The 144179-nt window shown below is 34.2% G+C and overlaps 1 non-coding gene across 1 annotated transcript; it reads left to right on the top strand.

Annotated features, from left to right (window-relative positions):
• The first annotated feature begins 22475 nt into the window (after window positions 1-22475).
• On the top strand, window positions 22476-22639 carry LOC129064283 (U1 spliceosomal RNA). Its single transcript, XR_008528433.1, has one exon. It is a non-coding gene; the product is annotated as a U1 spliceosomal RNA (small nuclear RNA).
• Window positions 22640-144179: the final 121540 nt, after the last annotated feature.

The raw sequence follows: 144179 nt of genomic DNA on the forward strand, positions 1-144179 counted from the left end.
GATAGATACATAAAAAGCATTCGATATGGTACAGCACCCATTTATGATCAAAACAGCAAAATGGGAATAAATGGGGCACTCCTCAATGTAATAAAGGCCATATATGAAAAACCTACAGCCAACATCATACTAAACGGGCAAAAACTGAAAGTTTTCCCACTAAGATTGGGAACACAACAAGGATGTCCGCTTTCACCGCTTCTTTTCAACATTGTATTGGAAGTCCTAGCCACAGCGGTCAGACAAGAGAAAGACATAAAAGGCATCCACATAGGAAAGGAGGAAGTAAAGCTATCATTGTTTGCAGTTGACATGATAGTGTACATAGAAAACCCTGTAGACTCTCCCAAAAAATCCTCAACATAATAAGTGAATTTGTCAAAACAGCAGGATACAAAGTCAACATTCAGAAATCAAAGGCATTTTTGTACACCAGCAATGAAAGAAAAGAAGAAATCAGGAAAAAAAAATACCATTCGATATAGCAAAAAGAAAAATAAAGTACCTAGGAATAAATTTAACCAAAGAGGTAAAAGACCCGTACGCAGAAAACTATACAACATTGAAGAAAGAAATTAAGTAAGACACAAATAAATGGAACCATATACGGTGCTCATGGATTGGAAGAATTAATATCATCAAAATGTCCATACTACCCAAAGCAATTTATAGATTCAATGCAATCCCTATTAAGATACCAATGACGTATTTCACAGAAATAGAAAAGACATTTCAAAAATTTATATGGAACCATAAATGACCCCGAATAGCCACAGCAATTTTGAGAAAGAAACACAAAGCAGGAGGGATCACAATACCGGACATCAAACTCTACTACAAAGCCACTGTACTCAAAACAATCTGGTACTGGCACAAGAACAGACCCATAGACCAGTGGAACAGAATAGAAATCCCAGAAATAAGGCCAGGTCTCTATGGGCACCTAATATTTGACAAAGGGGGCAGAAGCATAAAATGGAGCCATAATAGCCTCTTCAACAAATGGTGTTGGGAGAGCTGGACGGCTACATGCAAAAAATTGAAATTGGATCATCAGCTGACACCATACGCAAAAATAAACTCAAGATGGATCAAAGACTTAAATATAAGTCGCAACACCATCAAAGTCCTAGAGGAGAACATTAGCAGGAAATTCTCAGATATCTCACGCAGCAAATTTTTCACTGATATATCTCCTAATGCAAGGGACATAAAGGAAATAATAAACAAGTGGGACCTCATCAAAATAAGAAGCTTCTGCACAGCTAAAGAAAACATCAGCAAAATGAAAAGGGAGCCAACTCTATGGGAAAATATATTTGCTAATGATACATCAGATAGACATTTGATCTCCAAGATATATAAAGAACTCATTTGTCTCCACTCCAAGAAGACAAACTATCCAATCAGAAAAATGGGCAAAGGACCTGGGCAGACGCTTTTGCAAGGAAGAAATACAGAGGGTCCAGAAGCATTTGAAAGGATGCTCGGCATCACTAGCCATCAGAGAAATGCAGGTCAAAATCGCAATGTGGTACCACCTCACTCCGGTCAGAATGGACATTATAAACAGATCAACAAACAACAGATGCTGTCAAGGCTGTGTAGAAAAGGGAACCCTAGTCCACTGTTGGTGGGAATGCAGACTGGTGCAGCCATTGTGGAAAGCAGTGTGGAATTTCCTCAAAAAGCTGAAAATGGAGATGCGTTTTGATCCAGTGATTTCCCTGCTGGGACTATACCCTAAGAATGCCAAAACACCAATTCAAAAGAACCTATGCACCCCAATGTTCATAGCAGCACAATTTACAATAGCCAAGTGTTGGAAGCAACCTAAATGCCCATCGGTGGATGATTGGATCAAAAAAGTATAGTACATTTACACAATGGAATACTATGCAGCAGAAAGAAAAAAAAAAAACTTCTAAACTTCGCGAGCATGAATGGAACTAGAGAGCATTATGCGAAACGAAATAAGCCAGGGGGTGAAAGACAAATACCATATGATCTCACCTATAAGTGCAACCTAACCAACAATACAAAGATGCAAGGAAAATAAGACCAGCAACACTGAAAGGAAAAGAAACCAACAGAGGCAAGAGGGAAGGGTGGGGTGGGCGGCAGAAAAGGAAGGGAACGGGCAAAGTCAAGGAACATATAGCAAGGACTCATGGACAAAACCAAAGGGGAAGAGTTGAGGGAGGGTGGAAGTGAGGGAGGGGGCAAGGAAAAGTGTTGGGGGGGAAGGCAGAGACAAATGTATTTGGAAAAATAAATAAATATATTTAAAAAATAAAGTTAGAAAACATAAAAAAATACCACAGCAAAAATAAAGAATACTTTTGATGGGCTGATCTGGAAACTAAACAAGACATGATCTTTAAGACAGGTCAATAGAAAAGCCCCAAACTGAAATGCAAAGAGAAAAACAATGATAAAAACAGAACAGAGCATCGAAGACCTGTGGGAAATTCACAAAAGGGGTAATGCATGCAATAGTTGCAATACCAGGAAGAGAAGATAGACATAACAGCTAAAAAAATAACTGAAGTAAAAATGACCAAAATTTTTCTAATCTTAATGATAGACACCAAGCCATACATCCATAAAGTTTAAAGAATACCAAGCAGATTAGCTACCAGAATACATGAATCTAGGCATCTCATATTCAAATTGCAGAAATCAAAAACCAAAAGCATCACATTGTTGTATTACATTTCATTCTGATTTAAGAAGAGGTTTCTAAAATTATTATCAGTAACAGAGTTCTGTCTTGAGATAAATATTATATGGAAAGCTAACTTGTAAAACAGATTACAAGTATAATGGAAGACAAGAGCTGCACTTGTTTCAGGAAGCTTGGGGTGGGCAAGGCAGCACTGCTCACCCTCCCTCACACACCCGTATTCTAGAGCAGCTCTGTTTAATGCACATACAATGTAAGCTGCATGTGTTATTTTAAATCACCTAGGAACCACCTTTTTTAAAAGTCATAGGTAAAATTAATTTTGTAACATTGTTTTATTTTACTTAATATATAAAATATATTATTTCACTATATAATCAATATAACTATATATTCACTATATAATCAATATCAATTTAATGAGATATTTTAAACTCTTTTTTATTTTACAGTCTTCAAATTCATTGTACATTTTTTACTTACTATGCATCATAATTCAGAAGCTTAATTTTCAATGGAAATACATGATCTGTGTAAAGATTTCACAAAAATTGGAGTTGAAAAACTATATTTTCATACCAATGTTATGTTTTCCAAAATAAATCAAATAGCCATTTTTAACTTTAATTCAAATAAATTAATATAAAAATCTAACTTAAAATTAAAAATTCTGTTGTTTAATATCACAAACTATATTTCAAGTGATCAGTATTTACGTATGGCTAGAAGCTGGCATATTGGACAGTGACGTTCCGGAGCTTCACTGAATGCAGCCTGAACCCTGGCCCAGTCATACCACGTAACACTACCATCAGCAGATAATAACTTGCTCTCCAAAAAGCATTCTGCTTAGTATTTGACACCTGGGTACACTGATAAAATCCTGTTCCTAGACCTGTCAGGTGGAGTTTCAGACCATGGACCTAGTTGAACTCGCTGACAAAATGTTATCCTGTGAAGCAACTGGGAATCCAGCTAGCTAGCTGAGATTTCCCTGGCAGTACTCCCTTTCAGCATGCATATTGCTTTCAACATGTGAACTCATCACTCTGAGATTTTGTTCATCTCACAGATGGCAAAGTCAGCTCCTTAAATTAATCAGCCTAACCTGGAAGATATAATAAATATAAAATAGAATAGGCAAGAGTTAATCCCCAAAGCATTGTCAACCCATCAGCTTAAAGCAAAACTAATCCAACTGCATTAATAATTGCAGATAATTGCGAAAGATAGACCAAAACAACAAAAAACAAAAACAAAACAAAATAAACCTTCCTAAATGGACTGTTAAAAGGAGGGAATAAGAAATTCATCTGCAAAAGAATAATCACAAAATAAATTATAATTTCAAGGGATAATAACTTAATTATGGGCAATAGAAGGTATAGAAATATGAAGTGAAACAATCAAATGAAATTAATGTTATCATAGGTTACTATAGTTCATGAAAAAAATTTTTTTTACTGTAGTTCACTAAAAAAAGTAATTCTTCAGGAAGCAGTAAATCTTGAAAATGTTGGGAATCTTTAGAAGGGAATTTTAGCTACCAAAACCTGGAATCCTCAACATGAACCTCCTAGTAAAGGAATAGACAGGAGAAATTTACTACGGAACACTCCTCTTGTTCTCTTCTGTCTTGGTCCTTCTATAACCCCAGAGAGTGAAAATGAACACAGGCATGGTAATTTACCTTGAATTTGTTGCACCTGAACCCATTGTCCCCAGCTGTCTTCACAAAAAGGAGACCTGATCTCACAGTGTTTTGCGTAAGTTTATGAGTAATGTGAAAGGAAGTGCTATGAATTTAGAAACAATACAGATTAGATATAAAAGGAACAGAATAGATTTCAAAGAATCACATTAGGTAGTATTTATGTTATTCCACTTGCTTTAGTGCATTTATAACTTTTTCTAGCTAATTTGGACATTTACATCAAATATAAATCCATGCACTACCTTACCATTATAATTATTTAAAATAATTATAGTGTTTGATCATGTCATCTACTTCTTTTAAACAAACATTAAATTCCCCCCACATCCTGAGCATCATAGTCAAAGCTCCTCACAATATGTTTTCAATCTTTCTTTTTAAATATATCTTCCATTCTAATCTATTTACCCATGGGTTAAACTCAAAATTCATAATTACCACCGTAGTAAATTTATTGACTGAAAAAAATTGATGTAAGACAGTCTGGGTCTGAATTAGGCACTTCCAAAGCCCCTGCTGTGCCAGACAGGCTATTGCTTTCTTCTTTAGATTTTGGAAAGATACAGAAAATTCCAAATAAGTGCTGGGCTGGACGGAGAAGAGGCAAATATTTGGACTAAGGCTTGACTTTCAAGCAGAGTCGCATCATTCAATATGCTAATACCCAGAATGGCTGCGTCAGTGTGTACCAGCTGGGGGTCAGTCTGAAGTGCACCCAGAATTAAAAAGGTCAGACTTCTAACCATTCCTTATGCACAGGATCAAGCAAGTGAGTATTTCTTGAATTGAGTAAAATTAAAATAGTCTTCAATATCACTTCAATAATGATCAGTATTCATATCACTCAATGTTTGCTCAAAAGATATTTCTTAGGTTACTCTAGTTTCTTCACCATCTATCTTCATCTCAGCTTTTTTGAATCAGCAGCAACACCAGCTCTGCTGTTAACGCTTGCCCAGATCCCTACAATTGGAATTAATGGCCGTTTTCTCCTCAGGGTATATCCCTAAGGACAGCTGCTATTGGGAGACTTAAAACATGGTTGCTTCCACATGGGTTTAGGATGTGGTTTTTGACTTGTTCATTTTGTAAATATATAATGGGAGCCTAACTTAGTGCCATTGCATAATAGTGCTAAGTAGAGAAAGCCACAAATGCCGGATGAGTAGTCATAGTGAAAATTTATACCTATTCAGGAGCAAAAAACAATTGTTTTATATATATATATAAAACAAGTATCATATGATTAGTCCATATATAAACTAATAAGCTCATTCTCATGGGAAAAGATAAGCAATTGTAAGTGTAATGGAGGGAAACACAAAACTAAGGGCTGCTTTTATAAGGTGAGAACTATAGGCTAGGACTAAGGCCCATATTTATACTTTTATGATTCAACCTCATATTACTTTAATAATTCAGTGGTTTAATTTAGTTTTAATAGTGGAATAAATGCTGTAATGACCTTCTAACTGGAAAGTAAAAACGTAATTTTTACCCATTGTAACACACCATTTTTTCCCAACTTTCTGCTGAATAGGTTGTCCAAGGGCAGGGTGAAGTAACTTGAAATTAAACTTCATTAGTGCAGAGATGTCAATGTGCAAAAAAACTATCAAGCAAAAAAGGAGAAAGAACTCGTGGACATGGGAAACAGTGTGGTGTTTGCAGGGGGTGGGGATGAAGGGAATATAAGGAAATTAAATGGTAATGGAAAAAAACAATAAAATTTTTTTAAAGTGTATATAAGTCTCATTATGCTTTCTTTTCAAGATGACCTTGTAACTCCCATATTGTGTGTATAAAGATTTATTGACACTAATAAAAATTATTCCAATTTTAGGGCAAAACTGCTTCTTTAGCTGCATGAAGAAAACATGGCAACCTCACATTTATTACGGACTTAACTTTCGAACTCTCAAGATATTCACTGCATCAAAAATTAAAACTTGGTTTTGAAATAAAGTTTATTACATGTGATAGACAGTTCCTGTCCTATCCTGTGTATCCTCAATTTCATATTTATTTGTTTTTGTGACAGAAGAGGATACTTTGTTAAAAAGTCCTCTATCTTTTCTTTCTCATCCAATCTTGAGTTTCCTAACTCTGCTAAAAATGACTAAAGTAACTGTGAATAATAAACCTTCTATTGCTACTTTCCATTTTCTAATTTTTGACTTTTTATTCCAATGTAATCGCTTCTAATGACTGTTATGTAGATGTGTGTGATCTCTACCAACACTTTTTCCCTTTGATTTGTGGTGATCAAATGACAGAATTTTCTTTCCCATACCTTCACTTCCCTTTTTCACCTCTGACCTCACCAAATAAGGGAACAAATTAATGTTCTCAAAAGTCTCTTAATACCTCATTTTATTTCATCAATGCTTTTCTTTCAGTATGATATGCTGTTACTAAAATAATTTTGGTGGCAAATATATTAGCTACTAAGTCTTTTCTAAAGTTGGTACACACACATCCTTTAGTTTTTTGTTCCTATGTTCACCAAACCTTAATAAAATCACAACTTGTTTGGTATATTTTTGTAGTTCATTTCATATACATGTAAGTTTCACATTTTCAGCAGTTTAAGTTATTTTTCTTTTTCTTTCTCTGGGATATTTAGAAACTAAAGTGAGAATCTTGGTAGGGAGGAACAGTTTACAATGTTCTTTCTTTGGGTAACAGAGTAGGAACTAAAAGGAATTTTATGTCTAAGTTAAAATATGCTGCAAGTTAAGACTTTTCCTTCTTGTTGGTTATAATAAAAATAATTTACATTATTTGAAATAGTATAATTCAAAAGAATATATGTAATCCTATGTTCATTGTAGCATTATTTACAATAGCCAAGACTTGGAAGCAGCCCAAGTGTCCAATATTAGATGAGTGGATAAAAAAAAAAAGCTGTGGTGTATTTACACAATGGAATATTATTTGACTGTAAAAGAGAAGGAAATCTTATCTTTGGTGACAGCATGGGTTGACCTGGAGAGCATTATGCTAAGTGAAATAAGCCAGTCAGAGAAAGAAAAGTATTATATGATTTCACCACATATAGAACCTAATGAACAAAATAAACAAACAAAATAGAAAGAGGCATAAATACAGAGAGCAGACAGACAGCTGCTACAGGAAGGGGGTCTGGGGGCTGAGTGAAAAGGTAAACGGATTAAGCAAAAAAAAAAAAAACCTCATAGGCACAGAGAACAGTAGAGTAATTACAAGACAAGAAGGGAGACAGGAGGTACAAGAGGGCAAAGGGGAATAAATTGAGATGGAGTGAGACTACAGTTAAGATGGTGAACACATAACACAATATATGAATACAGTATTATAGAACTGTATACTTGAAACCTGTGTACTTTTATTAACCAGTCACTCCAATAAATGAAGTGAAAAATAAATACATAAACCAACTGTGATACATTTTAAGCTTTCTAATAGCAAAGAAATAGATATTTCAAAAATTATCTTGCTTAATGTTTCCAAAGGTTTATAATCTAAGAAAAAATAACTTCTGGGTCTCTGTTTTGTTTTATTCTAGCAGGCCCAGTGTTCATATTTTGATGACAGTCCCCTGGATAATCTCTCATTCATCTTCTGATTTCAAACATCTTTGATTTCAAATGTTCTGACTCAGGAATAAAAACAGATTTCTCTTTCAGATGATTTATGAGTGTTTTGTTTTGTTTTTGTGTTTCTTTTTAGGTCCTGCGAACTGAAGATATCTCGTCTCACAGGAATAGGTTTACCTACAAATGTATATTTTATTGCTTCTTTCCTCTGTGGTTTTACCCAAGCCCATTACAAAAGTTTTTAAAATAAGGCATTTTAAGAATAGCTTTTCCATATTTCATAACATATCACAATTGACTTCTTTTGGATTTATGTGTTTGTTTACTTATTGTTTAAATTATTCACTGTAAAATATGTTATTGGAAGACAGAGACTGTTTTTTTCACTACTGTACCCTAATAGTGCCTGACACATATTAAGTGTTCAATGTTTAATTGACTGACACACACACACACACACACAAATATATATATATAAATGCCAACTCACAACGAAGATGCATTTTTGCTTAATTTCAAATGAAATATGTTTAATCTATACTTATATATAACACACAGTCTGGGGTTACTTGTTTAGATTTAAATATATAGTTATGATATATTTATTTTTATGTTATATGGTAGAAAACAGTAATGTAAGGTAAAATTCCAAAACAACTTTTCCATGGATTTTTAAGTTGTGCTTTCATGAAACTATAATTATATGTTAATTATTGACATTTGGAGGGAAAACTCTTGCTACTTTTGTTTCATATTCATCAGAGCTATGGGAGGGTAGAGTAATGGAACAAAAAGGAAAAAAGGACTCATGGACATGGACAACAGTGTGGTGATTGCAGGGAGGAACAGGATAAAACGGGGCTAAATGGTAATGGAAAAAATATAATAAATTGTTTCAAAAATTAAAAAAATAAAAGTACATGGTAAATGGTAGGTTTTATAAATATTTTTTAGATAAATAAATTAATGACTGGAGCACTTCCCCACTTTATCTCAATTTTGCTTTTTAGTTCAGTTTGTTCATTAGAGTCCACATAAGTGAAATCATATGGCATTTGACTTTCTCTGACTGGCTTATTTCACAATGGCCAATAGACATATGAAAAGATGCTCAACATCACTAATCATCAGAGAAATGCAAATTAAAACCACAGGAGATATCTTGTACCTGTCTGAATGGCTATCATCAATAAATCAACCAATAACAAATGCTAGCGAAGATGTGGAGAAAGGGGTTCCTTTTTGCACTGTTGGTGGGAATGCGCATTGGTGCAGCTACTGTAGAAAACAGTATGGAGATACCTCAAAAAATTAAAAATGGATCTGCCTTTTGACCCAGTGATGACACTTCTGGGAATTTATCCAAAGAAACCCAAACCACTAATTCAAAAGAACATAAGTTCCCTTTGTTTATTGCAGTGTTATTTACAATAGCCAAGATATGGAAGCAGCCTAAGTGTCAATCAGTAGATGACTAACTATGGGTCATTTACCCAATGGAATGCAACTCAGCCGTAAAAAAGAATAAAGTTTTACCCTTTGCAACAACATGGATGGACCTAGAGACATGTACTTTTCTAAGCAGTAGACAGGTGTCACTGAAAAAAAAGAGAATTAAAAAAAAAATCCTTGTCTTATAGACTTTACATTCCATTGGGTGAACACAGAAATTAAAAATAAATAAATGAGTGAAATACATAATAAGTTAGGGCACAAATGCCCTAAAGAAAAGTAAACCAGTGGTGGCGGGGGAGGCAGAGACAAATGTATTTAAGAAGTAAATAAATTAAAAAAAAAAAAAAGTAAACCAGGGAAAAGTGTGTAGTCAGTGCCAGGGTGAAAGTGGTGGTCAATTTTAAACCGCTTGATCAGGAAACTTTTCACAGAGGAAGTTATATTAGACCAAGTATTTAAAGGAGTGGAGGGAGAGAGCCACAACGGCGTTTGAAGGAAGTGCATTCTGGGCAGAAAAAAATATCATATGCAAAGTCCCAAAGGTAGAAGTACTCCTAACAAACCTCAAACAGCATCAAGGAATCTACTGGAGAGAACAGAAAGGACAAGGAGAATGCCAGAAATGTGCAAGCAAGCTAGGAATTAAGGAACTAGATCATTTGGGACAAATGGAAAAAGAAATGTAAATCTACAAGAGTGAGATCACCAAGAGACAGAGAATGTAGATAAAAGAGATGATCAAGAAGTAAGCCTGATACATTCCTCTATTAATACTTTCAGAGGTGGGAGACATCACACAACAAATTTTGAAGAACAGATGAACAAGATGGAGGGAAAACAAGGGAAGAACATTTTTCTAAAACCATTAAAGATTCATTTCAAAGTGAAGAAATGACAGTTTTGATGAAATCTACTGAAAGGTCAGTATGAGTTAATATGAAGAATGACCACTGAATTTAGCAATGTGCAGATCATTGACATCTTCAAAAAGGCTGGGTTTAGTGAAGAGGTGGGAGCAACAGAAAACCTGAAAGGAAAGACATGGGGCAGCTTTTGTGGGGAGATTTGAAAATAAGGGGGAAGGATCACTGAGAAGTAGCTAGAGGGGTAAATGTGGTCAGGTTTGATGGATGATGAAAAACACTCAGTTAAAAAAGGAAAAATCAGCGATTCCTTAGATAGCAGAAAGATTTGCTGGAGAAATGTCCTTGAATAAAATAAAAGAGATGGGATTTAGTAAACAAAAAGAAATTTAGTGTACCATGGGGAAATGAGGTGTGACCTGGAGGTCTGTGTTTCTTACGTGGCTAACATCACAGGAGTCGAGCGCACAGTGAGGATAGTGGTGATGACAGAGGGCAAAGGGTGGTAACGAGGCAGTGACGTTCGGGACTGTTAGTGTAGGGGCCAGCACCCTTCTCCGCTCCCGCAAGTCAAGATAGGAAAACCCAGTGAGAGCAAGCCGGGGTTAGTCTGTCTCTGAGCGCGTGTAGATTTTTCTTTAAAACTACTAACAAAAGTTTGGAGGTTTAGGGTGAAAAAGCCATATTTCAGCATGCAAGAACCTCTGTAGACTCCTGCTGATAGAGGGAAAAATACCAGAGATGGATTTCAAGCAGCAGAGAAATGTTTGTTGGCAAGAGAAAGCATGAAAACTAAAAGGAGCAGCAACATGGAAATAAATATAGCTTGCCCTATGTGTATTGAGGAAAGTGACATGAAATGGAAATAGAGTTAAAGGGACTATCAGTGAACAGAACCTGAAGGAATTTGGAACACATTTTAAACACTTGGGGCATTTTCCTAATGGAATTTAGAGATTCTATTAAGGAGATTTAAGCAGAAGAGTGCCATAGACAGGTGTGGTATTTGCAAAACATCCTACCTACAAAATGGACGGTCGATTAGAGATGCAAGTTGGCTTTATATGGTTATTCAAATAATCTAAAAATTTAAATATAAAAACATGTTTTAAAATCATTCCAATAAAGATCTAACAGTAAGTTAAACATGATTAGTGCCTCGAGAGCAAAGTGAGGGATGTCACACACAGGAGCCTTCCTTGGGAAACCTTGTGCATGCCCACGTCCTCCTGTTTCCTTTCCCTGTGCTTTTAAAGACCGAGCACAGGAATCCTCCCCGCCCCCCACCCCGCAGCCCCCGTCTCTCCCCAGGCTGCCAGGGCTCCGCTCAATTCTACCACAGCAGTTATCACAGGTTACTGAACAGATCGTTCAAACAGTTTCCACCTCTCCAAAACCTAATTCCTCAAAATCAGAAACTGCATTTATTTATTTTTTAATATCAATGTCTAGGACAATGTTTCATACATAGAACTTAATAAGAGATTTTCAGGATTTATTTTTAATTAGATTAACAGAGTCTGAGTTTAATGGTTATCTAGTTAGATATGCATATCTCTGGCTCCCCATTCCTAAGAACAAGGAGGGAAAATCCATGTATTCCCTTTAATGATGGTAAATACCAGTCCTGCTATAGATTTAATGTATGTATATCCCCAAGTATTCATCTGCTGATGGAACACAAAAGCAGCATGGGAATAAATTAGCGATTTCTTTGAAACAAACACATTTCTTCACTGACATTAGCAATCTGTCAGCCAAAACTTCTGATCTAAAATGTAATCCCAAATAATGCATGTAGGGATATATATACAAGAGTAAGCAAAATTAGGCTTACATTTGTTCATTTGGAAAAATATAAATTAATAAATAATAATACAAGAATACACTTTGTGTTTTGTGTACCCACAACTATAAACCTACTTTTGCCAACCCCTGTATATGTGTGTGTGTATATGTGTATGTATGTGTGTGTGTGTGTGTGTGTGTGTGTGTGTGTGTGTGTATGAAATTTCCTTTGACACTTTTAATCTATCCCCCAAATAATTTGTTTATGAAGTTTCTTTTAAGGTGAAGTTTGAATACCCAGTAAGCAATAACAAAAAAAATAGTTCTAGCTTTTAAAGTTTTAGCCCTCTGGAGTCCAAGATTGGAGTAAGTTCTACTAAAAGCATTTTAAAAACTTCAAAAGTCACTCTTTGTTGCCAGTTTTAATTGTTTGGATATTGAATTTAACTTAAACCACATTTTACTACCAAGTAACTTATTGTCAGCTAGCAAGTGACTAGACTTGATTCCTCACTTTAAAATATGTGTCAACTAAAGACATATAAATTCTTTTTTTGAGTCCATGACAAGAATATTTGCTTCTAAGCAGTAAAGAGTCACTTCCACTTCAAAGCAAGATACTACAAAAGAAATATGATTTATTTCTTTAAAACAACCAAAAAAAAACAAAGTAGATGAAGTATATGAAATAATAGTTTTTAAGACATTGGGCATAATACAACAAAGGACAGCGATCCCTGAGAGAGAGGTGGCCCTATGACTGTCACAGCTCATTGCTTTAGGAGAGTTTCCAGGACATGACATAGACATAGAAACCATGTAAAACTGATAGACTTACTGAGTAGAGTCTGAGACAACCAGGACAAAAGGACCACAGAGCAAAGAACTGAACAGGAAGAGAGCTCCAAAGATTTGCAGTAGGTCTTCTCATTTGGGTATTCAACAGAGTAATGACCAACACACTCACTGAGTAAACTACCCAAGACCAAGGGAAAGACCACCCAAAAGGAGCAGAGGAAGCAGCAGCTGATGTCCCCCCAGGGCCAAACTGGAAAACATCAGAATTAACTGGATATTGGTAAGGCTTCCTGATTCATTATTAGGACAAAAACAGCTTTAATTTAAATACTGCTCTAGTGATGTCTAACACATTTTGGAACCAAGAACTAAAAGATTAAAACTATTTCCAAGTAACCTTTCTGCATCTTAGAGCAAAGCTCAAATATATTTATAGGAATGCAAAAATATTCAATCACCAATAGATAACATTCAAAATATATGGCATTGAATCTAAATTGCCAGTAAGCAAAGAAGCAGAAAAGTATGAATCATAATGAGAAAAAATAATCAATCAAAACAATCCCTAATTCTAACAATGCAGCTGTTGGAATGAGCAGGAAGGAACATTAAAACAGATATGAAAATGTATTCCCTATGTTCAAAAACTAATGTAAATACTGAACAGTTAAGTATGGATATGTAAATTAGAAAAGAAACTAAAAGAGAACCTCTAGAAATGAAAAACTGCAATGTCTGATATGTAAAGGAAAGTTGATAAAATTAACTGCAGATTAGATATCACAGAAGATGTAATCATGTAATAAACATGAGGCATAACAATAAAATTAATTCAAAATAAAATATATAGAAAAAAATTATTAGAGGATCATGGAACTGTTGGACAACTTCAAGATATATAAAATATATACAAAAAAGAAGAAATACTGGTTGAAATCAGATGATGTTAGTATTAGATTATTCTTACTTTTAAAAATGGTGTTGGCTATTTGAGGTCTTTTGCATTTTGTTATAAATTTTAAAATTAGCTTCTCAATTTCAACAAAAAAGCCTCCTGGGACTTTGGTTTGGATACATCGAATTTATATATCGAATCTGGAGAGATTGACCCCTGTCTTCTGCTCAGCTTTCTAATCTGATACAGTGTAAATTTCTCTTTAGTTCTCCTTCAACAATGTTTTGTGGTTTTTAGTGTTCAGGTCATACACATACTTTCTCAGATTTAGTTCCATTTCAGATTTTTTAAAGCTATTATAATTAGTAGTAATTGGTTGACTTCAATTTCTAATTGTTTGTTGCTGCTATAGTTAAATATACTTTTGTATATCAATCTTACATCCTTCAACCTTGATAAACACCCTTGTTAGTATTTAGTTTTGTAGAATTCACTGAATTTTCAACATAGATGATCATGCTATTTTATAATAAAAGTTTTACTTTTCAATTTAAATGCCTACTTTGGACATGAAGACAGAAATGCACATGGGGAAGATAATCTGAAGACACAGGAAGATCATCTACAAGTCAAGAAATGCCTGAAGCTACCAAAATCTAGAAGAGAGGGATGGAACAGCTTCTTCCTCCCTCACCACCCTCAGAAGGAACTGGCACTACTGACACCTTGGTTTCAAACTTCTGGCATCCAGTAAAATAAAACAAAATATCTGTTGTTTAAGGTGCCCAACTCATGGTACTTTGTTCTGGCAGCCCCAGGAAACTAATACCTTTTACCATGTTGAAAGAGTTCTTTTATAATCTCCTTTGCCTGAAAAATCAGCAAGAATGGATGTTGGATTTTGGCAATGTCCATCCCCTATTAAGTGGACCATATGGTTTTCTTTATATTTAATTAATCTTTTTAACTGTATTAATTGATTTTTAAAATGTAACCCGACTTGGTATTCTCGGGACAAATGCCACTTAGTCATGACATATTTTCCTTCTTACGTATTATTGAATTTGTTAAAGTTGTTTTTATTAGGTGTGTAGTATGCTCTATAATTTTTAATTAACTCATCAGTTTTATAATACTGCAGGAAAGACCTTGCTGGTATGGCTCAGTTGGTTGGAGTGATGTCTGATAACTGAAAGGTCACTGGTTTGATTCCCTCTCAGAGCACAAACCCAGATTGTGGCTCAATCCCTCATTGGGGTTCCTACAGCAGTCAGCTGATTGGTGTTTCTACATTAATTTATTCTCAAGAATAAAATAAACCTTTAAAAATTAAACAAATAAAAACTGCAGGAGAAAAGTTGCTAAATCAAAAACACTTTTGTAGCCCTGGCTGGTGTGGCTCAGTGGACCAAGTGCTAGCTTGCAAACTGAAAAATTGCTTTTGATTCCCTGTTGGGACACATGCCTGGGGTGTAGGCTGGGTCCCCAGTTGGGGGCATGTGAGAGGCAGCTGATCAATGTTTCTCTTGTACATCAATGTTTCTCTCCTTCTTTTTCTCCCTCCTTTCCCTTCTCTCTAAAAATAAATGAAATCTTGAAAAATGTCATTGGATAGCTGAATTGTTATTAATTTCTATATCTGTGTCAAAAATTTCACACTATAGAAAGGACTAGAAGTTGTGTAGATCTAATAATGCTATCACTGTCCATAACATATTCTGACTCCCAAAGGAAACAGTGAAGGAATCCTGACAGAATAGTTATGTATTTTTACTCCAGCAAACAATATATTAAATTAACCATATATATTCAGTCACACATAACTTCAGCTTCCATCCAGGTTCAGAGGCTAGATGCTGTGTCTCTAACAAAGAAAGACAACAGCAAAACGTTATAGAAAAAGTGAACCAGATACTCTTAACTACTGATATGTAAAAGACTATACGAAGCTTCAAAGAGGAAAGCGGACATAACTCAGACATTTGTCATACAATATCAGGCACTATTGAAATTTCCAGGACTTGTTTCTTAAAATAATTAATTATACAGGACTGAATTAACTAATGAGTAACAAGTAATTTTTTTGGTATATTATCGATATTAACTTTTAATGTTCTGTTTTCTAATAGGCACGAGAAAGAAGGGCATTTTCTTCATCTATTTTCAACTCAATTTACTATACAATGTTTTTATCAACTGAAATTAAACATTTTAAATGGTACCTGATTCCCATTGACACTTCAAAATTCAGAAAAATAATTTACTAAGGACTTATTGTAATTTTCCACAAAATTCTTCCATAGAACATCTTTTTTTGTATTATAGGAATGTTCTATATTTTTATTTATTGTTTTTTTTTTAGAGAAAGGAAGAAACGGGGGGGAGAGAAACACCAATTTTTTGTTTCACTTATTTATACATTCATTGGTTGCTTCTTGTATATGCCCTTACTGGAGATCAAATCCACAACCTATCTTTTTAAATTTTTTCCACTGAGAGAAAATTCATGTAATATAAAATTAACCATTTTACGTGTACAATTAAATGGGATTTAGTACATTCACATTGTTTCACTATACTTACCTAGTTCTAAATATTTCTCATCATCCCACACAGAAACTCTGTAACTTTAAGTAGTCATTCTCTATTTCCTTTCCTCCCAGCACCCTGGAATCACCAAATTCTGCCTTTATAGATTCACTTATTCTGGGTATTTCATAAAAATGGAATCACATATGTAACCTTTTGTATAAGTCTTCTTCACTTAGTATAATCTTAAGATTCATCCATGTTGTAGCATGTATTAATACTTTATTAATTTTTATGACTGAGTAATATACCATTGTATGGATAGGTCACATTTTGTTTATCTAGTCACTCATTGATATACATTTGGGTCCTTTGTGTCTTTGGCTATTAATGGTGCTGTGAGACATTGAGTTTTGTGTAAATATTCTTTTTGTTCTGCATGACAAAATTTTCTATAATGTAAAGTAAGGATATATATGTACATGTCCTTTAATCAAAATGAATTACATCATTTTCCATTGTGGAAAATTCTGGATAAACTATTTGAAACTGAAAGAATCAGGGAAAACATAATTCATATTTGTTTTTTTGTTTTTAAATTTTTTTTAACATCATGGATGTACCTATAGGGTATTATGCTAAGTGAAATAAGTCAGGAAAAGATAAATAACATGTGATCCCATTTATATGTGGACTCTAATAAACAAAATGACCCAAATTTTTTAATAATTGTATAAATAAGGTTATGATGGACTGTTATTGTTGATGGTGCTAAAAGGATTCTTTTTCTGGTGTGGGGATTCGCTAGATTTATCTTGCGCTACTTAGACTGAAGACAAAAATGCTATGAGGAAATTTATAGGGTAGATAGAGGAGTATACAGTCTGTGAATGCAATCCTGAATATGACTGAATGCATGGTTGAATAAAGAAATGAATTGAAAATATATAGTGATCTCAGAGTTCAGTTTTAAATGCATATCTGCTAACTTAATATAAAACTCTGTAAATGGGATAAAAACTTTTTAACAAAATGTTTATCAAGTTCAAAAAAGAAGTAGGAGGCTCTCCTCGAATGTACTATTAGCATTTGTTTAGATTAATGGATATTGCTACGTAACTACATCTCATAAGTCATTTTAATTAAACTATTTGGTACTTGACACATAATCAGTGTTAAAAGTATTTTTGGCAGCAATAACTATTTTATTAAGTCAGGCCTATATCATCATTGTTGCAGTTAGTGTCCTGTGGTATCTTTAAAATGTTAAAATATGTTCTTATCTATTAGCAATTGTTCACTTTAGTGAAAAAGTTGAATGGCCAGTGACAGTTCATCAGTGACTTAGACTAAGATACATTGTAAAAGGAAACTGTATTTAGTTATTAACAGTCATCCTATGGTAAAATATTTGTTGCTATAAACCATGTATGACTAAGTGAAGACAGAAATTTCAAATATAACTGAAATATAATACATTTTTTGTTTTTATGTCTGCACAACGTAGATAAAGCATGATGGCTAGAAGAATATACATGAAGATAGTGTGATTATCATGAGGGAATGAATTTAAAATGTTTTCCCTTCTTATCTCTGTCTATATGATTATACAAGGTCTGGCACAAATAACACCTTTTTTTAATTACAAAATCATAAACATGAAATTCTGTAACATAACAATATCACACTAAAGCACACCATATGACATTTTAGGTGAAATGTTCAAATGAAAATTAAATTATTACACCCATATTATTACCCTACCAACCACTTTCACGAAGGCTTTACTTCTGCCAGACCCTGTATTTTCCCCTAAAAAATCACAAGAATGCCTGTATCTTATTTAAGTGAAATACATTTTCTTCTGAATTATATTTTCAAGTTGCTTTGGTGAAGGACAGACTGTATTGATCATGTGCATACATCCTCAGAGATATGATTTATTGACTGGTTTTCATGGACTGACTATATACTGTAGGAAGTTTCCAATTACTTCTAGTATTGCTCAATCTGTCTTACAACTCCGATGAAAGAGGGTTCACTTTAAATGAAATGTACTTGATTTATCTTGGAAAAAATTCAAATAGCTATTACTTTTTAACAGGTTTCTTTTTCCTCTTTGCTGAGTATTCATTTGAGGGCTTTCATTGTATCATTTCTATATTTTGTCAAACAAGGAACAGAAGGATTTATTCCTTGAAAAGTTCTTTGCCTTCAGTACTAGTCTTTTGAGAGCAGACTACTGAACTAAGATTTTTCTTCAATCAAATTCCACAGCAGGAAAAAAGTAACAAAAGATTAAGAAAAATAGAAAAGCTATTATCTTGAAAAACAGGTTTCTGGTTGACACATTATTGTTTTAATGTCCTTCAGATATAAAGAATTTAGTTGAAGACTCAGAGTCAACTTTTCTCCTTAGTTTCAGAAATTTTCAAATATTCTTCAGTGGAAGAGAATCACAAAGCCTTACTTTGCAAATATCTATGCAGTAATGTACTCTCTCAGCTCTAACAAAGGTCACTAGGTTCAAACGTCAGCTCTGTTACTAGCAGGCTGTGACATTTGGTAAGTTATATAAGCTCTCTGTGCCTCAGACTCCATATGTAAATTATCGATAGAAGATACCAGTACCTGTCTTAGAGGGCTGTGGTGAGCATTATGTCAGATAATTCATGTAAGGTTTCAGAATAATGCTTGATCCATTATACATACTCTTTAGATATTAGCTGTCATTGATTATATCATCAATATTATATAACAGTAAACTCTCAATGTTATTGTTGTTATAGGTATATAAAGGGTTTCTTTAACTACTAAAAATTTATGTAGTATAAAGTTAAGATGGCTTAAGTTGCTTTATTATTTTTAAAAAAACTGTGTCTGTTAAAAACCTCTTGAGCAGGTAAGATTTTTTTCTCTTCAATGACCTCAGGTTGCAACCCTTTCTCTATGATCATGACTAACTAATGATAATGTTTACTAGGAGAAGTTGACTAGAAAACTTGGAATTCATAAGGGAAAATGAATAATCATTATCTGAAAATGTTCCTCCAAATATCTATTATGCATTTACAAAAACAAGATACACTTAGGCATTGGTTATTAAAAGAAATTCAAGACACTGTATTTGACCATTAGTAGTTTACAAGTAAAAGTTCAAGTATCTATAAATATTATTTCTAGAGATAAGCTCAAGAAAACTTCATTCCTATTAGATATTTTGCTATCTGTATATGTGTATACATATATACATATATGAAACATATATACCTACATACACAAATAAATATATATGCATAGGTTTTATTTTTCATTTAGATTATTCCCTTAGGATAAACACTAAAACTGAAATTATGGAGTCAAAATGGAAATGTATAGGAGATTTTTCCATATTGATACAATTTTTTTAGATAAATTAACTACTCCTGTTTCTATTTCCTCTGACTGAATATAACATGCCGTTTTCTCATTTTGATTAATATTTAAGCTTTTAGGTTGTTTCATGGTTTTTTTGCTATTATATCGTTACTGTGAATATTCCTGCACATAGATACTTGCATCTGAATGTATATTTCTTTATGTATAGCTATAAAGCAGAACGAGCACTTTATTGGACATGTTTTATTTAACTTTTCAAGAAACACCAATTTATTCTACCAAAGTCTGTTTACAAGTTTTATTCCCACCAGTGTCCTAGCCAGGGCAATAAGAAACGGAAAAGAAATAAAAGACATCTAAATTGTAAAGGAAGAAGTAAAATTGCCTCTATTTAAAGATAATATGACACTATATGTAGGAAACCCTAAAACTCCATCAAAAAACTTAGAGAATAAATCAATTCAATGTAGTAACAAGATACAAAATTAATATACAGAAATCTGGTACATTTCTATATACCAATACCAATCAGAATTAGAAATAAAGAAAACAATGCCATTTACAATTGCATCAAAAAGAATAAAATACCTAGGAATAAGTTTAACCAAGAGGGTGAAAGACTGATACTCTGAAAACTCTAAGACACTGAAGAAAGTCACAAATAAATGGAAGGATATACCATGTTCATAGACTGGAAGCCTTAATACTATTAAAATGACCATACTACTCACAGCAATTTACAGACTAAAAATAATAATAATCATCATCATTTTTTATTGTTTGTTGATAGCATGATTGCTGATTTTCAGACATGTTTCTAAGTAGAAACATAGCAATATACCTGAAATTGTAATTAAGGCATAAAATTAAATAGATACAGTATATGTGATGCAGTGCCAAGAGTAATAGACTGGATGTAGCCCATATACAACCTGCTGCTAATTAGCCTTGAAAGTTCTACACCTGGTAGAACTAGTCGGTCCGTTAGATAGCAGCTAGGACGAGTGTCCAGAGGAAAATTAAAGGCAGGGCCTTTGCTACTACAACCTAACAAAAAAACAATACAGGAAGCTAAAAGCTAAAGGAAGACATGTCTCACCAATTAACTCAGCTGTCCTGAGCTCAGTTTGATAAGATTTCCAGGGGTCTCCAGTGTCACAAACAGGAAGAGCCCCAGAGGAGGGGCCATCCCTGAGACTCCATGCTGGGGAATGGAGGCTTTGTAACAATTCCACTAAGACAAAGAGCCTTTACTAATTGAGAAAGAAAGATTTTGTAGCTGTGCATTATTTCCAAGCTTTAGAATGGGGAGAAGGAAGGGTACGTATAGAAGACAGCTGGGATGTATAACCCCCAAACCCCAAAAGTCGGGGCACTTGGATTAGCTGAGTGTCTGCTTGTAGCTTTTTGCTCAAGTGTGTAAACTTGCTATCTCATATTCAATGTACGTTTGTCTCTCACTTGAACTGTGTCTTGTGAGCAAGACAAGAAACAAAGTGGGGGAGGGGGACCTCTTGACTCAGTTCTCTCTCCCCCTCCATGACAGGTCTAAATGTTAACAAAAGCATTATTGGAACCAGACAAACCTGAATGTGCACCCTTGTTAATTTACTAACAATGGAATCTTAAACCAGTTTTCTTCTAACCTTAGGTTTCCTGAATTGCAAGATGAAAACTAATATCCCAATTTCTTGAAACTGGTATGAAAATAAACTTATATTACATTAATGTACATAAACTGTGTAACAATATCTTGTACAAAAGAAGTGCTCAGAAGTAAAGGTTAATTTTATGATAATTTCTATTCTCCTTCTCTTAAAATCAATCACATCATTTCCACTGTTGTTTTTATTTATGACTTTGTAACTGGTGATTTTATGTTCATAAAACTGCTTTAAAAATGATGTAATAAAAACTGTGACTATGAATACCTGACAAGAATGAGTAATTGAATCGTGAAAAACACTTGAAGTTTAAAGCTCAGAAAAAGCCCCTTTGTGTATTTTATATATTTTTCTAAAATCTGTTTTAATTTCTAACTTTCCATAACTACATGAAAAGCAAACAGCATCTTGCAAAGCAATTTTATTTTTCTCAGAAATGTTTAATGTTTTCATTAATATCTCCTGAACAAAAATCAGTTTGAAGTGGTAAAATTACATATCTCTTTGCATATATTTGGCACCTCAGACAATTATTTCAGTATTGTCAGCTTAGAGACCTAGCAATTTAAAAGGAAGAGTGCTTCTTTCTATGGCATTTTGCCTTTTCAGTCCATTGGACCACAGTTTTGCCTTCACATAAGCCACTTTCATCATGGCTTAAATTCCTATAAAGATCCTAATTGTGTCATTTTATTTTATCAGCATTATATTTTCAGCAGGCTATTCTCTAAATAACAAAATTTTTTGAATCATTAGTTTAAAATAGCAGAAATTAATATATACTTTTTTTTGTAACAGCTTATGAACAAAATGAAAGAGCTTCACATCTTATAGAATACTTACAATACAAAGAGTAGTTATCATCTTTTTAACTACAAAAGTAGATGCCTAATTGTGATGTAATCTCAGCCTCATTTGATCAGAACATTATAAATTTCAATGGAGTATAAAATGTGTTCAAATGGCCCAATAGTACCTTCAATGTTAAATTCATTCAATGCTTAATAAAAAGATTTATTTTTACTTGCAATTAATAATATGAGCCAACAGTTGTTGGACATAGAAATACCTGATTGGAGTTCAATTTTTTTTCCTGAAAATAAAAAATTGTTTATCTATGAGCAATTATACTTACCTGGCAGAGGAGATACCATGAGCATGAAGGTGGTTTTCCCAGGGCGAGGCTTACCCATTGCTCTCTGGATGTGCTGACCCGTGTGATTTCCCCAAATGTGGGAAACTCAACTGCATAATTTGTGGTAGTGGGGGACTGCGTTCATGCTCTCCCCTGAAAAAGACAAAAATAGTATCTACCATGTAACACCATTTAGGATTTCATTTACCTCTTTAACCTGATGTCATATTTTTTAAACCTCATGTAAACAAGTATTCAGAACTGACTTTTCAATGACAAACATCTTTGTATGAAGAATGTTATAATATCCTAGTTTTTAATTGAGATATATATGGTCATACACATTTGATTCATTTTTCTTCCTAGTCTTAAATCCTCTGTGCAACTAATTTATTTTCCCTAAGGAGCAAACAGCCTCTTTCTTTACTTTGCAAAGCAATCTTGCTGCAAAGAATGTTGCTCTCCACTCTTATGCTTTTCAAGGTATAAGATCTGAGGTTTGAGGGCATGTTTCCAGTAGAAATCTTGATGAGAGCCATGTTACCCACCTCATTCCATTTTAGTTATCTGATCTCATCTTTTAGACATTCACCATTCAAAAATCTTATTTTCTTCAGTGGTAGATTAAAAGAAGTTTCAATTTAGATTATATAATAATAAATATACTTCATATACTGTCAGTTGGATTATGTGTATTTCTTTACTATTTAGGAAAAGTTTTTTGATATTTATGTAAATTTATTAAAGCTATATTATTTCAGTAGGTAAAAATGACATAAATCACTCACAGATTGGGAAAACTATTTCTCTAAGCCTGGTTTTTTCCATTATTTCTGTTTCCCAGGAGAAAATTGTCTTGAACTTATGGAAAACAGAAAGTTTTTCCTTTTTAATTCATGGAACTTTTAGATGTATGCATACACACCACTACAAAAGGCTATCTCTTAATATTTATATTTTATACACACACACACTTTCATGAACTCCAGGTAATTAAACCATTTTTTCTTGTATTTCAAAAAGTCTACTGCTGAACATTGCCTTTTAAATCCAAGGTCTCTCTTCTGCATTTTATTGACATCTTCTTTGGGCTCCAGCATGGATACCAGCAGTACTTCCCATACACCAGTAATGTCTAATTCATGTTTTCACAGCTCCCTTCTCCCTAAGCCTGGATCTCTGATCTTTTCTTACTGTAGACTCACTCTGCTCACTCTAACCTCATTTTCTACATCACATTCAACAAATCAGGAACCATTTCTGGATCAATTCTGAAAACTACCTTCTTTACTTTTATGACTGGACCATGAAGAAAGGCTGGAGAAAAGCAAAAATACAAAGTTTGAGATAATTTCTTTAACTTCTCCAAATCAACTTAGGCCTTCAAAAATGTATGAATGTAATGAAAGAGCTTCACATCTGAGATATTACCTGTGATATTTTTACCAGTTTTTTTTTACTAGTTTGTTATTAATTGACTATCTTTTGAATTCACTTTCATGGTTATTCTGAGGATGAGGTGCTGGTTGAAAATGCAGACATCATGTCCTTCCCTCCATCCACCAAATCAGAATGTCTGGGGATGACATCTGCATTATAGAGAAATCCTTAATTGATTGTTATGGACACAAGTTTGAGGACCCTGGTGGTGAAATAATGCATTTATAAATATAAAACTTAAAAATTGTAAATTAAAAAAATTAAAAGCTAATGTATATATACATTAAAAAACATGGAGGTAGATAAGATACTAATAGGATTAGTGAGTTAAATTCTTCATCTTTCATGTTAGTGAATGAATTATATAAAAAATAATTAATGTATTTAGTTATTCAAATGCATATTTACTTATAAGTGAGAAAGACAGTCAATAAATTATCAATAATAACAAAGAAAAATTTTGAAATAGGAGGAAAGTTAGAAAATACAGATAATTTTAAAATATCAAATTTTTTTGGGGGGGGAATATATTGATTAGCTAGTTTCTAAGAAAGAATCTTTAGGGCCAAACACCTCTTGCTCAATTTCAGATACCACATACTCATGCTATTCCCTCATACTCATTTCCAGCCTTAGTATTTACTCCTACTTATACATTAAAAAAATTCCTTTTGCAACTGAAGCTTTCTATTAAAAAAATTCCTTTTGCCTGCCCTTTGTGATGCTTGCCAATCTGTGGTCAGAGTGTTCTTCCTATGCATTAGTCTTTAGAATAAAGATAATTTCTGATAATAAAACTCCCACAAACTTCCATTTGGCTGCTCCTCCTTTAGTAACAGGCAATATACTTCTGATTGTTACTTTTCTAATCTGGGGTTACATGGTTGAGCGTTTTGATAGTTTTCCTGACCGTTGATTGATTTTGATGAGGAAACACTGATCGACATTGTTAAACAGAACATCCTAATGGTGTTTAGCAGGAACAAGCAACAGACATCTGTTGTATAATACCCCAAACATTGATATGTAGAAAATATCTGAGAACAGATTACAATATCTGTTTTACAAAGAACGCTTGGGGCCCTGACTGGTGTGGCTCAGTGGGTTGGGCATCGTCCCATGAAACCAAAAGGTCATCGGTTCGCTTCCCTGTGAGGGCACATACCTGGGTTGCAGACCAGGTCGCTGGTTGATGGTGTGCAAGAGGCAACCGATTGATGTTTCTCACTCTCTTTCTCCCTCTTTTCCCCCTCTCTAAAAATAAATAAATAAAATCTTGCTGTTCACAGTGTTTTGAAAATGTGTGTATTGAAAAGATACTGACTGAATAAAGTGATACCTAATATGCATTCTCATCTTGCTAAGAAGGAAAGACTTTCAAAATCACCCTTTTCCTCTTAAGTTGCTGTTCTCTATGCTTACTAATAGAACAGACTGGCTATGAAAAATGGATGAAGGCTAGCTTCAGGATGAAGGAAAAATTCTAAGAGTAAAGGAAAAGTTGGCATGTGATGAAACATGGGGACAGTCTTATCATTCTACACCCAGAAATCTGAATTATGGCCAACAGTAAGAATACTAAGATAGTCATTTGCTATAATTGATTGACTCCTAAAGCTAAAACAATTTTAGATTTTAACATGTGAGATTATATATTATAGTCAATCATACTGTTGGCCCTTCCTCAGTCTTAGGCTCCGTCAGTGTTTCACAATCTTCTACTTGGGTTCCAAAGCTCCCACAAAGCCACTTTTGTCCATAAAGTGCTGCCAAATTCATGTTGCTGACAAGATGAACAGAGATTTCCCATTCTGTCATTTGTTGTTGTCTCAAGTTACTATGAACTCTTTAAGGGGAAGGTCTGTGATAGACTGCTTCATTGAACACCGTTTTCCTACTTCTATCTGTATCCTTTACCTTTTAACTTTGAGTTTTGCCATATGACTTGCTTTAGACAATAAAATTAGGTGAAATGATAACCGAAGCTTAATCCTTAAGAGCCCTTTGAGTTTCTAGTTGCTCTCTTCTGCCTTGTCATTTTTGGGAAAAGAATATGCCCAGACAACTGTGTTAGTCCCTGGAGGGGAAGGAAAGACAAGAAGCTGAACCACCCCAGCCAAGTCCATCCAGATCAGTTAATCCAACCACCTGGAGAAGTTTGAGTTAACCTAGACTAGATCAACAACTCTACAAAGAATCCAGAAATCAATATGAATAAATTACTATAAATCACTACATATTGGGGTTGTTGGTTTCACAGCATTTCGGAGGTAATGGCTAACTGATTGATACACGTTTCACAGTGTAAACTTCCCTGAGTTTCTAAAGCCAATGCCTGTTTCAATTTGGTATTCATCTTTGTCATTATAAGCATGTACTCAGGAGTTGGCTTGCATAGATTTGAATTCTAGCTCTACTATTTAATATGGGTCTTCAATGAATTATGTAGTTTATGTCTTAATTAGCTCATCTGTAAAAATGTACTAATGGAATGAGAGCCATTAAACTGTTTGAATGATTAAGTTAAAAACAGACAAAATATTTTATATCTTTTACCTGGTAGCTACTATTATTATCATTCATTCAATCAATCTTTATTACACATCACTATATTTGTATTATTTATATTCTATTTTAAATAGCATATAAAACAAATACATAAAATAAATTCAGTGAGGGAAAGTGAGAGAGCACAAATATAAGGAAACAAGATGATATCAAGAATGAGTTTAGTACACAAAATTCATATTATGAAGATCTATGTGTGTACTATAGATTAATTACAAATTTGTTTTTAAGCTTTCAGAAGCACTGTGAATAGGGAAAATATTATTTACAAAATATACAGTATCCATCAGATAAAAGAACCTACAATGTGTCCTCTAATAATGTTATTTCATTCCATGTCATTTCATTATAACATTAATGAGATAGATGCTAAATGATCCTAACTTTTGTTTACATCAATCGGCCTATGATAAAATTGATTTCATTACGAGTTTTTTCCCTTAAAGTCTCAGAGCCTATTGACAACAGTAAGTGGGGATTTACTATAGCTACTTAGAAAGAAATTTAAGATTTCCTTAAATTCAAATATTTCCAGAGATAAGTATGATTCCTAAGTGCATTACATATTGTCTCCACCTCAAGGATTTTGCAGGACAGAAGTGGAGATAACCATAAATTCAAAACATTTTAGGAGCATGACACCTACACAGCTCAAATGCATCGTGCCAAACAGACACACCATTTCCAATACTATTTGCAATATTCTTAAACCCATTAGCAATTAAAAACCAAACAAAAATCCTTACAAAGTTAAAGTACTTACTCTGCATAAAGTTTTTTTACAGATTGTATTGAAGAGTATTTAGCATTTAATCATATGGAACTACATTAAATTAACTAGCATAAACTCTTGTCAAAAATAATTCAGTAACAATAAGAGAATGTAGAAGTCATAATCTAGATATAACTCTAAATTAAATCTATATGTCCATACCAAAAAAAAAAAAAAACCCCTATTTTGAGGGCTTTTAAATAGTAATGAAATCTAAAAAAATAATTTTTCATTTTATGAACAAGTTTCATAGATCCAAATGCTTCGTGTGAAAATGTGAGTGTGTTTATTGGAAGTAAGTTTTAAAATGATTTAAATATTTTTCCTTTTTTTTATTGTTGTTCAAGTACAGTTATCTCCATTTTCCTGCCACCACTCTCCTCCACCACATTGACCTCCACCTTCCACCCTCAGTCCTCCCCGCCTTTGGCTTTGTCCGTGGGTCCTTTATACATGTTCCTTGATGACTCTTCCCCTTCTTACCTCCATTATTTCCCTCCCTCCTCCCCTCTGGTTACTGGCAGTTTGTTCTTTATTTCAATGTCTTTGGTTATATTTTGTTTCTTTGTTTGTTTTGTTGGTTAGGTTCCACCTATAGGTGAGATCATATGGCTTTTGTCTTTTACCACCTGGCTTATTTTGCTTAGCATAATGCTCTCCAGGTCCAACCATGCTGTTGTGAAGGATAGTAGCTCTTTCTTTCTTTTTGCTGCATAGTATTCCATTGTGTAATAGTTTTTTGATCCACTCATTTACTGATGGGCATTTAGGTTGCTTCCAGCACTTGGCTATTGTAAATTGTGCTGCTATGAACATTAGGATGCATAGGTTCTTTTGAATTGGTGTCTTGGGATTCATAGGGTATAATCCCAGCAGTGGAATCACTGGGTCAAATGGCAGTTCCATTTTTAGTTTTTTGAGGAAAATACATACTGTTTTCCACCATGGCTGTACAAGTCCGCATTCCCACCAACATTGTACTAGGATTCCTTTTTCTCTACAACCTCGCCAGCACTTGTTTGTTGATGTCTTTATAATAGCCATTCTGACGGGTGTGAAGTGGCATCTATTGTGGTTTCAATTTGCATCTCTCTGACGGCTAGTGATGCTGAGCATCCTTTTATGTCTCTGGGCCCTCTGTAACTCCTCCTTGGAGTACTGTCTGTTCAGGTCCTTTGCTCATTTTTAATTGGATTGTTTTTGTTCCTGGAGTGGGCTCTTGTGAGTTCTTTATATATTTTGGAGATCAAACCTTTGCCTGAGGTATCATTGGCAAATATATTTTTCCATGTGGTTGGTGCCCTTTTCATTTTACTGATGTTTTCCTTAGCCATGCAGAAGCTTCTTATTTTGACCAAGTCCCAAATTTTTATTCTTTCTTTATGTCCCTTGCTCTAGGGGACATACTGATGAAAATATTGATTCATGGAATATCTGAGATTTTCCTGTCTATGTTCTCCCCTAGGACTTTTATGGTGTCATGACTTATACTTAAGTTTTATCCATCTTGAGTTTATTTTTGTGTATGGTGTAAGGTGGTGGTCAAGATTCATACATTTTTTGCATGCAGCTGTCCAAGTCTCCCAATACCACTTGACGAAGAGGTTAATTTTGCTCTATTTTATGCTTCTGCCCCCTTTGTCTAATACTAATTAACCATAGAGACATGGGTTTATTCCTGGCTCTCTATTCTGTTCCATTGATCTATGTGTCCATTCTTATGCCGGTACTAGACTGTTTTGATTACAGTGGCCTTGTAATATAGTTTGATGTCAGGTATTGTGATCCCTCCTACTTTGTTCTTCTCTCTCAAAATTGCTATAGCTATTCAGGGTCATTTATGGTTCCATATAAATTTTTGAAATGTTTGTTCTATATCTGTGAAATATGGCATTGGTATTTTAATAGGGACAGTGTTGAATCTATAAATTGCTTTGGGTGGTATGGCCATTTTGATGATGTTAATTCTTCCAATCCACAAACATGACATATTCTTCCATTTATTTGTACCTTCCTTAATTTCTTTCTTCAGTATTAATTTTCTGAGTGCAGATCTTTTACCTTCTTGGTTTGGCTTATTCCTAGGTACTTTATTTTTCTTGTTATAGCAAATAGGATTTGTTCCCTGATTTCTGTTGCTGATATTTCATTGTTGGTATACAAAAAATGCCTTCGATTGCTGAATATTGACTTTGTATCCCACCATTTTCCCAAATTCATTTATTAGGTCAAGTAGTTTTTTGGGTAAGTCTATAGGGTTTTCTATGTACACTATCATGTTATCGGCATACAATGACAGTTTTACTACCTCCTTTCCAATTTGGATGTCTTTTATTTCTTTATCTTGTCTGATTTCTGTGGCTAGGGCTTCCAAAACTATATTGAATAGGAGTGGTAAAAGCAGACATCTTTGTCTTGTTCCCGATCTTAATGGGATAGCTTTTAGATTTTGCCAGTTGAGTATGATGTTGGCTGTAGGTTTTTCCTACATGGCCTTTATTATGTTGAGATATGCTCCAATGAACAATTTAAAAGATCAATAAATTCTTTGAAAAGATATACAAAATTGACAAGCCTTTAACCAGATTCATCAACAAAAAAAGGGAGCAGACCCAAATAAATAAAATCAGAAATGAAAGAGGAGAAATTACAAGTGATAGCACAGAAATATAAAGGATGGCAAATTACTACCAACAACTATGTGCCGGGAAATTTGAAATCCTGGGTGAAGTGGACAAATTTCTAGAAAAACAATCTTCCAAATCTGAAGCAAAAAGAAGCAGAAAGCCTGAACAGACCTATAACAGCTGGTGACATTGAAGCAGTAATCAAAAAACCTGGCACACAAAAGCCCTGGACTGGATGGTTTCACAGGAGAATTTTACAAAATATTTAAAGAAGAGCTAACCCCTATCCTTCTCAGACTAGTCCAAAAAATTTAAGAAAAGAGAAGACTCGCAAACTCCTTTTACGAGGCCAGCATCATCCTAACTCCAAAACCAGATAAAGACACAAGAAGGAAAACCACAGGTCAATATCACTGATGAACATAGATGCTAAATATTGGCAAACCACATCCAGCAATACATTAGAAATTCATACCATGGTCAAGTAGTATTCATCACAGTGATGTAAGGATGGTACCATATACACAAATCAATAAATGTAATACATCACATAAACCAAAGGAAAGACAGAAATCACATGACCTTATCAATAGATGTGGAAAAAGCATTTGATAAGGTACAGCACCCACTTATGACAGAAGCACTCAGCAAAGTTGGTGTAGAGGGAGCATACTCAGCATGATTTAAATATTTTTAACAAATATAATTTACTTAAATATGCACAAAAAATTTAGAATACAGTAAATTACCAATTTTCTGATAACTATTTAATTTGGAAGTCAGGGTTCAGCTCTAAAATTATTTAAATTATTTTTATTAAGAAATAACTGAGATAAGAAACACACATTTAAATTCCTTTGTACATAAAGTGATATTTCCCCTACATATTTTTTTTTAAAAAGCTTTCCTAGAAGCTATTAAATAATGTGGGGAAAAAATCATTCTTCGTTATGTTTGAGGAAGGCATCATGTTTGAAGAAGATATTATTGTGGCCGGAAAGGGACCATTTATCATGTTTAAAAAGGATTTTAAATCTTGTATATATTTTAATTAGTTATGAAAAAAGATCTTAAATGCCCTGCTAATAAATTATATAGAAGTAACAGTCACATAAAGTAATGTGGTTTCTTTATATTTTATTCTTCACAATATTTATTTTTGATAATTAATATACATTTCTTATTTCTCTGCTAAGCCCTGGCTATAAAACCAGTTTTTGACAATTAACCATTTAATTTATATTCAACTTTGCATATGTGCTATAAACTGACATATGTGTGATTTTTTTTACTCAAGTACATGAGTATTATCTTAAAAATTATCATTCACTCTATTGAATTATTCTTAGTAATTAGTAGTTGTAAAGTTTCTTTTAAAATACAAATCACTATACAAAGAATTATATTAGGTATTTCTGCAAGTAATTAACAATAAAGTATACTTATGATCCATCTTCAAATTAGAAATATCTTAATTATACTTGCAATAAGTACTCCTTTTTTCATTAAGTGAATTACATAATACATGATTTGAATATAACTAAACCTTAGCATTTATGTGGTTAAGTTTTTTACTATTTTATTTATTTCATAGGAACTTTGTTTTTCTTAATGATTTGAGAGTACAAGTTAAACATAATTAAATATACTATCAATAATAAAAACAATAGCGATTCATCTGGATATAATCTATTTGTGTTTTTTATCTGCCATTTTTCATCTCTATCCTGTTCTCCGATGTCTGGAAATTTGAATTGTTTCTAGCTTTTTGCCATCACATATGATGCTACTATGTTTATTCTTGAATATTTAGACTTTATCAAAATATCCCCTTCCTCTTCTCTGATTGGGTGTAGGATTGATGGGTGAAAGGATCAGATTTAGGAAGAGAATCAGGTTAAGTAGTGAACCGAGGGGTGGTAAAGCTTCCTATTTTTTGCTCACACATAGCTAACTCTGCCTCTTGGTGGTTTACCTACCTTTTGCTCACATCTTGTTAAACAGTCAACTTTTAAAACTATCCCCAAATAATCAGTTTGAGAGTGTATCTTGCCACTATTAGGACCTTGACAGAAGATAGACATTATCAAAGAAAACAGATACTAGTCTCATAGATGAGTTAATTACTATGCATTACAAATATAAATTTATGTAAATTATCTTTACTTCACCTTCTTTTAGCTGCAGACTTTCCCTATTTGGAATGTGAAGATCTGCTGGAACTAATTATGCCCTTGAAACATTTCATGTAATTCATCTTAATCAGCAATTTGAAGTGAAAGCTCTTTATTTCCCATTCATTATTTGCATAAACATTTTATGATGAATTATGACGTCAGTCTCAGTATAAGGCAAAAAAAATAAACATAAATGAGTAAGACAGTTGTGAATTCCTCAAAGTGCTCACAGACTAGTGAGGAAGTTAGAATGGAGAACTACAAATGTGAATTCAATAGATACCTGTAGGAATACTGTGGAATCTTGGTGGAGTGATAGACCATTTTCACTGGGTTGGTGAAGAGAGGTTGAGTAATGTTTTGACTTTTGGCTGAATTCTTGAAGGATGAGAAAACCTTCAGAGGTACAGGGTGATAGAAGAGAATTGAAGATAAACAGCATGCAGGTGTGGTGGTATGAAAGACACAGTCATTTGGTAGACCTACCAATGTTCAGGTCAGTGTGGCTGGAGCACAAAGTGCTATTAATGAGTGGATTTATTACCCCCTCTCTGCTCAATGATTTGGCTGCAGTAAGTAGCAGCTCTCATGCTACCTTAGTCTTTCTCCTCACTCCCATTAATTTACAAACAAAGCAAAATAAGCCACTTAAAATTGCTTACAAAATATAGAAGCCACAATATAAACAAAACCCTCTGCTTATCTATACTGTCCCTCCTCATCTGCCACCTATATCTTTTTTTGCTTTTACAACACAATTATTGGAAAAAGCTAAATATATTTATTTCCACTACATAATTGCCTTTCATCATTATTCATTACAATCACATTTAATATAATTGCTTAGAAACCAAAATACATATAATCTGTGTATGATATACACATAATAAAAATAAAAGAAAACTTGCATGCATTCATGATACAGGTAAAAATATAGACTATTAACAATATCCTTTCCCTAATTCTATTTCCTTCTCCCTAGGGGTAAATTATTCCTAGAATTTTGAGTTTATTACTTGATTGTTTTTATTTGTAGCTTTATTATAATTGTATTTATAATCAATATATTGCTTAATTTTTCAAAGAGTAACATCTTATGTAAATTGAATTGCATCAAATTATGCCCATTCTGTGACATTTTTCACAGTTTTCTTTCCTGAGTGATGCCTATAGCCGTGGTTCATGAACTATAATTTCTGGATAGTGCTTTACTATATGAATGATTCACAAATTTCTTAACTGCTTATCTATCAATAGAAATTCAAATTGTTTCTAGCTTTTTGCTACCACTGTGATGCTACTGTGTTTATTTGGAACATCTCTTCCTGAGGCTGTGTGGTAATTTCTCTAGGGTGCTCTTGTTCACCTCTACCAAAAATGGTAAATGTTTTCAAAAGCAGCTGTACCAATCTATACTCTTCTACTAGTGTGTAAACTGAACTGGTGTATTACATTAATTAGAATTACCATATTTTTTAAAATAATCTTATAGGTTAAAAAATCAATGTAGATTTAATTTTTATTTCTGTTTAATATTGAATTTGAGTATATTCTTTATACATTTATTGGTCTTGTATGTTTTCCCCTTTTTACTCAAATATTTGCCAATTTAGTTATTTTCTAATATATGTGTGTTTGTGATAGTTTAATCTAGGTTTTCAAATTTCCCTGCCTTTGGAAGTTTCTTTTGGGAACACCAGCCTGCAAATAACTACATGGGTCTCTCCTGTTCCTAAAGAAGCTACTGTTCTGTAAAGTAACAGCGCCGCACACACCCTCCCTCCTCCCCCAGACGTTATTTTCTATCTCATTATCATTTTTTATTTTTCCTAAAGGCATCTCATATAATTTTACAGAATATAATTTATTTTTTATTTATACATTTCTTTGATAGAATGTATGCTTCACTAGGGCAAAGATTTTGTTTTAACATTAGCACTGTGTCATGATTGCCTGAAAACATAACAAGACTATAGTATGTGATAAAGTATTATTCTCCACTGAATGAACATATTGAACCTAGTCATGTGCCCCTCTAACACTTCCCTTTCTAGGAAATAAAAATTAAAAAAAAAACTTCAGAAAAATAGTAGTACTCAAAAGAGTAGTTTAATGGGGAAAACAGCATGTTTGTGACTTATAGAACCTGAATTTGCTTCTTCATTATGTAAGTTACTTGTCCACTTTGAAACTTACTGTCATATAAAAAATCAAGCTAATTATTAAAACTTTGCTGTGACTCTTAAATAAGATACTCTTTTATAACAGAAGATCTATAATCTTGCAAATTCTTTCCTAGTGTTGGTTTTAATTAAACACAATTTTATCATAAATCTGTTAGAAGATGTTGGTTGGAATTACATTAGAAGAGAAATTATAACCAGTGTCTTTTAACCTGCTTAAAATACTATGTAAAATACAATACACAGATGAATAAAGGATAAGACTTTGCTATTTTGGATTATTTTTTCTTTCAATTTCCTGGGAATTACATTAGAAAAAAGAGAAATGTGAATCATGATTAGAAACCCAACACCATACAAAATAAAATAAAATAGATAAAATTGTGTTTGATGCCAAATCAATTTGGATACTTGTCTTACTAGAACACAAGATCGTTAGTTCGACAACCTTTTCTTTCAATTTTATTCTTATCGCTGTTTAATTACAGTTGTCCCCATTTTCCCCCATTACTCTCCTCCGCCATACACTGGCTCCCCCACCCTCACCCCCGTCTCCCACATTCAACCCTTCCCCCACCCTGGTTGTCTTTGTCCATGGGTCCTGTAATTATCAAGGTTTTTATTTTACAAATCAATTAGAATTACTTGTCAAATCACACCAAAGTCAACTGCTATAAACTCCCTAAAGAAGTATTTACAAGGCTTCCTTAAAAATGCAAATGGAAGTACCTCAACATTGAAAACCTTTTATGTTGGTCAGTTGTTTCAGTGAACAGGCTTATGCTGTTAGTTGTTTTTCTGTAAGAAAGTGATCTAAAGAAGGAATATTTCAAATAAATTTATGGATTTCTCTATAGGTTTATAAAGATTATAAAAATAAATGTTCTTTTAAGTGCTGACAATTTGTATAAATATATAAAAGTTTCCTGCTATTATAATTAGGTACCAATTGTCATTAATCAATTGTTTATTTTGAAAATATACTAAAAACATATTTCTTTAAAAGTTACCTCTAAAAACTCAATTACATCAAATTAGCTAAACTTCAAGTTTTTATTAAAATTAAAATTTCTAAATATATTGCTTTTTATTAGAACGTTAGTTATTTCTATGAGTTTTTATTTTTCGGTGCTTTTTTTCATCTTAATAATAAAGAATAAACTTTCCAAAAAGATTTAGAGTTGTTTAATAACCATCATAAATCACAAGCTCTTAAGTTTTTGTTTTTTCCTATTCACTGATCACCAAGTGGTTTTAAAACTTTAGAAATCCATTTTCTAGGTTATACATTGCAATGGTAAACAACCCATTGCTGGTTTATGATCATTAACTCATATGCTCAGTGCCACTCACTGTCTCATCTCATGTTTCTTTGAGAGCTTGAAATCACCTATGCGAATAAATCAAAGCAACAAACTGAAATCATGAAGGATTGCACACTGTAGTTCTCACTGACAATGTCCCAAACTTGCTGTTTCTCCAGACCATCAAACTGAAAATAGTCAAAACTGTTTATCATTTATCCCCTCTGCTACAATAAATTTCTCTTCCTGACTACCCTATTTCTGCCAGTGGCACCATCATTTTCTAGTTATCCATGCTAAAAAAAAAAAGCTGTACAGAAATTTTAACTCTTCCTTCTCTTTAGATAGGACTTGTCATTAAACAGCATCTTTTGTGCCCTGAATCTTGGCAAGGTCACTGCAATTATTTTGCTATGACCTCCATAAACTTATTTAATTCCCTCTTTCCCTTTCACTTTGCCTTATACAAAAATATCCAAAACAGAGTCACAGCTTCCACTGGCTGGCCTTCTAATCAATCTTTTCTGGCAGACAATGTCCCCAAGACACACCAGGACTATATCTCAAACCTGCACATAGACTCCAACCATGACTACATCACCCCCCAGCCCATAGACTCCAATAGCTTCTCTCTTCCTCCTAAGAAGCCTACATCACCTACATTCACTCCCAGAAGGATATAAGGGGACCCAAGATGGGAATAGACCATTTGTCAGCTATCTGACAGTAATGCAAGGCAAATTAAGGAAGATATACCCTTAATTTTTATATGGGCAATTGTCTTTTTGCTTCTTTTTTATAAAAACCCCTTCCTATTTTAGAGGAAATTCCTCACAATGTGTCTCTGGAGGAGGCAAAGCATCTACCCACCATGAGATCCTAAGAGAGATATTTTCGTTTCCCTATATCCTGTGAGCCAAGGTGAGGGCAAATGACCCAGTTTGAATCACCTAATCAAACAATTAGGTGAGCTACTAAAAATGTGAGTCATGAAGAAATGTCACAGGAAAGAATAGAAAAGGAGTTTGAATCTGGTGGCAGCAACAGCAATACATGGCCGTGTACAGTGGCAAGCTTGTTTTACAGATGGTCATGGCAGGAGTGGCCTCTCGCCATGGCGGTGTAGGAGCTGGCTTGTTTTATGCCTAACTTCCACTGGTTCTTGTCTATTTTCAAAATACAGTTCTCAATCTTTCTTGCCCACATAGGGAGCTAAGCAAAACTGCTTCCAATAAACTATTTTCTGCATGAATTAAGTATGTCAGTATCCATGGATCACCCTAACTGAACTGAAGGCAGAAGTTCTTTAGGGAAATATGGGAATTGCTTTTTTTTTCTTTTTTCTTTTTTTGTATATCAACCTTTGTATGCCAGAAGGCAGAAAATTATATTGCTATTCAAATATTGGAATCTAACAGTAGAGGGGAAATTTTTAATTAAAAAATCACCTATAGTCATCTGAAAATGAATTAAACAAAATGCTTTAGAAGTCTGTGAGGCCCCACTATAGAGAAATATGAATAGTAAAAAAATATAAATTTCATGGTCAGAGAAGGGAAGGACCCCTTCTAACAATTTGAGTCAGAGTAATTTTCTATGATTATGCTAACATAATTTATTCTTTTGTCCAGAGCAGTAGCCAAATCAAAGTCAGAGTTTGATTCTGCAAATTGTTAAATTACCACATCCATTGAATGATGACTTTCTATAACTCATGAAATTTTGGGCATTCATCAGGAAGTAATGAGACCACAAACACTGCAGTGTAGATACACATGAAAATTCCAGGAGCCGATGAGCGATTCCCAATGTTTACTGCACTCCCTTAGCCAGACTAATACATTTCCATATCTATGAGACACAGCAGTCCCAATTCTATTTTATTTCAGGAAGTTTCCTCATGACCTATTTTAGTCTACAGACAAATATATATGGAATCATATTCCAACATGTCCCTATGCGGCCAATTGCAAAGTCGATATTTGGAAGCCCTGGCTGGTGTGACTCAACTGGTTCATCATCATTTCATATACCAAAATGTTGTGAGTTCGATCCAGGGTCAGGACACAAACCTAGGTTGTGGGTTCAATCTCCAGTCGGGGTGTGTTTGAGATGCAACCAACTGATGTTTCTCTTACATCGATGTTCCTCTCTCCTTTCCTCTCTCTTTGAAAGCAATGAAAAAAAACTGCCCTCAGGTGAGGATAAAAAAATAATAATAAAACTTGGAAGAGAAGGCACATGAAAAAAACCTGAATAAACCTGCTAATTTCCATTAGCAAAACTCAGGGGATTATATATGAAAATTGATTCCAAAGGTGTATAGAACACAACTCTAGAATGCAATGGATTTTTATGGATGTATTTACCAGTAATTTTGCAAGTATTTACAGACATAAGAATAATTAAATTGTTTGCTTGCTACTTTATGGAAATCTGGACACAGGAGTGTTACATACCAAACATAGTTGATGATATATGGCATAATATGAAGTAAAGAATCCAAAAATTTCTGGAGCATTTTAATTATACTAATGTTAGGGATGGAAAAAAATGTATGTGGATATTCAGTAGTCAAAAGGTAGGTTTAATGGAGATGTGTCATAATTTTAATTTTGTCCTACATACACACCTTTCCACTTTGGAGAAATGTTCCATTTTCTAATTCTTGGTGACAGGTAGGATCCAATTTCTCACTACAATGTCGAGGATGAGGGCCTTAACCTATGGCTAACCATATGCTGCCTTGTAAAACTCTGAGTGTAGAACGAAGTGACACACTCACACTCACAGATGGACAGAAAGCTGAACAGCAGCTGCACCCAGAGGCAGTGGCAAGATCTATTGTACCCAGTACAGACGACTGTGTGTGGCTCCTGGGACAGGGAGTAGTGGCGGCATTCTGGTACGCTCTATCTTCATTGGTAGCTTGCTTCTCACAAAATGGATTGTCTGTAACATTTATAACATTCTGTTGTTGTTAACCTGTGCTAGTTTTAAAATCTTTCCAATAGATTATGTTTTCTGTTTAAGTTAGCCACATTCACTTTTGTAACATGTCACCAAAAACTATGATTAGTCCAACGTTCAAGTACAGATTTTGCAAATGCATTGCAGTCTATTTCAGGTGTTGGAAGTGCCATGAGATAACTCATTCTTGGAAATGGAGCTTGGCAATTATTTCTTTAAGTGTAGAAGGGTAGAACAGGGTCATTCAAGACATTTTATCTGAAAAAAAAGCAGTGGATGCTGGAAACAAAGTCAGTGTCCTCAAATTGGGGACATTAACAAGAAAGTTCTCAAGAATATTTTTTTCCTTTTTCCTCACAGTTTAATGATAAGTTTCCTAGACAGAAATAAAGCAACCCTGCCTTTGAGAGTTCCAAACAAAGCAAGTGTTACAGGTGACCTAGCTGGTCCAGGAGAATAGTCGGAAGGTGGAGCACAATCAGAGATGTGAGATGTAGGGGCTGAAAATTTCAGAGTGAGACTCAGAGATGGTGTTCCTAAAACTTACTGGTCTCAGGAAGGAGGCTCTTTACAAGCCAAGCAGTGTCACTCCCTGTTTTTAGGAGAGATCACAAAGACAGCAAATGGCTGGGTCTTCTTTATGGAAAGCTGAAATGTGGCCTGATACGGGACAGTGTGTAATCTGGCATTCATTCTTCAGTATTAGTAGGTCAGTTTCCTACCTATACCCTACTCTCCTGGCAAACAATACTTTTATAATTCTTTCAATATTCCATATACTTTCCAGATGCTGGCTTATATATATTTATTTATTAATACTGTTGTTTGTTTAAAAAGAACTTCTGTCGCCTTGAGCTCCAAAATCCTATCTAACTATCAAAGCCAAATTCAATGGTAAATTCTTCCAGGAAGTCTTACCTGATCTTTTTTAGCTGGAATCTCTTTCACTGTTAAATGCTCTCAGCATTTTGTACTAGGATAAATGCTTTGGCCCTGGTTAAGTGAGAGGCTAAAGTCTGTTGATGAGTAGCAGAAATCAATCAAAGCAGGAAAGAGGCCTGGGATGTAAACTTGCCAAAAATATTCAGAATTAAGAACCTCAGCACTGAGCCTATCAACTGGATCTCTGCACGCAGGCTGGGGGAAGAGGGCTAGAGCCAGGAGCACAAACACCAGCAATGTCTCAAACCATGAGGACAGCTTATTTCTTTCTTACTCTCACTAGTAAATGGAAAACTCTTGCCACTCTCCTAGGCCTGATTTTCTACTTGAAGAGTGTAGACAGGGCTGCACACACACATGACTATTGCTTGCTCATGGGTGGAATGGGGGTAGACAGGGGTTGTGAAATATAATTCTCTTGTGGTGTATTTATTAATACTACTCTTGCATGAACTATTACTCTTTCCTTTTGAGTTTTTCACAAAGCACATGCTATATATGTAGGAGAAGTTCAGTAAAATCTTTTTAAAGAGATAAATGAGCAATTCTCATTGTAAAATTTATTAAGTATCTAGGTGGGAGTATTAATGCCTCTTTAATTCCCCATACCTGTTTAGCATCTAATACTGTGATTTAAAGAAATTATTTCTCATGCTCTGCTTAGATTTAACACTCAGAAAACTAACACACTAGTTCACCTTAACCATGGTTATTTCTATCTTTGGGCATTGTTTTAATGCATTTTTGTGAATAAATTTTAGTAATACAGTTAAAAACTTTTCTTAATTATACATTCTTCATCATATCAGTCTCAAATTTGAGTGATTTCCACTGTATTTCTGTAAATTACTAGGGATTGGTAATTATAACACATCTTATACCTTAATGTAATAAAATCCCATAAAATCCCAAACAATGAAATCAAATACTACGAAAAATGTAGTTAACTCCTCATGAAAAAAAAGATCTTAATGTCTTAAATCAAAACTGCAACTTCATTTTCTTTATCTTTATGTTTGGGGAAATAAATAGACCAAAGAATTGCTATACTCCCAAACTGCATGCCTTTAAAGAGTAACACATTATCATCTGATTGATTTTGTTCCAGGCAATTATGTTGAAATGGTCATCCTTAGAAAGAAAGAGAGATAGAGTTGTTTTAATCAGGACTTATAACAAAGAAATAAAAAAATTCAGAGAAAAGATGACAAAACTATATTATTAATGTATGAAAAACTTTTAAAAATTTAAAAAGTGAGAATTTTTATTTGATGGATGTGTATTTACAGCCTAAATAGTAATTAACCATTAGGCTAATTTTACAGGACATGTTCTGCAATTTCAAAAAAGGTTTAATAATCTATCTAGATGGTGGCATATACCAGAATTGTTGCACTTCTATGTTGACAATTATACATTTAGAGGCTTAGTGTAGATTATATTTCAAACAATCTACTTTAAACTGTTGATTATGAAAATCATATCTAGGCAAATGCAATTTTCTAATTTACATACTCACTTATCTGAATGTGGGCATAGCAGGGGCTTCCTCCAAAAATGGAATTATCTTCTGGAGGGTGAGCCTCTTGTAGTAAAGCGTTAAGTGTTCTGGGAACCCAAATAGTATACCAGCTGGCATTGTTGTGAGAGGCTGTATTCTGCCTCAGTGAATTTTTTTGTAGACTCTTCCAACATGTTTGCCCATTTCACAATAGGTGATTTACGAGCACACCTGTCCACACCTCACTGAGTGTTCAGCAGTTTTTGGCCAAAAAAGGCAAGTCCTCCATGCCCCACCCTCCCTATTCACCCAATCTCACCCCAAATGACTTTTTTTTTTGGTTTGTTCCCCCAGAACAAAAAAGTCCTCAAAGCGAAAAACTTTGCTGATGTGGAAGAGGTGAAACAAAAAACTACAGAAGCATTAAAAGGCATCAAAATCAACAGTTCAAAACCTGTTTTGAACAGTGGAAAACACGTCTTGTTAGGTATATTGCATGAAACGGAGCGTACTCTGCAGGTAGCTAAAGTTTAAACATACAAGAATAAATACATAACATTTTATAAATAAATTCCTATTTTGGGGGGTTCCCCCTCATATTTAGTTGAATTTCAAAAGACTTAAAATGACATTCCCTATGTGCTAGGTAGTGTGTTAGGTTATTTTAAAAGATCAACGTTATTTCATTTATTACTTGCAGTAAGCCTTTAAAAAAAAAACCCTCAATTTCAAAGCAGTTTAATAACTTGCCCATGATCAAACAAGTTATGACATATTTTGAAATTATATCTTCTAAAATTGTCTAAGTTTTAAAGAGAGTTTATCATATTTTATATATATATTATACTCACATATAACACAAGCAGTGAACAATTCAATTTATCTAGCATCAAGGAAATTATTTTTTTAAGTGTTGATTATTAATAAGATTTACGTATTGAAATATTTTCTTCTAAAACTTTTGAGCAGGAGATAAACTCAAATTACTTTTATTTTTATTTTTCCCCCTTATATTCCCCTCTCCCCAGCAATCACCACACTGTTCTCCATGTCCATGAGCCCTTTCTCCTTTTTGTTCAATCCCTCCACCTCATAACTGCTCCCAACTCAGAGCTGTCAGGCTGCTCTCTATCAGTCTGTCTCTATGTTGCTTGTTAGTTCAACCTGTTCACTAGATTCCACATATGAGTGAAATCATACAGCATTTATCTTTCTCTGACTGGCTTATTTTGCTTAGCATAATACTCTCCATGTCCATACAGTTACAAAAGGTAAAATTTTCTTCTTTTTTTATGGCCAAGTAGCATTCCATTGTGTAAATGGCCCATAGTTGTTCTGTCCAGTCACTTATGGATGGATACATGGGCTGCTTCCATATCTTGGCGATTGTAAATAATCCTGCAATGAACATAGGGGAGTTTAAGTTCTTTTGAATTAGTGCTTTGGGTTCCTCCTGATATATTCCCAGAAGTGGGATCGCTGGGTCAAAAGGCAGATAAATTTTAAATTTTTTGAGGTATCTCCATACTGCTTTCCACAGTGTCTGCACCAATCTGCATTTCTGCCAACAGTGCAAAAGGGTTTCCCTTGCTCCACATCCTTGCCAGCACTTGTTGTTTATTGATTTTTTGATGAGAGCCATTCTGAGAGGTGTGAGATGATATCTCATTGTGGTTTTAATTTGCATTTTTCTGATGATTAGCGATGTTGATCATCTTTTTATATGTCTATTATCTGTATGCCCTCTTTGGAGACATTATGGAGACATTCAGGTCCTTTGCCCATTATGAATTTTCATATTAACCTCTTATCAGATGTATCAGCAAATATGTAATTACATTCTGTGGGTTTTATTTTGTTAATGATTTCCTTTGTTGTGCAAAATGTTTTTATAGTTTGATGTAGTCCCCTTTGTTTATTTTTTTCTTTTGTTTCTCTTGCCTAGGGAAATATATCCAATAAAATATTGCTAAGAGAAATGTCCAAGATTTTGCTATGTATTCTGCTAGGATTTTTATGGTTTCAGGTCTGACATTTAAGTCTCTGATCCATTCTGAATTTATTCTTGCATGTGGTATAAGAACGCAGTCTAGTTTCTTTTCACTGCACATATCTGTCCAATATTCCAACACCATTTTTGAATAAACTATTTTTACCAATTTTATTTGTGCTTACTTTCTCTGTCAAATATTAATTGACTATACAGGTGTGTGTTTATTTCTGGGCTCTCTATTCTATTCCACTGATCTATGTATCTAGGTTTTTTCTGCCAGTACCAGGCTGTTTAGATTACTAAGGTCTTATAGTATAGTTTGGTATTAGGTAGCATCATTCCTCCAACTTTGATTTTCTTTCTCAGGATCACTGTTGCTATGTGGGGTCTTTTGTGGTTCCCACAAATTTTTGGAATAGTCTAGTTCAGTAAAACATGTGATTGGAAGCTTGACAGGAATAACATTTAATCTGTAGATTGCTTTAGGTAGTATGGACATTTTAATTTTGTCAGTTATTCCCATCCATGAATATAGTATGTGCTTCCACTTATTTGTATCTTCTTCAATTTCTTTCTTCAGTGTCTTATAATTTTCTGAGTACAGGTCTTTTACATCATTGGTTAGGTTTATTCCTAGGTATTTAATTCTAGTTGTAGCAATTGTGAGTGGGGTTGTTTTCTTAATTTCCCTTTCTGTAAGTTCATTATTGGCATATAAAAATGCAACTGATTTCTTGATAATAATTTTGTATCTTTTTACTTTTCTGAATTTATTTATCACTTCTAGCAGTTTCTTAGTGGAATATTTGGGGATCTATGTACAATATCATTCCTTCTGCAAATAAAGACAATCCTCCTCCTCCTCCTCCTTCTCCCCCTCCCCCTCCTCCCCCCTTCTCCCACTCCCACTCCCCCTCCCCCTTCTTCTTCTCCTTCTCCTTCTCCTTCTTCTTCCTTTTTCTTTTTCTTTTTTCTTCCAAGCAAGCCCTTTAACATTTGTTGCAGTACTAGTTTGGTGTTAACATACTCCTTTAGCTTTTTCTAATCTGGAAAGCCATTTTCATAGTCAATATATCTACACATTCAATTATTGATTCTTAAATATTTAATGAGCAATTACTATGTAACAGAAACAATCCCAGGTGCTCATGAATCATCAGTAAATAAAACAAGCAATGATCCAGACCTTTAGAATCATACATTGTGTTGGGAGAAACAGGCAAATATTAGGAGGCAAAACATATAATGTTTAATGATGGTAGATATTGCATGAGAAGAATCACATAAGAAAGAATAGAGAACACTGGGGACAGGGCTGCAATTTTTGTTGGAGTGTTCAGAGAAGGCCAGACTGAAGGAGATAACTGAGAAAAGAGCTGAATTAAGGCATCCCCAAGGAAGCATGTTAGCCCTGAAATCCAATGCTCAGCCTTCCCCCTGATCTGCTTTGTATTCCAGGAATTCTGACTTAGGCCAGTGGTGTCTAGCTGAATTTGGTTAATAGGGCAAAATAAAGAGTAGGATGAAGGAAGAAGACGAGATGTTCTCTCACTTTCTATTTTTGTAAGTGCCTTTGTAGCTGCCTTGTGTCTGTGACCCTCACTCCTATGGTGGGACTAACTGTGGTTCAGGATTCTTCTGACTAACTTCACACTTAAGTTCTGATAATATTACCCCTTTCCTGTGTGTCTCTTGGTCAAGAAGAGATGGTGTCCTCCTGTTGCTAACCCAGGTTCTTAGCACTACCATCACTTGTATAAACAATCCCATGTGATAAATCACCTCCAAAATATTTTCCCTCAAAATATTTCAGATGCTGTTGTAATAAATTAAGAAAGTTTATAAATCAATATTTGGACACTGACACTATAAAAAGTGAGAGGGCAAGGCTCCTGGCCATCTAAGTAAACCTGATCCTGGACCACAGGAACAGCAAGTTCAGGAGTGCTCACAGCATGCCAAAGAAGGCAGCATGGCTTCTACTGAGAGAAAGGAGGTGAGTCCAGAGATGGTTAAGAAATGAGCAAGAGATAAAAGCAACTGAGGATGAAGCATATCTCCCAGACCCTAGCAGATCCTCTTTCTGACTTTGACATTTACCCTAAAAGAGATGGGAAGTTATCAAAGCTTTTTAACTGGGAAGTGAGAATATCTAATTTTTGTTTTAACATAACAAGAAGTAGGAAGACACATTTAGAAGGTATTAAAGTATTTTGGGGAAAAACAACTGTGGCGGGAAATCTGCAGTGGCAGTGGTGAGCAGTGGTTAGATCAGGCAGATTTTGATGCTCAAGCTAACAGGACTTGAAGATATACTGCATGTGGTAAAGAGGGAAAGGACCCATAGAGTTTCAAAGATGAGATATACATTTAAGTAGAAATGTAAGGTGCATGCAAATAAATTATATGGGTATAAACTCAAGGGGAAAGGCCTAATCTGTACACATACATTTGGAAATCACCGCATATGATATTTTTAAAGCCATAAGACTGAAAAATATCACCAATGATATTCCCAGCTTATCTGTAGTATGTTTGGGATGTTTGTGCTTCTTCATAAATAGTTATATAACCTATAGATTAGTGATATAGAAAATGTATAGATTCTTTTTAAAGAAAATACAGAACCTTATATTTTAAATGTTCTTGCTAACATATTCAAAATGAGGCATCATACATCTATCCCAAATATTTTTTATCTTGTTTTTTAAAGTTGTTTGTATAATTTAAGTCTCTGGTTACAATTCCACCTACTATGAAGCAGGGACTTTTTAAAATACTGTGGCATCTAACAAAACCAAACCCTGGGACGTATATGATCAGGACTTGAACACTGCCAGGGCTCTCCTGTATCTCTTGCTTCAGAGTCTTCACGGATGTCTGCAGCATTTTCCCCTTTCACTGAAGGCCAGCTTTCTCCACATGCAGAAAGTACATTTACCAATAATTACATCTTCACACCTCATGGCTTCTATGATTCAGACACACATACATACACACACACACACAGACACGCAAACACACAAACACACAAAAACTGTTCTCAGAGAAACAAAGAAAAGAGAAAGTGCCAGAAAAACTTATGTTCAATAGTTTTCAAAGCCAATTTTCAGTGTCTCTTAAGAAAATGTATTTTTCATTCATTCCATTAATTGCCTACGTATATATTGAACATGAAGTTATTAGTTCTTCTTCAAAATTATGTAAGGATAAAAATAATGACAGCATTAAAAACCATCTTCATTTTATATATATGTTTTTTGCAATTCTTTGCACTTCATCCCTGATCTCATAAAGAGAGTTACTTAAAATTGATGTAACAATTTATCTGCAATGTATTTGATCAGTATACTACAATAAAGGTTAGCATTGGTAACATTTGGAAGATTTGATATTCACTAAAGAACTACACAAGAAAAGATTATTTAGTTTTAAACTCAACACTACAAGCCACATTTTTGGATTATTCAGATACCTACAGTTAAAAAGAATGACCTCGAAAATGTGCAGCATGCCGAATTTACCAGATTACAAACTGATGATAAATTATTCAATATCGCATGTGAAAATAGATCTAAAAAATAGAAAAGAGATATATTTCTGTCATTTACTTATTTAACTGGCACTTACTGAATTTTCCCGTCTTTTCAAAGGATAGCAGTATTTTGGTCCGAAAGAAAGAATAAATAAACTAAAAATATAGATTTGTATAACTGCAAGTATTACAAAGGAGAGAAGCACTTGGAGTTTGTTCATTAGGAATCCAGTCTATATCCAGAATTACTTCCACCGCTGCTACCACATAGTCTCACTCCTGTCATCTCTGCTGGAGAGCAGCGCAATGCACAAACAGCCTCGATCCTACTCCTTCAATACTGACTTCTCCACACAGGACTCAGGGCCAACTTTATAAAATAGAAATCAGACAGAGCCACTCTCTTTGTGTCAACTCTGATTGTTTCTCGACATGCTTAGAATAAAATACCAAGTTCCTCCTTTGGCATATATCATCTGGTCCCTAACTCATTTTGAGAATTATCCTCAATTCTCCTACTGTTCTTCCTCTTACTTTCTGTGACTCCTCTCTTGATCACTTCCCTATCCCTTTACTGTGCCAAGTACATGCCGACCTAAAACATGAAGTCTGGCTCTTCTCTCTGTCTGGAATTCTGTTCATTCACACATCTGGTCTGGTCATTCCACACAAAATTCCAAGTCTCTGTTTAAATGCCACCACCTCATAGAGCTCAACCTAGACCATCACTCTCTTCCATTTGCGTTGCTTTAATTTTCTTCATAATATTTATCCTTCTAACTGGCAATGCACTGTACATTTATTTGTTTAATGTTTTCCTCCCAAATAACATATAAGTCCCTGGAGACCAGAAATAGTGCCCATTTGCTTTAATTAGATAGAAGTGTATGGCGTACAGGAGATATGCAATATATTCTTGTTAAATTTATTAGTGTATCAATTGTACCTGTACACGTTGTCATGTAAATGATATAAATCCCAGCTGACCGCTTTCTAGCTTTGAAAACTTAGGCAAGTAAGCAAATTCTCTTTAGAAAAATGGTCACAATGACATTTATTTCATATGTAAAGTACTTATAATGTCACCGGGACCATTTAAATGCTTATGGAAAGTTATTTATATTTTAACTTTGTATTATTATGTCATTGTTCACATTTTAAAACTGTGTTGTGATATTCATGTATGGGGAATGTATATAATATGTAAAATATGCATAAATATAGGGTCTTCATTACCCTGTCAATATTGGATTCCTGGATGTAACGAGGTTTCCTTAGGAGGCAAAAGTCCTTACTATCCAAAATTATTTACTTATGAAATGTTCACAATGTCCCCCCAAAATACTTTATTTATACTTTAGGTATAGTTCATAGTCTCATCTAAATTTTATTACAATTCAAAAATATTGTTCATAATATATAGTTTCGATTTTTATTTTTCACTGCAACATGACTTTTTCTAGTGACAATTATTTTCAAATTATTCAAATTTTATTTGATCTTTTGCTTGTCTTCAAGGAACAGGAAAATAAACACATATGGATAATGTTTAAGAGGAAGTCAAGTTAAATGTGTCAATAAGCTTTCATTTTTTTTATTATCAGCGGCAGAATAAACCTAGATAAATAGAATTTACTTTTTTGTGCACTTTGCTTTTGAGGGAAAAAGATAAAAGACATGAGAGTATGAATGATATTAGAATGTGTGTCTTAAGATCAGTAAATATTCAACCTAATCTCCCATACCTTTTCATATAGAATCTTCTGCAATTACAAGTTATTTCCAGTAATGTATATCTGCACTTACTAGGTTTGAAGTTTCTTTGATAAGTCACCATATTATTTTATATGGATTCAACCACAACAAAAGCTTATCACTTGAAATTAAGAAACATTTCTTTTTTGTTCTGCAGCACATATAATTATGAATTTGAATATTTAATCACATGTGCTTGCATTGACTCAGCAAAGATACTGAGAGTATTGACTTTCCTGGGAGCAATTTTACTGGCTCTTAGCCAAATGTTAAAATAAAGCCCTGTAAATAGTGGTAGTGTAGTCCAGAAAGGCAGTAAAAACACCATCCATATTAGCCTAACGTCAGTCAAATCTTTGCTGCTATTATCTTATCTTCAAATACTTATCTTCAAATACTTAAAGTTTTCCAAGTTTGTTAATAAACAGAGCTCAAGTTCCAATTTCTCTAGTATACAGATTACAAGACAGTTTTACTGGCATTGGATATGGATTTATTTCAGGTAAGTGTAGGCAAGGTGTGGACAAGAATCTTACAAAAGTCCACACTATCAGGGGACTGATTAATCTTACAAGACGGAGAAAGATGTTTGCTATTCCCTGAAATACTGCAGGAGGTCTGCCCAGAAGATTGAGGATGTCTCATCACTCACTATGTCACTGCAGTAGTCCCCCTTCATCTGCAGTTTGGCTTTCCACAATTTCAGTGACCCATAGTCAAGCATGGTTCAAAAACACATGAAATGGAAAATTCTAGACACTAACAACTCATAAGTTTTAAATTATGCACAATTAAAAGGAGCATGATGAAATCTTGTGCCTTTCCACTCCGTTTTGTCTGGAAGTGATTCATCTCTTTATCCAGCACGTCCACACTGTACATGCTATCCACCCAGTAGTCACTTAGTAGCTGGCTCAGCCATCACAGCCACTGTTCTTGTATTGTACCACATGTGTTCAAGTAACTCCTATTTTACTTAGTAGTAACCCCAAAGTTCAATAGTAGTGATTTCCACAATTCAGATATACCAAAGAAAAGCCATAAAGCATAAATATATAGGACAAAACAGAGTATATATAGGGTTCAGGACTATTCTTTGTTTCAAACATCCACTGAGGGTCTTAGAACTTATTTCTCATGAACAGTTATAAGGGGTATAGAAATGTCAAAGAAAAGAAAATAACAGGTACCACCAATGTAGGCAGTCCCAATACAATTATAATATTTAAAAAATCACATCCAGAAAGCAGACCCACATCAATATAGTCAATTAATCTTTGACAAGGAAATAAGGATAATACAATGAAAAAAAGGCACGGACCTTATAACCCTTAATAAAAATAAACTCAAAATGAATTATAGACTAAAATGTAAAGTTAAAAACTAAAAGATTCCTGGAAGATAACATAGAAAAAACCTAGATGACCTTAAGTATTATAATGACTTTTTACATAGATTACCAAAGTCACAATTTATGAAAGAAATAATTGATAACGTGGACTTCATTATTCTGCTTTGGGAAAGACACTGTCAAGATAATGAGAAAATAAACACAGACTGGGAATAAATATTTGCAAAAGACATACCGGATAAAGGACTGCTCTTCAAAATGTGCAAAGAATTCTTAAAATTCATTAAGGAAACAAACAACTTGATTATCAAATGGGCCAAAGACCTGAATAGACACCCCACTAAAGAAGACACAGGATGGTAAATAAGCCTATGAAAAGATTTGCCACATCTTATGCCATCAAGGAAAAGTAAATTAGAACAAGATATGAAAACAACCCAAAATACAGAACACCGTAACAACCAGATACTGATTGTGGGCAACAGGAATTCTCACACATTGCTGGTGGGATTGCAAGCTGATGTAGGCACCTTGGAAGAGAGTTTAGTAGTTTCTTGCAAAAACTAAACATATTCTTGCCATATGATCCAGCAATTGTACTCTCTAATTTTTACATAAATTATTTGAAAACCATGTCCACACAAAAACCTGCACATGGATGTTTTACAACAGCTTTATTCATACATAATTCTAAAACTTGAAAACCAACAGGAACATTTGGAATCTTGCTCCCCAGCATATGTCATCAGTTTTGGCTCAAATAAACTCATAAAAATTACAAAATAAAAACAAAAAACCCCTACCAAGATGTCCTTGGTAGTTTCATCAATGTCATTGTAGATTCATCAATTGTAATACATGTGCCACTTTGGTCAGAGATGCTGACAATGAAAGAAACTCTGTTTTGGAGGTGGGGTACAAGGTATATGGAAACTCTCTCTGCTTTTGTTTAATTTACTGTGAAACTAAAACTGCTCTTTTAAAAAAGTTTATTTATAAGGGCAAAAGAAATTAAAATACTTAAGGTAATAAAATAAAAACAAACAAAAAGACCCTGCAAATAAATGAAATCTCTAAACTTAAAAATAATTCAATAGATGACCTAAAAATAATGGTTACCAATGAGAGTTATATATTTGTTTTGGGAGATAAAGTAAAGGTAGCATGTAATAATACAAAAAATATATATAAAGAAATAATATTATACATGAAAACAATACCTGAAAAAGAAGAAACATTTTTTATGGTAAGAATAGTATGTCCTTGATATAGCAAGAACTCATAGAATACTTCTCTTTTTTTATCTGTGATAGGAAAGAATTTCTTAAACAATATAGAATATGCAATGGTCCTATGGAATATATTAATTCAACAACATAAAGGACATTGTTTTATTAGTAACAAAAGACCAACATAAAAGATGAAAGTCAAATTGAGAAAATATTCACAACGTATATGATAACAGCTAAACTTGAACAGTTACAAGAATTCTAAAAATTACAAAAGAATTTAAAAAAGACCTAATAGAAAGATGAGAAAGCTATTTTAATAGTTTATTTCACTATTACTCAAGAAAATGTACATTAAAACAAGATTGAGATACTGTCCATTTGTTCCTATCACACTGGGAAATCTGAAATGAATTATTAACATCCAATAGAGATGAGGATTAAGGAAATAAATATTGTCATATATTGCTTATTGGAATATAAATAGCTTCTCCTCTGGGAAAAATAATCTCAAAGGAGCAACCCCGCCCGTTTATTTTCTGTATTCCTCTTTACTGTATATTTGACTGTTATCTGAAACTCCTAATTTTATTTAGTTTTTCTGGATCTGTTCTTCCAGCATTGCAGACAACAGGGGAACAATCTTACTAAAGAAATTGATGGTATCACCAGTGCATTCAGCTGGGTGGTTTTCTACAGAAGGATTTAGATGCTTAGGTGTAAGCATAGAGATGTCAGAGAGTTTGCATCAACACTGCCTTTGGTTTGGTTTGATATTCCCAAGCATAAATGAAAGAAACAAAAGTAGACAAATGTTAGTAATAATGACAAAAGTGTAATTAAAAGACAAGATATTGGATGTAAATTAGAAACAGAGAGGACTAAGAAAAACTTTTTTCATTAACAGGGAGAGAGTAACTGGGTCTGTGGGATAGGAGTTATCTTGAGGTCAAAGTGAAGTAGTACTGGGAAATGTTGGCCAGGTAAAATGTAGTAATGAGATCATCAGCAGCGGAAGAAATTTCTGTATTAATTATCTCATAACTCAAAGTTTTCAATAATGAAAATGTCTGGGATTGTCGAGGACAAGCTCTAAACTAGTAATGTGCCATGCTGGTGCATCCACCTCACCAGAATGAGATAGAAGAAAATATTTTCTCTTTCCCATGTGCAGTTTTACAATGCAATTTATATGAAGAAGAAAAATAAACAAAAGACAGTCCTGGAATGTGACCCTGGGAGAGGGTGGTTGAGGTGGTGGAGGCAAAATGGTCATTAGAGGAGAGGAAGTCAAGGAGCTCAAATACCAGATTATTGTAAGGATACTGGTAAAAGACTTCAAAGTCCCTCATAATCACTGTAGAAATTAGAGTGGCCTAGAATATTGTGAAACAAAAGCCAAAATCATCAAGGAATGCAGGAGACTGTCCAAAAGGTAATTACTTATCTGCAATTAGTAGTAGATGTAAAGCCAAATAGTGTGGGTCCTAAAAATCTGAATTTTTTTTTTACACAGATGAAGGAATCTACTATACCTTCAAAAACACTTCAGTGTATCACAGAAAATGAGGTCATAGATTTTTAAATAGTCTTAGAAAGGAAAATGAATGAACTCGAAGATTAAAATGCAATTAGCACAGAGAAAATTAAATGGTGGCCTGCTCAATGCTTGTTGAGTCTCAATTGACTTTTACTCTGGCCAGACAGTCTCATTAAAATAATAAAAGTTTCTGTGTAGAAAGGTAAAAACCAAGGGAATCTGTAGGCCCTTTTTTCTCTTTACAAAATGTGCAGTATTTCCAGAGAATTGGTTCAATTAAAATCTCCAGATTTTAATTTGGATATGACCATGGAGAGTTTCCAGGGAAGTTTCTGGAGAGTGCTACATTATGGTTGCTGAAGGCACAAAGTAGTCACATCAAGGCTCCTTTAGACAAAATTATTATGTCCTTCATTATAAATATCATCATGGTAATAGACAACAAAACAGAGCTGATAATGTCATTTCCTTGTACAATAATTAACTCCATTATGACTTAATAAAACAAAAATTTTTTCCATTTTTTTCTTCCCCTTTATTCCCCTCCACCCTGCACTACCCCTCCCCTGGAATGGCCCCCTCGCCCCCCTTAGTTCATGTCCATGTGTCATATATATAAATTCTTTGGCTTCTCCATTTCCTATGCTGTTCTTAACCTCCCCCTGCCTATTTTGTACCTACTATTTATGCTGCTTATTCCCTGTACCTTTTCCCCCATTCTTCCCCCTCCCCCTCCACTCTGATCTCCATTAAAACAAACAAAATTTTAAAAGAATATTTAGACTTTATGTAATTTAACTCTCTCATAATAAAGATATTTTCTCTGAACATGCCTGTAATTTTCATGAGACTATTAGTTTTTTCCTTGTTCACCACTATATTCTGACACCTATCAAAGCCCATGGCACATTGTAGGCATTTAGTAAAGAATTATTTGTTGTATGACTAGATTTTCAATGATGCTGCCTACTGCACTTAAGTTGGATGCACAATTGGATACTACTATAATCTGCTTCCTAGAGAGCATATTCACACATACTCCTCTCACTTTAACACCTGGCCCTCTTCATGGGCACACTTAAGAGTTCATTTGTTGATCTTTACCAAGAATCCTCAGGTAAGCAGATCTTGCTTTTCTACTTGCCTGCTCACGTCTGCTGTTGTAGAAGAAGGGTAGGTAACCATCCAAATGGAGAGCTCACTCGTGGTTGAGCCAGCCAGTTCCATTATTACCTGCATAAAGACTAAATCTACTGTCCTTCCCCATCTTCAAAATAGTGCCAATATTTTATGTTATACTATATAAAATTACACTAACATTTTAATCATTGAGTGAATGATAACTATAATGTTAGTTTCTAAACTTACCTCACATTCTTTTCATACACGAGATGTTAATATGCTATTATCACTTATTTCCTTTTTTTACATAAAATAAGCAGATTTATATTTTGTGAGCATTTACCTCGAACTCATACCCATTTGTATTTTAACACTGATGTTGAAAGTCAAAGGTAGAATGTTCCCAGATTCACAATCCCCTAGGGATCTTTTCTTCTCGACTACACTCTGATAAAGTAACGCTATGCTATTCAATCTAATTTCTTTTCTCTAAAAGTTTTTCTAACTGTGTATAATAATATAAAGCTCCTTCAATGGAGTTCATCCTAAATAAGTTACTAAAAACTACATGTTTTACTACCATTTGACCCTCTCCTAAGGAAAAAAAAATGTACCAGGTCACCAGGACCCTACTCTCTATTTCTATAGCAAAATGCTGAGAAGTATTCATATTTAAAATGAAAAAATACCAGTGATTTCACACATATGTGGAATCTAATGAACAATCCGAACTAACAAGCAAAATAGAGACAAACTCATCGATAGAGAGCAGGATAACAGCTAAGGAAGCGGGCACATTAGGGGATGGAAGGACTGAGCAAAAAGGAAAAAGGATTCATTGACATGGACAACAGCGTGGTGACTGTGGAGGGAGGAGGGTATAAGAGAACTAAATGGTAATGGGATAAAATACAATAAAAATACAATTAAAAATCAAAGATTGTGAGTGAATTACAAATATATATGTTTTTAAAAATCCCAGCGGTTGGTGTGGAAAAGAACTTATTGAAAATTAATCTCCAAAAATGATTGATGGTCAAGAGTATACTTCATTTACTAAAATATAGGAAGCGCTAACAAATATTAAGAAATTGCTGTGCAAAATTAGATGAACTAAAAATTTTTTGCATACATCTATAATTTTAATAGCATGTTGGAGAAAAGATAGGATCAGGAAATAAAATAGTTAGAATCTGGTGATTTAAATGCAAGATTGATGACCATTAATGTCAATAAATAAAGAAATGCATAATGAATTAAATGAATGAATGAATGAGCATAAGGCCCTTAAACCTATCACCTTACTTTGCCAGTCATTTCTTTATATCTTTATTTCATTATCTTATGAATGAAATATAGTGGAAAGAAAATATGAATAAATACATATTTGTACTTGAGTCAGTTTCATTATGTTATAATGTTTATGCCATTGAAAGCAAAAACACATTTTCTGATAATAGCAATAGCCCCCTTTAACTGATCAATCTATATATACTTTCTTCCTCTATTTTCTCCTATAATTCTTCATATTCAAAGCTGGGGGAAAATACTTAAAATGCCAAAAACCAGTGTGGAAAGGCAGGATTGCCCATTTTAAAAGCAAAAATTAAAATGCAGCAAGTCAAATTTTAACCTCCTGCTTTTATCTCTTTTAGGACTAATATTGAGTCACTAGAATAAAGGCATAAAAGAGCTCTCTTGGTGTCTTAATTAATTGAGTATTGTCTAGCAGTTCTTTTCACAAAGCTTATGAAAAATGTTTCCCTTGGTAACTTTAAATCCACTTTTATAATTAGTATTTAGTTGTATTCTTACAATGAAACCAGCTCCTTTTTGTCTGCCAACACCAATTTTCATCTCAGCAGCTGAAAAATAGGCCCAGTGTATTAAAATCAGCAGGTTTGATGTCAAGTTGTAATAACTTATGAAAATTCTATAATAATTTTACCCAAGAAAATTAATTTCTCCTAAGCCTGATACTTGTACATATATTCAAAATGCTTTTGTATGCACTTTTGACAAAAATATAGATCCTGTGCTTATAAGCTAAAGGTTATTAATTAGAAAATTATTTGAAATATGAAGCCAATCCTTTTTGAATCACCTTTCTTGTATACTGAATACCTATGTACAAATTTCCTTCAAAAATTATAAAAGAGGATAATATTAATAAAAATTAATATTCTGTTCCTTGACTAAATCTTCATCTTAAGTTTCTAATGCACTTATTTCATCTTGTTTATTGTATAATTCTACACTAATTAGAAAGAAATTTTTTAAAAAACCTTTTAAAAAAGAAAAATATAAGACAAAAAATACTACATTAATTGTGATGATCACAGTAAGAAAAAATACTTGATTTATGTATTCATCTATTGTGAATTCAATCAAACTCAAAAAACCTGCTAAGGTAAGAAGTTATTTTTTAAATTTCTGATATGTTTATCAAGAGACCTACCTTAACATTTTACACTCAGTAGTAAAAAAAAAACAAAACATTCTGGATAAATTTTTTCACTTTTAGAGCATTCAAAATGCCTAAGCAATCAAAGCACAGGTGTTCTGTTTGTGTACTTATCCCTCTGTTAGGTGATAGTGATCTATAAACTGGCATGAAATGAAAACTTCCCTCAGAATCTAAAAGTTAGTTGAAGAGAAGATAAAAATAAAAGAAAATATGAATTAAAAACTTATATAAATTGAGCCAAAATGGAGTTTCAAAGAGAATATGAAATAGTCACAGAATTGGTATGCTTCATAGATTATTGGATTAGTATTTGTCTTAGCCTGCTTGGGCTGCTATAATTAAATACCCTAGGCTGGATGTTTTAGCCAATAGAAATTTATTTTCTCACAGTACTAAGAACTAGAAAGTGTAAGACCAAGGTGCTAGCAAAGGTTTCATTCTAAGGCCTCTTCTCTTAGCTTGTAGGAAGCTACCACCTCATTGTGTACTCACATGATCTCTTCTTAGTGTGCACAGGGAGGAATAGAGAGAGGGAAAGGGGGAAGAGGAGGAGAGGAAGAAGAAAGGAGGAGGGGGATGAGGGGGGAAAAGTGAGGAAGAAAAGAGAGAACTCCCTGTTGTTTGTTCTTTTTCTTGGAAGAAAACCGGCTCTATAAGATTAGGGCCATGCCCTATGGCCTCATTTGACATTGATTGTTTCATTAAAGACCCTAAGTCCAATATATGAATTTTGAGAGAACATAGTTCAGTCCATAACAATATCTGAATCCTGATTAATGGGTAAAATCTAAATAAGTAGAAGAAAGAAAAGAGACATCAACATTAACTATTAGAAATCATGAAAAAAGGCTATATAAGGTGAAGAATAACCATATGTATTTTCTGGAATTAGATAATTAGCCAGATCTAAAGTAGATGGTTACTAATAAATAGTGGGAAAATCCTGTTTAATAAGAAGAGAAAACCAAATACTAAATGTTTTAAAAATCCAAAGCACATTTCCTAATCTCTCTCTCTCTTTCTCTCTCTCCCCCTCCCTCCTCCGCCCCTTACCCTCTCTCTCACATACACATAAACCATCCTCCTTAGGCTGTATGTATGTTACTAGTCAAAAAGGTTGGGTTTCATATAATTATCTTTGAGGGTACTTAAGTCACAAACTGTAATCAGCTACATAAAGTAGTTGAAAATTATAGAAAGGTAGAACTTTTGCTTCCTCACTGGCTACTTTAATATGTCTCTTACATGCTGCTATATTACAACAGTTCTCATGGAATATACTATATTTTGCCATGTATAATGCACACCCACATTTTTGGCTTAAACTTTCAGGAAAAAATATTTCATTTTTATTTTTTAATTCAATTTTTTATTTATTTGTATTTAGATACCTTTTTGCATTATAAAGGAATTTTAGCATTTATTTTTTAACATATGGTACAAGGAATTTTATGTAACAAATAATTACTAAACACAAAAACAGATACAAGATACAAAAAATGTTATGTATGAGTAACAAATTAGTACTACATATATATAATACACACCCTTATTTTTCCCTCAAAACTTTGGGCAAAGAAATGTGTGTTATACACAGTAAAATATAGTAGTCGTATATGAGAAGCCTAATCTTACATTAAAAAGCCTTGAGAAATGGAAACATTTAGACATTATCGGACATTAAAATCAGCACCTAACCATTATATCTAAATCCACCCTATCCTCTCTTAAAGAACAAACACCAAATTTTTTAGTATTATTTTACTTCTACGAAAAAGAAAGAAAATATTACAACCATGACTTAGAAAAGTGTTGGGAATTTAACAAGCCTTGTTAATTAATTAATTACGGCTCTTTTTAAAAAAGATTTTATTTATTTATTTTCCGTGAGAGGAGAAGGGAAGGAGAAAGAGAGGGAGAGAAACATCAATGTGTGGTTGCCTCTTGTGCACCCCCAACTGGGAACCTAGCCCACAACCCAGGGCAAACCATATGTCCTGACTGTGAATCAAACTGGCAATCCCTTGGTTCATAGACCCGAGTTCAATCCACTGAGCTACATCAGCCAGAACCATTTATGGTTCTTTTTTACATGATTTATTTTTTAGTCTACTGGGGCTGCCATAAAAATATGCCATAGACTAGATGTCTTAAACAACAGAAATTTATTTTTCTCACAGTTCTAGAGACTGGGAAGTGCTAGACCAAAGTGCTCTCAGAGTCAGTTTTTGATGAGGCCTTTCTTCCTGACTTCAAGACAGCCACATTCTCACTACATCCTCAGATGACCTTTCCAGAAGTGGGAGGAAAAGGTCTGGTTTATGTTTCTCTTTTTGTAAGGGCACTAGTTCTATCAGATTAGGGCCCTACCCTAATGATCTCATTTAACTTCAATTACTTCCCTAAAGATCCTATCTCCAAATACAATTACATTGGGATTTAGGACCTCAACATATGAATTTTGGGGACACATGCAATTCAGTCCTTAACAATCTATATTTAATACAAAGCAAAGGCACCTGATTTCTTCACACTTAGAACTATTCCCTGAAACAAGGCAGAGAAATCAATGTAAAAACATAAAACCCATCTCCAATGAAACTAGGTTATATCTCTAAACTCCTAACTGAAAAATAAGAGCTACCAAGTATAAGGAAGATTACGAACCCAGTGGGATTCCATCAAGAATGGACAACTTCAGCTGCAAGTCTCAGTTAAAACTGGCAGAGTGTATAGCTATGTCCAAGATAGAATAAACACAGAGAGGTGAACAGGATGCTTTTAGCAGGTAAGCTAACTACCTTATCTTAAAAAAAAAAAAAAAAAAGCAAGGAGAAATTCATCAAAGATAATCTACCTCTACTTCCAAAAATAAATTCTAAACACAAAAACATTCACTGGGGAATTATAAAAAGCTCCTCTAAAAAGCTGACACGTTTGACGCTATGTAAGGTATTTCAAAGAACTGGGAAGAAAGGAAAATTTTCATTAGTAATGCTAATATATACTACCCAAAAATAGCCAAAGGGAGGGAAAATACAGAGAAGTATAATCTATAAATATGAATACACTAACACTACAATTATGAGCCAATAGACTTCAGCAACCAAATAATAAATACAATCAATATTATAGGTTTTATCAGAAATTTCAGGATGGTCAATATTTGAAATATTTTAATATATTTCACTATATTTCTAAGATATAAGATATATAAAATAAAAATCTTGTTATAAAATTGTAACAGTTAAAAGAATGGGAAAGCATGAAATGTCTACCAGAATGCAGAATTTTTATCAGAAATGCATTGTATGTCCACCAATGGAATTGTTATAACTAAATTATGGCACACTTATACAATGCAATGCTGACTATCTAATACAATAAAAGTATGTTTTCTTTTATGTACTGAAACAAAGCATATTACTGAGTGAAAGAGCAGAACAGTGTGTATATGCACATACACACATGTATAATATATTCATTTACATTAAAAGAACAAAATTAAATAAGTACATATACTTAAATGCATATAATATTCATAGATTAATATTACAACAACCATGGGTAAACAGGAACTGGAAAAATATATTTCATTATGTATTCTTTCCTAGCTTTTAATTTTTTAGCCATTATATGTATTACCTATTCAAAAATAAATTAACTTTTTAAATATAAAAGCTAACTTGCACTGGCAAGAAAAAAATGTATGAGTCAACTTGATTCACAGGCAAAAGGAGTGGTAAAAATAAAAGATGAATAGAGGAACCAGTAAGGGTGAGTATATTGAGACCACCCACTCTTTGAAACACAGCCCGATATGATTGTTTCCAAGGACTGTGACTTGGGGTCTACCCAATAATTTATACTTCCTTTACAAGCCATAGACCTTTCTTTACTTGCCCTAAACTTTGTACCTTGTAAACTTTGTACTTTGTAATTTTGTACCTTGAATTATAGTAATTAATTTACATACTTTAATCTCTCATACCTTACTGCCGAACCCATGCTATTAACATTTTGTTAACTTTTCTTGAGCATTTAAGACAATATCGGTCCTTCAGGGAGTCTTCATTCAGTCATTTTTTCCTTTAGAAAGCCTTGTTAGTCTAAATTTTTAGTTTTCCAAGAACTCTTTTTTGATTCTTCTATGAATCCCTTTATCCTACCACACGTAATACCCCAAGGCCACTTTTTGCATGTTTTTTCCCTTCCGTGCCATTAACTTTCAAGGAATGAGCATGTCACATGTTTTATGTCATTTAACCTTGACTGAAACTCTCTGAGGCAGAGACTTTACACATATTCCGCTAATGAGAAACTTGAATCCCCACGTGATTAAGCAACTCATCTAAGTTAAAAGTAATCAAGACTGGCTTTGACTCAAAGCCATGATTGTATGGTTGTACACTTAGGATCTATGCTATGATATTGCTCATAATTTAAGATTGATATTAACTTCTACAATTGTGATGCTAAGAAAACACACACTACTTCTGCTATCAAGTAAGAAATCCATGGACTTGTCCTTAGAAGGAACAGTAATGTCATCCCTTATCTAAATGAACTTACATTTGAGAAGATGACTAGTATTTTTAATCTTAGTCTAAATTTTGAGGACAAAAGTTGCTTTGAAATAGTATATTTAGCTTCAAATTATATTAGAGAGTAACCACAAATTCAGTGATTCAGGGAAATAGTATTTCCTAAATTTTCTTCTAAAATTCCCTAAAATGATGAGATTATGATGATATAATAAAAGTATGACGACTCAGGGTTCCCTTGATAATATCAACTAGAATGGTCTAACGTTTTAATAAGAATATTAAGTGTATATTGAAGTTAGCTCAAAAGAGCTTACATAATCTTCACTTTTAAACATCACTAATTACTATAAATTCAATTCCTGTTATTTTAAAATATTTCAAAATTATTTTTGCTGCTTTGTTGATATCTTAATAATTCATTTTTAAGTGGCTTGATAAATTATTCCCTCTTTGAAGACAAGAACCAAATTTAGAAATTATATATAATCCAAAAACCTGTTTTAGATACTTGTCATCATTTCATAAAAGAAAAATAATAATGTCAACCAAAATTTAGATAAGTCACTTCTCCTAAAGGGATAGTTTATATTCCTCTCATTTATCAATCATGATACATGTAATTTATTTTTAAAAGTCCCAGAGGTTTTTATCTCTAGATTTGATCTCAAAATGTGGTGGTAATAAAAAGCTTCCAACTAAAAATGTAAGTATTTTGCCTACCTTGGCTTTATTAAATTAAGCGTACAAAATATGTGGTGACAAAAGATTATTTGACTTTGCATGGTGGGCACACAATGTAATACACAGACCATATAGAATAGAATTGTACACTTGAAACCATATAATCTTATTAACCAATGTAACCCAAATAAATTTCATTAAAAAAGGTAAGTGTTTTATCAAGATTTATTAATTTTGTGCCATTCTTACTAATAAAATATATGAGCCATCAAATTTTATTATGTTTTATTTAAATCTGCAACATATTGTAAGACTATATTGTGCCTATAAGATAATTTTTAAGATGATGATCATTATCAGTTTACCATTTATTGGTATGCCACTAAAAATTAGGATTTTCAGTCTGCTGGCTTAGCACTTAACATGTGCAAGTATGTTGTATCTAGGCAAGAATGTTGTATCAAGACATATTTCTAAGAGAGCATCTGGTGTGGAGTCTTAAAATTCAGCTCAGAATCAAAGAAATAAGATTAAACTGAGCCTCTGTGAGACTGCTAGCTTCTGTTGATTGCCAGCTGTCAAGAGACCAACTGCAGGATTGTATACTGCTTCCTGTCTTTTACTTGTTTGAAGGAGAACATATGTTTTTGTTTGTTTTTATTTTTTATTTTGGTACAGGAAAAGTACTCCAACTGTATTCTCCATGCACTACTAATATTTTGAGTCCATAGGGAAATAACATTTTGAAATAGCGTTAAAAGATTTAGCCCTGGCTTTTGTGGCTCAGTGGATTGAGCACTGCCCTGCAAACCGAAGAGTCGCCAGTTCAATTCCCAGTCCAAGGCACATGCCTGGGTTACAGGCTAGGTCCCCAGTAGGGGGCATGTAAGATGCAACCACACATTGATGTTTCTCTCCCTCCCTTCCCTTCTTTCTAAAAATAAATAAATAACATCTTTAAAAAAAAAGATTTAAAATTATGACCACTTCAGTGGACTCTGTCCTGGGGCTGCTTATTTTGGTGACCTATTGTTATCTTCCCTCAAGTTCAACTTAAACCTGCATAATCTCTTAAATTTTTTGTATTAGGAGTGTAAGACCACACCATGAAAATTAAAAAGGTACATCCTCCAAATAAATTATTTACTTCCAAGTAGAATACCAACAGATTTACTTTAAGAATCAACTTTTCTTAGAGTATCACATTTTACATGGTTGGTGCAGAGTGTGAATATTTTAAGTAATAAACACAACTGTCACATTCTAGTTTGATATTTTATGTAGAAATATACTTCACTCTCCTGATGCTCCTAATAGCTTAATCCTTAATATCATTACAGATCAGTAGTGTCCAATATGTAAAACAAAATGGACTTATGATTTTGCACTGTAATTGCTAAATATTAAAAGTGCTCATCAATGATATCTTAGAGGGCATCATTTCAAAATAAAATATCCCATACCTTATATCTTGTCTCAGATTTTTTTTTAATTCTTAGTTATAATCTACATATTATTGTAGTGAAAATATTTTTTTCTTTTATAGGAAACACTGAAATTAATTTTATATTTCTGAGACTGTAGTTCATGACAGAGTGACTAATTCTGTAATATCTAATATGGGAATCTTGGTTACATTAGCCCCACAGTATGTCTGAAGCTATTTACTTCCCCTCCTCTTTTTTTGTCTAGATGCTGGGTTCTCTTTTATTTGGTTAATACATATGCTCTGTAAAGATGCTGTGTTACAGCTACTGAATGACGGTTTTCCAAGTCAGTAAATTCTACTTGGCTTGATTTGTTATGCACAGAGAACAGAGTTCAAGGTTGTATCATTTTTTATCAATATTTTTGTTTTATGTTTGCTGTTTCACACTTTTCTGTAAAAGCTCCTGCAAAAACATCTGGGATTCCACGTCCTGCTTTACCAAGCAAGGAATCATGCTTTGCTTCATGGTGTGTTTCTTCTTTTAATGCATAAAGGAAAACACAGTAAAACTAGAGAAAAACACAAGCAATTGATTAAAAGATTAGAGTATAAAACATATATTACTTATTATATTATATATGTATTATATATAAACATATAATATTTTATGGAGTATGTGATTAATGAAATACACATGTATTATTTCTCTTTTTAAATTTTTTTATCCTCACCTGAGAACTTTTTTTTTTTTATTGCTTTTAGAGAGAAGGGAAGGGAGAAAAGAAGGGATAGAGAGAAACAACTATGTGAGAGAAACTTTGGTTGCCTCCTGTAAGAACCTGTCTGGGGATTGAATCCACAACTGTTCAGTTACTGCAGGAGTCCCCAACCTTTTTGGCACTAGGGACTGCTTTCGTGGAAGATAGGCAGGGGGCAGGGGGCAGGGCACTTAGGAAGGGGCAAGGAGGAGCTAGGAGGCCAGCTTTGCTTATGGCTCCTGGCCGGTACTGGTCATCAGCTGCAGGTTGGGACCCCTAGGGTATGGGGTAACTCTCCACTCCAACCAACTGAGCCACATTGTCCAGGACACATATGTTATTTCTATTGGAAATATTAAATCCACCTAAATATTCTCATCTTTATTAATTAAGAAAAATCCTAATGTCTCCTTCCATCATCATATATTTGACTCCTATACCCTCTTCTATCTTCCCCTACTCCTTTTCACCTTTGGTAACCACCATACTGTTGCTGTGTTTATGGATTTTTGTCTTGTTTGCTCATTTATTGATTTCAGTTTTAATGTCCCAAATATGAGTGAAATCATATAGTTCTTGACTTTTTCCATCTGATTTATTTTGCCTAGCTTGATATGCCCAAGATTTATCCATGTTGTCACAAATGGTGGTAATTCATCTTCTCTTATGCGTGATAGTTGACTTTGGGTGGTAAACATACAATGCAACATATTGATGATGTATTATAGAAATCTACACTTGAAACATATAATTTTATTAACCAATGTTACCCCAATAAATCATTAGTTTTTTGTAAATCCTAATGTTTAAAAGCAGATTTTCATTAGTATTCATATTTTTAAAAACTGGTGTGAAAATAGATCAATAATGTTTCTGCAACCTCTGTGTTTTCACTAGCTTTAAGAATAATTATTACAATAAAAATAACATAAAGCTATGCTGCAAATGATCAAGTTACAGAAGATATCTTGATCCTTGGTCTTACAACTCATTATTAATAACTTAGGGTATAATTCTTAAATAATGTTTACAACTATTATAAAATTCAATAAACTGTGTGACATAAATAAGCCAACTCTAAATTTAGGCTACCTAAGGAATAGATGAAAAAGTATATGACCTTGAAAATGAATGAAAAATTATGGGCTAATGGTGAACTAAAATATTTATCCTTATAATTTGAAAGGAACAATATACAGGAACTTTAATATGTTATACATTTATGAGGCAGTTAAAATTTTAGATTGTTACTGAATACACTGCAGTCATCTTTATTTATGAATCTTGAAGAAGTTCTGATTTTTCCTTCAAATCATTTATGTAAAAATACCATATCTCACACTGATATAGAACACTATAATTAAACTATAACTAGTTCTGTACTCATTTTGCAAATAAATTATGCTTACCAAGCCAGGGCTATTAATTTATATACACCAGAGTATAAAATGTTTTTCTCATATCACTATAGCCAGTTTAAATTCTAGGACCCCATAAAGGAAATTTTTAGGCCTTATTTAATTGACTGGCTCTCAACTTTCCCTTGCCGTGTACTCCAAATAACCCATTCATGTTAATTATTAACCATTTTTTTAAACACCTTAAAATGTATTTCTGTCATATTCAAAGGATAAGTAAATAAAGTTTCTTTAAAAAATTTCCTAGTTTAAAGAGCTGAGGGAGGGAAGGTGGGAGGGAGCAAGGGAAAGAGGTGGGGGGAAGGCAGAGACAAATGTATTTAAAAAGTAAATAAATTAATTTTAAAAAATAAATAAAAAGAAAAAAAAATTTCCTAGTTTAAATGGCACTGATAAATAAAATTGTATTTTAAAAATATTTTGTTTGAATCTAACAGTTGCTTCAATTCAAATCCTATGTATTTCCATTAAGTCCACATGAGCACGCTTAGAAATCAGCCTAAAAACTCAATTATATATATCTTACTTAAAAAAATCCCAATATATAAGTTAACACATGGACTCCATTGACTACTATAAAGTGATAAATCAACAATTCGAGCAACAATTAAAAATCATCAAGATAGATGGTCCCCTTGCAACTTATTTTGTCATAGATGTTGAGTTTTGTCATTAATTTCCACATAAGGTACAATAATCAGTATTGTAGTAGTAATATCAGGAAGATAATATTTATTAATTTCTTATTTTTGTTTAATATTATACCAAACACTGGTGATAAGATTGAAAATAATTAATTTCAAACTCATACAGCTTAATTTTTTAAACTTCTGTAGTCATCATATAAAAATTAAATCATTAAACATACGATATATCATCAAATCTAACATGGTGGGTGAGTATAGTAAAAAATGATTAGATGTTTATTTTAATTATGAAAGAGAAATAATAGTTATGTTGAAATAAGACAACAAAAAATAAACATGCACAATGCAAATTAATAGAAGGTACATTTAAAACTCTACTTAATTTATGTGCAGAGATAGTTAGAAAGTAGACTTATACTTTCCACATAAAAGATAAACTGACAGAAGCTCTAATGTATCTTCTAAATGTTAGTTATCCCCATAAGAGAGCTAATGCTTCTGATTAGCTAAGGTAAATAGGAAGTGGTATGCAATTGCAAGAGGTTCTCAGTGACAGCACTTTCCCTTTTCAAGCATAATAAAGATTTAAAACATAAACACATTGCTCTATACACTCAGGAAAGAATGAAATAGGATTCCAGAACTCGGGCTGTGTTTTAACTTTGTCATTGATTAGCCTGTTACTATATTTAACTCTTATTCCACATTAGCAAAATGTATTATAATAACTGCCTTAGGGACTTTAAAGGGTATCAGAATTACCAACAAGAAGAATTTTGAAATAAACTTTTTGTATCCAATTCTACTAATATAAGGACCATTTATCTTAGAAATTCATTGTATACAATAACCCCTATATTTTCCCATATTTATGATACATTTTAACATTTACAGAGCAAGAGAGAAAGTGACTACATAGTTGGGGTCTAGTGGGAGAAAGATGACATGAGCCACTTTCCGTTTTCTGCTTATGCCTTGTAGCCCAAAGTCATTTCACACACACACACATATACACAAAGTAGACACTAACTGTATAAAAAATTTTGAAAGCTATTATTATCTAATTTCATGGACATAACTATCCTGTAAGCAACAGTGGCATGTTCAATACTATTTATTCTCATCTTATAGATCAAGAAATTGGACTTAATTTCTTGTGCAAATGTCACACACAAAATAATGTTACACAATACACTATAAAGGGAATTTCCTGATTCCCAGCTTATTGCTAATTTCCCAGCATGGCTATGACTTGTACACAGCGTCAGTGGGAAAGGAAACCTCCTACAAACATTTACTGTAGCAAAACAAAACAAGAATGGGAGGGTCAGTGATGAGTTCAAGTCACCTTACTTTACACAGGTCAGCTGTCTTAGTTTGAATTCCCTTTCCACTCTTGGCTTTGTCAAGTTCCACTTCCTCTTATACTACCTATCATTAACTTGCATATATGAAAAGTTCTGCTTCTGAACTTCTGAAGAATCTATCAAGCATGGTAATAAACTTGCACCTATTATATGGAGCCCTTACTGCTTTGTAACTTTACATGTACTTCTCATTGTACCAACTAAGCTTTAAAAATGGAACAGTTCAATGTTTATGAAATCTCTCACATTGCCAATAATTTGCTTTTCTTCTCTGCTGAATAGCTCTCACAGAATTTCCCATAAAGGCTATTTCCGTACACGTCTACCTTCTACATACTGTGAGAGTCTGTAGAATTGTGATGACTATCATCTAGATATCCCAACTCCTAGACAGTGAGAAGAGCTGGCTAACCCTCAACAAATAGTTCATGAAGACACAGATATTCAACAAACGTTTAGTCTATATTTTATAATCAAATTAGCCAAGCATCTCTTTAATTTATTTTTTAAATGAATAATTTTCCATATAATAGTCTAAAAGGTGATTAAAGGTAAGAATATAAGAGTTGAAAAATGTTTGTTTTTATTAATTTTGAAGCATTACCTCAAACTTTTATTGAAAGAGAAGAAATCTGTGAGCATAGTTTATTTAGAAAAAAAATAAGTTGAACTACACTGCTAGATAAAAATATTACATACATGATATTTGTGGAAAACTGATACATCCAACAAAAAAATTTGTTCAAGATGTGTTTTGGAATTGGAGATGAATAGTTTTGTGATCATCTAAGACCACTCTTTAAGATTACTCAACATTTTTTACCCATCTCATATGTAAAGAAGAGAAAAGAAAAATCAAATTCAAGATGAAATGGCTATGTGGTTTCCCCAACAGATAGCATAGTACCAACAAAATTAGGAAGAAGAGAAGACCAAAGTGAGAGAGTGGGAGGACTGGAAGGAAGCCTACCAAAGAGTTTATTTGGTCAGAGCAAGCCAAAGGATTAGTTTGGGTTTCCTACCCTTCATCTTCAGACAGGGTAGAACAAAGGGGAGAAGGGAGAATAAAGAGAGCTTATTATCCAGATTTAGCAGTATGTCTCTGTTAAACAGACTTAACAGTCATATTGGGAATAAAAATGTTTTAATTACTCAAAAAAATAGAGAAAAAATAAATTACTATAATTTGTGTCTATAATTCCATTTTAAAAGCTCTAAAATATTTGCAAATTGCTAACTATTTAGTTGTTATGGCCCTTGAAATTCACTCTGTCTCTTTAGTAGCCTATATTCCAAACATGGATAAAAGTGTTGATGGTAGTATTTTCTTTTTAGTTAACTGATGGAAGTCTATTTGAATTTTTTAAGTGTGGTCCACAGAAGTGAGATTTTTTTTTCTGCCTGAAATAAGTCAGAACATGTTTTGCTGAATGGTTATTTTAAAAATAGATACATATGTTTATGAGGACATTAAAGAGAAGAAACCTTGTCTTCTATTTATGATAAAGCCCCTTAAAAAAGGTAATACTAACACTATAAAACACTGGAAGTACATTCAATTCTACTTTTGACATTAGAATGATAAGAATGAGGTAATTTATCAAAATTAGTTAAGATTCTAATGAGAAAAAGTGTTCTAACATAGGCATGATTAACTATATAATAAATTAAGATTAGTTAAAACTTCTGCTTGATTTATGGCAACATATCTGTATGACAGATAATAATAATAGCAGTTCACCGTTAATAAGCATTTATCAAGTTCTTTAAATTTCTTAAAGTCCATGCCTTAGCTCCTTTTTAAAAAATGTGATGTAGTTTGATGCTGTCATTTGAAATAGTAACCCTATGCTTCTTTTTGCTCTTTTTTGGTAATGTCTTTTCCCTTATCTTTTTATAGCTTAATATTCTTTCCAGTGGTCATTTCATACTATTTTATGGGAAAACCTACACATTTTCATGTCTTCAAATTATGCATTTGCACTTTCTTCAGTGCTGCTCTTTGTCCATCTCCATTTTTCCATCTATGTCTCAGATGAAAAGCTCTTAGTTTAGAGAAATAGAGCATGGGAGAGAAAAAGGAGGGAAAAACAACTAAATTAAACAAACCAAAAGAATTGTCAAACTCACATTTCTATTATTGTTACTGATTTTACCAATTAATCTTTTGGTTGGATTCAAGATATTCATTCTGTAGTGAACCTTCCAGTCCAGGCACTCACGGTTCTGTGAAGCCAGCATGGCAGCAGTGAACAAAATGATCGGGTGTTCTGTGTTGATTTATTTATGTCCATCTATAAAACAAATATTAAACTCTATAACTGTTTTACCTAGTTTTCCTTGCCACTCTCTTGAGTCACAACTACTGACACCAAAGCCACATCCTAACCCAGAGCTTCTTTACGTATCCTATCATTCCCACACACTCACGTATCTACTGTAGATGTCCCATATATAAGAGCACAATCAAGTAGCACATGCTCCATTCTGTTGTAATTTCCTGTTAAATCACTTCTCTCAAGATAATTACAGACATCAATGATTATTCTATGTTCAGTATGATTCATAGACTTATTGTCTTTGAGGATCACTGGTTCACTTTTGAAATTTTTACTAAAATCTAACCATATACATAGAAGACATGAGCAATATTCTTTCTTCAAAGTCTCAATGATAAAGCATATTTATCTGTAGAATAAAATATAGGCTATTTGCACACTACTATTAATACTATTTATATTCAAGATTCAAGTAATGGTTTAAATATATAGATTTTTATAAAGTTACCAAGATTTGACATTTTAAGTTTATTAACTTCTTTTCTATGTCTGTTCTTTTTCTATGCTCATATTGTACTATTTTATTTTAGTATACAATATATAAATCCCATTTATCTCTCTTATTATGGAATATAGAAACTAGTTACCTATATTATTCAGTTATGACAATGAACATGATAAATACTATATAGTGGGAGATATTTGGAAATACTAAGTTATTTCACAAAATATTGCATTTACTTCATATTTCTGGTAGATAAGCAACTGATAAGGAAAAGCTTTAAAAAGATAACATTCACTGGTTAGTTTCTCAAAATATTATATTCTAATAAAAAGAAAGAAGGCCAGGGCTGATAAGCATGTCAACATTTGCTTTGAGACCAGACATAGCACAATTATAGGAAAAATTATTGCACATCCACATACCATTATTTGTGTTGTAGCCTAGATAATTGCCACACAAAAATACAGCAAATACAAAAGCACTCTGTTTAGAGATCATATATCTAAAACAAATAATCTACCTTGTAAAAATATAAGTTTAGAGCACAGATGTCCTTGTGCTAAAATTAAAGCAGCATAGCCTTCCTCTGCACCTCTAGGAAAAGGTGTTAGCTCTCAGCCAGAGACGATAGGTATATGCATGCTATTTCTGTTGCTAATGGAGTGGAGACAGAGATACAACTGGAAATAATTTTTATATTCCCTCACCACTCTACTTTGCTTCCTTCTCTTCATTTCTCTTTTTCTTCCTGTGCTTTAATCAAATTTATTGGGGTTTCATTGGTTAATAGGATTATATAGGTTTCAAATACACATTGTTATGATACATGATGAATATATTGCATTGTGTGTCCACCAAAGTCAAATCTTCTTCCAGCACCATATATTGATCCCCTTTACCTTTTACTATTCCCACCCCTTTCTCTCTGGTACCATCATACTGTGTCTATGAGTTTTTGTTTGTTTGTTTTTCTTGTTCATTTGTTACTTTCAGTTTTATATGCCACATATGAGAGAAATCGTATGGTTCTTAACTTTTTTTTCTATTTAACTTGTATCACTTAGCATCTCTTTTTATTTATGCTTTCTCATTTCTCTCTCTGCCAATACCTTTCCTCAAAAAATGTCTCACATATTACAGTTTTATATAATTCACTTTTTCTAGAAAAGTACTACAGTTTCCAGCACTTGGGTAAGAAGAATTCAAGAGTAAGAGTTGAGCGGACTCTTACATAATACAGGGTGGGGCAAAAGTAGATTTATAGTTCTGAGTGTGCAAAACACAGAGTTTACTGTTGTATTATTATTTATTAACAATTGTATTATTTTCCACACAAAAACTATACACCTCCATTTGCCCCACTCTGTAATGTTAGTATCTATTCCTTTTGAACATGGGATATGAAAGAGCAAAACAACAAAACCTCTGAAAGAGATCTAAACAAATTCCTCAAGGATGCAGTAAAGTTGAAAAATAACTTCTCTCAACAAATGTTATATATAAATATTTCCATTCTGCTTTTCAGGACAGTGTGGCCTTAATTCAGCAGAAAAAATATGCAACTCGTGGGGCAAAACAGCCATGCTAAAACTAACAAGTTGCTTGCCCAGGAACAAAGTAAACTAACACCGAGAAATCAAGAAATCCAAGGCTTGTAAAATCATTCAGAAGAGTCTACCATGTGCCTGTCCTTAACTACACTGAAATCCAGCATCAACAATTGTCATAATTCCTACATCTCACTTTCAAGCTTATTTTATACACAGTCAGCTGTTTTCCAGATTTATTGATTACATTTTAAAATCACCTATTTATCAAAATAATACATGCTGATTGACAAATAAATTTTAAAAGTATTGAAAAAAACTTTACTCCTAAAAAAATACCTAAAACAAGAAATTATTACTGTTAATACTTTGGCATATTTCACTTTTTTAAATTTTACTGTTTTTTTTAAATCTTTATTGCCAGACCACTCAGTAAATTTGAGTTTTATATTTTATTGATGCATAATTTACTTTATATTCACCTCTTTTGGGAAATTTAAATGGTATCCTTTCACTGTACTCTTGTTTTGTTCAAAACATTAAATAAGTACTACTTTTAAACATTTGTTGGTTTGACCTTTTTATAAATACTCATTCCCTCAGCAGAGTGTTACCTGCTGCCAGTTCACAGGTGAATTCCTCTGTTAGAAATGTCTTTGACCCAAGGGAGCTGCTTTGCCCTTGCTTGAAACCCGTCCCAAGTTCCTGATCTGTGCATGGGTACAAAGCCCTGGCCTCCTTGTTTCAACTCACAACTCTGAGTGCCAAATAGTTGCAGAACCTCGCCTGTCATTGCAATTCCTGTACAAGATCCTGCTTCCATCATTCCTTCCTCACAGGTTGTTTTAGTCCATTCTTGATGCTGTAATAAAATATTATTATATTTTATTATATAGATTGTGTGGTTTATGAACAACAGAAATTTATTTCTCACAGCTCTGGAGGCTGGGAAATCTAAATGAAGGTGCCAGAAGGTCTGGCGTCAGGCAAGCGCCTGATTCCTGGTTCATAGATAGCCCTCTTCTTTCCGTAACCTCACATGGGAGAAGGGGCGAAAAGCTCTCTGAGGTCTCTGCTATCCAGTTACTAATACCAATCGTGAGGTCTCCACCCTCCTATTACCATCACTTTGGGGGCTACCATTTCAAATATATGATGTTGAGGGACAAAAACTATTTATAACACAGGTCTTAATACTGAAAAGACCCCTCAATAAACATTCTTCAAGCAAATTGGTATTTCATAGTCTATGCCTAAACAACTTTGAATAATCTGTAGGAAATACTATATAAAATGTTATTCAATTGGAATTTGTAAATAACATTACTTTATAGTCAGTCAATTAATTATTGTCTATATTGTATGCACATTACTTGAGATATTAATTTCTTATTAGTGTTCAATTTTAAACAATATATATCTTCATCTTTTACATGCATTCATGATGGTGTTACTTCACATGAATCTTAGTGTTTACCTACTTAATATTCTTTGCTTTTTGACAATGACACACATTATTGCTTCCTGTATGTGTTATACAGTCCTTTTACAGGCGATAAAAAACACTATGTATCTGTTGTTTTTGTAAATTTTCTTAATTGTATATTAAATTATGTTTACAAGATTCAGAAGCAGACAAAAGACAAATCCTCTTTTTTAACAGTTTAAGATAAAATAGAAATTCTTTCTGTTTGAGAGACTGTGTCTGAAGAAATTAGTCCAGAACAAGCAGGATGTGCACAGCCACGTCAGTAACCTAGTCACAGATAATCAAAACCTGATATAAGCCGGAGGATGATGCAGGAAATACAATACCATGTTATCTTCATTATAATTTTGACACATGAAATAAAATGGGAGAATTATAAAGAAACCCAGTTGTCTGAGAAACATAGCTATTGTCCTAATCATGAAAGAAATGTAACATTATTAATAAATAAAATCTAACATACTAATAGGACAAAGGGTAGGAAATGGTCATTAGAAAAGTTTTAAAACCCAGTATTTTATATTCTCTGATACATCTGATCCAAAGAAATAATGAATATGTAAAATGTATTTGATAAAACTCATAATTATAGCTAGAGAGTATAGTTAGGAGTTCCTAGAGTTTAAATCTTATTCTTTCAGTGATAATCAGATTTCTGAGTGATTTTCTGAAAGAGGATATCGAGTACATTCAGGGTAGTATGACCATAGATTGATTTCTTGAAGAAGGTCAGAAATGTCTGAGAGGCCACCTTTTAGGCTTGAAGCCAATAAAAAATGTTTCTAACAGTATTTATAAATCTTGCCTATCACCTAAAAACTGTATTATATTGCTCACAAGTAGGCTAGTCAAGTGAGTAAAATGAGCTTCAACACGTCTTACCAGTCTTAAATGTGCTAATCAAAATCCATGTATTACAGAATTCATGACATGAATGAAATTCATACACAAAGCTCATTAGAGTATATTCACACCATGTTTAACAAAATTTTGTTATTCCAAATCAATGCCACTTTGAAAAAAACAGAAAAAGAATTAGGAGAGAAAAAGAGAAAGAAAAATGTTGTATTGGTCTCTAAAGCATAGGGATTTGATTGTTATTCAAAAGACATATTGAACTGATAAAATTTGTCCCTTATAGTTTGATAATAAAATCATTTTTTCTGTATTGAGTTTTCTCATGGCATAATGGTTTTCAAAATATTTAGTAATGCAGAAAACATTTTCCCTCTCTTTAATATAAATCTTGCTTTTTCTGTATAGTGTTGTGGAAACATTCAAAAAACACTTGTAAAAATTTTTGAGGTATAGGTGAATATTCTTAGAGAATTTTTTATTTAGATCTTGTTATCAGACAAATAAAAGGCTGACCATCTAATGATTTGAGCTTAGCTATAAGACTAGAAATTGATTCAGTAAACAACTCTTTATGGTAACTTTGAAAAATAGAATACTTAGGAATAAACTTAACAAAGCACAATGAGGACCTATATACAGGAAACTACAAAGCATTATTAAAAGAAATTGAAAGAGACATAGTAAAATAAAAAGATCCTCCTTGTTCATGGACTGGAAGAATCAACATAGTTAAAATGTCCATATTACCCAAAGCAATATACAAATTTAATGCAATCCTCATCAAAATCCCAATGATATCTTTTAAAGAAATAGAGCCAAAAAATCATCAGATTTTTACGGTCGCAAAAGACTCCAATTAACCAAAGAATCCTGAGGAAAAAAAGAACAAAGTTGAAAGTATCACATTATCTGACTTCAAATTATGCTACAGAGCAATTATAGTCAAAGCATCCTGGCATTGGAAGTAAAACAGACACACAGAGCAATGGAACAGAATTGAGAACCCAGAATTAAAGCCACATGTATATGGGCAAATAACTTTTTGATAAAAGAGCTAAAACTGTACAATGGAGAAACAAAAGCCTCTTCAAAAATTAGTGCTGGGGGAATTGGAAAGTCACATGAAAAAGAATAAAACTAGACTACTTCCTGTCCCCATATACACAAACATTAAATCAAAATGTATCACAGACCTAAATACAAGATCTGAAACAATAACTTACATAGAAGAAATCATAGGTGCTAACTTATAGGCTTTGGTCTTAGAGAAGGTTTTATAAATTTGACCCCAACAGCAAGGGAAGTAAAGGCAAAAATAAAGGAATGAGACTATATCAAACAAACAAAAAAGCAACTTTAGTACATCAAAAGAAACCACCCACAAAACAAAAAAAAAGGCAACCAACCAAATGGGAAAAGATACCTGCAAGCAACAGCTCCAACAAGGGATTAATATTCAGAATGTATAAAGAACTCTTACAACTCAATGCCAAACAAACACCCAGTTAAAAAGTGAGCAGAGGACGTGAACAGACACTAATCACAAGAAGACATACAAATGGCTAACAGATACATGAAAAAATGCTCAACTTCATTAGCTATTAGGGAAATGCAAGTCAAAACTACATTGAGATACCACTTCACACCTGTTAGAATGGCTATCATCAACAAGACAATCACAAGTGTTGGAGAGATTGTGGACAGTTTGTTATATATTTTTTGAAGACTGTTATATAGAAGGATAGGGCATATACACTTAGTATATAGCAAACTAAGCCATGTTTGCATAAATTAGACTAATTTACCTATTATTAGTTTATGAGTAGTTAAATCAGTTTACTTTGTGAATAAATTAAGAAGTAGCCTCTTTTGGTTTTCAAAAATATAGATAATATTGTATCAGATATCCGCTTAATAAGCAAATGTGAAGAGATTCAAGTTACATTACTAAATGTATTATTATCGTAAGCATCTTAAAATTAAGATATTGCCCATTATTCTGATATACCAAAAGGTAAGAAAGCAAAATAATTTATTATTCAAATTTTTAGAACATAAAATACATCAATGCTTCAGTTTGCTCATAAATAAAGGATATATTTGATGGATTTATCTCTATCAACTTTTCCTAATGGATACAGGGATACAAAAGCTTTACTTTGCAGGAATCTTTGTGTAATAAGAAATTCCAACTTGTATTATTTGGTTGGCAAACGACAGGTGTTTGGTCTGCTAAAAAATAAATAAAAAGATGATGCCAAAAGAGAAGCCTTGCTTAGAGCACTTGCATAACTTTGAACTGTTTAGCATGAGTAAATAATTCCTGTTTCTAAATATTATATATCTATTCCACAAACTGGGAAGTAACCAGAAAACCTCAGTAACTTCACACAATATACTTGAACTTCATATGCCTCCAACTCAATCCATCATAAAACCTTTTGATTGTACAATAAATCCCTCTTAAATCAATACTCTTCTCAAATTCCATCAAAAATCTAATTCAAGTGACCTAATTTAAGTTTCAACTAGACTACTGAATGAATGACTTCATAAATAAGCTCCATGAATTTATCTTTCTCTTTATAACTAGCACATCAATAAATTAATATCCATAAAGTATAAACATTATTTTTACACTAAAACTGCTATTTATATCATCTATAAGATCTACATCCTATACCATAGTCCTATCACAAGGACTTTGTACATGCCATTTTGTTGTGGGATTTTGTCTATTTTGATTCATTACTAATGTATAAGTGCCTGAAAGAGTATCAAGCATATACTTTTAAACTTAATAAATACTTTTGATTGAAAGAGTAAAGATTAAGTGAATTTAGAGCAGAAATTAATAAAATATAAAAAGAAAGTCAATAGACAAAATCAATGAAACCAAAACCAAAACCTGGTTCTTTGAAAAGAGCAGTAAAATTTACAGCTCTCTAACCTGGAAACTTAAAAAAAAGAACACAAATAACTAGTAAATAACTAATATCAGTAATGACATAGGGAGCATTGTTACATATCATGGACATTAAAATGATAATAAAGCAATACTGTGATTGATTCTATGCTGACAAATTTGATAACCCAGATTAGATAGACCAATTTCTTAAAAGACACAATGGACCCAAACCTAAACAGAGAGAGGTAAACAAACTAAATAGGCTTATTTCTATTAAACAAAATGAACCAACAATTAGTAAACCTCATAAAACAGAAAGCATGTGTTCCAGATGAGTTCCCTAGTGAATTTAACCTATTATTTAAGAAACAAATTATACTAATACTCTACAATAACCTGCAGAAGTTGGAAGCAAGAATGATTACTTCCTAAGTCATTGTATGAGGCCAGCATTACTCTAATATGAAAACCAGACAAATATCTTTTAAAAATATATATCTCTTATGAATGTAGATGTAAATTTCTGAAAAAATTAACAAGTCATATCTAATAATGTACAAAAAGAATGACAGACCATGACCAACAGGGATTTAAATGCATCTAGATACAGCTCTTACACTCTTTACAAAAACTAACTCACACTGGATCATAGACCTAAATGTAAAAAAACAAAACTATCAAACTGCTAGAAGATAACATAAGAAAATCTAGATGACCTTGGTTATTCCTTGCCTTTTAGATACAATACCTAAAATATAATCCATGAAATGAAGAAATTATAAACTGGAATTTATTAAAATAAATAATTTCTATTCTGCAAAAGACAAAATACAATTATCAGGAGAATGAAAAGACAAAACCAGACTGGGAGAAATATATGCAGAAAAAGTGTTGATAAAAAAAAACATGTAAAATATACAAAGAACTCTTAAAACTTAACATCAAGGAAACAAACAACTTGATTGTGTTCATTATAACATTATTTACAATAGCCAAGGTATGAAACAACCTAAGTGTCTACGGATAAAGAAACTGATATCTGTCTCACACACACACACATACACACTGAACATAGACAAATATTATTCAGCCTTTAGAAAGGAGATCTTAATATTTGTGACAACATCGATGGACCTGGAGGACATTGTGTTAAGTGAAATAAGCCAGACACATGAAGAAAAATACTGCATGAGTTCATCTATATGTGACATCTAAAAAAAAAAATCTAATTCATATAAGCACAGAGTAGAATGGTGGTTACTATGAGTGAAGAAGTAGGGGATATGGGGAGGTTATTCAAAGAGTACACAGGTGCTATCAATAGGATGAATAAGTTCTAGAGATCCAGTATACAGCATGATGACTATAGTTAATAATACTGATTGTATACTAGAAATTTGCTAAAGAGACTTTGGTGCTCTCACCAAACACACACACACACACACACACACACACACACACACACAATTTTATAAACTTAAATTTTATTTTAAAAAAGAAAACAACCAAATTTAAATAAATGGACCACAAGCTTTAACAGACTTCTAACCAAGATAGATAGATGGCAATAAGTACATGAAAAGATCCTCTATATCATATCATGTGAGTAATACAAATTAAAACAGCAATAAAATACCACTGAAGATCCATTTGAATGGCCAAAATTCAGAACACTGACAATACCAAATGCTGACAAGTCTGTGGGGCAACAAGAACCCTTCTTCAGTGCCAGTGGGAATGCAAAAACAATTTGCCTTTTTCTTAGAAGACTGAACATATTCTTACTGTAGGATCCAGCAATAATGTTCTTTGGTGTTCATGCAAAAAAGTTGAAAATTTATGTACATTAAAAAAACATGCACACTGATTTTTATAGCAGCATTATTCATAATTGTCTAGGCAACTCAGATGACCTTCAGTAGGTAAATGGATAAAATTTGGTATATTGGAACAATGGAATATTTTGCAGCACTAAGAAAAAAATTAGTTACAAGCCATTGAAAGACATAGAGAAAGCTTAAACACATATTACTAATTGAAAGAAGCCACTCAGAAAATACTAGATACTATATGATACCAACTATATGATATTCTGGAAAAGACTATGGAGACAATAAAAAATTCAATGCTTGTCAGTGGTTGGGAGGAGGGAAGGATGAATAAATCCAGCTCAGAGGATGTTGAGGGCAGTAAAACTACTCTGTATAATATAAAGGTGGATACATGTTGTTATAAATTTATTCAAACTGCTGAATATCAAACACCAAAAGGAACCTATTAAACTGTAGTCTCTGAATAATAATGATGTGTCTGTCATGGGGGAGCCTATACATGAGTGAGGGCAGGGGTTTTGTGGGAAATCTCTTTACCTTCTCCTCATTTTTGCTTTGTATTGAAAAACACTCTAAAAATAAACACAATACTAACATCCTTTCTTATTCTAATATTAAATAACTATGGGAAAAGTGCAATCATTCTTTAGTTTTTAGATTGAGGAAAAATATATGCACAATGCTTCATGGCTAGCAACACCATGTGGCTATCAGTGTGTTAGCAGTGATAGAGAACAATAGGTAGTGGTAGGCCAGCAGGTTCAGAAATAGAGTAATAAGTTAAAGAAACTTAATAAACCTGAAATGATGGTCTGACAAATTCAGAAATGGATGTTATATTTTAATTCCTTCCCAAGAAAAGAAATGCTGTTGTTCAATTTCATTTTGAAAACTTCTAGTAATGATCAACTTAACTACAGTATGAGATAGAATTTTTTTTTTAATGGAACTCATCCTTACAATGAGCTTCTCTATAATTTCTATTCACCAGGCTTAATTCCACACTTTGAAGCTAAACAAAAATCAAATTATACTCTAACATTCCAGTACTTTCTCGAAATGATAATTTTACATTTCTACAATGTTTTCTCTCTGTGTTTATAATTTATCCCAGTGTTTCCAATATTGTATAGTTACTATTAATGCTTCTTCATTTCATGTTTAGATTCTTCTGCAGTTTGTCAATTAGCTCAATTTCCAGAATTTAATCATTTCCTTTCTTCATAAAAGATATATTTTAGATACAACCTCATTACAGTAGTTTGCTTGGCAGCTTTGATATGCAACTAAATAGTACTGAGCTTATGACCCACCAAAGTTTATACAGTTTTTCTATGTAAAATTCTGGTAAATATGAACCTTTCTTATCCTATATGTAGAGTGCTGGGAAACGCCCTGTCTGGTTTCAGGAACTGTAACCCTGGCGACAGGTGGGAAGGCCCCAAGGCTGGAAATAATCAAGGAGGCCTTGAGAAAACAGGCCACTGAGAAGACGAAACCTGTCCCCTGGCAGGGGCGCAGCCCCTGCCCCCTCGCATCACCCTGCTTGGCCCTCTGATGGTCAGTTGTTGATGACAGATAAGTTGTCTCATGAGGAGAAACAGCCTAAGACAGACATCAGCTGGTATGGGCAGCAGACATGGACTTGAGGGACACAGAGAAAGGGCAAAAAGGCCTGCTCGCCTTGACTCAGCTCAGCTTGGACATGGCGGGGGTCCTCATTCTATCTCAAAGCAGTCTCCTTGTCTCTTGGCGGCTCCCCCTGTGCCTGGCTCAGGCTCAAAACAATACTGGAGGCAGCTCTAAACTAGATCTGGTGGTTCACTGGGGAAATCAGGCCTAAAAGTAAATTCTTTAAAGTGTGCTTTGTGCTTCCCTCAAAAGCTATAGACAGCTCATGCTGCAAAGAAAATTTACATTATTCACAGACCCTAACCCTATACCCTTTGGCGCTCTTATGTTTACTATGTTCTCATGTTTAGTTGTCTCTCTTGTTTACTAGTCTCCTCTCAGATGCATGTAAATCAGTGTGTTCCTGCCATTTTTTTTCTTCAAAACATCATCTATTCTCTCTAAACATTAACATGCTGATGTAATGAGATAACCTGTGCGTTCTTGTTACCTAGCCCCACTGATAACCCTTTCGGTAAAAGCCTTTAAACAAAGGGGCTTGGGTCCTTCCCCATGAGGGAAGAGCCATGTCCCCTCTCCTGGCAAACAGAGAAGTGTTTGTGACTAGTGTTTATTTCCACCATCCATGACATGGAGGGATTCAGAGTCCACTCCCATCTCAGCTGGCCCCGGAAAGTAACGCTCAGATCCTGGAGTGCTGCACTCTCCGCAATGTGTTCCGTCCCCTCAGCAGTTGTCTCTTGGGACCAGGGACTAGCAGCGACCTGCGGCGCTCGCCTGCGACAGTGGCGTTTATTTTTTAATCAAACACAGTTTTATTTTTACCATTTAAAAATCACATCTTTTTAGTTTCTTACATATGCCAAGTACTTTCCCTTCTCAGGTACATTGTGCCTGTTTCTCCCACATCTTGAATGCTCCTCTTCATCTTCTTCATCTGGGTCTTATCCTCATATTACTCCCTCAAAAAGATCTTTCCTGACTGCCTTATTTAAAGGAAGTACCTCTTTTTCCTCCATCATTTCTCATTTTAAGAATCTCTTTGTGTGCTACTTATGAGCATTTATAAATGTTATCTGTTTATTCAGTCAAATTTCCCCAATAATTCCAATTTCTGAAAAGACAAAGACTTACGTGTTTTGTTCACTGTTACATTTCATTACCAATAAAGTGCCTTACAGCTCTTAGGTGCTAAGAAAAAGTTCATCAAAACTTGGACATAAGATAATAGAGGAGGTTATAACCTGTCAATGTCATGCTTGGACAATGTTTAACAATCTGGCTGGAGAATTATTCAATTTTGGAAGTTGAATTGAATAATTCTAGAGTCACCAACACTAAAAGGTTACTCATTTATGTTTAGCTTTGATATTATATGAGGGAGAGACCCATAAAAAACAAAATTATCTTCTGGAGGGTGGGCCCCTTGTAATACAGGCTTCCCCCTTATAGGTGAGTGTTCTAGAAACCCATCTACCTCAGTGTACCAACAGGTGTTGTGAGAGGCTGCATTCAGCTTCAGTGAATTTATTTTGCAGACTCTTTCAACATGTTTGCCCATTTCTTGGTGGGTGATTTACAAGCACACATGCCCACACTGCACTGAGTGTTCAGCAGTTTTTAATCAAAATTGGCATGACTCCCATGTCCCATCCACACTATTCAACCAATCTCACTCCAAGTGATTTTGTTTGTTTGTTTGGTTGTTTTCCTGGGTGAAAAAGGCCTCAAAGGGAAATGCTTTGCCAATATGGAAGTGGTGAAACAAAAAACAGCAGAAGCACTAAAAGACATCAAAATCAACAAGTTCAAAACCTGTTTTGAGCAGTGGAAAAAAGTCTCAATAGGAGTATTCCATCAAATGGAGAATACTTTGAAGATGGCTGAAGTTTAAACACATAGGAATAAATGTACAATTTTTTATAAATAAATTCTATTCTTTTTGGGTCCCCCCTCATATAATTAGAGTCCAGACACTGTCAACATACATGCTCATTTATAGATATTTTTGTTAGATAAGAATAGTAACTCCAAAGTTCATAGTATTATTAACTTGTAGAACATTAACCAGGTCTGTATTTATCAATTTTATCTCAATTTGATGCCTAGAGTTACTGTTCCCTTGTTCATAAAATAAATCTAGCAGTGACATTCACTCATTTTAAAAATGCTTTAGAATTCCTTCTCAATTCTGAAAATTTTATTTTGAAATGTATCGTTGTTACTTCAGGATGCATAAGAGAATTCAATTGGGGGAACCAATAAAACTGAGTAACTGAAAAGTGCATCTTATGAATGATTTTAAGTTCAAAAATGCCTTTTTCTTTTGCCCTGGAGGCAATTAGAATAATAGAATTTCATCTTCACTGATTCTCTTCTCTCTGTTTCTGGTTCTTGGCCAAGTTTGGTTCTGATTTAGGAATGATCATGATCAGTAAATTATTCCCCACTGGTGGTAGCAATGATGGGATTCACATTTTATATTCTGATATAAATCTGTTTTCTAGCAGTCAAAAGACACAAATATTTTGCTACATTTTTTGTTTTTATTTTTGGCCTTTTGGTTTGTTTTTTTACATATGACCTCATGTCAGTTAGAAAAATATCTGTTGACCATTAAAGAGGACGATGGCCCTTTGACAGGTAAATTATGAATTAGTCTACTTCTTCAGTCTCGACCATTGTTTAGACTGAAGAACTAAAAAAGCATTTATCTTTTATTGAATGTGAAATATTTTCCTATTTCTGAATGATAATAATAAATAAGACTACATAATCTCTTAACAACCCTTTTCTGACTAGTTTGGAAAGATTAACACATTTACATAAGTATAATACACTCCCTGATTGTCAGGAATAATTTTTTAATGGAACTTTTAATACTGTCAACTGCTACCCCTTAAAAAGTCCCTCTTGTAGAAACTGCTACTTCAGCAGCAGTTTTATATAAGAATGTAAATTCAGTCAATCAAGATAAATTCTTAGACCAAGCAGATGGTTTGAAAATTTGATTTAAAAACAAGACAGTTAAATATGTTTTCTCAGATTTTTCTCAGTTTTGTATATATAATACAAGTTTTTTTTTTCCTATGAGAACTAGGTATTCTAAACTTCCTAAACTTATACTGGTTAGCAGATGAGCTAATGTTACTTTTACATTATGTATAGGATTGAAAAAAACACAATTATAATTTCCACTAAATTAAACTGCATTTTTAAAAACATTTCAATAATTTTGCTTACTAGAAAAGAAAAATGTATGTCAGCTTAAATATAATTTCCAAGATTCCTCTTTCCTTTTAAAACTTTGGATAATATTAAATTAAATTCATTAGTAGGTAATCTTTGCAGATATGCTATTGCCTAAGTAAACTACTGAAACATTGGTCACAAAGAACAGTTTTACAAGATATAAAATTACATATTTCTTAGTTTTTAAATTCTTTCCAAGGAAACTAGCTTGGCACCCAGTTCTAGGGGCTTGACCTCTCAGGTGGTGATAAAAGTGAGGCAGAAGAGAAACTTTAGAAAATCTGGTGAACCTCAATAAGTCTCTCAAATCTACATATATTGTCAGAGAAATCTGATGGAGAGAATTTCCTTCACCTGATTTTCCAGCCTCAGAACAGAAGAACAAATTGCAGAGGCTTTTAAAAAGTATTGTACATGAAATATTTAAATGAAAATTTCTTGAAAGAACTTAATTATCTTGCCTCAGTACTTACTCGACACTGGATGCCTGAGGCATATATAGTCAATTAGCAACTCTTGATAAATCTATATAAATAAGCAGGCCTACACACACATAAAACAACAATGTTTTTGTCATCAAGACTACTGTTTAGAAATTAACAAAATGTTACTATTAATAAACATTTTATTTTTGTATTTTATTTAACTTTTATTGTATTTTTCCATTACCCTTAGTCCCCTTATATCCCCCAACCCTGCATTCACCACACTGTTGTCCGTGTCCATGAGTTCTTTTTCCTTTTTGCTCAATCCCTCCACCCCCAACACTCCCTCGACCCCACCACTAGCTGTCATCCTGCTCTCTATCTATGAGTTTGTCACCATTTTCCTTGTTAGTTCAGTTTGTTTGTAAGATAGGCCAGTCTGAGAAAGACAAATACCATGTGATTTCATTCATATGTGGACTCTAATAACATTTTTTTAAAAAATATTATTTAATTACCTAAGGCAGGACAAAGCAAACTTTTTTTGAAAAGCAGTTTAGGTTTTTCAGGCCATAGAGTCTATATGCCACAACTACTCAAATGAGCCACAAATGATGCATCAATTAATGGGTATGGCTGTGCTACATTTAAACTTTATGAAAGCTGGAGATTCGTCAGTAGACATAGCTACCTATGATCTAGGGAAATGTTCTTTGTGTTTATCTTTGTTATTTCCTATTAATTCATAGAGCCTGTAAATTTACATGTTAATTTGCCCATTTCTATTTAATATAAAAGATAAAATCCAAAAGTTATGGTTATATTGGCCTGTAGGACATTAATCATATGTGTACCTAACCTAGGAATCTCATTTTTAATGTCTTTTTTTGAAGATTATGTAATCTTATTCTTCTAATTCTCATTTTGGTCAGATTTACTGTTTTCCTGGTTATTTCAATAATGAATTAAGTAATTTTGATCAATTTTATTCTACTGAATTAGCCAAAAAGTTTGTTTGGTTTTTGCCAAAAGATGGAACAAGTAGCATTTAGTTGTCTTTAAGTTCAATCAAAACAACTTTGTTAGATTGTATGGTGACAGCTGTCATATCAGCATGCATTAAAAAAATATCAAAATAGATGAATTTTTAGAGGAGCAGAAGATGGTGGCAAAGTAGGTAGAAGCTGAGCCCACTTGCTTGTGCACCCAACTGGGACACTTCACTGATCTTCCAAAAAAAATAAAGTGAACAGTCAACAGAATCTTAGCTGATAAGAAGTTTGAAGGCCAAAGTGTACAAAGGATGCTTCAAAATGGACAGTAAGGAGGTGTTATAGGCAGACAGAAGAAGTCCCTGGGTGTAGTGCCAGAAACCACAGCGGCTTTGGAGACAACATCCTAGGTGAGCCCAGTCAGGGATAGCAGCCTAGCAACTCCCTCCCCTCCCAGAATAGAAAAACCACAGACTCCTGCTGGGAGCAACTTGAATGAATAAAGTCTCCAGGGAAAAACAAGGAGCACACACGCACACAGCTGGCAGCACACTCAAGCTGGGGCAGCAGTCACAGGTCAGGACAATGCCAGAGAGTGGGGGCAGAGGGATTCTGGCAGCACTCAGAGCTAGGGGAAGAGAAGGGTCATGACTAGCTATGAATAAGATAGACTCTTGGTTTGCCACAGAGTTGGAGTGTCTGGAAAGCCAGGCAGTGACTCAGAACCGCATAGGAGTCCACAGAAAATTTTTTCAAAAGGGAAACTGAGCCATGCTGGGCAGCTGCCTTGGCAACAAGGAGGGAGGACTGAGGGCTCAATCTGCTCCCACTCAGTGCACTTCAGTGCAGTTGGCAGATTGATTAAAGGGATGCAAAGTGTAGTGGTTTCTTGGTGCCAGCCTGGTGCAACAGCACCGAATGGAGAGTACAGGCCACCGAGAGCTCTGAGGACAGTGGGCTGGAGACTATGTACCTGTGATCACTGTAGGACAGACTGAGCCCCTTCTTGGCAGAACCATTGGAAAGGGAAAATTGAGCCCAAACCCCCATGGCCAGCAGGAGCCGGGAAGACCTGCAATATCAGTTGAGCAGGCTTAACAACTAACAGGGGGCGCTTTTTTTTTTTCCAAGAATAAGACAGCATAGCTAACACCTAAAAAGGCCCATTTTGAACTCGCCACAGGGAGACGAAGTACACTGGGTCCTAGGGCCCTATTTGACTAAGGTCATCAAAACCGGAAGTTAAGAAAGGGTACGACAAAGGGGATTCATGGCACAGCCCAGACTTGGCTCACACAAAGCTGCAGGCTACACAAAGGAGAGAGTTGACACTTTACCCAGATTGCCCCCTGCACCACATGAAACAGACTTCTATTTAAGCAAAACTATACATTATCGGAAAAAAACTGGGACAGACTAAGACAGGAGGTGTAGGGGCCAAGAGAACGTACCCTCAATTTTCCCAGAAGACTGAACAGTGCCGGTCAGGCAAGACACAGAGACCCACCCTCTCAATCACAACAGAAGTTCCCTCTAGAGGCAGGGGAAGGATACACAGGCAGTGTTGTCAGAAGTTGGATGACCACCCCAGAACCTGGAGCTGAAAGAAAACCAGAGATGGACCCAGAAAGAAGCCATAAGGTGAACACCAACAGCTGAGACAAATTTCACCTTGCTCTTCATCAGAACTTGTGTGTCTTTTAAAAATGTTTCTTTCTTCTTTTTTTTAGTTCTTTGTTTTTGTTTTTTGCTCACTTTAATATAGCATTTTAATTTTCTTTCTTTGACTTCACTCGTATTCAAAATAACACACAACTCTTGGTCTTTTTATTCTTTTTGTGTATATATATATATATATGTATATATATATATGTATATGTATATATATATATATATATATATATATAAATTTTATATTGTTATTCCAAATCCCACACAGCACCCATCCTTGGTCCTAATCCATTTTGCCATCTTCCTAAGCTTTCTTGCTGTTGTAAAGTTTGTTTTCTCTCACACTATGCTATGTTCCAATCCCTTACACTCTCTATTTCCCCTCCATCTACCCTTGCATAAGCACTCTACTTAAGTCATGTCACATTCTTTCCCCCTCTTATAAGAGTCTTATTTCCTTTCCAACTTTATAAATAGTGGCTAGTTGGGTGAAATACTATAGTTATTGCTGTACTCCAACAGAACTCTTAATTGTTCACTATTTGTTTGTACTTTAAATCCCATGGGATACTCACCCTTGTCTTACTTCATCTTGCCTTACCCTTGCCTCTCATCATTTGAGTGAGAAATTTTATTTCATTATTTTCCACTCTCTCATCTTGGACTTTACTCCTGTCTCTTATTAGTTTGCTTCACTCATCCTTTCAAAATCATTTTTCTTTACTGTAGATATCTCATATTAAATTTTTCTTTTGTACAATATTCTTATTCCTGTTCCACTTTTATTAAACTCCATTCAGCTGTTGTCACTTCTGACACTGCTGTGGTTTTTCTGCAGTTTTGTTCCTGTTGGTCCAATACCTTTTCTAATTTTACTGCAGACCTCATAATATACTCTTCCCTTTTTTTACCTCATGTTTTCCCATCACCCTTCCATGTTTTACTTATGTTTTAAACTTTGTTCTCTACCTTTCTTCTCCTCAGTTCAATACCTAATCTTATCAACTCTCCTCTCTCTTCCCACACAAAAATATTTTTCTCTATTTTAGTCATCTCATATTCCCTTTGTCTTTATTATAATATTTGTAATCTCTTTCACCTTTATTATTTTCTGCTCAATTGTGATTGAGATCAGTGGTGTGGTAAGGAGGTTCTTTTTGCTGGCATAGGTTTGGTATTCTGGTAATACTACTTGTTAACCAACACCTGAACAGCAACATAGAAGATGAAGTGGGAGTTCTGACTATTAGTAAACCCTATGGAGGGGAGAACCCACCAACAAAGAAGCCGACAAATAAAACCCAAGTAAAACAAGAGAGCCTACACAAATGGAAGAAAGGGCAACCCTAGAGCATCCAGACAAGGAGACCAAAGAGACCACACCACTGAGTCCTACAGAACTCCTACCACAGGAGTCCAACCCACAAAGACAAGGCAGGCAAAGGAGAGCATCCTGAGACACAGAAACAAACAAAAAGAGTGACCTAAAATGGGGAGACAAAGAAAGAACCACCCAATTGAAAGGAATGGAAGAAACCCCAGTAAAAGAGCTAAATGATATTGAGGTAAGCAATCTATCAGACACAGAATTCAAAACAAATGATTAAAAGGATGCTTAAGGAACTCTGTGACAAATGAAAGGAATTGAGCAGGAACTACAACAGCATGAAAAAGGAAATAGAAACTATAAAGAAGAACCAGGAAGAAATGAAGAATACAATATCTGAAATAAAAAATACACTAGAAGGAATTACAATCACGTTGGATGAAGCAGAGGGCAGAATCAGTGAGCTAGAAGACAAGGTAGAAAGAAACACCTGGGTCGAGCAACAAAATGAAAAAAGACTCAAAAGTATGAGGACAGTATAAGGGAACTTCAGGACAATATAAAATGTAACAACATTCACACCATAGGAACACCAGAAGGTGAAGAAAAAGAGCAAGGGATAGAAAACCTGTTTGAAAAAAATGACAGAAAACTTCCCTACTTTGGAGAGAGGAAAAGCCATGCAAGCTCAGGAAGCACAGAGGATCCCAATCAGGATGAAACCAAAGAGGCCTACTTGAAGATACATCATAATTAAAATTTCAAATTTTAAAGACAAAGACAGAATCTTAAAGGCAGCAAAAGATAAACAGATAACAACATACAAGAGTACTCTAGTAAGAATATCAGCTTATTTCTCAATAGAAACACTACAAACCAGAAGGGAATGGCAAGGAATACTCCAAGTAATGAAAAGCAAAGGCCTGCAGCCAAGACTACTATACCCAGCAAGGCTGTCATTTAAAATGCAAGGCAAAATAAGGAGCTTCCCAGAGAAAAGGAGTTTAAAAGAATACACCTCCACCAAACCAGTATTGCAAGATATGCTAAAGGGACTGCTTTAAGAAGATGAAGGAATAGAGTGAGGGGGAGAGAAACACAGGCACAAAGCGGAAAAATGGCAATGAATACGTACCTATCAATAATAACCTTAAATGTAAATAGAGTAAGTGCTCCAATCAAAAGACATAGGGTAGCTGAATGAATGAGAAAACATGACGGGCACATATGCTGCCTATAAGAGACCCACCTCAGAACAAAAGACGTACACAGACTGAAAGTGGAGGGTCGGAATAAAATATTCCAAGAAACTGGACAGGGGAAAAAAAAAGTCTGGTAGAAATACTTATATCAGACAAGAAAGACGTCAAAATAAAGGCCATAAAAAGAAACAAAGAAGGTCACTTCATAATTCTAAATGGAAGAAACCATCAGGAAGGTATAAACTTTGTAAACCAATATGCATCCAACAGAGGAGCACCTAAATATATAAGGAAAATCTTGAAAGACTTAAGATAGATGTAGACAGCAACACACTCATAATAGGGGATTTTAACACTCCATTGTCAACAATGGACAGAACTTCCAAACAAAGAATCAACAAGAAAACTGTAGCACTGAACGACATGCTATATCAAATGGGGTTACTGATATATACAGAACCTTTCACCCCAAAGAAGCAACATATGTATCCTTTTCAAATGCACATAAAACATTTTCAAAGGTAGACCACATGTAGGACACAAAACAAGCCTCAATAAATTAAACAAAATAGAAATCTTATCAAGCTTTTTCTCAGATCACAATGGCTTGAAACTAGAAACGAACCTCAAGGGAAAAAACTCAAAAATATTGAAACTCATGGAGATTGAATAGCATGCTATTAAACAATGAATGGGTCAATAATGAGGTTATGGAAATAACCAAAAGGTTCTGGAAACAAATAAAAATGAACACACAACAGTCCAAAACCTATGGGACACAATGAAGGCAGTCCTGATAGGGAAGTTCATAGCAATGCAGGCCTACCTAAAAAAACAGAAACATTTCAAATAAACAACCTAACCCTACACCTAAAAAAACTAGAGGAACAACAGCAAACAAAGCCCAGAGCATATAGAAGAAAGGAAGTAATCAAGATCAGAGAAGAACTGAATGACATAGAGACTAACAGAACAATTCAAAGGATCAATAAATCCAGGAGCTGATTCTTTGAAAAGACAAACAATATTGACAAGCCTTTAACTAGACTCATCAAGAAAAAAAGAGGACTCAAATAAATAACAAATAAAAGAGGAGAAATTACAACCGATGCCACAGAAATACAAAAGATCGTACATAATTACGATGAACAACTGTATGCCATAAAATTGGAAAACTTTGGTGAAACGGACAAATTTCTAGAAACACAAAATCTAAAACTGAGTTTAAAAGAAGCAGAAAGCCTTAATAGACCATTATCGGCTAGTGAAATTGAAGCAGTAATCAAAAAACTCCCGGCCTACAAAAGCCCTGGGCCAGACGGCTTCACAGGAGAATTTTACCAGTCATTTAGGGAAGACCTAACCCCACTTCTTCTCAAACTATTCCAAAAATACAAGAGGGAAAACTCCAAAACACTTTTTATGAGGCCAGTATTACCCTAATTCCAAAACCAGATAAAGACATAAAGAAAACTATAGGCCAATATCACTGATAAACATAGACATTACACTCCTCAATAAAATATCTGTAATCTGGATCCATAAATACATTAAAAAGACCATACACCACAATCAAGTGGGATTCATCCCAGGGATGGAAGGACGGTGCAGTATATGCAAATCAGTAAATGGAATACATCACATAAACAAAAAGAAAGACAGAAATCACTTGATCATATCAATAGATGCCAAAAAATCATTTGATAATGTATAGCACCCACTTATGATAAAAACATTCAGCAAAGATGAAATAGAGGGAATATACCTCAATATAATAAAGCCCACATATGAGAAACCTACAGCCAACATCACACTCAATGGGCAAAAACTAAGATCTTTCCCCCTAAGATCAGGCACAAGATAAGGGTGTCCACTTACACCACTTCTATTCTATGTAGTGTTAGAAGTCCCAGCCACAGTGATCAGATAAGAAAAAGAAATAAAAGGCATCCAAATTGGAAAGGAGGAAGTAAAACTCATTGTTTGCAGATGACATGAGAGTGTACATAGAAAATGCCATAGGCTCCACCAAAAAACTACTCCACCTAATAAATGAATTTGGGAAAACGGTGCAATACAAAGTCAACATTCAGAAATCAAAGATATTTTTGTACACAGACAATGAAATAACAGAAATAGAACATATGAAAAAAATCCCATTTACATGGAACAAGAAAAATAAAATACTTAGAAATAAACTTAACCAAGGAAGTAAATAACCTGTATTCAGAAAACTACACAACACTGAAAACAAAAATTTAAGGAAGACCCAAATAAATGGAAGCATATAACATGTTCATGAACTGGAAGAATTAACACCATTATAATGTCCATATTACCCAAAGCAATCTATAGCTTCAACACAATCCCTATTAAAATACCAATGACACATTTCACAGATGTAGGTAAATATTTCAAAAATTTATGTGGAACCATAAATGACCCCAAATAGCCTCAGCAATTATGAGAAATAAGAACAAAGTAGGAAGGATCACAATACCTGATATTAAAGTATATTACAAGGCCACTGTAATCAAAACAGTCAGGTACTGGCATAAGAACAGACTCATAGATCAATGGATCAAAATAGAGAGCCCAGAAATAAATCCATGTCAATATGGTCAGTTATTATTTGACAAAAGGGGAAGAAGCATAAAATGGACTAAAAATAGCCTTTTCAATAAATGGTGTTGGGAGAGCTGGACAGCCACATGCAAAAAAAAGGAAACTTGACCACCAGTTTACACCAAAGAGCAAAATAAACTCAAAATGGATAAAAGTCTTAAATATTATTCTGACATCATACAAATTCTAGAAGAAAACATAGGCAACAAAACTTGAAATATCTCATGCAGCAAAATTTTCACCAATATTCCCCTAGGGCAAGGGCTATAAAGGAAAGAATAAATAGATGGGACTACATCAGACTAAAAAGCTTCTGCATGCAAAGGGAACCCTAGTACACTGTTGGTGGGAATGTGGGCTGATGCAGCCACTGTGGAAAACAGTATGGAATTTCCTCAGAAAACTAAAAATGGAACTGCATTTTGATCCAGTAATCCCACTGCTGGGATTATACCCTAAGAATCCTGAATCACCAAATCAAAAGAACCTATGCACCGCTATGTTTATAGCAGCATTATTTACAATAGCCAAGTGACCACTAATAAATGAGTGGATCTAAAATCTGTGGTACATTTACACAATGGAACACTATGTAGCAGGAAAAAAGGAAGGAACCCCTACCCTTCGTGACAGTGTGACTAGAACTGGAGACATTATGCTAAGTGAAATGAGCCAGGTGTGAATGACAAATACCATATAATCTCACCTATAGGTGGAACCTAATCAACAAAACAAACAAATGAGCAAAATAGAACCAGAGACCTGGAAATAAAGAACAAACTGACAATGACCAGAGGAGCACAGGGAGGGGGATAACAGGTGAAAGATTGGGAAGGAGCAGGCCAAGGAACCTGAATAGAGGACTCATGGGCATGGACAATGAGGGAGATTGACTGTGGGAGTGGGGGCAGATGGTGCAGGGGGGAACAATGGAGAAAAATGTGGGACATCTGTAACTGAACAAGAATTAAAAAAATGCAAAAAAATTATGAATTTTTGTGTAGCCATTTTAATATTGAAGATGGAAGAAAATACACATTTTTGGTATATTATGCATTATTATTTCAAGAATGGTAAAAACACAACTGAAGTGCAAAAACAGATTTGTACAGATTTGTGCAATGCATGGAGAAGATGTTGTGACTGACTGTGTCAAAAGTGGTTTTTGAAATTTCATGCCAGAAATTTCACACAGGATAGTGCTCCAGGGTCAAGGTAGACAAGTTGAAGGTGATAGCAATGAAATTGAGACATTAATTGAGAACAATCAATGTTATATATACCATGTGGAAGATAGTCAACATACTCAAAATATCCAAATCAATAAAGTTACTAGTGAAAAATGAAAAATGTGTCTCTTATTTTACAGAAAACATTATACAGACTTTTTGACCAACCTAATATCTCTCTAAGAGAATCGTTTTAAATTTTTGAAAATTACACTGGGAAAATTAAAATATTAATATACGGATGCCTTTTGAATCCTAATTTTATTATCTTAGATAAAAATGCCAAAATTACTCTTAGATTTTAGTCATGTTTAATGTTAGAATCTGAGGATTTCCAAGTAGGTCAATATATCAACTATGGAGAAGACTAAAATTTGGTTATTTAAATGTATTGAAACCAAAGTATTTGAGACCCAAAGAGTCTGAGACCAATTATATTATGTTACAATATAATTATATTGGTATCTCCTGTTAAATATAATGCTAAACATGTATATTTTACTGTATTTAGTCATCTGTCTTAAGACAGCGATTATTTTGGAGAATCAAGATGACGGAGGAGTGAGTGGAGGTCACACTGACCTCCTCCCAGGACCAACTTGGAATTACAACTAAATTGTGGAAGAAATCACCTGGAACAAACAACTGAACGAGAGCAAGAGAGAGAGAAAAATTGGCATTAGCGCAATCTAACTGGTAAGGAGTGTGGTACAGACCTGAGAAGGTGGGCAGGGCGCCCACAGGTGGCAACACCAGAAAGATATTAAAACGGCCAATTGGATTCCCCTGAGAATAGCGGGGTCTAAACCAAAAACGGGTATCTGTAGCCAACAGCACCAGAGCCCGAAAAGTACACAGAAAACAGCCAGTCGCGAGAAGCAGCAGGGTTGTTCTCTGCCAGAGACAGGAGGCTGGAGACACAAAGAGCATTCTATAGGACCAACACAAAATTTTTATTTGTAGCCACTGACCCTGGTCTCTGGCAAAGTCGGGGGCAGAGTGGGCTAGAGACTCCTGAGGAGACACTGGGGAAGGAGGCTTTGGGGAGAGAACAGAGAGAGTAACTGGCGGGATCCCAGTGAAGACTCCTCCTCCATATGGCAGCAGCATGAGAAGACCCAATAACCCCACCCCCAGGAGGGACTGTGCCCTGCCCTGAGCTGTCTAAAATGGCCTGCTGAATGCAGAGTGAATAGATTAACAGCTGAAGGAGACAGCCACAGACTGTCTCCTTCACAGACTGAGTAGATTCATCAGTCTTGAACAGACTGCCTAAGGTCAGACAGGGTCAGCATCTGACATCATCAGAGGCAGATCCAGAAAGTAAAAACAGTGGTCTCCAACCATAGAAGTTCACACCACAAAGTCAGGAAATCAAGACAGATCAACTTAAGAGGCAGAAGCAAAAGAGAAGAGTCTCACAAATAATGGTTAGACAAAGAAATATGCCCCACTCAAAGGGAAAGGAGGAATCCCCACAAGGACAACTAAATGAAATAGAGGCAAGTAAACTATCAGATATTGAGTTCAAAACAACGATTGTAAGGAAGCTCAGTGAGCTCAGTGAACTCAGAGAGAATTACCAAAAACTACAGGGAAACTACGAGCAACTTACTACAAACTATACCAGCACGAAAAAGGACATAGAAACTATCAATAAGAGACCAGAGGAAAAGAAGAATACCATTTCTGAATTGAAGAACACAGTAGAAGGAATCCAAAGCAGGCTCGATGAAGGTGAGGACCGAATCAGTGAGCTGGAGGATAAGGTAGAAAAAACTCCCAGAAAGAGCAAGAAAATGAAAAAAGACTCAAAAAGAATGAAGAGGCGTTAAGGGGAATTCAGGAGAACCTGAAACATAATAATATCCATATAATAGGGATACCAGAAGGTGAAGAGGATGAGGAAGGAATAGAGAACCTGTTGGAAAATGTAATGATGGAAAACTTCCCTAATTGGAGGAGAGAAGAAGTCAGACAAGCCCAGGAAGCACAGAGGGTCCCATTCAAGAGGAACCCAACGAGGCCCACTCCAAGACATATCATCATTAAAATGGCGAATATCAAAGGCAAACAGAGAATCCTAAAGGCAGCAAGGGAGAAAGAGGTAGTAATATATAAGGGACCCTGGTACAGCTGGCAGCTGACTTCTCAACAGAAACACTGCAAGCCAGAGGGGAATGGCAAGAAATATTCCAAGTCATGAAAAGCAAAGGCCTGCAACCAAGACTGCTTTACCCAGCAAGGCTCTCAGTTAAAATGGAAGGCGAAATAAGGAATTTCCCAGACAAAAGAAGGGTGAAAAAATACCCCTCCACCAAACCAGCACTGAAAAATTTGCTAAAGGGACTCCTTTAAGATAAAGAAAGTTTCTATGAATACCCAAAGTTCCTTTCAGAGTTGCCAATACTTGATATTACCAATATTTTTAATATTCATTAATCTGATTGTGACATGATGTTATTTTAATTGTTCCTTTACTATTTGTTGAAATAAACCTGTTTTAGTATATTTCTTGCCTATTTCTATTATTTTTTTAAAAAAAGCTTTAAATGACTTTTTGGTATTCTTGACCCATTTATTGATTAAAGGTTTGTAGAACTCCCCCCCCCAAAAAAAAACCCAAAACCTATTAACCATGTTTTAGATGTGTTGCAAATACTTTTCTATTCCTTGTCCTTTAACTTTTTTTATATGTATATTACTATATAGTTAAATGTTTAATATAGTCATATTGCCAATATTTACTTTATAGCTTCTAGGGTTGAATATTTTACTTCAGGTCATGAAAAATATTAGTTCTATCTTCTTCTAAAACTCCTTAGATTCTACATATTTTTAACTCACCTGAATATTTATTGTATAATATGTGAAATAGGGCTCTATATTTGTTTTATTTCAACTAATAGTGGTCCATGCACCTTATTTGTTGAGTAAGCCTTATTTTCTCCATTGATTTGAAATATCAACTTAATCATACATATATTAATCAGATATATACATTTGCTCTAGAATGTTCATTATATTTCATTGATCTACTTATTATTTCTGCACTGGTGTCATGTTGGTTTAATTGCTGAGACTTTATTATGGTTTTATATTTTTAAAAATATTTTATAATTAACTTTGACATTTAAAAAAATAGATAAAATCAATCTACATTTAAGAAAGAAAGAAAGAGAGAGAGAGATGGAACTCCTAACTTTTGTGACAACATGGATGGAACTGGAGAATATTAAGCTAAGTGAAATAAGCCAGTTGATGAAAGACAAATACCATATGATCTCACCTATAAGTGGACTCCATTCAACAAAATAAGCTAATGAACAAAATAAACCACAGGCACAGAAACATGGAGCAGACTGAAAGTGACCAGAGGGGAGGGGGAAAGAGGACAATGGTGGAAAGAAGGGGAAGGGACTAGACAAAGAACATGATGGATGATCCTTGGGCATGGACAAGAGAGTGGGAATTGACTATGGGAGTGGGGCGTGGGGGTGTGATGGGTGTAGAGGGGTACAGGGGGACAAATGGAGACAACTGTAATAGAATAAACATGATTTATATATATATATATATAATAAGCAGTTATTTTCAACAATATGAATAATTCTAAATCCCAAATTGCTGGGGTTTTTTAGGCTATTTATGGCAGTAAATAAGACCATGTCTGTGCATAGAGTAAAGCCTTTGTAGGCCTAGAAGGCCATGGTTAGAAAAATTGAGATAATGTATACTGTGTAGTTACTTTTTCTTCTGACAGCGTTTAAATCTTGGATGAAAAGCCATCATAATGTGTATGCTAGACATTATGATCAGTGTTGTACACTTTCTTAAAAAATAAACTATCACGCTCTTCATGGGAAAAAGAAAACACCTCAAGTTATTAAGGACATTGGAAGGCAAGGTTCACTCAGAATTAAATTGCTCTTTATAAGTCTGAGCACAGTACTTCTAAGTGACAAGCATGCTTCTTGGTCTTTATTAGGAACTTCAGTCCAGCAATCTATGGTTTGATAAGTTTTAACAACCTCAACACAAGCAATATATGATGGAAACTAAAACTTCATGGAATAGTAACCAAAATCAGAGATTCTGGAATGTAGACCACTGACTGGGAATCCTTCCGTTTTGCAAGAGGTGGTGCTCTGCCATCTCCCGAACTCTAGGTGTAATGGCTTTCATCTTGGCCCCTGTTCTGGAACAATGGAACTAATAGAGTCCTTGCTTTAAGGTGTTTCCAGTGAACTGTACCCTACAGTGGCAATGATTTTTAAATTTGTCCATTAGGACTTGAAAAACAAGTTCTACCTGGGGGAACCTGGGGTACTGGGGGAACACAATGGTTTCTCTGGAGCTTCAAAAAAATATTTTGTTTTGTTTCTACCTTCTTCGCTGCCTTTTGCACCATGAACTCTAGTTTGGGGCAAGGTATTAAGATTTACAGTCCGGTGAAACTGAGAATTATCAGATTTTCCACCTCCTTGGGTGCAGGCACAAAGAGCTTCTCCTCACCGGGTTGTATGTATTCCTTCTCTGTTTTCAGATAGGTTATTTAGAAGAAGCTACGCCCTTTCTTAGGGGAACTTCCTGAAGCCACAGAAAAATAGTTGATACATTCCAAAACACTGTCATTTTTCTATGAAATTTCCCTAGCTTCAGAGGACTAAAAATCTGAGAACAAAGAAACTGTGTGAACACAGCAGTATAATAATTCCTCCCACTATATAGCAGATAGTATCATCTCACTTAATATTTGGTAAATTCTCGTTCTGTGTTCTTTAGCAAATAAACTTAATTTTCAGTTTAGGATTTCCAGTTGTAATACTCCATGCCTAGGGCCCAATTTCAGAATTATAACCCTTTTCAGTGCCAAACAACTCAAAATGGCATAAGTAAACATTTTGTTACATATACCTGAAAATTCCAAATAATCATACCACGTTGCTAAAATTATCTTTTTTCATTTCTCAGTTTAGAAGTTCTATTTTGGTGGTTATATTCTCAGTTAAGTTTTTCCTCATAATACAAAATGCCCACTGAAGGTCACAACTCAATTCCTCTAGATAAGCAGTACAAGAAGGGGTTTTCCTTTTTTCAAATGGTTATCAAAAATCCCAGGTATTTGCTTATAGTTTGGCTAATTGAGTCAGCTTGCCTGAGAGATGGAATTCCTTAACTGGCAAAGTCAGGGCAACGTACTACCAACATCATGACCAAGAGTAGCATGGAAGCAGTTCCACAAAAGAAAATCAGAGTTCTTTTATAAGGGAAGAAATAGGAACAAATGTAGTAAAAAGAACAGCTATCACCTGTTGAAGCATGTGGAAAATATAATAACTTGGACTTGTGGTGAACTTTTGTTTGTAAACCTATGGTGGTGATTGAGTAAGCATCATTTTCTTTTGTAAATGTTTATAAACCATTTATTTAATAAATCACCTACTTAATAATCTCAAAGTTTTATTAAATTTATCTAATTTATATAATGTTCTTTTCTTATTTCTGAAATAAAGTAAAAAAAAATATTTCTTCCTCCAAAATTTTTAACAATGACTTGCTATGCAAACACATATTAAAGTTCTTTCAATAATTGCAAAAAGAGATGAACTTCTTTGCAATAGCTATTTGGTTTCTTATATCCTAGGTGTCATTTTTGTCTTGTCTATTTTTTTCTTAAACACTTCTAGATTGAAGATTAAGTTTCTGTTTAATGGTGTTATTTCGGTTACTGTTTTGTTAACATTAGATCTTCAAGTGATAGATTTCTATGCTTCTCTGCCTTCTTGCTCTTAACATAGTTAAAACACATACCTCATTCTTTTAAAAAATTACTTTTACAGGCTTTTAGCACAGTCTGTCATTTAGTATTCTTGACACTATAAATGCCACTTTTATATTTATATTCTCTCTAAGCCATTTGTTCCAACATTCATACAATTCTTTCAAATCTGTGCTCATTTAACATCCCCATATATGTATCTGATTTCTTCAGCTGGTCTCCTATATTTTATTTCTTTACTCAGATAATTTATAATAAAAGAAGTATTTCTAATTTTTAAAAATCCTCATTCTCAATAAAATAAAAATCTGTTCTTAGAAGTTTGAATCTATGTCATCATAAATGTTTATTCTTAATCTTACATTGTGGAGCTTATGTCTGCCTATATCTAAGAGCCCCTGCTTTGAGTGTTTCAAACTTAAGGGTTACATGTTCTGATTTCCTGTTGGTGCTGTCAGCTCTCAACAGTACTCCAGGAAGGCATTATAATCCAACATAAAAATGACAGGTTTAAGCCCTTTCTGTTCTTCTTCCTGAAATGGTTAATAAGTTGAGTGTTAACTTATTTGAGCCTCAATGTTCTCATCTATAAAATGGTTATAATATTACAGGCACCTTGGAGATGTTTTAAGCTTAAATGTGATAAATAAAGTACTTAGTATAATACCTGATATATGAGGATGCTTAACAGGTGGTTTTCTTTTATTATAGTTGTTATTGTTATAATTTGTTAGGTTTTTTTAATGTCTCCATTTTGGAGAGTTATGACAGCTAAGGACATTTCCAATATTAGCCCATTGCTGAGTTTAGTTTCACCCTACGACACGGAGAACTTCCCATGCACAGAGAACTGCCAACTCAGCACTGTCTTCTTTCTAGATTTCCTGAATGTGCTCATACTTACAAATACTTTTGTTATTCTAGAAAATAAAACCTGCCATTATTTTTTAAACAGATAGGATTCCCTCAATCTCCTCCCAATTTAAAAAATTATATAGCTGATATAAAAATTCTACAATTACTCACTTTTCTTTGTTTTTTCACTCATCAATTTCTGGATCCTAGTTTACATCCCCCTGTTTCCTCATATTTTTTTCTTGTTTTCATCTTTTTTCAGTAATATTTCTACACAGCAAAAAGTATTTCATCCTCTATGACATTTCCGAAGGAGAACGACATTCTTTGGACATTTTGAATTTGCCATCAATGTTAGGGATTGGTGCCTGTCATTTTTAGTTTAGCAATTTCTCATCACCAGCCTGGATCATCTGACTGTTCCCTACCACCTTCCTGTATCTTGACTTTGTCTTCGTTTTCACATATCCAGAAGTATTATTTTTAAAGAACTATTATGACTATGAAACTTCAAAGTTTTAAAAATTTGGAGCTTCCCAGTTGCTAGAGATCAAAGATCAATGCCAATAGTGTGACAAAGAGAGCCCTGCATAATCCTACTTTATCTAGTGCTAAATATCAAATGCATGTATACCTGCCATATTGAGCCAATTGTTATCCCATATCATTACCAACTAAACTCAGTTAATGAATGCCTTGCAGACCTTACCAATTGAATGCATCATAATTACTCTCTTGGTTATACCTGAATGGACTAGAGATAACTTGTGTGCTCTGACATGAAAATGAGTTAGGTCAATCAGATCCCCCTACTGACAACATGAAATTTATACATTAAGGAATAAATACAGTAAAACAGGGAAAACCCAGCTAGGAAGTCATGCAGGTTCTGGGGCTGGGAAACTGAAAATAATAAAGGAGGAAGCCAATCAGAAAGAGAAACAGGAAGAAATGCCTGCTTGGAATAATAAATTCAGTCAGTGAGGACACTTAAAAAAACAGAGGCAGACAGAAATATGGACAGAGTGCCTTGATTCATGATGCTTTTTGGATGCTATTTTCACTAAGAATTTTGTGCCTTTTTAAAATAAGTCTTTCCCTGCTTCTAGAGTTAGCTTTAGTTTGGTTTGCTTTTTTCCACAGAAAAAGTCTTGACACGAACAGAACAGATGAGCTATTCTTGGTCATCCTGTATTTTTTTCCGCTGGCAGATTTTTCTCCTCTTGTAAAATTCCTACTTTTATGCCAAAGCTTAGCTCAAACATTGCCAACTCCATGAATTCATTTTCTACCTTCTTAGGCCAAATCGATTTCTGTCCCAAGCATGAACAAAGAATACCATTTATTTACTTATACTATATGTACTATCTATATCACATTTTCTTTGAATTACTTATCTCTTCAACTCAGCTGGTCCTGCTTCAGTTTCTATATCTGCACAAGGTTAACACTAATGGTATTTTCTCTAAGAGAGCTGTAGTAGGAATTAAATTATTTGACACATGTACGACACTTACAGATTAGCTATAATAGTAGTAGTGACTTTCCTATGCAGATAATATTAACTCTGTTAGAACCCAGTCTCCAGTATATTTTTTCATTAATAACTAGTTATATAAGTTAACTTTTTAAAAAATTAAAACTATGTAATACAGAAGATAAAAATTTATTTCTATGCTATTTGGGCAGGTGAATAGATAGGTATAATATGAGCAATGTATATGGCCGTGTACAAAGTTTCAACTGAAGTTTATTTGGCTGGAAAAGAATGGTTTTCTATAAGATCTGTCACTAATAAATTTTTATCCTAAAATAATTGGCAAGAACTGTGTTGGTTAAAAATCAAACTGTTCATTTTTCATGTAGTGGAGCCAAGGACAATCAGGGTAGGCCATCTATCTTTTGATATGTAAATATAGAAACACTTGGAGATTTTTAATATGGAATAGTACTTTAGTAATTTATTTAAAAATCCTGTTTTATAAGTATTGAGCCAGTTTCTCCTATACCCAAGTGTAACAATGCCCAGAATGACATTGTTTGATAAATAGGAATGAAAACAAAGGGTTGTTCATAGACAACTGAATGCATTCTTATTGTGCTGTAGCCTTTTCCTTATATTGTTATTGAATTCTGATATTTCTTTTATTGAAAATTTGCAAATAAACATGTAGCATTGCAATAGAGTGGAAGTTTAAAGAAAATAGATCAAACTCATTAACCTGCTTATCTGGCCTTGATCAATTGCACTAGTTGCACAGTATTTTATTAAAAATGTCCCTGGAATAGTAAAACGAACCAAGCTTACCGACACTTCTGTAGCTTGTAGAAACTGGCTAGAAATTGTTTTTATTTAAAGTTCAAACATCATTAATGTCAAAAAATTATAAATATCAAAACCAGAGAAGTTCTGCATCTTATTTGGTACAAGCCTATAGCCATCCTATGCATTAATTGCCATGTTCATTAGGAATAGTTTGACTCTTAGCACAACAGATGAAGCTAAAAATTGATTTAAAAAAAACTCATTGCAAGTGGCTTTAATCATGTTTTTACTTAAATATTCCTCAGAAAATTAATAGAAATCTGCCAGTAGGCATACAAAGAATAAGAAAATGAACCAGAAAGAATAAGAAAAGAATAAGAAAGAATAAGAAAATGACATAGACCTGTGTTAAGAATGCGAGTAGGTTTTGAAGACCTATACCAAGAAAAGCAATATTTATTTTTCAGTGAAAACTTGCATTTCTTTAAAAATTAGAGTACAAATTTTGATGTATAAATTATAAGGCCATAACCAAGTACTACAAATAAAGTGCCTTAACAGAAATTTATTTTCTCACAGTTTTGGAAACTAGAAGTCCAAAAATCAAAATGTCAGTAGCATTTCTCCTTTTTGAGAGCTGTGAAAGAAGAATCTCTCCTAAGCTACTTCTTTGGCCTGTAGATTGCCTTCTTTTTATCGTTTTGCAGTTCCTTTTTATTTTATCTCTATTATCTTTAGAAAATTTTTCATGAGATCAGTTTTCTTTAGTTCAGTAGTCCCCAAGGTCCTTTTAAACTATTGTAGTTTTTAACATAGAAAACAAGATTGTATAGTGTAGGCAGAGGGACTGAAGGAATATTGGTGCCTTTATATAGCTTCCACTGGCAATTCAACTAGCTACTCTATAGAAAGCCCAGGAAAAAAATGTTACAGATATAAAATAAAGAAATCAGCCAATTGATTATCTTTCAAAGGATGAACAATGGATTTTTTTTCTTTTCTTCTTCTATGACAGATAATTTATGGGTATAACATATTCTCACTACCTAGCTCCAAACCATTGATCTTTAATCAAAACTTTTTCCTAATTATTTTTCAATTGGTGACTCAAAGACAAAGGACAATAGTACTCAATTGGCCTCCACTCTAATCTAATCTCTACACTATCATTTGGGTTACTTTCTATAAAATTCTGATCAACAAATAGTTATAGAATAATCACTCTGTGCCAGACACTATTCTAGGTGCAGAGAATATATCAGTGAAATAAAATCTCTGTGCCTGTGACACTTAAGGTCTTATGGGGAAAATATAATACATGTAATAAATTATTATAATAAGATAATTATATATTAAAAAGTTATAAGCTATGGAGAAAAATAAGAGGTAAAGTACTGAAAGCTATATTAATAATTCAATTACTAAAAGCCATAAGAAAAATTGAGAAATTCAACTGCAAGAAAAAATGTAAACTTCCAAAGGAGGGGAGAAACACTATAAACAATGTCAAAACACAAATAAATAAATAGGTGAAAAATATGTACAGCACATATGAATTTATGACCACACTTATACAAAGAGAAATTCAAACTGAAGAGCCTTTTTTTAAATCTACCAACTGAAATTTTCTGCTAAAAACTGAATTTCAGAAAGTAGAGAAGGTCTACAAAACACTCAGTCATCAGAGCTGTGTGAAAAGTGTGCCTTCATGGATCACTGGTGGGAGTTTAAAATGTTATGTACCCCCTTATTTTAGCTGGCAATTTAAATTAGCAGACTGAAAGTGACCAGAGGGGATGGAGAAGGAGGACAATAGTGGGAAAAAAAGAAGGGACTAAACAAAAAACATGTATGAATGACCCATGGACATGGACAACAGTGTGGGAATTGACTGTGGGAGACGGGGGCGGGGTGCGATGGGTGGAGGGGGGCAAAGGGGGAAAAACTGAGGAAACTGTAATAGAATAAACATGATTTAAAAAAATAAAAATAAAATACTATCTTAAAAATAAATTAGCATATATTCCAATCATATCATATGTATAAGATATTATATATACAAGGTTATGCCTTGCATTACTATTTTCCTATCTGTAAGGAGATTATTAATAATATATATGGTCTGTCTCCAGGGAGAAAAAAATGAGCAGTATATAAATGATGAAAAATAAGAATCTACAGTGTGTGGCAAAGTAGGTTTACAGTTGTGAGTATGCAACAGTTTATTCTTGTATTATTATTTATTATTGTACTATATTTCCATACAAGTAACTGTAAACTTATTGCCCCACCCTGTATGTATGTACTTTTATAGAAATGCAAAAAAGATATTAGTCATAGTAATAATGTTAATAAGTAAAAGAAAATTGTAGATCACATATAATTTAGAGGATTACACCTGGTTGAATATATAGGACAGTCAAAGGAAGACTTCTCACTGTATACTTCATAATGCATTTTTATTGTTTGACATACATGAACATAAGAACTATTTAAAAATATTTTTCTTGTAAGAAAAAGGCATTTGTTATTTATATTAATTTGATGGATGACATTTTCTAAAATAATGTATCACATAAGGAAAGCATATTCTTCTCAAAAGTAGTTATGTCTATCCCAATCCAATCTTTTACTCTTAAGAAACATTTCTCAAAATAAGGGGTGTCCAACCTGCAGTCCATGGCCACATGCAGCCCAGAATGGCTATGAATGAAGCCCAACACAGAATTGAAACTTTACTTAAAGCATTATGAGATTGTGTGTGTGTGTGTGTGTGTGATTATGTGTCAATGTAGTTAATGGGTGGCCCAAGACAACTCTTCTTCTTCCAGTGTGGACCAGAGATGCCAAAAGGTTGGATACCCCTGAAAGTAATACAGAATGCCTCTAAGTATATATACTCCATAAGAGGGAGGAAATATTTGAAAATATACATGATGTATTGAATAAATTAACTGATTATCATCTTGATTTGCAGGTGCTAGCTTTCACACTTGTTCGAATGATTTCATTCAATAAGACAATAATATCACGGAAATACAATCAGTCCTGGTCATACAGTGTGACTGAAATTAGCCCTGGTGTACAGGATGCCTACATTATTCTCTTCTTTCCAATTCTCCCTTTTATTTTTCACATATGTTTATATTACACTAAATTCAAATTCCACTATTAGAGGATATCCTTGATCTTTTTTCTTAAGTAGAAATGGACATACTGGGATACAACAACATAATAAATAACTGATGTCTCTTGCTTTAGCTTTATTTGGGAATAATTGGATAGGTCCCTAAAAAGAGTCCCATTCTAAATGTGTTAGGCAAACATCATGGAAGTACAAAATGTTGTAAGAATGGATATCTGAAAACAAAAGTAAAAATACAGCAATACAATGAGCTTTCCCTCTTAAGTTTTCTGAATTTTGTGGATGTTCAAAGAGAAAATGTAACATTGTCTGTCATGAGCTTTAATAGGTGTATGTACATAGAGTATGTTTGTATGCAGAGGAAGTATTTAAGGCAATTACATTACAAACAGGAGAGAATAAAAAGGACTTGAAGATTTCTACGCTTTAGTTAATTAAGAAACATAGACACCAGTAGATCTTTGTGGTAGAATAGCTCTGTATCTTGGTGGTGGTGGTGGTTACAAAAAAATGTATATATGTGATAAAATAGCATAGAATTACACATACATTGTACTGTAGTTACACAAGATGTAAACATTGGGGAAACTGGATGAAGAGTACATGGCATCTTTCAACTTTGTAACTTCCTGTAAATATGTAAATATTTGAAAATTTTGAAAAACTAATTATACAAATTTGCTTAAGAGGCTGAACTTGTTTGCATTCTCCTAATGCACATAAAATTTGCACAATGTTTGATACATTATTCCTAAAACTGTATATTCTCTAGCGCACTGTGCACAAATAGAAATCTGACTCCTGTTTTTTTAATACTATGCAGAATTGACATAGGTGGCATTAGATTGCAATGTAATTACTGTTAAAAACTTGGCTTTCAATTCTTATTAATATATATTCATCAAGTGTTATTTCAATTTAAAATATGAATACATGTTATGTTAACACTTAAGAGAATGTTTTATTATACCTAATTTACTCATTTACTTAGAAATTAGACTTCTGAAAAACTTCTATATTAAGCTAAATACATAGAAGGTGCAGTAGCTTGTGTTAGAAATCAGCAACCTTTTGCCTTCAGAGATTTCTATGCCAACATTCCCATTTCCAACTTAATCAATTATATTTTATTTTTAAATGATTTTTCAAAACACAATCATATGGAACCATTTACACAAAACAATTAATAAAGTTATACTGTTAACTGTGAAGAAATTTGTTTTAGCTAAAAAACCTCATCTTATTGTCGCTGACTCTATGTGCCAGTTTATTTACATAGAAAAAAAATTAGCTGATAAAGAACACTGCAGCTAAAATACACTGTAAAATTATCTGACTGTCTCATATTGAATTACACTTTTCTTCCACTTAGTCATGCATAATACCATCGGTCTAATTATAACATTTGTTTTGATAATAGATATAGCACTGCTTTTAATTTACCTACGTTTTTATGGTTAACACAGAAATGTTTTAAATATAGAATTATTTATATAGGTATACATAAAGCTAAAATGCTTTTTCTTTTCTTTTGTTTCATTTTTTTATTGTTGTTCAAGTACAATTGTATCCATTTTTCTGCCACAGGGTTTTCCCCTACCCCACCCATCCCCACCTCTATTAGCAGATTTTCTGTTAATGTTAGGCTGCCAAAATGAAATAGTTTAATATTTTAAAATCTCCATATATGAAAAACACATGCAGTAGTGAAGAAGTTAGAAGCATCTTGTGAAGTTCACCTCACAGTATATTTAGCTGTTACAGGAATTTCTGATCATAACCTAAAAACTTGTATTCTCTTTATCACATATATACAATAAGTGAATTAACATGAGAATGTTAATGAATGTTTTATAGAGTAGTTCCCCTTATCCAATGAGGATATATTCCAAGATCCCCAGTGAATACCTGAAATTAAAGATAGTACTAAACCCTACATATATTGTTTTTCTTTTTTTAAAAGTTTTATTTGATTTTATTTGATAAAAACACCAAATACAAGTTATTTGCAGCTTTTATAGTTTTAGTTATGGCCATTTTTAAGATAGTTTTTTTAATTTTTATTTTTTGTTCAAATACATTTATCTCCACCTTCCCGCCACCGCTTTCCCCTGCGCCCCGCATCCTTATACATACACACCTTTTCATTTAAAGGAAGCACTTTGCAGCTTCTCTTTGGCACATCCAAACTTCCCAAATCACTGTTTTTGTGATTTAGGGCTATTACCCAGTAAAATAAGGGTTACTTGAACAGAAGCACTGCAATACCACGACCATCAACCTGATAAATGATGGGACCACTGAATGAATAGCAGGCATTAGTGTATAGAACTTGGATACACTAGACAAACAGGTGATTCACGTCCCAGCTGGATGGAGAAGGACAGCTCCAGATTTCATCACACTACTCAGAAAAGTGTGCAATTTAAATGAATGGTTTATTTCTTTAATTTTTCACTTTATATTTTTGAACGATGGTTGAACTCAGGTAACTTAACCCATGGAAAGCAAAACTACAAATAAGGGGGACTACTGTACATATATTATGAAAATAATAATTTTTAATTACTTTCATGATGTGAAATTAATGAGTTGTTTATTTAATTTTAGATTTTAATGCTAAGCATGAAACAAACAGAGCTGTTCAGTCTGCCTGTGATATATCTATAAACAGTGGGCGGTAAGCCTCTATCAAAAGGAAGTTGCATATTAAGCTAGAAAATTCCTCATTCAATTGCATTCTTCTATGTATCCTGGTGTGCCTATTAATATTTCAGGGAAACGCAGAATAAAGGAGAGAATGAAATGAAATCTTCCATGAGCTATCAGATATCTACTTTGAGGTGATGCTAAACATTCTCCTATCAAATGCATTTACTATCTTTGCTTAAACATATAAGACAATTTGGTCAGAGTAACCCCTTGAAAAACAATGCTGCTATCCAAGAGTATATATCTAGATACAGAGGGAAGTATAAGACTAGACATCTAACCAATGTGTTTGCATCTTGACAAAAAAAATATAAGTGCTAAATATAATTTTGCTATTATTGAGGACCTAAAAATAAATTATCTGTAGTTTGCCAGGAAAGTTATGACATACTCACTCACATAATACTCAGCAAAGTTGGTTATCCCCATCTCTAGCAGAAAGTTGTATATCTCGACAAGGATACTGAACATTTTGTTAAAGTTACTTGCAGGAAAAATAGGATTAAGGATAATCAGAAGTTCAGGGTTTTTGCATTTAGATTCATTTCCTGACATGTCTCATCAGAAGAGGATCACTGCCTTGGAAGAAAATCCCATAAAGCCCAAGGTGTAAGGAAAAAGAAGCCATTAGATTTTTTGACTCAGAGTTTTATGGCTGAAGTTTCAATAACACTACCAGATTTGAATAGGTCCCAAGTGTCATATTGAGAAGTCAGCATAAATGATTAATTCCTGGTGGTGAAAAAGCTGAGGGCTTCTTATATGGAGCTATGTAAGGAAAGGGGAACCACTGAGTTGTAGAGGATAGCTTCATTGTACAGCTGGGAAAGGGAGCATTTGAAGTACTGACAGAAGAAACATTTTAAAAGATATAATGTTGTAGGAAAAATTCAGCAGTATTAACCATTAATATCAGTGTCAACTGGGCAGATTCCATGAATGAAACCAGGTTTGCAATTAGAAAAGTCCTTAGGATACAGGGGGTAATACAAATCACAAATCACGTCAGATTGGGTAAATTAAATTTAAAATCACTGTCATGCCTTTCTGAATCCTTACAGTGACTCATCTGCTCATTAGAGCCTCCTACCATCCCTTTTGGAAATAGCAACACTCAGAGGGAGGAAAAAAAAAACCCCAAAAAACCTGTGGTAGGCTAAACAAAAGAAATGCAGATTTTTTAAAATTCTGGCTATAAATAATCTCTAGTTGATTCATGCTGTTTCTACTTTATAGATAGTCATGATCAAAGAGATAAAGCAACTCTTATATTTAGAAATGAAACAAAACTACCACCAATGATGGCAATGACACAGGATCAAAAATTATTTTGGGAGAAGTCTATTTTTCTATAGTTTTCATCAGAAAAGGATGTTGAGAAGACCTAGCACACATAAGAAAAGAAACCTAAAGTTGTACCTTGATGGAAGACAATGTTTGATGCTCGTTCTGGGCCAGGTATAAGGGCTTGTGATATCATGTTCACTGATCTTCTGCTTCCTTTTAAGAAAACCTTAGAGGCAGGTCGAGAACCGTTTAATCAACTGCTGAGCTAAACCTGAGGAAGAGGACTCAGGAATCCCTCTCAGGCAGGCTCACCCAACCTGTCTTCTTTCCTACTATGCCTGCACATATTGGCTAATGTCAATTAATCACAAACTGGGAACAGTGGATTCTTCACAATTCCCCCCCTTTTTCATAAAGAGAATGAATTATTCCAGATATACAGAGACAACTTGCACGAGCAATTCAGCTGAATTTTAAACCAGGGTGGACTTACTGCTGTTAAGGGGGAGGTTTGGGTTGATGATTCTTTTGAGCTGCCCAGCTCAGTGGTTTTCCTGTTCACAATGTCAGCTCTTTCTTATTTTGTCAGAAGCTCAAGGAAGCATTTGTGGTAAAAATAAAGATGGATAAAAAGTGAAAGGCAGGCAGGCAACCCTAGGCTTAAGGTTGATAATATATTGACTTTTCATGATTATTTCATATTATGATCTAATCCAGATGTGTTCCCCTAATATGCCAATTTTGAATAGTAAGGAACTAATATTCCAAAGTGTTAAGTAAACAGTTAAAATAGAAAAGCCTAGATGAAATTTTCAAGCATTCCCTCAGTTTTTAGAATTGGGACAGAGAATCAATCTTTCCAGTGGTTAATCCTGTATACCTAAACTAAGTTATTTCTCTCCTTAGAAAAGGAGAGAGAAAATTCTTGAGCAGGAGCTAACAAAACAAGGAATGCCAAATCCAAGGAAAAGTACAGGCTAGGAAGAAAAATCATATTCCGAGGAACAGAATATTATTTACCAGAAATGTTTTTCATTAGAACAATTTTGTGAAACTATAAGTATAGGAAGTAAGAACTCATATATAAGATAATAAAGTAATTCAGTAACATAAAAATAGGGAACTAAAAAATAAACTGAAGAGCAAAATAACATTAAAGAACATAACCTAGATACAGCAAGGAATGAAATAGATACCCCTGACAACTGAAAAGCAAATTATTAACCAAAAGTAGGCTTGAATTGATCACAGTGAATTCAAAAAATATATCTAGATTAATAAACCATAAAAGATAGTGGATCAAGAGGGAAAATATCCTTAAAATAAAAGAAATGGAATCTCCAAATGGATAGACCACATTGAGTTCCAGGCAAATTTGGTACAAAATGCTCCATACCAATCTATTCTGCTGTAATTATAGTACTACAGAAGATACAAAATTCTATATATTCAAGTATAAAAAGCATATCACATGACATCTCGGCATATATATAAGAGCATAAATGAGCTTTTCTGAGGAAAAAAATAAACTGAATTTAAACAAAAAATTCTGTTTATTAAGAGATATTTATCAACATAAACATACAAAATAAAGATTCCATGGTAACTAAATGGTGGTAAACACCAATTCCATTTAAATAGAATGCTTCTACTAAATAATTGTATGAATTAAGGTTATACAACAGAATATAATATTAAAAGCCTGAGCATATAAAAACTTAACCTAATCAATCAGAAATGTAGCCATGGAAGATAGAAGAGAAAGTTAGTGAAAATTACTCTTATTTTCAAGAGTGAGTTAATCAATTATGTCTATAATTAAAATAAGTTGATATTACATATATGTTCTATGTTTTATATTGTTATAATTTTATTGTGTCATTTTTAATATTAGAGTTTTCAAATACTCTATTTTGTGATTTATAAGGAGATATTACTACAATTTCCTACCTGTATTTTTTAAAGAAAAATAGAAAAAGATCTATTACAATTTATTAAATTGAAATGTATTTTTATAACATCATTGTAACCAATAAATTGTTTTATATATAAAAATCTAAATTGAAATAATGTTTAATATTAATAGTGATTATTTCTGTGCAATAGAATCTGAAGTGTTTTTTTAATTTATGGAATTTTTAATAGCTTGTATATATATCATGAGCAGCTATTACCTTTAAAATACCAACAATTTTTTAAAAGGAATTTTTAAAAAGTGCCTTGTTTCTGCCAGCATAGGAGAAGAAATCAGATTAGTTTGACTCGCCTGACTAACCTGATTTCAAATATCAGAAAATTTGTGTATGTGGATAGTTGCCTAAATTTTGAATATTTTACAGCTTTTTCCCTCTTATTTAGCTTTCAGATTATTTAAATACCATATTCAAGAGACAGAGTATGGAAAGTAAATATCACTTATGAAATGTTTTATTTGGGAAAACTGTGAAATAAACTCTTAGAAAAGAGTTGCAGAAGTACTACTGAGCATTTTCATGTAACTTCACCCAGCTTCTCTCCATGTTACAATAGTATATAACTAGAGTATAAGTCACAAAACTTAGAAATTAATATTGGTAGAGTGCTATTAGCTAAACTGCAAACTTCACTGAATTTCATCTGTTTCCAGTGAAGTCCCTTTTTTTTCAGCTCAAATTACGGAACTCACATTGCACTGAGATGTCGTTGTCACCGTAGTCCCCTCTTGGACCTTCCTTATATTTCATGCCCTTGACACCTTTGAAGATTTGGGCATTTTCTGTTGTCTGACCTTTTCTCCTGATAGATAAAGGTTATGATTTATTGGGAAAGGTACTGTAATCATCTTATATTTTTGTGGTAAAACATGACCACAAACCCAATGGCTTAAAATAAAAATTTATAATCTCATAGGTCAGAAATCCAACTTACCTATGCTGGTTTTCTTTGACCTAGGTTTCACAGGCAGAAATCAAAATGTTAGCAAAGCTGCCTTCCCTACTGGAATTTTTTGGGAAGAATCTACTTTTAATCTCATTTAGGTTTTCTGAACTCAGGTTCTATTTCTTTGCTGTCAGCAGCATTTGATTTCAGCTTCCAGACCCATCAACATTCCTCCTGTTGCCCTATGTCCTCCATCTTTAAACCAGCCATGTGGATTGAGTCCTCAGTTTTCAAATCTCTCAGAAGAGATAGTTAATAGCTGGCCTAACTTTTAAAAACAGTGTTTTAACTATTAGGCTCACAGCAGAATGTACTTAGAGCAACACTGTACATACTCCAGTTGGTAAATTTGTTTCTCACAGGAGTATGGGTTAGCAATTCTAAAACTATTTCTATTATCCTAGGGTTGCACAAACAAATAAATATATTGTTGACATGAACACTAAATACTTCACTGTTGGATAAAGAACATAGTGATGCACTGTTAACAGAAGGCAACGCCTAGCTCCAGATCTTCCTTTCTAAAGACACAATTTTCAATTCTGCAGATTTTAATAATTTTTATCTTACTGTAATTCATTAATTAACTGTTTCAAGAAACAACAGAACTTATTTTTCAAATTGCTTGACATTTAAATGTCAGATTTAACATTTACAGTTATACTCTATTGACATGGAAATAACATCTCTGACCAAGTCCCTTCGTGCACAGTAACAGAAACTGCTTGCAACTGCTTTCAGGTCAACACTTGTAAAACAGCATCAATTGTATGATGCATCCCAATTTCAGAGGTGAAAAATGTGAACTAAAATGTGTAATGAAATGAATGAAATGAATAGAATGAATCACTAGATCACTAAATCACTAGAATGAATGAAATATTGTAAATATAAAATGCCTGAGATACTAATCAGTTAATCTAGGTAGATCACAGACTTATCTTTGGTTCATTCTATTTATTCAAAGACTGGGAAAAATCTCACCTTGTTTCACATTTAAATTACTCTCCCACTGCAATTCCTGTACCTCACTACACATCACTAATACAAAAAAAATTATTAGAAAATACTTGTCAACCAGCATAAATAATGTATATCCAAAGAAATCCTCCTTTTGCCAAACAATCATAACCTTGATAAACAAATGAACAAATGCATTTCAAGGTAAACTAACTCAGAATTTTGTGAACTGGAAATTTGGTATGTTGAGATTATGTATACATACATACACATATGCACAAACATATACAATACTTGTATACATGACAGTTAAAACAACTTTAATATACAGATTGGGAGATACTCAAAATTTAAGCCTTACACAAATTCATCCTAGATTTTAATTGTACCCATTCATTTAAAATGTTTCTCCTTAAAAATCACTATCATTAAATTCCATTCTATAAAATTGTTTTAGATTCTTACTCATATGTTATGAAGCTTTCAACATTGGCTCTTTGGGGGTTCATTTGTTGATTTTAGTACCTAATGTTCTCACATTGGATAAGGAGTTAATTAACAGCAATTTGTGCCACATTTCCTCTGATAAATCCTAAGACTGATTCAGAATGTCAATTCACAATCTTATACAAAAGCATACACTAATTTCAACTAGAATTAAACCTTACCACATATGGTTCCCTTTCATTATCAACAAACGACTATTAGATGAACAAATGACTACTTGGCAGTAATTCTGACTCTAGGGGAAAAAGAAAACTTTTGAAAGTATTTAAAACTATTGAATTGATGCAAAAAACAATGGTATGTGCTTATACACACACTTTTGACTTTTCACAATTTATTGATCTGCTTTTATTGCTGTTTCCCTTCCATATCTCAATTATTTGCTTTAAATTATTTTGAATGTTGTTATTATTGTCCTAGAAAAAGGCATTTCTAAAAGTCAAAAGATTTATCTTTAGCAAATAATGTTCATGTTTGTATCTGATAAAACATTGCTAGCATCTTTATGAAGTTATAATAAGCATTTTTTTTCTTACCAGGTAGAAAAACTAGACAATTTCTATCAATGTAGCAGTAGTAAAGCACAGAAAAAGCAACATGCACTTTGGCATTAGAAGCTTTTGGTTGTATTTTCTTGCATGACTTTCTAGCCATATGGTCTTTATCATGTTACTTAACTTTTTCCTTAGTTTCCCGATCAATAAATTAGGAAAAATGGTGATATACCATAGCATTGTTGTGATTATTTATTACATTCATGTATATCAAGTTCCTGATATAACTGCCCAAGGAGTGGTCCTTTATTCATTAAAATGATTCATAATCCATACATACAGAAAGGTTTTCTTTTTATATTTGCCTAATGCATTTCAATGAAAGAGTAAAACATATGGATTTATCTGTGGATTACTTATATACATACCATGAATTTGCCATTGAAATTTATTTAACTTTTTGTACATAATATGTAGCCCCAATGAATGTAAGTTCCTCAATGGCAGACACATTCCTCTACATGTTTTGTATTTTTTCCTACCCTGGCACCACAGTCTGATGAGTCCTGAAGAGCTCAAATAACAAATCCTAACAAAAAAACAAAATTCAGTAACAACAAAAACACTTGAAGTGTCAACAAGCATTAGAGATTTCTAAAACTGAAATACAAAATATTTCCATAACACCATTTTTTTATTTTTGCAATTAGGTGGCTGTTTTGGCTTAGACTATGTAAAAAAAAATCTCCCTGCAAAAACAGGTTGTGATGGGTTCACCCCACTGCCAACATCATGTTCTTTCATAGAAACACACAGGTATAGTCATCCACAACAGGTGTGTGGATGTTGAGAACTCTCAGATCTCAGAAACAGTACTGTACTTAGAATAAGCAACTAGTGGAAAATTAGAGTGTATTTGAAGTAGATTTTATGTCTAAGTCTAAATTATAGACCACTTCTACGAAGCCAACAATTCTTTGCAATTAGAAATAAGAGCCATTGCACATGAAAGCACTTATTTTGCTGCCAAACACAGGAGCCATAGAAGAGATTAGTGAACAAAGTACAACTTTGACAATGGATCAAAAAGGGAAAGTAAACTAAAACAGGTCCTTTAGTTACACACCTAGCCAAGAATTCTATACATATTTACTAAAAAAAATTAAAATTAAAATAATATTTGCAATTTATGTATAAATAGTAAATTATGCATTGATTTTATTCCCTTCTGAGTTAAATCATTGTCAAGTTTATTCATTGTTTTATTTATAAAACTTAGAGTTGAAATTCATCAAGTACAATTTTAAAATCCACTACTTGAATCCTATGAAAAGTGGACCCCAAATGATGCTTAAAGTATCAAAGGTGTCTTGGAATCACAGAACAGGTAAGCAGCATTCCATGTATAATTTTCTTTCTCTTTTTTGGCTACATAATATATTATACAAATAAGTGACATTGCTTATAGAATGTGATTGATGAAATTTAAGTCATAGATATGCATGTAAACCCAACTGGTCACATAAAAATCATTCCCTTTTTCTTTCATTTTACACTATCCCATGTGCATAGATTTTTACCATTTTTTAAAAGGTAAACAGAGATCCTATGAACTGTAGAGTTGTGGGCCATTTTTATTAACAGTTGCCTCTAAATCCTATTAAATGGTATTCTGAAAATAAACTGCTGACCCTTAAAAATGACATTTAGAAATAAAAACAAATATTTTAATTGTACCAGCATATACATGCATATGTTAGTTAACATGTATATAAGAAACTGTAATGTAATATGTTTTAAAACAGATGCCAAATTGTTCAAAATGTTTTGAATTGCTGAAAAGACATTTCATTCAAGAAACAGGTCAGGCAAAAGTCAGTTTTTGCCTGCAGAAATCTGGTTTGGTATAAACTGTCAGTAAATCCTTAACAGTCACAGAAGGAGAAAACTATTTCAGTTATGTATGTGAAATAGCCGTAGCAGCTAAACTTCAGAAGTAGGAGTAAAGGAGAAAAGCTTACATTTGAGGAAACAAAACAAATTAACAACAACAAAAGGAAAACTACCTATTTTGCTCTGCAGCAAAAAGATGCCAAAACCTTTTGCTTCAGAAACACTCCTGAGAACTGAGGAGCTATACAGCCAACAAATTCTCACATTTTAGTCTGTGATTTCATTTGACACTTTAAATCACTGTGTGTTAGAACTGGAAGGATCTTAGAGAGTGTATAATGCAAACCCCCTCATTTTCAGTATAAAGCACATTGAATTTGGAGTCAAAACACCTGAGTTAATTTCCTAATCACTATCTCCTGGTCCAGTTTCTTTAAGCATACCACTTAAACCCTGAGATTTATTTCCCCATCTACAGTCAGAAATAATGAAATCTACCTTAAAGGTGTGTAATGATAATTCTGTTAATTTTCTACTGCTGCTGTAACAAATTACCACAAACTTGGTGGCTTAAAACAATACAAATTCATTATCTTCCAATCCTGGAGGCCAGAAGTCTAAAAAGAGTCACAAAGGGCAAGAATCAAGGTATTAGCAGGCCCATGTTCCTTCTGGAAACTACAGGAATATCTGTTACCTCACCTTTTCCAACTTCTAGAGGCTGCCTGAATTTCTCCCGGGGTTCTTCTTCCCAATCAGACACTGACTTTCCCGCCTCCCATTCCCCCTCCCTTATAAGAACTCAGATTAATTGGGCCCACCTGTATAACTCAGGCTACCTTCCCATCTCAGGGTCAGCTGATCGGCAACCTTAATTCTATCAGCAAACCTAATTCCTCTTTCCATTTAACAACATACTCCCAGGTTCTGGAGCATTATTTTGCCTGGGATTTTGCCTGGGATTACAACTACTCAAAAATACATCACAAAGTGCTTCATGATGTCAACAATTCCTATTAGCAGAAACAAGGAAATAAAGGTCAGTGTCTCACTGTTAATCAGTAGCAATGCTCACCTTGGCCCCATGTTATTGGTTTCCTAAGTACCAGGTTTCCTAAGTACCTGACTAGAATGTTATACTCCAAACCTTAGGGGTTTGGCAGGAAGCAATGTAGACAAGACCATAAACTTGTCTTACATTCTGTAACAGAAATTATGAAGATGTAGCTGTTGGTTTCAAAGTGAACTTCTGACATCAAGCAGCTTAGATTGACTGTAGTTCCACAATTATTTCTGACAACTCCAGCAAGTGTCTTAATCTCTCTGAATTATCATTCCTCTAGGTAAAATAGGGATAATAGTACTTACCTCAAAGGTTTACTGAAAAGGTTAAATGAGAAAATTTATGTCAAACACTTAGCAAACTTATATACTACAAGTCCTGAATAGATGTTGTTTTTAATGCCCTATATAAATATATACATTAGAGAGTCAAAAAGTAGCCACACTAAGCACCATGCACTCTGCAATATAAAAATCTAATTTAGATTCATACTATCACCTTAATTAGTTTAATTATCAACAACTTACATGTATTTGTTTATCTAATTAAAGTATTTTGATATATAAAGTGGTCTCCTTCACACTGCCTTCTAATCCTTTAATGTACAAAGAGGTGATAGCTGCCATGTCACAGGCAAAATCTATGAAAGCACATTGCTGACCATAACCAAATCCAAAAGTTTCTGACTGACACAGAGTGAAAATCAAACTACCAGATCAAAAGAAACTTTAACTACTAAAAATCAGATGCATGAAAATTATATAAGATCATAATTTAAAATGTAAAAAAATATGTACTTCTAAATGTATGAATGTGTACATATATAGGTATATACATTACCATAAAATATTATATATACATACACACATCCCTTTCTCCCTCTCTCATTCCCTCTCTCCCTCTGCCCCGCCTGGGTATAGCAAAAAGCCCATGGTCCGCAAACCAGACCAGACCTCACCAGACACCAGGATCAAGTGCAACACCTGGATCCTGCGTTCTCTATCTTCCAAAACTATGAGAAATACATGTTTATTGCTTAAGCCACCTAGTCTATGGCCCAAAATGAGTAAGACAGAAAGCAATACCAATTCCTTTCCAATTCTGAGGAGTTCTATATAGTCAAAGATTTGAATTGTTGCAGCTAATATAAGTTGGCTCACTCAACACAGATTCCAAGCTCTTTTTATTTTTCTTACTTACTGCAGTAACTGGAAAACTAAAATATTAGATTTACCTGTGCTGCCAGGTGGGACAGTATGACAGCATTTTTCCAATAAGCCATAAGTAGTAGTGCACAAATGCCATATTTTCTCTTTCCTTCCTCATTCTGTCTAGAATATATGTTATATCTGTAGCACAGCAGTTATCACTAAGGATGGTGGCGCAAAAAAGAGGACAAGTTCTTCGTTCCTTCATGGAAGTTTTGGGTATACTGTCCCTGAACCATACACTTCCAGGTTACTCTCACACAAGAAAATTAAATCTATTTATCTAAGCCCCTATGATAGACATTCCTGCAACCCACGAAGGAATTCTATCCTAACTGAAACACAGACCTGGGAAAAATTCTACTTTCACCCTACTGGTGTCTCAGAGGTCTTAATGGATTCCTCCATATCTGACAAAAGCATGACTGTCTTTCTTCCTTTGTATTTTATAACTCTAAAAGAATGCTAAAAGCAGTTGACTTTATGCTTCATTTACCTGAATAGGCCCTGAGAAAGTTTTGTGCCTTTGGAGACAAAGACAGTAAGTGTCTTTGTAATATTTACCTTCCCAATGTAGCTTAGGACAGTACCTTTCTGTTAACAGAGGCACAATGAAACATATTTCATTTGAAGAATAAAGTAGAAACCATAGTGAAAGAATGGAGTATATATGAAAAAGAACATGTTAAGAAAATAATCTCATTTATTCATTGGTCATAAAATACATTGTCTTAGGTAATTAACATGATTGAAGAAATAAAAATCTCTCCACCATACTTGCTTTTTATTATATCTCAGAAATTCAGTCATGATTTAAAAATCTATGTATTACGAAAAGATACGTAGCTGTTGGTTTAGCCTAAGGCATAAAAACTTTATTAACTCTCAGGTAGTATCTGCTGTTTCAATCATTAAAATAACATAGTATTTAGGACAAAGGTGATGGAAATATCAAGATTCTTTTGAGCTTGAAATATTTATCTATTTTTAATATGGAAAATGCTTAATTGGGACAAAAAGAGGGCATAAGGAGTTCTAACTTTGTAACGGATAGCTGAAGTTAGTGTAGGAGATATTAAAGGGGCTTGTACAATGACTGTAACTCTTAAAAGTAACACTCCCCCTTTCATTTAGGTTTTAGTCTAAAATGTGGGAATTTTTGCAATCATTTGGACCAGTGAAAAATAACATTCTCAGAACATTTGTTAACTTTTTACATCATCACCATCATTTATTTAAAAACTGTTACCAAAACACAGCAGGAAAGTTAACTGATTTCTTCTTCTCCAATTTCTACCTGCTTTCCATTGGTTATCAATGCACACAAGACAAATCAATGCACACAAGACAAATTAAAAGGGGTCTCATAGGAGTTTATAAATAGTGTGAATATTTACCGTTACCTTCCTTTAAATCACCAAGATTCAGACTGACGTAATTATCATTGTCTCCAGAGTAAGACGGAGCCAACAACATATACAGTTCCATGTTCTATGAAGCCTACTTCACAGGTACAAGGGGTTTGAGCATTCTGTTGTCTGTTGAAAAGAAGTAAAAAATAAAAAGTCTTCCTAGACCTAATGAGACATAAACAACTCTCAAGGAATAGCAGAGAACTTTAGTATACTCTATACTTTATCCCTTCAACTAGTGATGTTAATTTTATATTAATTGACCATTTACCTTGGTACACAAGTATGATTCAGTTATAGAATTCTCTAAAGGTGATATAATTTGAATTTTTAAAAAAGATAAGAAAATCTTATGGAGAAATAATTTTTTTCTCTGAAATATTAATTTTCTGAAACTGTTAAGGTCAGATATTAAACAAGAGACTATATAATTTGTAGAATGACACTGGCACAATGATACTGAATTTCCATGGAATTAAAATGTTGAAATGCCACAATTTTGATTCTCATTTTAGTTGCATGTTGAAATCAAAGAGGATCTATAAAGAATGACAGCAGTTCCCCCTTATCTGCAGGGGATATGGATTCCAAGGTCCCCAGTCGATGCCTGACTGTGGTGGTACCAAACCTACATACTGTTTTTCCTATACATACATACCTAAGATAATGTCTAAACTACTCTTGCACTTTGTTGCCATTATTTAGTAATATAGGGTTATTTGAACACAAACAGAGATACCACAACAGGCTATCTGACAACCAAGGGATTAATAGGCAGCGTGTGTGTATAGCATGGATAGACTAGACAAAGAGGGGATTGGCATCCTGGGCGGGAGGCAGCTGGATAGCAAGAGATTTCATCACACTACCCATAATGGCATACAATTTAAAACTTAGGACTCATTTGTTTCTGAATTTTCCATTTAATATTTTCACACTGCAGTTGACCATGGATAACAAACCGAGGAAAGTGAAACTGCAGATAAGACTACTTACTGTACTCAGTACCTTCACACTATGAAAATGCTAGTCACTTTATTTTACTTTAAAGGCATTATGGATTACGGATACATATTGTTGGTTCACAGATACTGGGTAACAAATGGATATATCTTGGTCCTGTGAAAGTCAATTGCAACACAGGGGTCAGACAGTCGTTGTATATATGAATGTTCTTGCTCTCCCCCTAGGGTTGGATCTTGGGCCCTTGCCTTTCATGGCCCATAGGACCCATTTTTGAGCAGCCTTCCTAAATACCAGGCTCATGAAAGCCACATAATTCCTCATTACCACAAACTGATTTTACTGTGTAGATTAACATTCTAATTAATTTTTCACATCTGAAAATATTAACATGATGTAATTACAATATACTATAACTTTATTATTCTTAACAAAAAGACACATACATATGAGCTTTTAGTGAAACAAAAATTTATAAGGTAAATGTGAAAATCCATCAATAAGTGAAACTAAAGAGGTTCAAGGAAATTTTAAAAAGTACCAAAATTCAGAAATTGAAGGCATTTTTGTACACCAACAATGATATATCAGAAACAGAAATCAAGAAAAAAATTCCCATTCCCATTTGCTATAGCAACAAGAAAAATAAAGTGCCTAGTAATAAATTTAACTAAGGAGGTAAAAGACTTGTACTCAGAAAACCACACAACACTGAAGAAAGAAATTAAAGAAGACACAAATAAATGAAAGCATATACTGTGTTCTTGGATTAAAAGAATTAATATCATCAAAATGCCCATACTACCCAAAGCAATTTATAAATTCAGTGCAATCCCTATTAAAATACCAATGATATATTTCACAGATATATAACAAATACTTCAAAAATTTATATGGAATCATAAATGTCCCCAAATAGCTGCAGCAATTTTGAGAAAGAAGAACAAAGTAGGAGGGACCACAATACCTGACATCAAACTATATTACAAGGCCACTGTAATCAAAACAGTCTGGTACTGGCATAAGAAAAGACACTTAGATCAATGGAACAGAGAGCCCAGAAATAAACCCATCTCTCTATGGTCAATTAATATTCAATAAAGGGAGCAAAAGCATAAAATGGAGGGGAAAAAAAGCCTCTTCAACAACTGGTGTTGGGAGTGCTGGACAGCTACGTGCAAAAAATTGAAATTTGACCACCAATTTACACCATACACACACACAAAAAACTCAAGATGGATAAAAGACTTAAGTATAAATTTTGACACCATAAAAGTCACAGAGGAGAACATAAGCATGAAACTCAGATATTCCATGCAGCAATATTTTCACCGATATGTCCCCTAGAACAAGGGGCATAAAGGAATGGTTAAACAAGTGGGACATCATCAAATAAGAAGCTTTTGCATGGCTAAAGAAAACATCAGCAAAATGAAAAGGGAACCAACAGTATGGGAAATATATTTGTCAATGATACCTCGAACAAGGGTTTGACCTCCAAAATATTTAAAGAATTCACATGACTCCACTTCTGGAAGACAAACAATCCAATTAAAAAATGGGCAAAGGACCTGAACAGACACTACTCCAAGGAGGAGTTACAGAGGGCCCAGAGATATGAAAGCATGCTCAGCATCACTAACCATCAGAGAAATGCAAATTAACACCACAATGAGATCCTACTTCACACCAGTCTGAATGGTCATCATAAACAAATCAACAAACAATGGGTGCTGGTGAGGTCGTGGAGAAAAGGGAACCCTAGTGCACCGTTGGTAGGAATGGAGACTGATGCAGCCACTGTGGAAAACAGTTTGGAATTTCCTCAAAAAAGTAAAAATGGAACTAGCTTTTGACCCAGTGATTCCACTGCTGGGATTATACCCTAAGAATCCCAAAACACCAATTCAAAAGAGCCTGTGCACCCCAATGTTCATAGCAGCACGATTTACAATAGTCAAATGCTGGAAGCAACCTAAGCACCCATTAGTAAATGAGTGGATCATAAAACTATGGTACATTTACACAATGGAATACTATGCAGCAGAAAGAAAGAAAGAGATATTACCCTTCATGACAGCATGGATGGAACTGGAGAGCATTATGATAAGCAAAAATAAGCCAAGGGGTGAAAGACAAATGCCATATAATCTCACCTATAAGTAGAACCTAATCAACAAAACAAACAAGCAAGGAAAATATAACCAGTTACATTGAAAGAAAAAACAAACTGACAGTAACAGGAGGGAGGAAGGGAGAAGGGTTATGGGGAAAAGAAGAAGGGTTAAATCGAGGAACATGTACAAAGGGCCCATGGACAAAGCCAAAGTAGAGAAGGATTGAAGGTGGAAGATTGAGGGGCGGGGAGGGCAGGGCATGGGAAAGTGGTGGCAGGAAAATGGAGACAAATGTATTTGAATAAAAATAAAATAAAATAATAAAATAAAATAAATTTTCAAAAACGTACCAAAATTCAAACACTTGATGAATGTTGGAGGTAAGACTCAAAAACAGTCTGTGTGATTCCAGGTTCAGTGTCCTTGGCCATTCTATTTCAACTAAATTCTATGCACAACTAAAACAGTGAGGTCTTATATAATTCACAAGGGATAAAAATATAATATATCATGAAGGATAAAACATAAAAGATACAGATTAACCAAAATAAAAGATGTGAAGGAGGAAGCATGGACTCATGTTTACATGCTTTTAAAATCATGCTGAAGTCATTTTCATGATACTGGTAATCTTTCCTTTGAGTTTGGAGAGGCTATAGTTATGACACTTGCATGTATTCTGTAATAGAAATCGGCAAAAAAAGATTATTATTTGGCCAAGTCCATATGAAAGTTTCTGCTAGGGTAACCAAATGCTTTATTCTTTCAAGAAGCTAAGGCCAAACTTGCTATGGGGCTCTATTAAGGTTCTCCAAATAAACAACCAACAGTATATGTTGGTTGGTTGATTTATTGCAATTGACTTATACTGCATGATTTTTGAGGCCAAGAAGTCCCAAGATCTGTAGTCACCAAGCTGGAGACCAGGAGAACTAATAGTATATCTTCAGTTAAAATTTGAAGATCTGATAACCCAAAAAACCAATGATGTAAATTCCAGCCTGAAAGCCAGTGGGCTGGAGACCTAAGAGCTGATGATTCAGTTTGAGACCAAAGTTGAGAGGGGGAAACCAATATTACAGCTTACGCAATCAGGCAGGAGGAGTTCCATCTTATGCAGACTTTTCCTTTCATTAAAGTTTTTACTTGATTAGATGAAATTCAACCACATTAGGAAGGGCAATCTGCTTCACTCAGTATACCAATTCAGATGTTAATCTCATCCAGAAACTTCCTCACAAATATACCCAGAATAATATTCAAACAAATGTCTGAACACCTCATGGCCCCTTCAAATCGACACAAAAATTCACTATCATAGGTTTTACTGCTCACCGCAAAAGGATAAAAGAAAATAAAGGCTGGGCTAAGTAGCCACAGCAACCATGGTTTAACAAACTGAATTTTTTGTACATGTTGTTCGTTGTTAGAGTGGCGGATACACATAAACTTGTTATTTATAATTTACATTTTAATTTTATACTATCAAAGAAATTGTATTGGACACATTCAAAAATGGTAAGAAAGAAATGATTTAAGAATATTGCAATATGGGTCAGGATTATTTCAATAAGAAAGCAAGATTAAACTCAACTCCATTGAAACAAGACTTAGAGAGTTTTTAAGCACTGAAATAAGATAGGAGAAAAATCCTGGAGATTGTTAGAGGGGAAGCTGGTCAATGTAGTTAGGCCATCTCTGTTTGCTAATTGGCTCTTATTGAAACCAGGCTTTCCCTTCCCATAGACTGGGAGACAGGACCCTATCCTTGGTGATTACATTTAAAAAAAATAGTCTCCAGATTCATGAGAAAAACATTCCTGGGATGAAAAACTGGCAAGAAGCTAGGAGAAAACTTATACTTTAAAGGAGACAGAAAAGAATTTACAACTGAAAATTCCTAAAGTACATGCTCTAAGAAAAGGGAGTTCAGGGGCCTAAATTCAGGAAGAAACATGCCTAAAATCTAGTCAAGCTGAGGGGAACATTAAGGACAACTTGGTCAATACCAAAAGCCTACTCAAAACATTCCAGTTTATCATTAGCCCTGGCTGGTTGGCAAATTTGTTTGGAGCTTTGTCCCATGCACCAAAAGACTGCAGGTTTGATTCCTGGTAAGGACACATATGCAGGTTGCAGGATTGATCCCAGGTAGGGATGTGTAAGGAGGCAACTTATCAATGTTTCTCTCTCTCTCTCCCCCTTCCTCTTTCTCTAAAATTAATGAACATATCCTTGGATGAGGGTTTAAAAAAATTTCTAAAAAAATTTTCCAATTTATCATTAAAAAATGGAGATGTGGGGGTTTAATACATTGTTGCTAAATTCATACATTGCAGCATCATTTGTTAAAACTAAGAATTTTTATTCTACACTCATTTATTTTTTCAGTGCCAAATATTTAAAAATTTGCCTATTTGCCATGTGTCAATCAATGGCAATGTACACACTGTAGTGTGCTTTGAATATACGGAGGTCTGTCTGTAAGTTATCCAGCCATGTAATATGAAAAACAGAGACATTTATTGAAGAAGATACAAGAATGTATTGTACATAGGACAATGAAACCTCAGTCCCCTTCAAAGTAGGCACCTTAGGACCTCACACAGTTCAAATCACCATCAGTTGCCCCATCATATTTTCCTGAATCTCATTGACAGTCTGAAATCTCTTCCCTTTCAAAGGTGATTTTAGTTATGGAAAAAGCCATAAGTTGGAGGACACCAAATCTGGGCTGTAGGGGAGCTGAGTCACTTGGATGATTTGATGTTTCACCAAAACACTCTGCACAAGACATGGTGCATGTGTGGGTGCATTGTTGTGATGAAGCTGCCAATCACCAGTGACCCATAGCTGTGGCCTTCTGAATCATCAAAATAGTTTCCACAGAGGAATATTCAAGCTTAAAACAAAATTTGATGCAGAGTTTTTGCTCTACTCGCTCAGTCATTTTGAATGTGATGGACCCACAGTACACATGCTCACTCAATGGTGTCTACTGCCCCCACTGACTAGTACAGTAAGGTTCTCACTGTTCATGCAAGCGAGTTCCAGTCCACTTTCCTTGCGTGCCGGATTACATTGATGTTGTGAAAATTGCACAAACCTTTCTCATTATATTACCAATGGCTGGGCTTTTTCTGGACAGACTTTGTACATAAGATATTACTAAAGAGCTGAAGCAAGTGATACTGTATTACTAGGTAATAACATTGAGCTTACATCTAGGAAACTCACAGCTGCAAACAGATGTAAGTGTCTTTAATACACATTGAAAGAAACTGACAAAATGTTTACCTGTTTCCTCTTGTTCATGCTTTTTCCTTACTATTGCACTTGCTTTCTCAAATATTTCTCCAGAAAATCCTACGTACTCTTTGTTAATATTCCCCTTTGTATTCTAGAAATTAATAATAGTAGTTTAATTAAATGCAATTTGCTCTTAACAGAAGGCAATATATTGCATGTTTCTACATAATAGTATACACTATATTATACAATATATAATAGTACAATTATATGTAATATATTTATGTTCTTAAATTATGAAATGAATGTGTGAGTTATGTGCTGTGTTTGATCTCTTTTGTATTGTCTGGAAATAATTTCCTCTCCAATTAGTAATACTTTAATTCATAGCTATCGGTCAACTTTAATTGTATTGCACTTCATTCCTTTCACTGATTTATTTATTAAAAAGTATTTATTGAACACCAGGTACATATCAGGCATTGTGATAAATACTAAAAAGTACATACTGGGAATACATAGTATCTATACTCCATAAGTACTCAGTACAGTTTTCAAATAATGATAGTATAACAATTGCTCTAAGATATCTTTTAAAAATTCAATACAGCGCTTTTTTTTAAAAAATAAATTGTGCCAACAAATGTTTTTGCATTCACACCAATGGCTGGTTTTGAAATCGTACTCTTCAAAGCTATTTGTGCAGATCAATCCAATAGTGATGCCCAGGGGTTTTGTGACTGCCCATGTCACCTACCTTCTCATGTAGGACCCATTGAGAGATTGTTTGGACATGCCTGTGTTCATGTAGCCACAATGGCCAGGGGCCATGTACATCATATTATCATGGGGTGGGGTCTGTATTGGCTGCTGGGTGTATGGTTGGGTCCCCATCATGCCCATCTGCATCTGCATAGGCTGCTGGGGTGTTTGATGCATGTAGCCATGATTGCTGTGGTAGCCACTGTTCATCATCGGCTGGGACATGCTGTACCCATTCATGGCATTGAGAGTGTTCATGTTCGTGTTCACAGAGTTGACATTGTAGGCTGGGGCAGGCATCAGGTTCACACTCATGTTCAATGCCTCTTTGCATTGCTAAAGTCCGTGTAGGACCCTGCATGGCAACAGGCTGAGGGAGCCCATAGATTTGCGACTGATGAGTGGCAGCGGCTGGTGACAGAGATGCCGATTTGGTTCTCATGGAGACGTGAGCCTTGCTGGCAATCTGGGTTTGCAGTCTTTGGCTGTGGGAGATGCCAATATTTGATGCAGCCATGTTCCATTGCAAAAGAGGCGGTGGCAGATTAATCAGAGAAGTCAGGTTGGGGGGCGGGGTCATGGTTGCTTGTGCTTGGGGTCCCAGTGTTTATCTGTCAGGTTTTGAAACATTTCATATATGTCCAAATACTTGGCAGGATTTAAAAAAATAGTGAATTTGGTGTAAAGTTGCTATTTTATGGAAATGCCTCTACATTTTCATTCCATCTGCAGATTTTTCTATCTTTATAAAATATTGGAGTTATTTTTAAAGGAAAAATAAAGAAGTAGCTTGTGAATAGCTCAAACCAAACTTACAAATCACATGTATAAAAGCAAAAAAAAGTTATTTGTGTCTGTTTATATTACTTCCTTTTTTGTAGCCTTTGTATCTGTACAGGGTGACTGTAAGGGCCTAGCAGGGGAGGCATAATCCTTGTATAAAATAGGAGCCAGTGACACTCTTGTATTTATCTATTCTCTTTTTAGTCAGTTACTTCAAAAAAAATGAAAACAAAAACAAAAAAAAGCTGTACATTTTAACATAAAATAAATTATGATGAGCCAAAAAAAAAATTCATTACAATCACAGAATGCAATGTACTTAGGCTGGAGGGAGATGAGAGAGTTTTCATAGAGAAAGTGGTATTTAATGCAGTAATTTAAGAAGGAGTAGAAGCTTTTTTGTTATCTTCTCACATTAGCAAAAAGAAAAAAAAATGCATTGTAAATGCATAGTGATGAAGAGTAAGCCTTTTCCAGATTGTAAAATATGCTTATACAGAATATATAACTAAGGTTCTAGAGAAGATAAACTGTACCAAGGCCCTATCAAATGAAAGCACAACATGTAGGCTTGTGTTACAAAACATCTTATTGTGGAAAAATTACTATTGAAGATAATACAATAACTGAATATTCATAAATGTATAAGATTATCTGATAAAATAAATAAAGGTATAACCTGCATATAATTTTTTAAAAATGCTTACGATCTTTTCTACATTCAAAAATGGTGGCATGTTTTAATAATACTTTATAGTAACAATATCCAAATGAGTTTTTAAATATTGGAATATATTGTCAGAAATATACCAACATATGCTTAGTATCTGTATTATTTTTATGTGATTATAGAATATTTGTATAAGCATGAGAAAAAATATCTAGCTATCCAGCTATACCTTGTGTGTCTGTGTATTTGAGTTATGTATTTTTAGCACAACTTACATACAATATATAATCTGAGCATTAATTTAATTAAAGTGAAAATATTAAGATAGTTTAAAAGTCTCCATGTATAAAAACTCTAAAAATATATAGAAGAAAGAGTTTTTCAGATCTAAATGAAGCTTTATGATCATACATAGAAACAGAAACAATAAAAAAAATAAGCAATGAGAAATGAAAAGGGAATAAAGCAGATGGAAATATCAATCAAATAATTTTTGAGTTTTAATTAAAATGGAACAACATGTCACAAAATAAGCATTTCAAGTGTCTACAAAGCAGGATACGGACAACATTAAACACTTTGAATACTGCAATAGTAAATCATTAATAACTATTAGAATCTGTATATAGAATACATTGGTTTATCTAATACATTGGTTTTATCTAATTATTCAACTGTGTACTAGAAGAACTGTAAAACTTAGAATATTATTTTTCATTTAAATAAAACTTTGGAAAAACTCTACAAGATTATTGAGTTGTGATACTAGTTGTTAATAGTAGTGAAATGGAACGTGTCTCTGAAACTTTACAAAAAATCAATAGTTTGAGAGTTATAATATCAAACAAAGGGTTTTGCAGTACAAATGAAAAATTTCATTTAACCATTAAATTATAATTCAAAAATATACAAGATTATTTGTACCTTTATCATATTTTAATAAGCTAATGTGTTCACATTGGATTATGGTACAATACCTTCTCTATCATTGTTATTATTTATTATTATTATTATTGAAGCTTAATCAAATATACAGTAATTGAGAGTTCATTCTTGATTTAACAAATATTTAGAAGTACAGCTTATAAGTAAGTCACTATGCCAGGTTATACATGTTCTATAAAGCCTCTGGAGTATTCTATAGGGTGTATTCCATAAATGTGGGTCTCTCAAAGCAGAGAGCAGAGTTGAGAAGTGTGGGAATGGATCTGAATGGACAAAAGACAGTAGCAGATACATATTATCTTAATTAGTCTTAATTATAACACTTCACTTCAATTTTAGAATCCTTATTTTCTGAAGCAGAAACTGAGTCCAAAATAAGTAAAGTGCTGTGCAGAAAGTCACACAAGTCAAGTAAGTGACTACAATTTGAACTTATGGCCATCAGAAAATAGAGGGCCCCCTTTTTTTCTGCTACTATACCCAGCTGCCTGCTTTGATGTAACAGCAAGATCTTAGAAATGCTGAACTCAAGGATCTCATTATCTCATGTCATTCTATGAAGGTTAAATGAGAGAGAGATATCATTGAGCATTATCTAAGAATGTCAAGGAGGCCAAAAAAATTAAAATCAATTAAATGAGTGGCTCAGAGTGGCTGAGTCCATATGTGTACCTCCTAATGTGTTCCCAAATTACTTGAACTGCTAGAAAATTTATTTTTAATAAAGAATTAATTTCTCATTTTTAACAACTTGATAAAATATGTAATGAAAATTTTCTCAGTTAAAAATAAATACAAATCATGTGCTAAATGTTAAAATACTTTTTCAAACCATGGATAAGGTAAACAATTGAAAAAGCAAGCAAGAATCAATATTACAAAGAGGCTAGAGAACACTCAAGCATATATCTTCCCTAAAGGGATCTTCCAAATCTGGTTTAGAGTCTGGAATTTAATTGATCTCAAGAGCATGGAAACTAGGAGATAAAGCTTGGGGCTACTATATTCACAAAAAAGTATATAAATGTAGTTTGTACTTACAAAATTAGTAAAGGTAAAAAATAAATTGAGGCAAACAAAAACTAAACACCATTAAAATAAAAAGAAATCAAGGAAGTACTATTTTTCTAAAGAAAGAAAAATATTATAGACCAAACAGGACAAGTAAACACAAATTAAAAAAATGGTACCTACTTTTCATGAACTGATGGAACACATAAAAACCGGTCACCACTGGATTATTTAAAACCAAAGAATTTGGAAATTAATTTAAAAATATGACTAGAATATGCAATGCATTTAGAAATATATATACATATGTATAATTTATAAGACACCTCATAATTCCATGTAGCTTATATGTTAAAAAAAAAAAAGTGTGGATTGTGGGCTGGAAAGGCGTGCCCCCAAAGAGGCAGAAGAGGGGCGCGCTCGAACCAGACTGCCCGCGATTGAAACGCAGTCTGCACAGGTGGTGGATCCTTGGCCGAAGGGGTCACAGAACTGCCCAGCGACCCCTGAGGAGAGACTGGAAACGGAGGCGTTGGGGAAAGAACAGGAGTAGGAACCAGGGAGTCCAGACTCCTTCTCCTTTCCTTAGTCTCCATTGGGCAGGAACAGGCCCCGCCCCCCGAAGAGCCAAAAGCCGAAAAGCACACATAGACACCACAAAACCACCCAGTGCAGGCGGGCACACTTGTGCCGAGTGACCAGCAAGAGTTGGCTAGCGTGTGTGTGGACCCATGCAGGCTGGCGAGGGCTCCCACGGGCTGGCAAGGCCTCCCACAGATTGGCACCAATATGGCCTGTGAGGGAGTACGCAGAGCGGCAAGGGCAGGTGTAAATTGAACACCATGGCCCGTGATTGCAGAGCGGCTGGCAGAATTAGTAGATCCCGGGTGGAAGGGGTCACAGAGCTGCCCAGAGTCCCTGGAGGAGAGACCAGAGACAGGATTAACCCGAGAGTCCTGGAGCTGACTTCCTCCCATTTCCATAGTCTCCATTTGGTGAGGGCAACCAATGCACCCAAAGAGCCAAAAGTGGGGAAAACACAAAAGAGAAGACCCTAAACTGACCAGTGCCAGGGTGCCCACTGGCCTGGGTGGCCAGATGAGTATGTGAGGTCGCGAATAAGCCCCCTGGTCTGGGGCAAGCACAGGCAAGCCCAGGTGGGCGGGGGATCCTGCAGCGCTGGGGAGCGTGCTCAAGGAGCCAGCGTGAGAGTGCAGAGGGATCCAAAGAAATACTCCATGCCTGAAGGAAGGGGTCACAGAGCTGCTGCAAGCAGGAGCCAGACACAGACAGTAGACTCCTGGAAGGCTCAAACAAACAACCCAAGGCCACATAGGGTCAAAACTGAGATCATCAGAGGCAGGCCCAGAAAGAAAAGGAAAGGGAAAAATAAATACATAAATAAAAAGACCCACCTACTACCATAGAAGTTTAATCCACAAAGTCAGGAAATCTAGACAGCCCAATTGAAGCAGAAGCAAAAATAAATTAAAAAAAATAAATAAATTACTTAACAGACTCTCACAAAAATGGAAGAAAAAGAATTTCCCCCCAAATGAGTAGAAAAGGGGACTCCCCACAGAGAGAGCTAAATGAAATAGAGGCAAGGGAGCTATCAGATATTGAATTCCAAACAATGGTTCTAAGGAAGCTCAATGAGCTCAGCCAGCTCAAAGAGAACTATGACAAATTGCAGAGAAACTATCAGGATCTTACAACAAACTATATCAACCTGGAAAAGGACACAGAAACTATCAAGAAGACACAAGAGGATATGAAGAATACCATTTCTGAATTGAAGAACACAGTAGAAGGAATCCAAAGAAGCCTGGATGAAGCCGAGGATCAAATCACTGAGCTGGAGGACAAGGTAGAAAAAGGCTCCCAGAAAGAGAAAGAAAATGAAAAAAGACTCCAAAAGAATGAAGAGGCATTTAGGGAAATGCAGGACAACCTGAAATGCAATAATATCCGTATAATAGGGATACCAGAAGGAGAAGAAGAGGAGCAAGGGATAGAGAACCTCCTCGAAAAAGTAATGGTGGAAAATGTCCCTAATTTGAGGAAAGAAAGGCTCTCATGGATCCAAGAGGCACAGAGGACCCTACTCAAAGGGACTCAAGGAGATCCACTCGAAGACACATCATCCTTAAAAAGGAAACTATCAAAGAAAAAGAGAAAATCCTCAAGGCAGCAAGGGAGAAGGAGAAAGTAACATACAAGGGGGCCCTGATACACCTAGGAGCTGACTTCTGAACAGAAACACTACAAGCCAGAAGGGAATGGCAACAAATATTCCAGGTAATGAAAAGCAAGGGCCTACAGCCAAGGCTGCTCTACCCAGCAAGGCTCTCAATTAAAATAGAAGGGGAAATACAGAGTTTCCCAGACAAGAGAAGGCTAAAAGAATACATCTCTACCAAACCAGCACTCCAAGATATGCTAAGGGGACTGGTTTAAGTAGATGAAGGAAAAGAATGAGAGAGAGACGAACACAGGTACAAAGAGAAAAGATGAGTAAGTTTCTATCAGTAATATCTCTCAACGTGAATGGACTAAATGTCCCAATCAAATGACACAGGGTAGCTGAATGGATAAGAAAACATGACCCACACATATGCTGCCTACAAGAGACCCACCTCAGAGCAAGAGACCTACACAGATTGAAAGTAAAGGGACGGAAAAAAAATATTCCAAGCAAATGGACAAAAGAAAAAGACTGGGGTTGCCATACTTGTATCAGACAAAGTAGATTTCAAAACAGAGGCCATAAAGAGAGACCCAGAGGGGCACTTTATCATACTTAAAGGAAGAATCTATCAAGAAGACATAAACATTGTAAACTTATATTTTCGCAGTATAAGAGCCCCCAAGTATATAAGGAAATTGTTGGACGACTTCAAAAGATATAGACAGCAACACATTGATAGTAGGGGATTTCAACACCCCACTGTCAAAATTGGACAGATCTTCCAAACAAAACATCTATAAGGATATTGTGGCACTGAACGACGCACTGAATCAAGGAGACTTAACTGACATTTATAGAACCTTAGATCCCAAATAAGAAATATACACATTCTTTTCAAATGCTCATGGCAGTTTTTCAAAGACAGACCACAGGATAGGACACAAAGAAAACCTCAGGAAATTCAGGAAAACTGAAATAGTACCAAACTTTTTCTTGGACCACAAGGGCTTGAAACTGGAAATCAACCGCAAAGAGAAACTTCAAAAACTTGCAAACTCATGGAGACTGAACAGTAGACTATTAAACAAAGAATGGGTCAATAATGAGATAAGTGAAGAAATCAAAAAATTTCTGGAAACAAATGAAAACGAACAGACAACAGTCCAAAACCTATGGGACACAGGAAAGGCGGTCCTGAGAGGGAAGTTCATAGCAATACAGGCTTGCCTAGAAAAGATAGAAACATTTCAAATAAAAGACCTCACACTATACTTCAAGAAATGGAGAAACAACAACAAATAAATCCCAGAGCAAGTAGTAGGAAGGAAATAGTTAAGATTAGAACAAAATTGAATGACATAGAGACGAAAAGAACAATTCAAAGGATCAACCAAGCCAGAAGCTGGTTCTTTGAAAAGATAAATAAAATTGACAAGCCTTTAAGCAGACTCATCAAGAAAAAAAGGGAGAGGACCCAAATTAATAATATCAGAAATGAAAGAGGAGATATAACAACTGATACCACAGAAATACAAAGGATTGTCAGAAACTACTATGAACAATTATATGCCAAGATATTTGAAAACCTCGATGAAATGGACAAATTTTTAGAAAAGTATAATCTTCCAACACTGAAGGAGGAAGAAACAGAAAGCTTGAACAGACCGATAACAGCTGAGGAAATTGAAGCAGTAATCAAGAAACTCCCGGCACACAAAAACCCAGGGCCGGACGGTTCCACAAGAGAATTTTACAAAACATTTAAAGAAGAGCTAACCCCTGTCCTTCTCAGACTATTCCAAAAACTATTACTCAACGTAATAAAGGACATATATGAAAAACCTACAGCTAACATTATACTCAACGGCCTGAAACTAAAAGCTTTCCCACTAAGATCAGGAACATGACAAGGATGTCCGCTTTCACCACTTCTTTTCAACATTGTATTGGAAATCCTAGCCACAGCAGTCAGACAAGAAAAAAGAAATAAAAGGCATCCAAACAGGAAAGGAGGAAGTAAAGCTATCATTTTTTGCAGAAGACATGATAGTGTACATAGAATACCCTGTAGACTCTACCAAAAAACTCCTCAACCTAACAAGTGAATTGGGCAAAACAGCAGGATACAAAGTCAACGTTCAGAAATCAAAGGCATTTTTGTACACCAGCAATGAAATAGAAGAAGAAGAAATCAGAAAAAAAATACCATTCGATATAGCAACAAGAAAAATAAAGTACTTAGGCATAAATTTAACCAAAGACGTAAAAGACCTGTACGCAGAAAACTACACAACATTGAAAAAAGAAATTAAGGAAGACACAAATAAATGGGAGCATATACCATGCTCATGGAATGGAAGAATTAATATCCTCAAAATGTCCATACTACCCAAAGCAATTTATAGATTCAAAGCAATCCCTATTAAGATACCAATGACGTATTTCACAGAGATAGAACAGACATTTCAAAAATTTATATGGAACCATAAATGACCCCATATAGCCACAGCAATTTTGAGAAAGAAACACAAAGTAGGAGGGATCACAATACCGGACATCAAACTCTACTACAAAGCCACCATACTCAAAACAATCTTTTACTGGCACAAGAACAGACTCATAGAGCAGTGGAACAGAATAGAAATCCCAGAAATAAGGCCATGTCTCTATGGGCAACTAATATTTGACAAAGGGGGCAGAAGCATAAAATGGAGCAATAACAGCCTCTTCAACAAATGGTGTTGGGAGAGCTGGACGGCTACATGCAAAAAATTGAAACTGGATCATCAGCTGACACCATACACAAAAATAAACTCAAGATGGATAAAAGACTTAAATATAAGTCGCAACACCATCAAAGTCCTAGAGGAGAGCATTGGCAGGAAACTCTCAGATATCCCACACAGCCATTTTTTCACTGATATGTCTCCTAAAGCAAGGGACATAAAGAAAAGAATAAACAAGTGGGACCTCATCAAAATAAGAAGCTTCTGCATGGCTAAAGAAAACATCAGCAAAATGAAAAGGGAGCCAACCCTATGGGAAAATATATTTGCTAATGATACATCAGATAGAGGTTTGATCTCCAAGATATATAAAGAACTCACTCGACTCCACTCCAAGAAGACAAACGATCCAATCAAAAAATGGGCAAAGGACCTGGGCAGAAGCTTTTCTAAGGAGGAGATACAGAGGGCCCAGAGGCATTTGAAAGGATGCTCAGCATCACTAGCCATCAGAGAAATGCAGATCAAAACCACAATGAGGTACCACCTCACACCAATCAGAATGGCCATCATAAACAGATCAAGAAACAACAGGTGCTGGCGATGCTGTGGAGAAAAGGGAACCCTAGTCCACTGTTGATGGGAATGCAGACTGGTGCAGCCACTATGGAAAGCAGTGTGGAATTTCCTCAAAAAGCTGAAAATGGAACTGCCTTTTGATCCAGGGATTCCCCTGCTGGGACTATACCCTAAGAACACCAAAACACCAATACAAAAGAACCTATGCACCCCAATGTTCATAGCAGCACAATTGACAATAGCCAAGTGTTGGAAGCAACCTAAATGCCCATCAGTAGATGATTGGATCAAAAAATCATGGTATATTTACACAATGGACTACTACGCAGCAGAAAGAAAAAAAGAACTACTCCCCTTCGCGACAGCATGGATGGAACTAGAGAGCATTATGGTAAGCGAAATAAGTCAGGGGGCAAAAGAGAAATACCATATGATCTCACCTGTAAGTGGAACCTAACCAACAATACAAAGATGCAATTAATATAAGACCAGCAATACTGAAAGGAAAGGAAATCAACAGAGACAAGAGGGAAGGAGGGAGAGGGGGCGGGGAAAGGAAACGATGGGGAAAGTCAAGGAACATATAGCAAGGACTCATGGACAAAACCAAAGGGGAAGATCTGAGGGAGGGAAGAAGGGAGGGGGCAAGGGAAAGAGGTGGGAGGGTATGCAGAGACAAATGTACTTGGAAAAAAAAAGTGTGGATGATAAAAGGGCATTCTATGAAAAGTAACCTCACAGGGTGATCTGATGATAAATCCTAAATCGGCCGGCAGGTCATGATGGGTAGTCACACCCCGGGCCCATAACTTCTTTACTAAAAAGCTTATGGTTGCCTTAAGCAAGCCCTGTCCGTTGTTTCTCTGAATCTAGGTTAGCACACCTTTCAGACCTCTCCTTTTAAAATCCAACCAATCTTTCAGACCCCTTCTTCTCTCAGGCAAGAGAGAATGTAATCTTAACTAGCCTGTAATTTGATCCTTGTCTTCCTTTTTCCACTCTTGTGTAATCATGTAATCTTTCATATATGTATCCTAGATAGTGGTAATAATATGAATCAATAGTAGCACTCACATATTGCTCTTTAAAGCATAAATTTGCCCAGCCTCTAGAGAAAAAGATTTAGGATTTCCTACTGAAGGTTCTTGATGGCAATCTTCTAGGATACAAAAATAATTCTTCTTCTAGGTCTAGCATTACACATTCATGTACACGTGAAAGGATATACACAAGGTCTGTATGGAGAAAGTCCAGCCATTGTTAATAGAATGAGAACAATTTGCACGATATCAAAGTACCCTGACAGCCAAGGAAAGTGGACTGGAATGCACATGTGTGAACAATGACAGCTTCACTGTACTAGTTAGTGGGGGCGGTAGATGCCATTGAGTGAGCATGTGTACTGTGGGTCCATCACATTCAAAGTGACTGAGCGAATAGAGCAAAAACTCTGCATCAAATTTTGTTTTAAGCTTGAATATTCCTCTGTGGAAACTATTTTGATGAGTCAGAAGGCCACAGCTATGGGTCACTGGTGATTGGCAGCTTCATCACAACAATGCACCCACACATACACCACGTCTTGTGCAGAGTGTTTTGGTGAAACATCAAATCACAGAGGCGACTCAGCCCCCCTATAAGCCTAGATTTGGCACCCTGCAACTTATGGCTTTTTCCAAAACTAAAATCACCTTTGAAAGGGAAGGGATTTCAGACTGTCAATGAGATTCAGGAAAATATGATAGGGCATATGATGGTGACTGGTAGAATTGTGTGAGATCCTAAGTTGAAGAGATCTGAGGCATCATTGTCCTATGTACAATGTTTCCTGTATGTTGTATCTTCTTCAATAAATGTCTCTGTTTTTCATAGTACATGGCTGGATACCTTCTGGACAGACCTCATATATTGTCTGACAGAACAGAATTTGACAGTAGGAAGAGGGCATGTGTGTGCACACATCTGGACATGGTTTGGGGTTGGCGTACAAATACTGAGCTTGAAGCATGGAGTGAAATGAAAGTCAAAATATAAATGGAAGAAATTCCTACCTGTCTTTTCCTCTTGGCCCACAAAAACAGTGGTAGTAAGGCAATCTGCCTCATACTTCTCAAAGAACAGTACAAAGCATCCCTCTTTTGCTGAGGGCGGGGGCGCAGTTGGAAGAGCTAGAAATATAGACACATCAAATATATCTTTATGTAAGTCTAATTGTAATTTCATAATTATTTAAAATTAATAAAGTTTAACTACCCATTGTTAAAAACACAAAACTAAAAGTATTAATTAACACCACCCCAAATCTGAGTCTTTATTGAGCCCTCTCTCATCAGTTTGATCTCATCTTTTTCCTCTAATGATCATGCAATCACAGTCTCCACTGGACCAGTTTCTGTACCTTATCAACCTGCCTACAACCTCTCCAAACTTAAAAAATCCGTGCACTCTTGATCCTACAACCTCTATCACAACTTGTTCTTCCTTCAGTGGTCCTTAGCTCTATATGGCATGATTATTTCCCCTTTGCTCAGGCCCCAAACCTATACCCATCTTTGATTCCTACATGCCTATAAATTCTTTCTACACCAGAATTGTCATTCATTTTAAAAGTTTAAATAAAAGTTGAAGATCTATTGTGAGTCAATTCTAGTCTGGGGCATTGAGAATACAATATAAAACAATCAGATACACAAGTAGATTTGGAAAAACATGGGCCAGATGTCATGTTTGGAATTCAGAGCAACAACTGGTACACTCCTTTGATTTGTTCATATCTAATGAAAAAGCAAAACACACACACACACACACACACACACACACACACACAGAATGAAGATGTGTAAAGAAGCAAAGTTGCCAAGATGCCTCTGCTGTGGCTTGGATGACATTATCCCTTTAAACTTTTACTAATCAGTGTTTTAGGAAAACCCATCTTTACTCTCACATCTCCTAAAATGTGTTGACTAAGTGGCTATCTTTATTGCTTTAATTCTAAACCTGACAGTAAAATACCATTTTACTTTTCATAATTGCAAAATTGCTCTCCCAAGATATATTCTGCAGCTACTAAATTAAGCAGCCTTCCATTAGCAAAACTGATTCTCAAGCATAATTACTCAAGAGGGAAGAGAGTGGGAAATAAGAAAGGGCTTAACGTCACTCATTTCCTGAGATAGGCGATCAGAAATCAATATGACTAAACCGTTTTTTCTACAAACACTTGCCAAAGTAAAAACAAGGCAAAAACACATAAGTTTCAAAAGTAGATGTTTCTCATTTTGTCTCTTAGAACTATATCCTGAATCTTCAAAAGAAAATGCCTAACAATTAAGTAATACAATTTACCTGATATGTGTTTATTTTATAGAGAGTAAATGGACATGAACTACCCAGTAACAGAGCTTTAAAGTAGTATAATGGGTAAAAATTGAAGAATGGGAAAAGTATTTCATTATACATAAGTTAAAATGTTTTAATGACATTTGCTCACTTGGGTCTGTATCACATTTTTAACTCTCACAATATCTCAAACTATATTATTATTATGTTATGGTGATCTATGATCAGTGATTTTTGATGTTACTATTTTAACTAATTTGGAGCATCATGAAACATGATAAAACCAATAAATGTTGTGCGTATTCTGACTTCTCCACTCAACGGTCATTTCACTTTTTTCTCTCCTTCTCCTCCAACCTTCCTGTTCTCTAAGACACAACAACATTGAAATTAGGCCAGTTAATAATCCTACAATGGTCTCTAAGTGTGCAAATAAAAACAAGAGTAGCATTTCTCCTCCTTTAAGTGGGAAGCTAGAAAAGATTCCATCTAATGAGGAAAGTTGTCAAAAGTGCAATAGGCTGAAAGATAAACCTCTCACACAAAACAATTAGCCAAGTTATTGACAAAAAGAAAAAATTCTTAAAGAAAATTAAAAGTTCTACTTCAGTGAACACATGGATGACAAAAAATGAAACAGACTTATTATTGATATAGAGAAAGTTTTAGTGGTCTGGATAAAATATCAAGCCAACCACAACATTTCCATTATCCAATACCTAATCTAGAGCAAAATCCTAATTCTTTTCAATTCTATGAAGACTGAGGGAAGGAAGGGAGCTGCAGAAGAAAAGTATGAAATTAGCAGAGGTTGGCTAATGAGGTTAAAGGAAAGAAGCTATCTCTACAGCATAAAAGTACACGGTAAAGCAGCAGGTGCTGATACAAATGTTGTATCAAGTTATCCAGAAAATCTAACATAATTAGTGAGAGTGGCTATATTAAGCAACAGTGTCTATGGTGTATATGATGTATATATGCTTTGATGTATATGAAATAGCCTTACATTGGAAGAAGCATGTAGCTAAAGAGAAGAGGTCAATGCCTGCCTTCAAAGCTTCAAAGGACAGGCTGACCCTCTTTTTATGGGTTAATGCAGCTAGTGACTTTATGTTGAAGCTGATGCTCATTTAATATTCCAAAAACCCAAAGGCCCTTAAGAATTATGCTAAATCTACTTTGCCTGTGCTCTATAAATGGAACAACAAAACCTGAATGACATCATATCTGTTTATGATGTGATTTATTGAATATTTTAAGCTCATTGTTAAGACTGGCTGCTCAGAAAAAAAAAATCAAAATAATGACAATGCACCTGGTTACTCAAGAGTCTTATGGAAATGTACAATAAAATTAATGCTGTTTTTATGCTTGTTAATGCAACATCCATTCTGCAGCCCCTGGATCAAGAAATGATTTTGACTTTCAAGTCATATTATTTTATTTTTAAAAATACATTTCATAATGTTATAACGGCCATAGGTAGTAATTCCTCTAATGGATTTGGACAACATTAATTGAAAACCTTCTGGAAAAGATTCACTAGATTCACTATTATATACATTATTAAGAACACTTTTGATTTGCGGGAAGAGGGCAAAATATCAATATTAACAAGAGTTTGACTCAAAGATAAATAAGAGTTTTCAAACAAGAGTTTGAAAAACGTTGATTCCAACTCTTATGGATGACTTTAAGGGGTCCAAGACTTCAAATATGGTAGAAATGGTAAGAAAACTAGAATTACAAGGGGAGCCTGAAGATGTGACTGAATTGCTGCAATCTCATGAGAAAACTTAAACATTTGAAGAGTTGCTTCTTATGGATGAGCAAAAAAAACTGTGGTTTCTTGAGATGGAATCTACTTCTGGTGAGGATGTTGTGAAGGCTGTTGAAAGGACAACAAAGGATTGTGAATATTATAAAAACTTAATTGATAAAGCAGCAACAGCACTTGAGAGGATTGACTCCAGTTTTGAAATAAGTTCTATTGTGATAAAATGTTATCGAGCAGCATCTCATGCTTTGGAGAAAACTTTCATGAAAGGAAGAGTCCATTGACATGGCCATCTTCACTGTAACTTTTTTAAATTGTAATTAACCACCACAGCCACCACAAGCTTCAGCAACCACCACCCTGATCAGTCAGCAACCCTACACATTGGATAAGACCCTTCACCAGCAAAAAGAGTGTAACTTGCTGAAGGCTCACATAATAGTTAGCAATAAGGTATGTACACTGCTATTTAGATATAATGCTATTATTGAACACTTAATGCTATTATTGACTACAGTATAGTGTAAACATAACTTTTATATGCACTGGGAAACAAAAAAATTTGTGTGACTCACTTTATTGTAGTAGTCTATAACCAAACCTGCAGTAACTCCAAGTTATGTCTATAAAAGGATTAAAGATCATTCTTATTATCAGTCTTGTGTTGATATGTACTTATTCACCTAATCTTTATTGATCCTACACAATTCATTTAGTCAGTCACATGTAGATATAATATTAAACAGTTTTAAAATTGGTTCTTACAATTTCAAATGCCAGTCTTTAAATTACATATCCATTTTCAGTATTTCTTAACAAATAAGTAAAACCACTTATTTTGAATATTTAATAACAGAATCAGGGAAACCATAACACAATAAATATATATATATATATATATATATATATATATATATGCAGGTAAATGAGGAATTAAGCAAAATAAATAAAAAATCTTGTTTTCTACATAATTGAAGCAAAAGTGGTTGTTTTTAATTTTATGCAACATTTAGGTTTGGATAATTACTTTAATGCTCACTTTTTTCCTTCAGTAAAATATTGCCATATACAAAAATTGGAAGTTATGCAATTATTTGATTCACTTGATAAATGGAGACAAATTTAGTCTAAAAGTTATGTGTTTTCATGTCTCTGAGGCAGGTCCTCAACTTTTACTGTGTGAACCAGACAATGCCAAATCTCTACTTCACACTTTTTCAAAATATTTTCTTCATCTGGCTGGTGTGGCTCAGTGGATTGAGGGCCAGCATGTAAATCAAAGGGTCACCAGTGTGATTCCCAGTCAGGGTACATGCCTGGATTGCAGGCCAGGTCCCCAGCAGGCGGGCTCTCAAGAGGCAACCACACATTGATCTTTTTCTCTCTTTCTCCCTCCCTTCCCCTCTATAAAAATAAATAAATAAAATATTGTTTAAAAAAATTTTCCTTCAGCATGACTCTTCTTCCTTCCAGACTTTTACAAGGAGCCTGCTACATTAGAACAATAACACACAAAGATGTCATCAGGAACTAGAGCATTTCTATATGGACAAAACTCCAAACTTTTATTGATAGTCTTCTAAGAAAGAGTAAGCAATAAGATAAAATAAAGAATATAGGCAATAAAATTGTATCCAAGCCTTCTACAATTTATGATATGTGAAAAGATCCAGCATAGCTTATGAGCTTCTCAGACCCAGCTTCTCATATGCATCTACTCAAAGATAAAGATACGGGTGTCATAATTTTGGATAACAGAGTGGAGCAAAAACCAAAGATGTTAATTGCCTAACTAGATTTTGATTATCCTTTCTGTTTAAATGAGAACACTTCGTTTCATTATACTTCAGGCTAAGTGCAATAATTTAAAAGCTTTTGCTTCTCATTAAGTGATAGATATTAGAAAAGAGAGTATGCATTTATTAGTATCATTATATTCTCCCTGTTGTACATCTAAGATGCAATCATGAAAAATTTGAAACTAATAATATACTCAAAGTCTTAAAATAACTTGTAATGATAGATAATACTTTCTGCTCCTGAATGAGTATAAATGAGCAATATGTGAACACATGATATGTGCTTTATAATCTCATGATGTTTCCCTAATCTATCATAACTCTACCAATAGCCTTATGCAGAAGTAAGCCCTGATATTTTTATGTTAGTATAAAAAGCTCCTCACCCAAAGATAGTATCCCTCCATAAAATCTAACTATCAGATTAGGGTGCTATGACTTCTAAATGATAAAACTTTGAGCATTTACTATAATTAAGTACCAAAATCAATAGATGACTATTATATTGCAACAAATGGCTAGAGTAAATTACAATTGTTGCCATATGCTGTGGAATTTTACTCTCGGTTAAGAGCAGGTGGTTAATTGAATCGATAAGAAAAACCAAAAAAAACTATAGTTACATTCAACAGATATATCTAAATCTATTATGTAATAATTTTTAGTAAGCAAATAATAAAATTTTGGAGATAAGAGTTTTAAATGTTTGAGGTAGAATCAAGAATCAGCATCCTCTATTCCTGACCAGATGTTTAAGTTCTAGTTTACATGAGAAAGTTTAATTTGAAGATAAAAAGAAAGCCATAGTGTACAATTCTAGGATCTCCTGGCAAAACAACTTACAAATATTTAGCAGTAAAAGGGATAGTGTTCTGTAGTAGATGACTTTATTTCTTTCAATAAAATTAGAACTTAGAATATAAAAAAGCATTTGAACATGTATGTTAGCCTATTCAAGTTCTTGGTCTTAGCACCTTCTATTCCAGTTAATATTATTGTTTTATACCTATGATTATTTAAACCAGAATTAAAGAGATAGGAGAAAAAAAATCCTTAGTGTGCGGTCTGTTCTCCTTTTTCTAGAGCCAGAGGTCTTTTCTGGCATTCATTATTCACAATGGAATTTTTTAACATAGTAACAGTTACTTGTAAAGGACTTTCAACATATATTGACCACATATGTACTAGCATCATGTTAAACACTGCATAAATATTATTGGTCACATTTATCTTTTTATTTTTATTTATATATTTGTATGTTTTTTATTTATGTATATTTTTATATATTAAATTTATATTTTTATTAAATTTATTGGGGTGACATTGGTTAATAAAATTACATAGGTTTCAAGTATACAATTCTGTGATGTATCATCTGTATATTGCATTGTGTGTTTTCCATCCACAGTCAAATCTTCTTTCATCACCACATATTTGACCCCCTGTACCCTTAAACCCCAACCCCTCTTTCCCTCAGTGAACATGATATTGTTGCCTGTGTCTATGAATTTTTGTTTATTTGTCTTGTTTGTCCATTCGTTGCTCTCAGTTTTATATCTTACATGAGTTTGAAATCATATGATTTCTTAACTTTTTCTGTCTGATTTATTTCACTTAACATGATATTCTCAAAATCCATCCATATTGTTGTAAATGGCAGTATTTTATCCTTTCTTAGGGCTGAGTAATATTATGGAATTCCCTAATACATATGTACCATATCTTTGTCAGTCCTCTATCAGAGGATACTTTGGTTGTGTCAATATCTTGGCCACCATAAATAATGTTGCAGTGAACAAAGGGATGCATATATCTTTATGGATAAATGTTTTCAAAATTTTGAGGTAGATAATCAGAATAGGGGTTGCTGGACCATATCATATGGTAACTCTATTCTTAATGCTTTGAGGAACCTCCATACAGTTTCCCATAGTGGCTGTATCATTTTACATTCTCACCAGCAATCAATGAGGGCCCCTTTTTTCTCCACGACCTCTCCAAAACTTATTACCTGTCTTGTTGATAACAACTATTCTAACAGGTTTGAGGTGGTATCTCATTGCTGGTTTTGATTTGCATTTCTCTAATAGTTAGTAAAGTTGAGCATCTTTTATTATATCTGTTGGCTATTTGTATGTCTTTTGGGGAGAGGTGTCCTTTTAGGTCCTCTGCCCAATTTTTAATTG

This window comes from Pteronotus mesoamericanus, unplaced genomic scaffold (genome assembly GCF_021234165.1).
Source record: "Pteronotus mesoamericanus isolate MK-2021 breed Mesoamerican mustached bat unplaced genomic scaffold, CSHL_Meso_final contig_100, whole genome shotgun sequence".
Lineage (NCBI taxonomy): Eukaryota > Metazoa > Chordata > Mammalia > Chiroptera > Mormoopidae > Pteronotus > Pteronotus mesoamericanus.